The sequence below is a fragment of the Neolamprologus multifasciatus genome, chromosome 5, assembly GCF_963576455.1.
Source record: "Neolamprologus multifasciatus chromosome 5, fNeoMul1.2, whole genome shotgun sequence".
Classification (NCBI taxonomy): Eukaryota; Metazoa; Chordata; class Actinopteri; order Cichliformes; family Cichlidae; genus Neolamprologus; species Neolamprologus multifasciatus.
This window is the reverse complement of record NC_140443.1, coordinates 29,713,525-29,848,413: the sequence shown is the minus strand read 5'-3', so window position 1 is coordinate 29,848,413 and position 134,889 is coordinate 29,713,525. Positions and strand designations below refer to the sequence as shown.

At 41.9% G+C, this 134,889-nt stretch overlaps 6 protein-coding genes and 1 pseudogene across 21 annotated transcripts; 4 read left to right on the top strand and 3 right to left on the bottom strand.

Moving 5' to 3' along the window:
• The first annotated feature begins 27,280 nt into the window (after positions 1 to 27,280).
• On the top strand, positions 27,281 to 28,586 carry id1 (inhibitor of DNA binding 1, HLH protein). Its single transcript, XM_085159071.1, has 2 exons — positions 27,281 to 27,757; positions 27,993 to 28,586. Exons 1-2 carry the CDS (start codon positions 27,401 to 27,403, stop codon positions 28,029 to 28,031), a joined length of 396 nt encoding a protein of 131 aa, XP_085015197.1. The 5' UTR covers positions 27,281 to 27,400; the 3' UTR covers positions 28,032 to 28,586.
• Positions 28,587 to 32,866: 4,280 nt separating this feature from the next.
• LOC146519038 (nuclear receptor coactivator 3-like) lies at positions 32,867 to 65,882 on the bottom strand. Of its 3 annotated transcripts, none has more exons than XM_085159053.1 (23): positions 65,768 to 65,882; positions 46,662 to 46,729; positions 44,611 to 44,715; positions 44,183 to 44,343; positions 42,821 to 42,921; positions 42,416 to 42,590; positions 42,081 to 42,272; positions 41,407 to 41,493; positions 39,758 to 39,901; positions 39,175 to 39,322; positions 38,536 to 39,080; positions 36,929 to 37,896; positions 36,690 to 36,807; positions 36,343 to 36,579; positions 35,917 to 36,129; positions 35,663 to 35,780; positions 35,360 to 35,525; positions 34,872 to 35,237; positions 34,623 to 34,718; positions 34,291 to 34,519; positions 34,009 to 34,201; positions 33,689 to 33,884; positions 32,867 to 33,597 (listed from the first exon to the last, which is right to left on the bottom strand). In XM_085159053.1, exons 3-23 carry the CDS (start codon positions 44,694 to 44,696, stop codon positions 33,586 to 33,588), a joined length of 4,551 nt encoding a protein of 1,516 aa, XP_085015179.1. In that variant the 5' UTR covers positions 44,697 to 44,715; positions 46,662 to 46,729; positions 65,768 to 65,882; the 3' UTR covers positions 32,867 to 33,585. The 3 variants fall into 3 exon arrangements, with proteins under 3 accessions (XP_085015179.1, XP_085015180.1, XP_085015181.1); XM_085159054.1 differs by lacking the exon at positions 65,768 to 65,882 and adding an exon at positions 64,320 to 65,761; XM_085159055.1 differs by lacking the exons at positions 46,662 to 46,729; positions 65,768 to 65,882 and adding an exon at positions 45,997 to 46,654.
• On the top strand, positions 65,799 to 88,393 carry zmynd8 (zinc finger, MYND-type containing 8). Of its 10 annotated transcripts, XM_085159063.1 has the most exons (22): positions 71,460 to 71,576; positions 72,389 to 72,509; positions 75,604 to 75,680; positions 75,944 to 76,095; positions 81,188 to 81,409; positions 81,599 to 81,712; positions 82,105 to 82,170; positions 82,414 to 82,506; positions 82,601 to 82,688; positions 82,917 to 82,972; positions 83,074 to 83,151; positions 83,263 to 83,378; positions 83,474 to 83,973; positions 84,240 to 84,374; positions 84,531 to 84,686; positions 84,868 to 85,401; positions 85,536 to 86,033; positions 86,242 to 86,438; positions 86,651 to 86,731; positions 86,824 to 86,902; positions 87,007 to 87,246; positions 87,398 to 88,393. In XM_085159063.1, exons 3-22 carry the CDS (start codon positions 75,656 to 75,658, stop codon positions 87,574 to 87,576), a joined length of 3,609 nt encoding a protein of 1,202 aa, XP_085015189.1. In that variant the 5' UTR covers positions 71,460 to 71,576; positions 72,389 to 72,509; positions 75,604 to 75,655; the 3' UTR covers positions 87,577 to 88,393. The 10 variants fall into 10 exon arrangements, with proteins under 10 accessions (XP_085015191.1, XP_085015190.1, XP_085015185.1 ...); XM_085159065.1 differs by lacking the exons at positions 71,460 to 71,576; positions 72,389 to 72,509 and adding an exon at positions 65,799 to 65,913; XM_085159064.1 differs by lacking the exons at positions 71,460 to 71,576; positions 72,389 to 72,509 and adding an exon at positions 68,046 to 68,156.
• A 249-nt stretch (positions 88,394 to 88,642) lies between these two features.
• dido1 (death inducer-obliterator 1) lies at positions 88,643 to 108,313 on the top strand. Of its 3 annotated transcripts, none has more exons than XM_085159051.1 (17): positions 88,643 to 88,804; positions 90,246 to 90,340; positions 91,160 to 91,274; positions 91,524 to 92,610; positions 92,774 to 93,200; positions 94,092 to 94,460; positions 96,837 to 97,053; positions 99,785 to 100,346; positions 100,472 to 100,631; positions 100,768 to 100,884; positions 101,033 to 101,146; positions 101,446 to 101,608; positions 101,709 to 102,222; positions 102,471 to 102,618; positions 102,931 to 103,020; positions 103,111 to 103,306; positions 104,309 to 108,313. In XM_085159051.1, exons 3-17 carry the CDS (start codon positions 91,193 to 91,195, stop codon positions 107,734 to 107,736), a joined length of 7,674 nt encoding a protein of 2,557 aa, XP_085015177.1. In that variant the 5' UTR covers positions 88,643 to 88,804; positions 90,246 to 90,340; positions 91,160 to 91,192; the 3' UTR covers positions 107,737 to 108,313. The 3 variants fall into 3 exon arrangements, with proteins under 3 accessions (XP_085015177.1, XP_085015176.1, XP_085015178.1); XM_085159050.1 differs by having other exon boundaries at positions 101,033 to 101,194; XM_085159052.1 differs by lacking the exon at positions 91,160 to 91,274 and having other exon boundaries at positions 88,644 to 88,804; positions 101,033 to 101,194.
• A 346-nt stretch (positions 108,314 to 108,659) lies between these two features.
• LOC146519035 (uncharacterized) lies at positions 108,660 to 115,822 on the bottom strand. Of its 2 annotated transcripts, none has more exons than XM_085159067.1 (9): positions 115,156 to 115,822; positions 113,473 to 113,700; positions 111,421 to 111,477; positions 111,294 to 111,332; positions 111,147 to 111,201; positions 110,748 to 110,826; positions 110,608 to 110,674; positions 110,377 to 110,525; positions 108,660 to 110,281 (listed from the first exon to the last, which is right to left on the bottom strand). In XM_085159067.1, the coding sequence occupies exons 1-9, from the start codon at positions 115,672 to 115,674 to the stop codon at positions 109,831 to 109,833; spliced, it is 1,644 nt and encodes a 547-aa protein (XP_085015193.1). In that variant the 5' UTR covers positions 115,675 to 115,822; the 3' UTR covers positions 108,660 to 109,830. The 2 variants fall into 2 exon arrangements, with proteins under 2 accessions (XP_085015193.1, XP_085015194.1); XM_085159068.1 differs by having other exon boundaries at positions 111,421 to 111,483; positions 113,485 to 113,700; positions 115,156 to 115,821.
• Positions 115,823 to 117,955: 2,133 nt separating this feature from the next.
• On the bottom strand, positions 117,956 to 122,327 carry LOC146519034 (uncharacterized). 2 transcript variants are annotated; one of them, XM_085159069.1, is made up of 9 exons: positions 121,923 to 122,327; positions 121,524 to 121,748; positions 120,926 to 120,982; positions 120,799 to 120,837; positions 120,663 to 120,717; positions 120,237 to 120,315; positions 120,097 to 120,163; positions 119,866 to 120,014; positions 117,956 to 119,770 (listed from the first exon to the last, which is right to left on the bottom strand). In XM_085159069.1, the coding sequence occupies exons 1-9, from the start codon at positions 122,265 to 122,267 to the stop codon at positions 119,320 to 119,322; spliced, it is 1,467 nt and encodes a 488-aa protein (XP_085015195.1). In that variant the 5' UTR covers positions 122,268 to 122,327; the 3' UTR covers positions 117,956 to 119,319. The 2 variants fall into 2 exon arrangements, with proteins under 2 accessions (XP_085015195.1, XP_085015196.1); XM_085159070.1 differs by having other exon boundaries at positions 117,959 to 119,770; positions 120,926 to 120,988; positions 121,536 to 121,748; positions 121,923 to 122,325.
• A 3,553-nt stretch (positions 122,328 to 125,880) lies between these two features.
• On the top strand, positions 125,881 to 131,467 carry LOC146519033 (potassium channel subfamily K member 15-like; annotated as a pseudogene).
• The last annotated feature ends 3,422 nt before the right edge of the window (positions 131,468 to 134,889 follow it).

Below are 134,889 nucleotides of genomic sequence, written 5' to 3'. Positions count from 1 at the left end.
TTATCCTTTAAATGTTAATTAAATGCTTCAAATGCCATTTTCTGTGCATTAAGATTACAAAATGTCACAGAACAAAACAACACACACGCTCTTAATGTTTAACATTAGGAGCGTGTGGCACATATACCATATTGATGGCAGGGGAGGAGGGGGGAAAAGGGGCCTTTAGCATTTCAGGCAAGTCAGGGAAATCCTTCAGCTGTTTTCCTGATCATCAGCAGTGCTGAGCTGGATCGCTATAGAGACCTAAGCAGCTCATCTGTCACCTCAATGCATAGTTGTGCTGTCACTGGAGAATAATCTCCTACCTCTTTTCATGATTTATAAAAACTGGAATAAGTCACACAAAATATGAGTGAACTCAGCTAAAAAGGCTGAAACATGACATCAACATCTGACATTTATTGCCTGGAGGCCTGAATGTGTGTGTGTGTGTGTGTGTGTGTGTGTGTGTGTGTGTGTGTGTGTGTGTGTGTGTGTGGAGGGTACGGGGACAATATGCTTGGATTACACAAGCTCATCCAAGAGCCATGGGAGAGAAGGAGAAAGAGGGGCGCAGCAATAACCTGTGGATCACTTCTCCCTGAGTCAACATCAAGACTCTCTGTTTATTTTTCATTATTTCCCAGAGGCACTGAGCTCCTGGAAGAGAGGCCTCATACGCACTGACAACATCTCATCCGAACTGGAGCCTCTATCTTAACGGCCCTATTTTTAGCGTTGAAAACTGCTGCAACTCTGAGGAGAAAATGACAGCTTTTCTCTTTGTGTTAGCTGCCGTTTTTCTCACAGATATAACAAAGGCTTCGCAGATATAACAACAGGCTGCACCCCGGGAGACGAGCCTATCATCTGTTTAAGTATCGCTCTGAGAATTGTTTTTGTTTTTAGCAATAGAGCTGTTATTACAGTGAGTCTGACACAGGTGAAATTACCACGAGTGAAGAGAGAGACGCGGTTACTGCAGATAGCAGATCATTCAGGACGCCATAACACAGCCGTAAAATAGCCCTGTTAAAGCAGTGTGTTACAAACCGAGTTAACACAACCACCGCAGCACCTTTAGCAGTCACTGTGGCTGACTGGTTTGGCAAATGGTGCCACACATGCGCAAAAAAAGATCAATCAGATTTTCTACAATAACCTGTTCTGACATGAACACTATGGAGTTTTACAGTAACAAGTCACTTATCACTGAGAGTGTTCTGGTCCGCTTCTAACCTGACAGGGCATGAATGCTAACATTTTCGTTTTGAGCTAATTCCCACAGTCAGTTCCAGGAGGACCTTTGGTCACGTGTGTCAAGTGAATTCATTTTTTACATGACTGTATTCAGGAACCAGGTCTGTAGAAGGTCAGTATTTACATAAAAAAATGTAATTTAATCTTTTAAATGTCATTGTAGTCACCACAAAAAAGCAGTCAGACAACAGAAGCACTTTCACTTTGAAGTATTGTCTTGTTGTTGTTTGCTTTGACGAAATTTAATGTAATTTGAGGACTAGCGAGCTTGAAATGATACGCTTGGTTATTGCATTAGCATTAAAGGCTAAAAGATGACGATGCTACAGTATCCAGACAAATCAGTGGCAGTGCACCTTGTACAGAAAGAAACGCACATTTCTTTTCATTTTAAGCCAGTAAAAAGTCAACATCTGTGACGAGTGTGAGAAATTAGCTCAGTGTTACCCAACAGCATTGAAAAGCATTAGTCAAGCTAGCCGCTAGCTGTTGGGTATGAACAAGCTAGTGTTCATACCCAACAGCAGAAACCAGGAGTGTGATGCAAACAGCAGCTGTGAGTATTGTTCCTTATGATTGTTTGAATTTGATTGTGTGAGTTAGCATTTTATGAACTCTTAGTATTATTAAATATTAATATTCATCTGTTCAATTTGCAGATCAAGGAAGCAGTTCTCCCCCATTACTGGTGTGTAACTGCTTTTCTTCACACCTCCATTTCTAAAGTTATCACCCCTCGATCGGCAGCCACATTATTCATGCAGCACTTTTCACCTTCTGCTTCATTCTGATTGCTTTCCTTATACCTGACTTCGTCACCAGGCAGAATGTTTTCTAAGCCAGAGGATAACAAGCTAAGCCTGTGTTTGCCTTATTGTCAGAGCACAAACACTGCTAATACCAGTCCGGGTGCACTGCCATTGCTGCTGGGCCTCTCCCAGTGGGGCGTTGGGTAGACTTGTGTTGACAGTGGTGTTACTCTGGAAAGCCTGATGATTCACACACAGCGTTGTGCCAATCTGCGGGTCTCAACACACCAGCAGCGCATACGCCTCGCAGGCCAGCCGGTGGCTCGTTGCGCAACGACAGGACGCCAAAGACTTAGTTGAGCAGGCTCATGACTAGAAAACAAAATCCAGTGGCTCTTTTTCTTGGCCACACACACACATGCATTTATTGTGCAATATGCAATTCTTCTAGGACAGTATGAATCAGCACTTACTGGAGGACTAACCAAATAAATTTAGCTGCCTCTCAGCCTGCTCTACAGTAAATCTCTTGGCATTTAAGCCTATTTATGGCTGTCAGTGGGTAAAAAAAATGGACGTCAGCAGTGTTTTCACCACTGTGACGGTTTTCGGTTAGGTCAAAAGTCAATAGGGCTTTAGGGCATCAGCGGAGAGCAAATGTTGTTATCGCATCAGCCAGAGTTAGCTTGCCACTTTTTTAAGAACTGTATTTAGAGCTGTATCTCTCTTTGAGAGCAGCAATTGTGTCTGCTCAGCTTTTTTTCACGCTTGACACTCAAGCCCCTTGGCCCTCAGCGCAGTTGAGAGCCATGCCGACAGTTAGCACCTGTAATCTGAATAGCTGAGGTCACCTTTAGCACTTGGGACTACTTGTCCTCTTTGTCTTTCACATAAAGTCCCTCCCTCTCTTGTATCTGGTGTCTTTCTCTCTTCTCTCACCCTCTTTATCTGTCTTGTGACAGATAAAAAAAACCAAAAAAACAAGAATAAGAGTGGGAACCGGAGCTGATACAGGTGGTGAGAAGATGTGCGAGGTTCACCCCGAGTGAAACGTGAGAGAAGACCATTCAGATAGACCAGGGAAACTATTTTTCTCTAATGGCTTCCAGAGAAGGCAAACACCAACTAGTCCTGTCCAGATGTAATCTGTAGTCGCCGCTTTCTCGGCTTCTTTCGAAAATGAATATATTACCTTGTTTTACCAAAGTAGCTGGATAATTTGTTCCATTTCAGGGGGAGGGAGAGGAAGGCAGGCGACAGTCAGGCGAGCAGCCGCACAGGTTCAGGCCTTGTTGGAGAGTATCACGTAGCTGCCTTTTATGACCTGCTTAACACCAAAGAGTTGAACACAGCCGCGTGTTGTGGAGTATATGACATGGTGTGAATGCAGCAGAGGTGAAACATGTAATAATCTTTTTTTTGAAAAAAGCTCACGTTCGTGTGTATAAAAGTAACAAGGCTACACGGAAAGAGAGCGAGAGGTTTGTGTTTGTCTGCAGTAAATTACACTGACGCCTGCTTCTCTGGATCCAATGAAAGAAATTGTTTTTGCTACAACTTTCCACTGTTTAAAAGGGAAACACTATTGTGACTGTGCTCACGTGCCAAGGGAAAACCCTGATGCACGCTGTTTACTGGATACACAATTCTAAGATTTCAGACAGATGCTTTTGGGCAGAATAGGTCATTTGCATAACAGCGTGTGTTTGCCTCAACTACCCTCTGTCTCTCAAGACCATCACAAATTGCCAAACAGTATTTATCTTATGTATATAAGAGCTCCCCCCATCATGTAATGTGAGATAACACATGTGTCTCTGTTTAAAAGCCAATGAGTGTTCCCTAATGGGATGTGTGAGAAAGCTGTAAGAAAAAGAAGCAGAAGCGTTATGTTTTTATGTGTGTGAGTCTACGCCAGGAGAGGATAGGTAGTGAATATAAATGCAGGAGAAGAGGTGTGGGTGTTTATGGTTGAAAGAAAGAGGTTGAGGAAGAAAGGATAAAGGAGAGTCAGCAGAACAAGGAACATTTGTCCTGACAGAAACCAACAGGAGCCACCATTCAAACACGGCTGTCTGTGAGTGTGTGCGTGTCATGTTTATCACTGCTGTTTATTATGTATGTCGGAGCCAATATGTTTATATGACTGCACTTTGGCTCAGGACACTGATCCTCAATTCCTTGAAAGATCACTGGAAGGTCCCTCTGTGGACACTTGGCTCCAGCTTTTCAGAGGGAAAGGAATAACAATTGCCTCTGTGATATCTTCCACATGCACTCTGTGACGCTTTGCTCTTTTTTTGTCTGGCTATTTTGTGCCTCATCAGGCATGCTGGAGGTTGAGCCGGAGGGAAGAAGAAGAGAGAGAGAGAAAAGGGTAAAGGAAAGTGAGTGGGAGACCGGAAAAAGTGAGAGCCGATCCTGAGTTTCAGCGGAGAGTCAGCAGCTACGCAAACAGTGGATAAAGTTTGGGTCGGGGAGGGCGAGTGTGAGTTGGGGAGAGCGCCGAGCAGCTGAGGGAGAAAGGATGGATGGATGGATGTGGAGAGAGAAGAAGGGAGAGAGCGAGGCGCTCGGCAGAGCCACTCAGTCTAGACTCCAGATGTGCAGGCAGCAGCAGTGTGGCTGTTTTGGCCCCCACCAGGCTGCTCTGGGAGTATCCCCGGCACATGTCCCCACGCCGCCTGTAAATCACCCCAACCAGGCCTCAGGCAACACTGCAGCCACAAAACCCCTCCGCCTGGACCCCCAAAATGGGCTGGCCAGCGACAGACAGACGCCGATGAGCCCACTGTGCCACATTATTCCTGTAATAGTTTCCCTCGCTGCCTATGCGAGATAGAGAGGGCTCCAAGTTTGAAGCGTTACCACCCTTTTCCATGCGCACCTTTTTGCCCTTTCATTTTTATGTGCATGTTTGCATGTGTGTGTAGGTGTTCCCCTAAGCACAGATGATGCCCACCAATACACAACTGATTATAGATCAGAGAAGAATGCAGCTCTGTGTCATAAATGCTCTCGTCTCCCCTCATTTAGCCCCACCACAACTTGTCTGCTCGCTCTGCTCCCTAGTCTCACTGGCACCAGGGTATTCCTTCAATAGCACATAGCTTCCCATACTTCACATCCACTCCAACATCCACAGAGTGCGTTCACACAATTACAGATTCCTGCTGGATGGAAGTGTGTGTGTAATCCTTTCCCATCAGCGCTCAACACATAATTAGATGTTGGACTGGGAGGCCCAGCCCATATATAGTAAGCAATGCAGACCACAAACATGCAGTTAAATCCAGATTTCTTATTGTACTCTGTCAGGCCAGAATGAGCTATTTTAAAGGAGAAACAAAGTCTTTCAGTGGGTCACCGGGCGGCGTTTATAACATCCAAGTCCATGCGAGCAGGAACACAGCAGGAGAAGGAGGCCTGTGTGTGTGTGTGTGTTTCCAAACCAATCCTGAGCTATTGTGCAAAGTGCTGAAGTCAACACTCAGCTGTTCAAACAGGTAGCATGGGAACACTGGAGCAGTGTTTAAGTTGATCAGGATCCTCTGAACAAACAGGTGAGCTAAAGAAAAAAATGTGGCGGATAGTGAATACATCTGTGCGTGTGTGTGTGTTTGTTTGTGTACACTCAGCCGTGACTGAGGCCATGTGAAAAGAGACCATTTCCCCTCCTGTCCTGTGTGTGTGTATGGGTGTGTGTGAACAGGTGAGCAGCCACTATTTTGTGTCCAACCAGTGGCAAGTGAAACACACAAATACACCTATTTACACACTCTCATGCAAACAAATCCCTACTGATCCTCTTCAACATAACACTACGCACTCATGGTGAGATTCCAGGAGTGGCAGTGCTCACACGCTCTTTTCCTGGGAGAGAGGAAGACACACATCACTCCAGCATGTGTGAGTCTATGCACTTGCACTTTATGGTTGTTCAAACGTCTTGACTGAGTTGTTCATCGTCACCGGGATACAGAGTTTGGCGTCCCAGCATCGAGGGGCCAGAGTTTGAATAAGAAGCTGCAGGAAACAGCAGCTGACAGCGCGTGGAGTTCTCAAACATTTAAGGTTAACTAGACTTTAACCTCTGCGCCGTTGGATGAGAAAGCTGCTACAACACAGCAAGGACCTCCGGCTGCACTGTCATCAGAAGCTCAGGCCTCATTAAACTATGAAGTGTGCAAGACTCAAACATATCAAGACGGTGAGAGTGATGGTGCTATGTATGCTGCCCCAAACAGCCACAGAGATCAATTTAGAGTTAATACCAATGCATAAGTAACTTTCAACACGTCACCTGTTACCGTGTTCACCATTTATGTCTGCTGCAAAGTCTTAGTTACCAATAACTGGACTCAGAGAAATGTTAAGGGCTAAATTAAATGGTAATTAATGGGAATTTATACTGCAAAAGTCTAGTCTTATTTACCTCTCCAAGTTTATATTCACACATATGTCGACTTATTCTATGCACACATTGGCTACTGCACACACTGACACATGGATGGATGCATCATGGGCAGTCTGGAGCTCAGTATGTTTTACATTTGACATGCAAACTGAAGGAGCCAACTTTGATTACTGGATGACCAGCTGTACCTCCTGAGCTACAGCCACTCCCAGTGAATTCATGGTTCCAAGCAAGAAGCAATCTCCAAGGCACAAAGAAAGAAACAAAGATGAACTTGGTTCTGCCAAAGGTTTCTTCCTATTTAAAGGGAGTTTTCCCTTTCCACTGTTGCCAAGTCCATGTTCAAAGATGGTCGTTCGATTGTTGGGGTTTGTAAGGATCTATTATTGTAGGGTCTTTACCTTATAATACAAAGCACCTTGAGTCACCTGGTTCTGTGATTTGGCACTATATGAATTGAATTGAATTGTTAGCTGCATCTGTGCAGGGACACAATTTGTGAACCCAGCTCACTACTGTTACCATACAACTTACAGAGGCAGAAGGTTGGTCCAACATTTATGTAATTACACTTTAGCTAGTAGTAGTTGACTTTCCAGAGGTTATATCTTTAAATAACACCATAGTTTCCATTACACACAAGAATTATCTGTTTCAATGATCAGTTGACTACTCACGACAGTGTGAGTTTAACCAACGACTCGCAATTATTCAGTAACTTTTAAAGCATTTAACTTGTGGTTTTGAGGAAAGTTTCTGAGAATGGTAGACACATTTTTAAAGCCTGCTAACTATTCTCAACAGCCTTCATTTTATACCACAAGAGGGCCACCTACACCATCTCACATCCTCTTGGGGTCCACAACAGATAGGAGTCTGTGTGTCAGTGTGTATTTACATGAGTGTCAGTTAGCATGCATGCATGAGCAGTCCTGAGATGGGGGGATTGCAGGAGACAAGGCAGTCAGTCAGAGGGCCCTGGGCTCACCTAGTTAATTAGTAACAGGGCCTAGGCCACAAACAAGCCAGCAGCAGCCGCCTGGCTAGCAGTCATCATGTGAAACGGCTGGAGGGGTGAACATCTCCCTGACGCAGCAGATAGAGCTGTTCAAAGAGCTTATCTCAGGCAGCCTGGCCTCGACTTATCTGATCTGACCCCAGCTCATGCGCCTCCTGTTGTACTATGTTTCATCTGGTGTACCACGAGAAGGTCACTCCATACATTTAAGGGCGTTGCGTGTGTTGGAATCTGGTTATATAGTTAAATGCTTGGGTTGGATGTCAACCAAGCCGACGTGAGGTCACCAACAGTTGTAACACAGTAAAATGAAAGGGGGCAGGGCAAGGAGCTGCATATCAAATCAGCCAAAGGTAATGTTACTGTTACGACGCAATCTGAAATCGCTTAAGCATACATTCGCACAGTGATTTATGAAGTGATTTATGGGAATGTTACTCAGGCAAGCTCTGTGGCCTGAGTGGGAGTGTGTCGCTGTTTTAAGTGCTCAAAGTTGTACAAGAGAAATCTGGAGTTAACGCAGGACGGCTTTAACTAAACGTGAGGGGGAAAAGAAATCAACAGCAAGTAATAAAGACAAATAAAGAACTTTCCTCCTGACTAATATAGATAAATAAATATTATGCATTATTTATCTTTATTAGGCTGCTGGTGTTGCTGAGTCTTTGTTTTTGTTTTCCCCACAAATCTGGAAAGTAATCAGTAATCTGTTCAAAATTACATTCTTCAAACAGCCCCCTGAGCTCAGCGTGAGTGTGTACTCATCCTGCAGGTGATCGTTTATTTTCTATTATATGCTAATAAGCAGTGTTGCATCTTTCAAATGAGCCACTGCACAGTAATTACGTACCCACTCTAAGCTTTTCTCTCTTGGCACCGGCTGGCTGTGGGCAGGGACGAACAATTCAGGCACAATTTAGCTACAATGCTGCAGTAATTGTTGTTGCCCACTGTCTCCCCCAGGGGTGACCCCTCACTTCCCGAAACACAAACACATGGAGATACAGATGCACACACTCACACACATTAGCACACAATGTTGACACAGCTTCAGCAGGGACAACCCCCCCCCCCCACCACCACCACCACCACCCCACTCTACACCATGACAACCCCCCCACCCCTCCTCTTCCCCCTCTTTTGCCTTCTTGATCCCTCATCCCACCGTCCCTCCCTGCACATGCACTCACACGCACACATCCACACACACACACTGCTGTTTGGTGGAGATCAGAAGCCCAGCTCAGAGGCCCCACACCTGGGCATGTTTGCGGAGGAAGCGGGCCCTGGGCGGGCTGCGCTCCATGCGCCTGTCGACTGGCTCCACCAAGTCTGGCCAGCTGTGCTCCTGGCCTGGCCTCGCGCTGTGGGGGCTGTGCAGCTGGGAAAGGCATGTTTCCCAAAAGAGGAGAAAAAAAAGGACAGGGAGGGGAGGAGGGAGAGAGAGGACACAGAGAAGAGAGAAAGAGAGGGAAAAAAGGGGCTTTAGGTTATTTCGAGCTCATTACACATTCATCCCTGAGCTCTTCTAAAGCATCTCCTTTTATATGGAGAAAAAAATTCAGGGCTAAGCTGGTTAATACCTTGGAAGTGCTGAGTTAATGATTAGATTTTTCTTATGGAATTACCAGCTTTCTATGATTTGAAGCAATCAATAGAAAACGTACACACAAAGAATGATCTTGGCTCTCTTTTGTTGCAAAAACTGTAGTATTTGTTGACATATTCTCATGAACAAAGATGACTCATATGAAGGATTCCTTGCCTTTTTCCTCCAGAATATTGGGCCAAGTACTAACACTATATATTCTGAAGAATAACGCCATCATTTTTCTAGAAATGTAACTGTTATCAGTGTTTTATTGCAGTTTAATGAAATAAAGCATTTAATTTAAATGGAATCTAAATCCTAGATTTTGTTATTTGGCAGATATTCCAGCAGGATGTTACGCGTAGTGGATACAGTACACGCACTATAAACTTTCAGAAGTTTAAAGAGCTGACAAACAAGCTGTTGCAGCCTTTGCTGTTTCAGATGTCACTTCTTCCTGTGTGTGTACTTAGCCTGCTGCCATGTGGAGCTCCTCAAGGGCGACCTAGCCCAGCAGTAGCCTCAGGAAGTGAGGGATGTGTGAAGAGTCTGCGGTGTTTTCCTGTCACTCAGCACTCTAGGGAACAGCCGACCAAGCTGGGCCGGGCTAAGCCTGGAGGACCAGGGCCAGCGCACTGCAGAGCTCGGGGTTCCCCCTGGAATATGCCCAGAGCACAGGTCTCGTCTCGGGCAGGAGACACTGCCCTGCCCACCCTCATTCCCATGATCCTTTAGTGCTAGAAACTACATCACATAAATGAGGATTGATTGAGAATAACCACACCTATTGTTGTTTTTGTTGTTTACATAAATTAAAACCAGAAAATACCAGAGCTTTTGTATTAATTGTCCTCTTTTCGCTCTACTGGCATAGTTCAGATTCTGGACTCTGATCTTATCTATGTAAGATGTTAACCAAGGACTTTTGAACCTTAAGTGGCTGCACTCATCAATAAGTATCCCTTGGGCTTGTTTGACTACACATTGAGTGTTCAGGTGAAACAACACTTGTTATCCAGTCCAACTATTTATTGCCCCTGCCCAGTCCTTCCCCTCAGCGAACCTCAAACATACAAAAGCCTCTGTGCAAACATAGAGGAGGAATACACTAAATCCCATTTGTCCTTGCTGTAAGACATAGTGTCTGCTGAGACACGGTGGGTCTGCAAGGAGCCACATCAATCCAGTTCAAAGGCGATTCTCACAGTTTGGCCTCTATGCAGAAGGATGACATACTGCTTCTTAGTGGACCGTAGCCCCCAGTTAGGTTAGATGTGAAGATCCAGCTCTGTGTACGCCAGGCTAGTCCCTACTCCCTGCGGTCCTCTGGCCTGATCCTGGGCCTGCCATCCTGCTGTCACCAAGTGGCCAGATGGACGTACAGAGAGGAAGCAGCATAAGGTGGACATATGCTTGTGAAAAAAGGAAGGTGCTGTGACAGGAAGTTTATTTGTTCCCTTTGCTGGTAACATATGACCTACAAAGATAAAAATGTTCCATTGCATGTATTGATTAAAAGGTGATGTTTTGCAGGATTGGGATACACCTAGAGCTCAGACAGAAAGGCATGAAACATCAAACTACTGCCTGTTTCTGACTGTAAGCCTGCACTTGCTCACCTACGTCCTCCTTCTTGCGGGCTGCCTGTGCACTGTCCTGTCTGCTCCACGACAGAAGCCTGTTCATAGGTTTGGCGTACCGACTAGAGCCAGTCTCTGCTCGCTACCCGGGCCTGCAGACCTACACCCACTACATTCCTCCACTCGCAGCCAGAGGGGAGGGAGAGGTGCTAGATGAGGATAACATCAGTGCTAATGGACGGGACAACCTGGTGTGATATTGTAGGATATTTTCTTCAGATCAGCAGGTATAAACTGCTTCTTGTGCCTGGGTCTGAGATCATATGGCTGCATGATATCTGTTAGGTTAATTTAGCAGTAATGCTGGCCTACGTAGGGTTTCTCTCTTAGAAGAATATCTATCTCTGGGGAATCAAATTCGCTTTGCATTTGAATCAAAATAAACCTGCAGCCTAGCAGAGTAAATGGAAAAACAGTACAGGGGGGAAGCTCTGGAGACACAGAAAGAAAGATAGAAAAAAATCCCTGACAAAGGCAGAAAGAGAGAATTATCTCCCCAGCTGTCTGTGCATCAGGAAGTTTCTCCCAGAGAGTCAGCTCTGGCCGGCCTGATCACAGAGGCAGCACAGGAAGTCCCACAAAAAGCAAAGGAAGTGAGCACCAGCTCCAGGAAGTGAATTTTTTGTAGCTTCGGCTCCACGAAGTCTGGACCCTGAAGGGAGGGAGGAGGGAGGAGGAAGGGAGTCAGCCCAGCTGAACACCACAGTGTGAGAGAGTGGAGGGAAAGAGAGGGAAAGACGCATAGAGGGAGGGAGGGAGAGGCAGATTAAGGCGTAGTGACGGCAGTGACAGCTGTCTCAATGCCGCCAGCTGTGTGTCATTTACTGAGTGCTTATAAAAATGAGCCTGGCACCAGGGAGTGATGTTCCCAATGCAGTGGCGCCAGGCGCTCCGCTTCAAATGACATTGGGTGCCACCACCGACTTCCTCTCAACCTACACATGTATACACGCAGAGAAATGAAAGAGCCCAAAAAGCTCAATTCAGCACAAGTAAATACAGGCTGCAAGAGGCATGCTTTCAGCTGCTGCTTCTTCTGCAATCTACTCCAGTCGACAATAGAAAACTGTTTCCACAAAGCGTCTAATTACACAATACTGGGATCCAACAGTACCGGAGCAAACACAGAGTACATCAGGACAAACAGATTAGTGGCTCCAGTAACAACATCTCCATCGTACCCCAGTCTCTCTCGCTCTCTCTCTGTCTTTCTGCCTTTCTCACACACACACACACACACACACACACACACACACACACACACACACACACACACACACACACACACACACCTGTGTTCACACGTTTTTTTGACTAAGCCCAGTGTTTTGCATGTAAATAGAGTGTGTCTCTGTGCTGAGGAGGTGCTAACTTCCTCTGTGTTGCACCTGGACCAACTGCTTATCTGCATAAAGAGAGAGCGAGTAAAGTAGAGCTGTAAGGATGGAGAGAGAGATAGGAAAAGAGATGGAAAACACTGTAGGCGTTAAAAGGTTAAAAGGTGGTAACTCTTAAAGCCGCTAAGTCTACGCTGTTCCTTTTGAAAAAGGGTGTTTGTTAGGACAGGAGTCTGGCCTATGAAGTAAAGAGGAATGTTTAAATGTAATCAGCTGATAATGGAATGATACTCGTAGACAGCTATTATCACTTTGAGACAAATAAAAGCCAATCTGGTTTTCTGAGAAATCGCACGTCACTATGCTGATGCGTTTAAGGGCTTATCAGTGACGGCATCTCTATCTGGCCGCAAGTGGCAACTTCACTGCAGCTGGAAAATTAAGTCTCCAGACCAGAGAGAGTAAAAATGCTTTTATGCTCTCATTTTTGCTGGTTGTCCACCTATCGATTTTTGGAACCTGCTGCTGCAGCTAGGTTGAAGACAACAATCAAATTCTGCCACAGTTTTAATGATCTATCAGCGCAGTAGATCAGAGATTCACATATTATACAGATGGAAATGCTGCAACAGTTTAAAAAAAGAAAAATTATGCAATTTCTTTGGCTCGGGTTTTCACTTCTCCTACATCAGCACTGATGTGGCTGTATCATCTACATGATACATGTATCATGTATCAAGTATCATTCAGGAAAATACTGTACCTGCTCCTTAATGGCAAGCATAAATATGACCTTACCAGTGGCAAGGCGCGACGAACACCTTGTATTAAAGGCCCCAGTATACCATATATATATATATATATATATATATATATATATATATATATATATATATATATATATATATGTATATATATATATATATGTGCACATATATATACATATATCTATGGCAGAAAGAACAATTTGTTACAGTGGACATGATGTTAATCTGATATTAAATTTGTCTGACAGCTGGCAGAAGTAGCTTTAGGTGCTAGCAATCAAAAAGTCTGTGCAGTTTTGGTGAAGTTTGTTTGTATGTTAGCAGAGGCAGGGGGTAGTGCAGTACACATGCCAATTTACAGTACTTAAATAGTATTTTCAGGGATCTTTGTTTTGAGTATTTCTTTTTCTGATTTTTTTTTAAAAACCTGTACTCCTTATATTTTGAAAACAGCCTCTTTACTTTAGATTTAAGATATTTGAGGGGAGTTATTATTTCACACCTTGAAACATCACACCGATTTAAACGTAAATGGAAGGAACGGCGTAGACAAAGAGATAAAAGAGCCAAAAATGTGTGCTTGCTAGCTAACAGTAGAGTTGTTATACCGCCGAGGAAAAGTGAGATAAGTTCCCTCTCACAGATGGAGGAAGATATAAGAAAGACAAAAGAAGAGAGGAAGAAGATGAGTTATTTTAAAAGGACTGGTCAGTGACATTTGAAAACTAGAAATCTACACTCAACAGATATTCGAGCTACACACGATGCCTTGGTGAAGTTTAGTTTCATTTTAAAAATACACTTACTTACTTGCTTACTTCGAGAAGCAGATGTCACATTCAATCTAAGGTGTTTATGCCGATTTGACTGACCCACTGAATTTTCCCTTTGTTCTATCGTTATACTGCCTAGTGTTGGAACTCAGCCATGATAGCTAGCATCTGTTCATAGAAGCTAGTTTCCCTTGTAACAAGAAGTCGTCACAGCATGTAGCTCTGCAGGTTAGACGTGGCAGATTTTTATGCCAGATTCCCATCTTGATGTAAGCGCCTTGAGGCGACATTTGTTGTGATTTGGCGCTATATAAATAAAATTGAATTGAATTGAATTGAATTGAATGTAACCCCAAATGTATTTGTGCTTTCTGCTGGAAATGCACCAACAACCTTTTGCTTGTTAAGCAAATGTGTAAACCACTACATATAACACCTGCTTATATCGTGCTGAATAGCTTTGCTAAATCCACAAAGAGCTGTAGCACTGCTCAGCTGATCACAACCTATATACAAAATGTGCTTCTGCTCAAAATTATTGTGACTTATTTATGTGATTGTTTTCCTCATGGTGCCAAATCCCATTTTAACCTATACAATTTTTTCTGCTTAGGTACGGAGGTAATATTAGGTTATAGGTTTTTAAAATGAATATTATGTTATTACTATATTAATATGACATTAGTTTCGGTCTGCTAGTTTGCAACTGTTAGCAATGTCCTCCAAAGAGCTGCTTTTTACTTTTACACCTAAAGTGCATTTCAGAGCCAGTACTTTTTCAGTTTTACTTAAGTAAAAGTAGTCTATTTTTTAAAATACACGTACTGTGTACTTCCACTTAAGTGATACATGTGTGTTATTTGGGCACCTTCTTATATTACTTAGAGCTATTTGCCAGGTACCAGTTTGTGTAGCTAGGTTAGCTTGCTAGCGTTGAAAGCTAATGCTATTGTGCTATCAGCTAATAGCTTAGCTTAGCACTCCAGCTTCATGTATGTCCATATATGGTTATAAGTCTTCACTATGGCCATCTTTTATATAAAGTATATTTATCTGGACTTATTCTGTATCTGTAAAATGCACTGTTTCCCCTTGTCTTATCCACACTTTTCTACTTCCATTTGCTGAAAAGTAAATCTTAACTAACTTACATTTAATGACTACTGCAGCATTCATTTCTTTAAATTGCTGACTTCTTCCTTAAAACGAATTCCCTTTGGCTCAACTGTCACCTATTTTGAGCACAGAATATTTTTTATCTGCTTCTGTGTCATAAACATGCGGTCAGTCTTGAAACCACATCTCAGTGTGTGTCCTCTGAAGTCTTTTCAAATTTCACTAAACCCTTATTCATAAAACGCCAAAAATAATGAAGTGCATACAACAAGAAGGAATAGTCCAACAATTCACAAACTTGGATAAGTTGAAGTTGTGATGTTTTGAAGCAACCAGTGCGACCTACAGTATCTTTGTGTCCTCCTGCATGTCCTTTACCTCTGATCTCATTTATTTTTCCTTGATAAATGATAAAGCAGAAAGCCATATGGTCTGGGTTTGTTATCGAGGGCTATCAGGACCTTACAAACAGTATCTAGAGCCTCATCAAGGTCAGACTTCAGTTCATCCAACAACTCTTCAGGCACACAACTGTATTTCAGATGGGACACTGTCATCTTAGAATCAGCATGGACACACAGTCATAACATTTGGGTTGGAGTCTTCCAACAGACATAATTCAGCACAGCTTTAAAAGCAAAAGCAGATAATATCCAAAATGGCTGTTGTCATCATACTTGAGAGAGTGAGTACCCTGGCTTGGGGCCATCCAGCTCACTGCTCTATATTTGGTCATTTCTCCTGAGTTTCAGTGACTTCACCAATGCAGTTTTAGTCCAGGCACATGTGTTGTTTCAGTCTCATTTTCAGTAAACTCTGTGATCACCTTGCCTTTGCGTTCCACAGGCCTTTCACTGGGAGCACAAAGAGAGAAAGGGGCATTAGTCTACGAGAAAAGCCCAGCTTTGGCTTCTTAAAGAAAGCAGAGGTTTAGCTCTTTCACTTCCACTGCATTGTTATGCTAAGGCCCAGCTTGGGAATAGTGGACTATTAGCATCTGAAGAAGAGCCAACATCTGAGGGAAACATGTCTTTAAGGCCCCAAAGAAAAGAATCCATGCTGTCTCTCCTTCTCATTTTCTCATTCTCCATCTCACTCACTTGCTCCTTGACTCAACTCTCTTTCCTCGCCTTTCGGAGGCCCATTCTCTTTTCTTTCACTTTCTCCTGCTGGCTCTTTTGGCGCGAAGAGGGATAAAAACATGTGTGTGTGGGTGAGTAGAGAGGGGGATTAAGAAGTAGAAACTTTCATGAAACAATACAAATGGCTTCTTAGAGATACCACATATCAAATGCTACCTGTCAGCGCTCATGTTACAAGCAAACAAGCATTTAATTGATGATAGTCCGGAATCTATTTGCTAGATAAAAATAAGCTATCATCCTCCAAACTGATGTATCAATGACAAGGTGCTTTACGTAGAGATTATAACAGAAACCTTTATTTTCTTAGGTAAATAGAAAGGTTAAGTAAAATAGAAATGTTCAAATAAATGGGCAAAGTAAACAATAAAGAGATGACAAATGCTACACGTCAACACTCGTGTATTAAGCAAACAGATATTTGATACCCAGCGGTCATGCTTTCACAGGTTACTATCTGAGAACAAGAAGCATTTGATAAATTCTCTGTATTTGTACTTTCCATGATGTCACCTTATATTTCCCCTAAAACTATTACATTACAGCATTTCCAGTAAATCGGGAGTTCAGTGTATGATCGAGGGCTGCACAAAAACAATGTTGTGGCATACTGGAGTTGTGGCGTTTTTTTGTACGTAATTGTTATTTTTGTGCTTTTAATCACTGGTGAGGCAGTATTCTTGACACTAGCTGCGTTTTGGTAATGGTAATATTAGGTAATGTTAGGAAGGATTAGTCTCCTATGACGACTATTGTTATATAAGTTACAAAGAAATTCACCCTTCTGAACTGCAACGTCACAGTAATTCTGTCTCACACAAAATGCAACACAACAAGTCACCAAGGGCCACCACTGGCCTTAGGCTAACGTTCATGCATACTGGCATGCCACGAATACCTCAACCATGACCTTGGTTCATTTTTACATGACAGATAAAATGCCCCTGAAGTGACCAGCAAGTCATGCGCAATCCCACAATATCTCATAGTGAACAGTCACTGAGGATAGTAAGGTTAACAAGCTATCGTTAACAATAATAGCTCTATCATTAGCATTGTTTGCAATGAGCAAATAGCATTCCTTCTCCATCCCACAGCACCTTTCTTAGCTGTTTTTGTCTTTTCAAATACGAAAATATTCGGTATCTGTAAGCCATTTTGGGGTTTGAGCCCGTCAAGAATTTTAATAGATGATGGTTTGGAGTGGATGCTGTTTGTGTTCCCACATGCACAGCTTAGCCACACTTTTAGAGTTTTCTGTACATCTGTCAGGTAGTTTGGCCAAACAGAGCAGATTCTCTATGAAAGATACTCGTGCTTTTCTGAAACCACATGCGGGAGTGTTCCCTTTGCAAAGCACTCTAAGGGTCATCGTGTTCTTTGATATAATGCTTTTGATTAGGACGATACTGAGAGGAATTTGGAACTTTCCTGTGTTGGCAGGATGCTGATGTTCCTCAGTTATGTGCCCGCTAAAGAACAGCACTGGATGTGCAGTTTGTGACCGGCTGTGGTGAAATAAATGTAACTGAGAGCAAGAACAGGGCTCTATAATGACACTGACAAATGACTTCCATTTAATTTTTACTTATGTAATGCTAGATACCAGATGAGCTTCAGTGTCAGCACCATGGCCGATTTGGTGCACTCAATCACGGCATCCCTGCTGTGTTTGTACCGTGTAAACAAACTTATTAGCCTTTAGCGCTAAATCTGGCTTCTTAAAAGTTTTTTTTTCTTTTTGTTAATATGCACTCAAATGTAAAGAAACAAGGATTTTATTTTTTAAAATAATCTAATTTTAAAAAGAAAAACTTAATTAATGGCTAACCAGAGGGCTATTTATCAAATATATTTGAGGCCCTGGTCTCAAGCGCATTACCATGCAGTGACATCAAAGTTCTGACAAAATCAAGCCACGCAGAATCCAAGTCTCACGTGAGCGCAGCCTTAATCTGTGCGGAACAATCATGTTACCTGGATAACTGAACATGGTATTATCGCAAATTCCAAGTGTGAAAGCAGCTTTGCTTTCTCCACTGCTATGAACTCGAGTTTGTTGTAAACAGCAGTCTGAACATTGGCTGTTTTGCTCATGCAGAGCTGGAGCAGGTCAGGGGGGCAGCTGTGGGATGAATCACAGCCCCAGCACACACGTCATCCTGGGTGGGAGTCCACAGACGTTTCCCTGGATCGCAACTGGACATGGATCGAATCCTAGTATAAGTGAGAGCGCTAGTGCAAAGATAAACATGTAACGCGAACAAAAAGCAGGAAGTGAAACCTAGAAACGCTGAGTAACTCTGGTGTCACAAGGTGAGAAATCGCTGCTAGCACCTGGCTGTTGACACCTCAAGGCAGCAGAGGCAAGCTGAGTGAATAACAGCAACACGTCACACCGTGAAGCTCACTGTAAGATAGGACATGACTCTGAAAGACGTTTTTATGTCGAACCGTTCTAGCTGACTCAAGCCTGAGTGAAATACGGAGCCATTCGGGGAAGAGAAGAGTGACTAAGACATGCACCTGCCTCTGTGTCAGGACAACACCGCCAGCAAACTGACAGGAGAGAAGGGGGCGAGAGGGCTCCGTGGAAAAAAAAAAGAAGAAGGAATTTCCAAGGACATGGAAGATGTTGTGAAATCATATTGAACATGTGGCCCGCACAGCTGCAGAGGGAGTGAATCGCTTCATGTGTAACAGCATGAATCACCAATAGAGTTCCTCAGAAGTCAGATCACACTTTCGGCTCTCTCCCTCTGTTTTCCATACCTTGCCTTCTTCATCACAGGTGCAAGGGGTGAAGTAAGCTGCCTAGATTGTCCACATGTGCTATATAAGATCATCTAAGCTCACACATGTGTACAAACACACACACAAAGAGATATATAAATACCCCCCCCCCCCCCCCACACACACACACACACACACATCAATGATCACAATGAACAATGCCGGAGCCATCCAGTCTCTTCATCAGCATGAGATCATGTGGCACGTATAACACATTGCTCACACACTTCCTCCTCCCAGCTCTCCTGCCCCCACTACACTATAACACAGGTGGCCATCTGCGGGAGCCGGATCAGCATTCCTGCTCTGTTGTTAAGTGACATCTCCTCTAAAGAAGAGTCCTCATCCTCATCCAGGAAAATCAGATGACTCACGAGCCTATTTAACTCGGATGGATCGCATTGGGGGTTTTCTCGCACTGCTAATTTAAATCAAATTCTTATGGGAGATTGTTTGGGACTCCCACTGCACATTAATGCAGCTCTATCGGTAGTAGTAATGCTCGGATACATGATTAGGAGCGTGTTAACCGTTACAGCTCGCTAAAAGCCTGGTTGCGGCAGAGTTTCAGACAAATTATTCATGCAAATGAACTTATCGGGCCATCTTGCCGTTGGAGAGCTGCGCCCGGCTTGCACCATAAACCTCTAATTTTAATCCACTGTTCAACAGAAATCATAGCTATGAGACAAAAGAAATAATATGAATATATATTTTTGGAAAAAATCAGTTTAAAATAACCCACCAGCCTTAAAGGGGATTTTATGATTTTTACAAAACGTCAAATCTTTTGCCAGTCATCAAATAATAAAACTTTCTGAAATGTTTTTGTCAGTGAGAAGAAAATGAGAAGAAGAGAGGGAAAAATTGTCAACCCAGATTGGCACGTTGTAGATGACAAACAGCCTTAATAGTGATCGCTCAGAGGCAAACTCCCCTCTAAGCTTGAATGATAAGCGGTGGGTGTCTGATTAGGAGCCCCCTCCAAAAAGTGAAGAGGCTGCCGACATCTCTATCAGTCAAAGCGCTGGCTTCTGATGCTAAATTGACAGCTTTAGAATGTGTCTTTAATGCTAATTCAGTGGCTAAATACACCCAGATCTGGGCTAGCTGTAATGCTCCGTGGGGCAGTAGTGTCATCCAGGGTCCCGGAGGACTGCCCAGTGCTGCTCTGTGTGGTCTTGCCCCCCCTCCCCAGAAGAAAGTAGAGGCTGAGGGCTCTGGGCCTCTCTCTTCTCCTTGTCCTCCCTTGATATCAGAAGTGCTGGAATGGAGGAGTAGTTTTGGGAGTAGAGGGATGTGTGTGTGTGTATGTGTGTGGGGGACTGGGTCTCCCTAGTTGCCAAGCGAACACCATATGGGCAGCTCACTGGTGTTACTGGGGGCCCGGGGCAGTTCCCAGAATTCACATGATAATGAAGCCCAGGGCCATTCAGAGTGCTGGCCTAAAGCTGGGGCTAAGAGCTTTTGATAGCCCCCAGCAGCCTGCAGGCCTGCCCACCCCGGGCCCAGCCAGCTTTCCTGCCAGGCACAAACCACCTGTTTGATTTTCCCAGGGCCCTGCCACAGCGGATGGAGAGAAGAGAAAGAGGGAGAGCAGGGAAGAGGAGGGGAGGGGCAGCAAAGGAATGTCTCCCTCTTATTTTGTCACTGAGTGTGTACTTCCCATTCACTTCCTCTTTATAATCCTCCGGCCCTCCCCTCTCACGTGCACACGCACACATACATACACGCCGCTGCATAAACACAGGCGTGCACGCGACTATAACCTAGATGCACATATGCACACACCCCTGCTGACCCCCGCACACAGACTCTTTCCTCTTTTGTTAAACTCTCTGAAACAATCCCAGGGAGAAGAATGAGGTTTAAAAGTAGGGCACCTTCTGCTGCATCAAAGATTCTCACAAGCAAATTCCTGGACCAGGGCCCCGGGTGAAAAGCAGGGCGCTTGTCTTAGCTGCGTGGTTTTCAGCGCTATGTGGGAACCAGAGGAGGATCTTCACCGGGCAGCCGGTGGGGACGGGATGACTGGCAGTGGAAGCACCCAACAGAGCCAGGGGTGGATGAGGGGGGGATAAGTGGGTGATGCACACACGGGTACATGAGGGGACACTCGATGAGAGGATGGGAACTGGGAAAGAGGAATGACGCTTATGTCACTTGGGGGTGGGGGTTTGATGTATGTTTAAAGATGGCTGCATTCCTTTATCATGAGAATTGCTGGCCAGTGCGTGGCAATAACACCAGGACAGACATGGCAGATGGTGTTGGCCTCTGTTGCTGAAGCTACAGCACATGCAAAGAGTGACTCTAGCCTTATCAGCCTCAGTCAAAGAGGCTGATTTTTAGGTCAGTTTAATTTGGCTATGGGGCTAACAAATGACATTTGCATATAACATGCTGAATGCATGCTTTCTTCTCTGGCAAACTCCAAAGTCGGAACACTTCCTGTTGAGAAATCATGTGATGCAATCGCAGTAGCAAAACACAGGCATGTACTAGGAGCACAGGTGTGCAGGTGTGACGCTGTGTACTCTGCGGCCACTTCTTGTTCCCGGTGTGAAGGCGGGGCAGCGTTCCTACAGTTTAACCTGAAATGCTGGCTTGCTGGGGGCTAAACACCTGCGTTCACAGGGTGCCAGAGAAGGTGGGGGGTAGAGGAGGAAGAGGCACACCCGAGCAGCTTGCATTCACCCTTACCTAACAGGGTCTCTGGTTACTGTAGTCCCCTGGCTGGGCTTGTTCTTTTAACACATTATTCAGGTCATGTGCACAAGGGACATCTGCATAGAAAACATTACAATAACCCCACACTGTGGCTCCACTGTGACAAGAAAACACACACCTACACCTGTTGCACCTGCGCTGCCTTCTGGAGGTTGCATGAAAAGATTCCCACACCCAACGAAATTGACTTCCTCCCACTAGTGCTCCTTCTATACAGCTTTGATAAATAGAAACAACAAACAGGAGGGGAAACTCGAGCAGGCTCGAATCACATATGAGCCAGGGGAGACTGCTAAGGTGGGACTTTGGTGTCAAGAGCGTCAGGGAGCAAGAAACAAAAACTCCCCGAGGCCCAAATAACTTGATTATAACCGCTCCACAATCAAAACAAAAGTGGCAGGCCCAATCTGTTCACTGTCAATGGCGGCTCTCATTTGTCAAGCCCATCCAAGAGGTTGGTTCTCAGGCGACTCGCACAATGCTCAGTGACAAATAGGAGGGCTCTCCTTTTAGCCCTGCCTGCCACAGGGAAGCCCATCTGAAGTATTAATCTTTTGGTGGAAGAGTGGAGGAGAGAGCTCAGCCTGGCCCAGCCATTGTCCCCAGGTCTGGGCCCTCTGAATGGGGCTTTGTCAGCTCCCCAGCTGCCACTGTCCATGCTCCATCGTTGGGCTTTGGCTCCCATGTCCCCTGGCCGTGCTGACTGGACGCCTCTGTGCAGCTGTGGGGATGTGCAAGTTTGTGTGTGTGTGTGTGTGTGTGTGGGATGAAGAGAGAGGTCAGGTGACGAGCCATTTGTCTCACAACACACAGAGACACAGACACAAATATGTGGCTTAACATAAGGCCTTGCTTGTCATTTCAAAGGGATGCATTCAGTTACCATGGAATCTTAAAAACAACAGAAAGAGTTCCCATCTTCTCTTGAGTTCAGGAGCAGCTTGTGTTCTCACATGGCAAAAATACATACTTTGCAAACTACAACAAATGCATCACTTTTAAGTTCACTCTAAGGGTAAATTATGCATATGCAGACAATATGCATTTCAACAGGGATGTCCCAGGTAAAATTAGGTAACGCTGGACATGTGAGCGCAGGCAGAAGTTCTTATTATTGTTCTCCATCTCCCGCCTGCAGCAGGGGGCAGCTGGCCAGCAGCAATCAGGCCTGTCCCCCATAGGCATCCTGTGGCAACCAGCTGAGAACAGCTGGCCTCCCCTTCTGCTACTAGCGGACCTGGACTCTGCTGGAAGTCCTGGAAAGGAGAGGGGCTTGTAAGAGCTGACAAAAAGCCAGTATTCACACACAGACAGGTTGTGCTAATGAAGAGGCCTCATTAGGCTGCATTTACATTGTCTATAGAGGTGCGTTTGCTGTTCAGTCCAAGAAGGCAGAATCTCTTCAGGCTGTGTTTAGAGGTTTACTACAGCCTCAATATAAAGTTTGTGTTAAAACATCCAAAATGGCACCTGTGTGATGTCAAACCGAAAGAAGCAGGGGGAGGGCTGAGGGGAAATACTTGCTAGGCGGACGGAGGGTTGGTGGGTGATGGGGATGACCACTGAACGGAAAAGAGACTCTGGTGTTATTAGATTTGCAACAAGCTGTAACACTGTCTCTCATTGTGTATCCCTCCACCCCGGCCCTCCCCCGAACCCCTAACCGTAGAGAAGACTCCCAGTCCCCCCACCCCACCTCTGAACACCCACTCCTCCCCACAACACACGCACTCCCAGCTAAAGCTCGCTCTCCAGGCAATTGCCACTGGAGTGGAAAGTATTCCAGAGCACAATGCCTATGCTCTCAATGGGTGCTTTAGCATGCCACCAGTGCGCTGTCACCAGCAGATGGGGAGCTAATTAGAAACCATTAAAGGGCTTTGATAGTGTGTGTGGGAACCAGGCGGAGGGAGATGGCCACAGGGGTGTAAAGGAGGGGGTGAGCTTTGGGTCCGGTGAACGCACACATACACATGAACACAGAGAGAAACAGATATAGAGGGACCAAGCTGTCCTAATGACTCCTCTCAGGCCAAGGACGCTGAGCAGAGGACACCTGGGTGGGGGGAACTTCAAGGATGTCCACGAGGTTCAGCTGCACACCAACTATCAGATGGAGATAGCGTTCCTGTAACTTGCCCCTGCCTCTCAGGGAAGGGCATCCATCCATCCACCCAGTCTGCTCCCTGCACACAGGAAAAACACCCAACAGGCGGTGAGGCTCCAGCCGGTCTGCACTTTTTGATGACACATCTGTGAACTGGGACTCCCACAGGAAGTGAGTCCTAACCACTGGTCCTCAGTCATTACACGGGCTGGGCTTGCCAGGGAGGTGCCAGGCCACGCCGGGGCACACGAGGATGTGAGGAAACACACCCACAGAAGGTGTGACGCACTATGTTTAAAAAAGACAACTAAAAATCTCACACGGATCAGTACAAACTTTCTTCATTCTTGTGTTGAATGTGAGGAGCTCGAGGTGCCATGGGTCATCAATCAATCATCCGAGGACAGACGTGACATTGTGGTGCAGTACCACAAGTTTTATACCTGACACCACACTTCCCCCCAACCCCGCTTCTCCCTGTCCCATATGAGCCTCTCCACACACCTGCACACAGGTGTGATCATTATCAAGCAAACAGGAAGAGCCTGACTGGGAACTGGAAACTAATCCCACAGCTGCGAGGAGTGGCATGTGCATTTGTGTGTGTTTGTATACGTTAGTGAAAATTGTTGAAAACTTAAAAAGTGACACTTGCTTTTCATAATCAAATTCCTCCCCGTTTCTTTTCGACAGCGTATTTGGAGAATCATACCAAAGTTAAAATCCTCTGTCCAAGAAAGCATAATTGTGCTTTGGTCACTTTCATGTTTCAGGAAGTAGTACGAGGGCTATTGTCCTTGCAGCAATAATAACAGCAGCAAAAGTGTCAAAGCATTACTGGAATGTCCTATTTCCTCCCAGTGAATTCCTGCACCAACTTTTGCCCCCCCCCCTCCACCCACCCATGCTGCTTCCTGCAGTGTGCTTTTATAGATCTGTTTGCCGTAGCGATAAAGAGGGCGTATTAGCTAATATGTTTCCCCTCCACCGAATGGAACAACTTATCTAGGGAAAGAAAGCTACCAGAAAAGTCTTTGTGTGCTGGCATAAATGCTGCAAAGATACACCGTGTCCTTGAAAGAAAAATACCAGCGCTTCTTTTTGCCGTTTGATGACGTGCGATGTTGCAAGAGCACTGACACAAACAGTAGCCTGTCAAAAATAAAAAGTTAAAACACAGAGCCATAATCAGCTCACATATAAAGAGTCCACGGGGAAATGAATTCTGTGTCAGTGATGAAGGAAGGAAGGGGAGAGAAAGAGAGGGCACTGCCATTCTGTCAGTTAAAATCAGGAGCTAATATGTTTCACTTTTCTTTCCCCTCCTCTGCCTCTTCCCTCTGTCTTCTCTCTCTCTCTCGCTCCCCTCGCCTTGATGTGCTGTAAACAGGCTAAAAAGGGCCCAGCTGTGTGGAGTTATTGTTGGTGTCAGTAGGAAGTGCTGATAGCTTTTGCAGCTGAACAAAAGCTGGATGAGGGGAGTGGAGGGGCGCTCCAGACACTGTGGCTCCAGCCTAGATTCTCTCCCACAATCCCTGCACCGCACTCCCATTGTTCTGCCCACCCGGCCTTCCCTCCGCCCTGTCAGCTGCAACCTAGGACAGAGGGCAAGAAAAAAAAAAGGGAAAGAAAAGAAAAGACAAGAAAGTAAAGAAGAAAAAAGTTTTTACAGGCTACTGCAACAGCTAGAAGAAACAGCCGGTGGTAGTTAAGTTTGTTATACTGGCGTTATCTCTGGTATGGCACAACATCTGTGCAGATATAAGCAGCGGCTATAAATGGCATTTATATTAAAATGTGAAGAGAGCAAGCTATTTATAATTTATTCCTCCTGCAAAAGGAATGATGCAAAGCTAAGAGTTCAGTCAGTCAGCGCAAATATCAAAATATACATTATTATTTTTTAAGTATATGCATTAAAACAACAATTACTGCAATTGTAAACATGGGCAGTGAAAGTTGTTGTTAGGAATATATTGTGCAACTTTACTGCTTACTGTTCACTTTATTCATGCATTACATTAATGCATTAGCTAGTTTTAATACCCACGCACAGCACTTTCTCTTAAGTTTTTCTTTTTTTACATATTCTACGCATTCCTGCACTGAACTGTAAAACTTTTCACAAAGGGAAACCATTTATATAATGTTTTCATTATGCATCTGTTTCTCCTACATATTTCTTGCAGTACTTGCTTTTACTTTCTGTTTCACGGGGATTGTTATGCAAATACCAAGGCAAATTATTTCCACTTTAAAACTTAGTTGAAAAAAAAACTGGTTTGGATTGTTTCAGAACTTTACCTGACGTGCTCAGTTTTCACACCAGCTACACTTAAAACGTTATGCCTCATCTATTAAACACTGTATAAAACGTATTATTCCATAAATAAATCAACAGTAAAATATTATGTAACAATATGACGCTTAGAGTGGCCATTCTATTTGCTTAATGGCACAAATTTTCCTTTATCAGCTTTTTTTAATTTAAGATTTTCTGCATTATTTGCATGACATTAGCAGACAGGGAACAGAAATGCGTTTGATGCATGATGCATTCATACCGGTTCTCACTAACACGGTGGTCACCGGAATTCCTGCACATGTAATAAAATGCATGCATTTTTTTTTAATAGTAACGTAGTGAATGTCGGTCGTTTGAAGGAATGCTACAGCTAGTTTGTGTCCTAACTCCTTTGTAGCTCCGGCTGACAGCAGCTGCTCTGCAGGTGCGCAGGGCGGTAATCTCATCCCGCTGCTTTAAGGTGATAAATGAACGACAAAAGCTCCGGAGCCGGTTTGTTCTCAGGGCTCCGCGCGCCACGCAGGTGAATGGAGGAGTGCCGGAGTGCGCGCTCTCTTGTTTAACGTCTCCATGGAGACCGCCCGAGCGGCGCCAGGCTGACAGGCGTCAAGGCTCGGATGAATGGGTGACGTCACCGCAGTGGCGCCTGCCAGTCTGCTCGGGCTTGTTTGGACAATCTGGGGGGAAGATTCGGAACAGAGCGATGCGATCTGAGTGCGCGCACACACCCAGATTCACACACACACACAAGGCTGAGCACACACTGCAGAAACATGTGAAGGAATCCGTGAAGCCGATGCTCACACTGGTCTTCCTTCAACGCTGAGAGCCAGGAAAAAGAGACCGTGCTCGTCCAAAGAAGTGCCGTTTGTGAGCATAAAGAAAGCTTTGAGTGAAGAGAGCGAGGATTTTATGAGCGTGTTTTCCCCCAAATCGGTCAACACTGTGACATCGAATAGTAATAAGCAAATGATCGGGAAAATTGAATAAACCGCTTAACTGTTCAGACGCCGCATTCCACGCAAATCACGTAAATCTAAAAGAAAAAATGAAACCCTAATACACTTTTAGAAAAGGTTACTCCTTCCCAGAATTATTCGGCCAAATAAGTTCTTTAAACTTTTACTGTACTATTGTCATCCACATCTGCAGTGGCATCAACAATTGTGAAAAGGCACTGTGGTAGCCCAATTATCATTAGCCATTCATTCCATTCATCCCGTCCCGTCCCACACGCATTCTCACAGCGCATACCCAACCATTCACCACCCTTTGACTGTCCCCAGGCAATCTACACCTGCAGAGTCCCCAAGCCGTGGACAGCTGGATTCCCACATATAACCCATAAAAGACACACATTTGTTTCCATTTGTAACGCCATCCCTCAAACAGATTGTAAATCCCGATAACCAGCCGAGCGCTGTCACTGGCTGAGAGAGAAGTTTTGAACCGCCCCCATCAATACAAACGCAGCTGTCCCATTGGCCGTCCGCCTTCAAACCGGACGATTCGACTCCGCCCCTGGCGTCTACTTTCTTATAAAGCCGGGGAGGTTTGCCCATGTGGATGTTGCGAACTGTCAACATTGCGTTGCTATTAGTCCTGAAAAAGGAGACCAACCCAACAACTCTTCTTTCTCTTACTCGTGATTTTTGGAAGCTACACTAATCAAGATGAAGGTTGTCGGATCTACCTGTGCCCTGAAGAGCAAAGGCGAGGACGTGGTGCGCTGCCTGTCCGATCAGAGCCTGACCATCTCCAAGTGCAAGATCCCGCTGCTGGACGAGCAGATGAGCGTATTCCTCCAGGACATGAACAGCTGCTACAGCAAACTGAAGGAGCTCGTGCCCACTCTGCCCACAAACAAGAAGGCTAGCAAAGTGGAGATCTTGCAGCACGTCATTGACTACATCTGGGACCTGCAGGTCGAGCTGGACGAGCCGGAGAAGAGCCGCCAGCACACCGTCAGCAGCGTGCCCCGCACGCCGCTTACCACCCTGAACGCGGAGCTCGCCAGCATCTCAGTGGAGGTAAATATCTCGCCACTCATACTGAATGAATCAGGGAATGGGCAATAGTCCAAACAGACCTGCTTGGATTCAGATAAAAACATGTATATAAGTGTCGGTGCGCGTGCGTAAAAGTTTGCAAGCCCGTGCGTAAAAGCTCAATTTGCGCATGGATAACAACTTGTGTGCTTTGCTAAAAAATATAGTTATGTATATATACCTGCGTTGTACTAATCAACCTACTTTCTTCTTCCAGCAAAACGGATGCTCAGATGACAGGATCATGTGTCGTTAAGAGCTCTTGGAGCATCGCCCCATCACATCACATCAACCACAGCGAGGGGATGAACAAGGCTACTTGATGTGACTTCTCGAACCGCATCAAGAATTACAACCTTGAACTGTGTAGGGACGTTTCGTACTCCCAGTGTTAGATAACAAGTTGTGTGGACATTCTACGGCGACGAGCCTCTCTTTTGTCGCTTAACGGTTCTCGATTTATAAGAGGGTCACGGGACGAGAGGAAGATGAACAGAGAGTGTCCAGATATAGACTGGGTTAGCCAGGGGACCAAGAGAAGTTCAGCGCAACCGGTATCGTCCGTTGCTTGCAGAGTTTCTAAAGAAAGCCAACGTTTCTGTTACTGCTCTTTGTATTTTGTGTAAACCATGTAGAGGATTCAACATTTTTTTGTAAAAGATTTAAAAAGAAAAAAAAGTTAATTTCTCAGATTCCTGAGCGACAAACTGTATTGTATATTACAATGCCACAATATGTGAAGATATTGTTTTCTTACAATGTACATTATTTGGTGTTTTTATTAAAACAAGATCATTATTTTTGAACAAGATCCCTCTGTGTCACTGTGTCTGTGTGCGGGAGTGAGAAAGTATCTGACTCACGTGCTATACCTGGGATGTTTCGTTGCTGGGAGCTGTAACTGTGAAAAATAACACTGCATGGTGATTACGCTATGATGACCTTTAAAGCCTTATTAGCATTCCAATAAATCACACAAGTACACTAATATATTCTTATTTAGGAGAGCGTAAACTAGTTGTCACAGTCAAGTGCTACACCTACTTTCAAGTAACGTAAAAACCAAAGCTGGTGGTAAACCTACTGGTTCACAGCCAGTTTAATTGGTAATTTGACTCACTAAAAGCCATTAAAGTATCACATTACAAGAGGAAGTCACAATTTAAATCTACACATTTAAGTATCCTTACAGATACAGTCTTGACATAAACTTTAAATTAAAACCACGCATTAGTGACACACATGTTCTGTCGAAGGTTTTCATTTGTTCCCCCCACATCTGTCGAATTCTGTGGCAAAGATAAGCCCATTGATCAGCAAATAAAATCAAATAAATAAAAACAAAAGGCTTTTCTTCACTACATAAAACATCCATTTAAATATGGTGTTTCAATATGTTATCGTGTAAATCAGCAGTCGAAAACATAAAAATCTGCCGGCACCGAAGGAGTTAAATGGCTTTGGCGAGGCGATTCGTTATAAGATTTATTCTGTCTCCCTGGTGCAATGTTTTTCCCATTTCCCTGCGGTGCGATGCGCACAGCTGCAGCCCCGGCGTGGCCAGTGTGTGATTGTGTTTGTGTGATAGCTTTGTGCCAAGGGCAGGGGAGGGCGGCGGGGCCCAGACTGAGCGGCGCCTCGGCACACCTGGGGAAGTTCAGGTTAAATAGCTCCACATTCCTCAACACACAGCTGATTGAAACATTAACAAACAGTAATCCACAGGCCAGGCCGCAGATGGGCCGGGAAACACGCCAACACCGAGAGAGAGAGAGAGGGAGAGACACAGAGAGTTTGTCGGATAGAGATTCCCACAGTACAGTCGTATGCCATAAGTTTGCTATATATACTTAAAAGAGGAAAGAAAACAAGGGGAAAAAACAACTACACTGTTTTAGTTCTAGGAGAAGGTTCCACGAGTGGAGTTAATTAACATTTTTTTCATCATTTATGATATTACTTAGCAGTTAAACTGTTAAACACGTGTAACATTATATCTGGGCCGGGCAGCCTCTATAAGAAGTTTGTACCTTTTTAAAAAAAATTCCCGTTAAATCCAGTCGGGACTGTGTCGAGGATTTTGGCCTCAGTCTTAATAACAGTTATCACTTTAATCCCAGAGTCAATAAACATAAATCATCATCAAACCCCTGCCTCCAACTCCCGCACTCTATTGTCCTCTGGCGAGCATGAGAAACATCGCAAGTCTTGATTATCCGCTGTGTACGTGTGTCAAGGATGATAGAGGAAGACAACAGCGCCATCGTGTGGCAACCATTACACATATCACATTTACACAATATGGCGTGTTTTTAGAGACGAAGGAGCTTACTGTACTGCGATAAATGAACTTGACTCGATTGTTGCCCTTTTCCATTATACCTTTACTTTTGACTTACTGCTCAACTGATTCCACACCTGTGATCTTTAATTTAAAACATGACTAATTATAGAATCAAAAACAAAGGATCACCAAGTCTTGCAAGAATCAGTAATAAAATATAAGGATGCAGATCAGAACCACTCACTCTCACTTTGTTTATGAACATATTACAGTGCATTAGCAGAAATGAAAAGTTTTGCTCAGTTACTGCAGATAAGGGGAACTTACAGGCCGTTTTCCACTTACACTCCAGTTACTGGTTTCTTTTCAGTAATACTTTAAATATAGCAGTATTTTCCTGTGGCTTAGTGTCTTAATGTTTCAGTTGTAGATAAGATGATAACAATTTAACCAAAGAGTCCTCTCTCATCTAAACCTCCCAGGTGTTTTGATTCAAACACAACTTTTAGACCCAAAGAAAAGCAGGCATTTCATTTCTATATATATATAAAAAGGCATGTGCACACTTTACAAACTCCGTATGCACTTCTGCAGCAGAGCTTTGTTTCTTCTTGTCAGACTGATCAGTGTTGATCATTTGTGTACTTATTTTACTTTCTTTGTTTGGATTTTGATTTCAGATTAGTTTTGACCCCATTAGCTCCTTTCTTTGGTCACATTTTTCTTTGTTTTGTCGAGTTACACATGATTCTGCTTATTTACACCCTTTGATACACAGTTTAATTGAACTTGCTGTAACAAAGGAACTTTGGGATGCATTATTTTAAACAGCAGAATTCAGCGAGCAAAGCAGGGAGTGTGATTTCATATGTAAATATCACTCTGTTTCCACACTTCCTGTCCGGTCAGAAGTACTTGAGAAAGTTGTGATGACGTGCTCGACCATCCAGAGATCGATCAGCTCCTTCAACCGAAACCGTTCTTTTACACCAAAGCATTTCACAGAAACTACAAACTGATACTTTGTTATAAACATTAAGTATTTTTGCTTTATGCAGATTGCACATTAATAACTGAATGTTGATAAATTTGCACAGAGTCAGTTTATACATCCAAAGGGGGGGGGGGAGGAAAAAAAAAAAAAAGACCCATGAAATCAAATTTATCAACTGAAAACTGTAAAACTTTGTGTATTGTGGATGTGAAAACTTAACTAGGGACAAGGATTGTAAATTTGAAATGGCTTTAAAGTCATGAGTTTAACATTTTGCGTTATAACCATGTTAAACTGCATCGTTCTTTTAAAAAGAAGGATTCCCCCCCCCTCCCTTACAGAAGCCCACTCAGTGTAAAATATTTTGCTGTACAAAGCAATACTTATTCAGGAATCCATGAATCCATTTACTTTCATTGGCTCATTTCTAAAATATGGTATTGTTTTGTAATTGGAAGTTTTCTTTTATCATTATGGTCCTTCTGTCACATAGCTTAAGTATTTAAGAAAGAAAATAAGCCCACAAACTTTTTCTTTATGCCCTGAAAGTGGAAACCGTTTCCAGGTTTTCTACTTGACTAGAGTGTGATACTGAAAATACAAGAAAAGCCTAACAGAACACCAAATCCTTCATGTCTTATTTTCAGTAACTTGACAGCAGAAGCGCCCCTCCTCCTCGCATCCGTTTTGTACGATCAAACTAATCATTCAACGCAGCACACCCGCTGATATTTACTGACGTGTAGAGAACTGCACACAGGCATCAACAGCTTATAAACAGTAAATAATTGGAGAGCCAGAGCCAGGAGTGTTTAAATAGAAATTTGTATTTTATATCAATATCAACATCAACAGAGAAAAAAAAAATCTGTAATATACATCCTGTAAAATAACAGCTTATCTTACCTCCAAAGAAAGAAAAACAAAACAAATGATTTCCTGCCTCTTTTTTGCACTTCATTCAAACTTCAAGCTATTTCTTTTTTTTTTCCATTTCTTTTTCTCCTGAAGTAACAAAGTCTGGACATAAGATGAAGTTGTTTCCTGAAAAATAGATGAGATATTGATATGTCTTAAAGTGGATGTTTTTTTTTTGTTTTGTTTTTTTCTACATCACAACAAAACATGCGTGTTTTTTTTTTCCAGTCCTCTCCCCACTGCACCTCACTTTCCCACTGTGGAACAACCCATCTCATGTCCATAACCATCCAAACAGATCCAATGATATGTACCCATTTACCATCAGAATAATATAACACAATGTAAAAAATGTACACCAGAAACCTCAGAAACTATACATGTGGAAAAACATCTTTGGATTGCGCATGTTGAAAAGGTAGATTCAGTGAGCTGATAACAGTCGAAACAGAACATGGTGTGAATAATAATAATAATAATAATAATAAAAAAAGCTGGACTGACAGAGCTGCTGCTGCTCCTGGGAGGGGGTAACACTGCAAGAACCATGCTTGTTAGGTGAATTGAGGAATCTGTGTTCCTGCTTTAACCGTACTGCAGAGAAATCCCAACGCAGCTCCCCGCACAAAAAACCCCAACAAAAACCGGATGGTTTGGAGTCTTGATATCCCGGCCCAGATGAATTTACTCTCACCGCCCTCCCTTAAAACATCTGATGATGTCAAAGCTCAAACCTTCAACGCATCAGATACTCGTCGCAAGTTAAAAAGTGCCTAAAAACGTAATACATAACCTTATTGTTTTGTTTTGGAAATTAAAAAGCATTCTGTAAATGAAAAGGAAATCAATCAGATCAGCATTGACCTATGGGACACAAAAATACAACCAGGTCTCATACTTTGTGCAAGAACGGGCCTTTAAAAAGCATGTTTGATAATATATTGTAGAATATTTACAATTCATATTCACAGAGAACATTTGAGACATCTAATACTGCAGTACCATTTGTTTGCTTATAACAGGGATTATGATGCTCAGGTACAGTCTAAAGCGTAAAGGCAAGAGTTATTGCTCCAATCTGCATAACATAGTAAACTGTGTGCTTATAGCTTCCAATGACTTTAGAATGAGGCGCATCCAAAGGATAAGGAAGAAAAAAAAACAAAACATTGTTGTGAAGGCATTGAATCTCTAGTAAGGCTGTAATGAAGAAATATTGCATCAATCTCTCACCCCCGAAACAGAAGCCTTGTGGTAAAGTGCAGCCACAGCCAGTTGTACCGTAGTCCTGTTCTGCAGTCTGGCTGTGACGCTGAATGCTGCCTGACAGCTTCAGGTCACACACAAACGCACGTGCAAACACACAGCCATATCGGATTTCTGTATACATGTGTGCGGATGAAACCTAGCACAAATCATTTGTCCTTGCAGCCCACACCCTCTAGGGCGAGCAGCATGTTGTGCTGAGTTCTTTGTGTCAAAATTTATGCTGGGGGAACTCTACTGTGTGTGTGTGTGGTGAATATGTGTGTGCGTCTGCGTCCAGTTCCTCTCCTTGTTCGGCTAAATCTGCCACAGCTGAAAGGTCCAGACTCTGTCATGAGCCACAGGTCCTCAGCAATACTTCTGCAAAAAACACACAAAGCAGACAGACGGTTACAAACGGAAATCCTCCGAGCAGCAGCTGAAACACATGTGAGATCCTAAAATTATCCACCTGGTCAGGTCCCATTGGCATTCGGCCCATCCCCATGGAGTTAATTCCCATTTGACCCTGCATCTGTCCTGGCATTTGAGCCATCTGTCCTGCACCAGCCCCACTGACCGGCCCGGGTCCCCCCATAGAATTGTTCATCATCATGGGTCCAAACTGGCCCTGATTGCCCTGCTGGGGGAACTGTTGAGGATAGGACCTAGACAAGGAGAAAAATGAAAAGTAAATTACCTCTGTAACTTGATTTTGAGAAGTGCTCAGGAACGTTTCTGTTAAGTAACACTTAAACAACTGATGACTAAAGAAAGCCTGATGCAGCATACATGTTACGTGGCATTCCACCCTGCGGCCATCCTTTCAAGTCTCCAGATGGGTACGAGTGCCCTCCCTGTGGATTTCCCTGCATTCCTGGCATCATTGCATTCTGTGGTGGGCCTCCCATTCTTCCTGGCATTATATTTCCTGGTGGGCTGCAACCTGGAGTCATGAAGGCTGGGTCCCCCTGCTGGTTCATCCCTGCAAATAGTGCAACAGTTGTTGAGTGTGAAACTTCAGGAGGATATGACAAAGGATACAGACAGCTGGCTCTGTCTCAGTCAACTCACCGTAGTTGCCTCCATAGTTGAAAGCCTGCTGTCCAGGCTGGTTCATGGGCGGGGGCCCCATTGGATTATCCATGCCTGTTGGTGCTGTGACATTAGGAGGAGGGCTGAAGGTACCTGCTGCCCCCTGACCTTGCTGCTGCTGCTGCTGCTGCATCATTATCATCATCCGCTGCCTTCTTAACTGCAACTCTCTGCGCTGAGCTAACACCTGGGCACTCAGGAAACCCGGCTGCAGAGAACAACAATGCTCAGTATTAAATAGGTAAGTTGGAGCTTTGCTGCTGTGTCGAGTGAACGCACGGTACATTACAGATGAAGTACTGTCTACATACCTGACCACCCATGCCAGGTTGCATGCCTGTGCGTATGACAGGGTTTCCTCCAGGGGTACTTTCCATCTTTACAGCTTGTCGTGCCTGGTTCATAAACTGCCGGGTGAGATGAGATGAATACACCTTGTTATTCCTTTATACTATTTTTTCACATCCATATTTAACAAACACACAAGAAGACAGAATTCAAAGAAACAAGTTGGAAGCCTGGAAGACTACCTTTAAAAAAGTGTGTCATAGAGAGATTACCTGTTGTCCTTGTAGTCTCTGCTGTAGTTGAAGTCTCAGAGGCTTGTTGGCAGTCATCATGCGAGGTCTTGGCATGTTTGCGCGGGGGTTGCCCATACCCCCCATGCCTGCCATGCCAGGAAAACCCCCTGGCTGCCCCATCTGATTCATCATGGGACTAAAGGTTCCAGGTGACTGGCCTTGCATTGCATTGCCACCATATCCAGGCTGCATGCCCATCGAGGGGGGGCCTGGGTAGCCTTGGCCATACATGGGTTTTTGGTCCATGCCTAAGGAGGTATCAGGCCCTGGGAATGGCCCCGATGGTGGTGGGCATGGACCCTGGCTTTGATCTTGGCTGTGCTGAAGGCCCTCAGGTCCCTGGGCCTGGCGTACAGAGATGTTGGTTTGTTAGTGGACTAAACTTTACTAGAACTCCTGTGCATGTTAAGCCAAAAGTGGTTCTAACAATGGCACTAGTGAAGTTATGACTTAAGTGTGTCTCCTACCTGGCCTACAATTTCAGGGATGCCTAGAGCTCGGTCTATCTCCTGAAGAGTACTGACATCAGCAGCCTTGAGCAGAGAGTCCAACTGGTCTACAAGTTCATCACTTGGCCCTTCACTATTGGGCAGAGGCCCCAACAGTTCTTCCAGGGGGTGTGCAAATGGGTCCCTAAACACCAAACCAAAAAAACATAACAAACAAGTTTTGAAAATGTCACCTTCAGAGTCTAACAATGTTAGCTGCTGAGCTCAGCTCGACATCTAATACAAGAGAAGATAAATGTGGGATTGGTGCAGAAGGTTCACCTGTTTATGTTATTCTGTGTTCTCTCCATTCCCATGGCAGAGTCAGGCCAGGAGGGCGACTGAGGTGGGGGACCGTGCCCAGAAAAAGAGCTCATGCCTACATTAGCATCACTGTTACCTAGAGACATGATAGAAATGCATGTATGGTTCACAATGCACTTAACAGAAAGCTTTTAAATAGTCATGTTAGTATGTTGCACACAAATTAAGGGCATTTTTTTAGGTTCAGTCTACAACAGAGACATGTGACATACCCATATCCATGAGCTGCTGCTGCAGCATAGATCTGGTGTTTCCCGGTGCACTGATGGAGCGGTTTATTAAGGGTCCTCCCAGTGGACCAGAGCGACCCATGCCAGGGTGTCCTGGTCCAGCTACAGGGCTTCCGCTGGATCTCTGCATCCCCCATTCCCCCGGCCCTGCCATGGGAGGGCGCTGAGGAATACCCATGCCTCTGCCCATGCCTCCTGAATAACATAGGAAAATATACAGTGTTTCATTACTGGGTGTTGTCAGTCAAGGGTGTAGCTTCTGTGCGTTAAAGGTGGTGGCTCTAACTAAAAATGTTAAAGTAACTAGAACTCAAAAAGAAATTCTCATGCAGTTTATTCTGTTGGACACAGGTATTCAGAGAAAACTTGGAGATATTAGATATTTTAGGAAGTAAGTGCTTAAGTTACTTGTAGGATTGCCTCTTGGTGGACACACACTCATGCCTGCAGGATAGCCATTAGGCACAGCTCCTCGGATTGGAACGTCCATGTTCTCTTGTTTGACCATTGTGGAAGAGGAAATATTTCTTCTTGTAGCCAGACCGCCTCCCATTCCTCCCTCTCCGCTCATGGGTTTGGAATCCAAGGACAAGGCTCTTTGATAGGCAACACGCGGACTTGGAAGAATGGGGGCTCTCTCTCCATCTGAAACAAATACAAAACCAGGTTTAAGGTCCCTTCACACTCTTCTGTGTATTACTGCTCAGCACTTGAGTCAAATCACATGATGCACTTGATTATACTGACTGACGTACCATGTAAACTGTCTGGAATATTTCCCTGTTTGTTTCCAGTTTCCTTCCCAGCTCTGGGATCTGAGTCATGGAAGAAGCCGGGGTTGTTCCTGGGAACACCTAGAATGGTCTCCAGGGTCTGAGCCATGAAAAAAAAAAAAAAAAAAAAAAACAAAAACAGGAAGGATCAGAAACTATGTCTGAGAAGATGATGTATTTGAGAACATGCATGCAAGAGAGATTTTGAGCCAAAGCCCTACCTCATCAGCTGGCTCTAACTTGACCTTGCTTTCTATGTTATGGTGATCAGAGCTGTTGACCCCTGGCCCCTGAGCACCTTTCCCATCCAGATCCTTTGGTTTTATCTCCCCCACTTCTTTAGAGTCATCCTTATTCAGGAGGTAGTGAAGGAGGGCATTGGGCTTCTCCTTCTTAGGGCTGTGCTGCTCCTGCTTTGATTCTGACCCCCTAACCACTCCACTGGTGGCAGGCCCTGGCTCTGGTGCCCCAGAATCCAAGCTGCTTTTTCCTGTGGCCTCAGCTGTGATGCGAGCTACTTCATCAGGAGTATTCCCATTCTGCAGGAGCTTGTGGAGAATCTTGTGTTTTTCCTGCAGTGACTGGTTATTTACATTTCCTGTGCTACCAGAGGAGGAAACAGCAGCATGATTGCCGCTCGTAGAGGATGACACTCCTGTGGAGGAGGAGGGACTGGTGACACCAGCTGTTGCATCTTTACTCTCAGGTGTAGAGCTGGGCCCGGAGCTTGCTGTGTGGAGCTCATCTGTAGGAGATGTGAGGAGCTGCAAAAGCTTCTTGTGGCACTTTGTGTCGGGAACCCGTCTGTTGGTTTCTCCCACACCCAGACTTGCCTCTCTGCTGGCCTGACTGTCTGGCTTGTCAGGAGGGCCCTCACTGGTGGGGGTGTGTGGGTGCTGCTGCGATTGCTGCTCTCCACCAGTCCCCAGTGAGCTGCCTGGGCTCCTGGAGTCCGAGTAGGCTGGGAGGGAAGTTTTACAGGGTCCCCCTGCTGCTTGATTGGTAGAGTTGATGCTTGGGGAGCTGTCGGGCTTGTGAGGAGGAGGAGAAGTGAGTGGGGAAGGCATTGGATTGCCCACTCCCTCACTAATGGCTTGAAGGGCATTCAATGAGTTGCTGGAGAAGGTGGTAGCTCCTCCTCCACCTCCTGAGTTACCGGCATGAGTGGAGCTCATGGGAGAGTTCATACCTACAAAGGACACAACCAGAGTAAATCTACTGAACACACACCAAATAAAAAATAAAGTTTTAACTATTTATAACTAAAGTGCAGTTAACAAGCCGATTTCTTCTTTCCTGGCCCTATATGAAAAACTAAGTAAACCTAAAAACTGGTGCAAGTGAGGCCTACAGTTCATGGTGTGTTTCTTTTTACAATCTTTTAGCCTGTTTCACTTTGTTAGGCACATTCTATATAAGCAACTTCTTGACTCAACAGGTCTGGCAGTAATCAGGCCTGGGTGTGGCTGGTGAAACTGAACACAGCTTTCCAAAAAAAAAAAAAAGAAAAAAGTGGTTTATCACCGTTAATTCTTGATTTATGGAGAATATTACTTTTCACATGGGGCTAAGGTAGGGCTGGGTCAATTTTACTGAATTTTAATGAATGAAATCATTATTTAAAAACTGCATTTTGTATCTAGTGTCGTTATCTTTGTCTGATTTTTCAATTTTACTTTTAAATAATTAATTTAAAACACGCAAGTGTGAGAAATATACAAAAAACAAAACAACAACAACAAAAATCAGGAATTGGGGAAATATTTTTTCATACCACTATATTCAATTTTGTTTTAAATTTGTTTGTTTCAGAATAGTTGGCTCATACCTCCGGGAGAGAAGGGGCTACCTCGGACTCTTGGGGAACCCATGACGTTGTGTGGAGGACAATTTATCCCTGGACTGGCTTGGGGAGGGCTCGTCATTCCCATCCCATACCCTGCACCTGCAGGTCCACCTGCAGGTCCACGGAACGGGGCCATCTGCTGATGCTGGTGCTGCTGCTGATGCTGCTGATGCATACCATGATGGCCCATCTGATTCATGGACCCCATTTGGTTCATTGAGTTCATGGGGGGATTTATTGGATGTATGGAATTCATCTGATTCATATGACCCATGTTGTTCATCTGATGCATGGAATTGATTTGATGCATAGAATGATGCATGGGACTCATTTGATTCATCCGGTTTCCCCCAGCGTACGGCGGCACTCCTCTTTGTGGCACGTTGCCCTGCTCAGTCATACCGTAGCCCCTGTTCATGGCCATCCCACCTCCTGGGCCCATGTTCATCTGTTGGTTGGGGTTGTTCATACCCATGGTCTGAGGCCTCATGCCACCACCACGGTTCCCCCGATAACCATTATGCTCCCTACAAAAATACAAATAAAAACAGAACAATGATTAAGCTGTAGAAAGGAATGAAACAGATGATGGAATCATATTGTTCATTAGACAATTTTCACCTTTGCAGCAGGTGTGTGGAGAGGAAAGAGTGTGGTTCATTTGTGCTGGGATTCCTGCAGAGGTCACTTCTTGTTTGAGCTGTGACAGGGGTTCCATCTGAGAGTGAGAACCGGTAAAGCGGTGTCTCCGCATGGCCATTATGGAAAGCTGGAGCAAGAAAAAAGGAGAGAAAACAATGTCACTCCACCAAAATAGCTGACAAAAAACAAACAAAAAACAAACAAACAACAACAACACCAAACTAAACATACTACGAATATTAAAACATCCATAGGTAATAAACCAGCTGCCATACAGTCCCCTCTTCAGCAAGACCTTCAATATTATAAAGTCAGCATAGAGATCATTCACTGTTTACTATGGCCAAGGCACCCTGCATGGTCAATAGCTATACACCCCAGAAAATTGAGCTACATAGCTCATGTCTTTTGCTAGAGTAAGATGTGTTGTTACCCTCTTATTTATGCACAAGGAGCCTTAACCTACAAAACAAAGATTATAATAAGATGACATGTCTAAGAGCAACCAAACAAAAGATGTTACTGCACACATATATAGTAATGGAGAATCAGAAATGCATACCATCTTGGTAGTGGCGTTTGAAGGACCACGGCTGTCCCTCACTTCGATGGATGAACATCTGCAAGCAGCGTCTAACCAGGTCTTCCCACCCTGGGCGCATGGTCGTGTGAAGAGAGTTCTGCTGTTCAATTTCAATCAGTTTACCTACAACAGAAAATCCCAAGTGAGCTAGTGGTGTTGAGGAGAAAGAAGCTTTCGGTTTAGTCCATGTTTATAATACAGACATTTCTAAATAACACTGCCTAACTGTTCATATTTGTGACATGGGTGGATTTATTCTGTAGCACCACCAACATAATTTATAATATTCATTAAATTTAAAATAATTGTGTTATGCACAGCTGCTGTGCCTAACAAAACAAAACAAAACACGGACACTGTATTGTGTACCCCACGTACAGCTAAACAGCCAGTCACAATAAACTCATTGCATTGTCCATGTAAACTCGTTAGACATTTGGATATGATCAAAACAACTTGCTGAAGTTCAAACCAAGCATCAGAATGGAGAAGAAAGGTCGATTGAGATTGAGTGACTCTGAATGTAACATGGTTGTGGGTGCCAGATGGCCTGGTCTGAGTAATTTAGAAACTGATGTTTTACTGGGATTTTCCCACACAACTATCTCTAGGGTTTATAGAGAATGGCCTGAAATAGTCTATCCTTTTATGACCACAGCGTACCCGTATTCTGATGGCTGCTTCCAGCATGTGCCATGTCACAAAGTTCAAATCATCCCAAACTGGTTTCTTGAACATGACAAGAAGGTCACTGTACTCATATGACCTTCACAGTCCCCAGATCTCAGCCCAACGGAGCATCTTTGGGATGTGGTGAAACAGGAGAGGCACATCATGGATGTGCAGCCGACACATCTGCAGCAACTGTTTGTTGCTATCAAATCCAGGGAAATCCAAATCCATGGATGTTTCTACCACCGTAAAGCTTGAACTGACCAATTCTTCATGTGCCTTATATTGCCAGAAATTATGAAAGAACAGTGCATGACACACACACACAAAATACACTTTTGTAGTTTCTGTTTGCTGTAGAGCTTCAATATACTTCTATTTAAAAAAAATAAAAAAAATACAAAAGCAACAAAAAAAACAAAACCCAAACCAAAAAACATTAAATAAGATCTCATCAGATCACAATCACTTTGATGTCAACTAACTGAAGCAGTAGAGTGTGTGTCTGTTTTACGGCTGTGACAGTCTCCTGTTGACTAAATCTGTCCACAGACAGACGTATTCAGAGATTGTGGTAATTCCTGCTGCAGTCTGGGTCTCCACAGCCAAATTTAGCCAAAATTACACTTGCACAGAGACAGACTCACTATGTGAAAAACAATAACAACTATGCTTTATTTTTAGCTACACACAAGCTTTGTGAGTATACTGTGCATGACTGCAATGCTATTGCACAAACAAGAGCTGCAAAAGTGTTTGAGCGGGCTTTGTGTTATGTCTTGCTCCAGTATGTGTTCCACGATGACAGACAAACTCACAGTATGAAAAATAATATAAGCCTTGTCGCTGTAGCTGGTTAAAATGCATTTTTCCCCCAAATGTACTTGATTTTTATTTATTTATTTATTTTTTAATTCTCAGGTGTCTCCATTACATGTCATACAGCAAACACTTACCAGACAGTTCATGACGAGTGCTAAACCTCTCTGTCCTCTCTACTGCAGTGATGCGTCGTGCCACACATATCATACATGACTGCAAATCTGAGGAAAGAGACAGCGCCATGTTAAATCCTCATGCAACTACAGTGGAGGCAGAACGGGACAGTTACTATTTTGTTTATGGATACAGAACCATTTGGAATATTTAAGAGGAAGCCAAATAAGGCAAAAGGTAATGAGAGTACATCTGGTTTTAAACCACAAATTTTAAACAAAAGTATGGTACGAATGAGTATAAACATAAGGATGTTAAAGATGGTGCAGAAAGCTGCATGTGGTCAGAAGGGAAAAAGAATAACCCACACAAACTTGACATGTCTGGCAGTAGACAGATTGAAAGATACCGATGGTTACACCCTTGTGCAATAAAGAGGATGCATGTCACAAGACACAATAAGAGCTGATCAAATAGTTTCACTAACTCATCAACACAATGCAATTTGTAGAGAGTATAGGAGCTGTGGCAATTGTTTGGCTTGAAATAACAACTGTAATCTTTAAATTTAGACGTTTTACCAAAATGCTCGAAATTTTGACTTTAGTCTAAAAATGGACACGAATTATTATTTATTTTCTTAATGTGGCTCTAATACTAAAAAACCAAAACAAGCTTATAAACAGAGACTTGCCATCTCCCTCCTCCATCATAGCCCGGGGCTGAGTGAGAGCAAAACACTGCATAGTCTCATAGCGTTGGCCTCCCGCTCTTTCTTCTGGCAGTCCATGAGTCTGACCGTGAACATAGCTGACCAGCATGCGACAGTTGAACGTGTGGCTCTTCTGACGAGGTGCCTCTCCACCCCACGATGCTCCATTGGGTGCTGTGATGCAAAAAAAAAAAAGAAAAAAAAAGATGCAGACTCTTTAACCACGTGTGCAAGTGATCCATCATTTATGTGTGTGTTATTATGTTTTATGCATCTTAAATGTGTTTGCACAAACATAATAAACACTCGTGTCTCACCATTAGACTTGGGCAGATTCTTGTGAAACTCCTCTCGGTCCTCATCATGGATGATATTGTACACGCTGGTGTTGATCAGCTCCTCCTGCTTGTACTGCAGGTACTGGGTCACATTGTCCGATACAAATACAATGCTGCCCTCCCGGTTAACTACAAAGAGAAAGCCGTCCAAGGCCTAAAAGAGCAAGGGCAGAAGAAAGGAGAGCCAAATGGAGTGAAGGCCCGTCAATGCAAATAACATTAGTTTTTTTTAATTATTACTGCTTTGTCCGTGTAAAAAGAAACCAGCTGAGACATTTTTATCAGCTACATGTCAGCAATGTCACCAAAGCACAGATCCAACATATGGAGGGAGAGCTAATTGGTGTTACTCTTTTGCCCCCGAGTGATCGTCCCCAAACTGACCTGTAGGAGCAGTGGCCCCAGATGGTCCTTGTCAATGACCCCTTGACCAGTGGAGGAAACATCCGCCTTCTGAACATCGTCATCACTGCAAGAACTCTTTCCTGAAAACAAATGAGGCACACTGCACTGTTGGTAATGATGATAATTTTACAGTTCTGTTGAAAATAACTTCCACTGTGTAAATCAATAAGATTAGTTTGAATTCTTGGGACAACTTGGTGCATGACCTGTATATTTTCCCCATGTAGTACAACAACTTTTACTTTGTTTTTGTACATCATACTGAGGCATAATCTAAAATTACAAAAACAAAAAAAACAAAACAAAACAAAAAACCCAACTTAAAACATATCAGTCTTTATAATTACACACAGTATAATAAATATGTTTTCTGACCACCAGATGGCAGCACAAGTCATGACTGCATGGTTGGCATGCCTTTCTATTTTTAAAATCAGCATGTGTCTGAGGCTTTGTTAGATACCACTCTATATAGCTGGGTCACTTGGAACACAAGCAAGATGTGAAACTGTATGCCACTGGATTTAATGCTATTTCAAACTTTCAGTAGCTGTACAAGAAGAGATGAGACAGCAGTTGCTGACCTAAATGAAAAAGAAAACATAACAAAACAAGGAAACTGACCCTAAAGACAAATACATGTAAACAAGGGTTGGGGTGGGGAAAGGTGTGTTAAATAGACAACAGTCAGAAAAGAGAAGAAAAACAAAGAGGCCCCTCCATCATTCTTATCCTGTATCTATGGTAACCTGGCTGCACAACGCCAGGACCCACAGTAGCCAGCTGTGACCCTCTGGGTACATTCCAATATGATTGCTCGCTTTCTTCTTTACCCCCTTATCCTAACAGATGTAATCGCAACCAGGCTAAAAACATTTGGAGGAAGTTATTCACTTCTGTGTATTTAATTGTGTAAAATCTGCAAAAATGGTTAAAAAAAAATAGCTTTGAGATAGGAGTGCCTCTCTATAAGGTCTGATTTCTGAGTCTCCAGTAGCATTAGTCTCCCAGAGAGAAACAGGGTTTGGCACTAACAGATACACACTGTCACTTACAGCCTTGAGCCATGACCACCAAGGATTGGTCTCAATTACTGGTGCTCATTTACCCCCAGCGATACAAACAGCCAAACTGGCTGTCAGTCTGAAGTGGCCTGGCCATGAACCAAACACACTACTTTATCACTGGCATCATCTGTCCTGCAGCAGCGTACTTGACAATCCTTACTTTCTCCACGGTTTACTTTCCATACACAAATTCAAAAATAAAATGACCCTTCTTTGTTTTAACATGTGTACCCTCATGACTGAGGGGTGTACAGATGTAATCTGAAGGTGGTACCTTGCTCCTTGATTTGTCTGATCTGCCTCACTGTCTCCTTCAGGATGGCACATTTGTCAGGCTTGACGTTGAAGCTGTCAATGTTGGAGAGGTTGGCAGAGATGAGCTCAGCCAGCTCCTCGATGTACTTGCTCTCCTGTTCCCTCCGACGCTTGTCACACCTGCTGAGGCACCAAAGGGATTAGATATGTTGCCATGACAACCTCACCTCCCCATGCCCCATCCGTATGCAGGCCATACGGCCATACAGGGCTCAGATGCTTCAGATATTCAGTTAGCAGCAACATATGCTTGAACCATTGATGTGGTCAGGAGGAAGACAGCGACATCACACACACTCACGCGTCATGCTGGCATTTAAATAAAAACAGCGACGGACAAAGTGGACTGATGCATTAAATATACTCAGCACAAGTTAGAGCGCTTACCCTAAGCCTGGAGTGTCACAGGTGGACAGTTTACGCTTACGGTCGGAGCACAGGGGATCCAACGAGTTGTCTCCGACGCCACTCATCTTCAGCACACATCAGCACCTGAAAGCGCAAATCAGTGCATTGCATATATACATAACGTGGTATGATCAGACAGAATGACCTGAGACTGGTGTGTGTATGTGTTGCAATCTAAAAGACCATTAAAATGTTTTTTTGTGTTTTTTGCAAAGTCCACTCAGAAGTGAGTGCAGATGAAGAGACTTCTGGGGGAACAGAAGAATTTAGATTCCTATAGATTTATAAGGGCAGACTATCCAGTTATCTGAGCAGCCTTGGTTTCTGCACTGTGTTTGATGGGAGTGAAATCTCATCTGTTCCACTGCAAGGAGCAACTGATGATGATGTAGTGATTTGAAGCCTCAGGGGAGATGGGTCATCCCGCGTTCAGCCAGCCTGCCCGCTAGAATGATACCCTTCCGCTAGCAGCGGCAACACAAGTATACTATACAAACCATTTCCAGTGCACTTGCATGCTCAGGCATGTCGGGGCACAGTGTTTAAGAGTGCTAGAAGCTACTGTCCCAGAAAGGCGCTTATTCACCAGCTCGTCTATTTGTTTAACTGCCTGGGGCTGCACAAGCCAAAAAAAAAAGAAAAAAGAAAAATATTGCATACTGTTCAGGCTTGTGGAGCCTTGAAACAATCCAGGCGAGGCTCTACAGCGTATTCAAATGACTAAAAATTGCATTCTCTTTACTGTGCACGGTTAATGCTAAGCTATATCCGTTCTTTCTTCCAATAGATTTTAAGTTCAGTTCAGTCCCCCCTGTATCATCCTAAGACAACACCTCCCTTGTATTTTTCCCTTTCGGTAGCTGTGCTGAGCAAGGGATCGTGTCCTTGTTTTCTTGCTCTGGCACTAGCCTCTGTCTGACCTCTCAGAGTTCACGAGAGGAAACCCCTGTAGCCAACATCTAAGGTCACTGCTCCTTCCTATTCCCACCCAAAAACTTCTGAGCTGCACTACCAGACTGTTCGACTACAACCCTATCCTGGACTTTGTGTCTGCTTCTGTGCGCACACGCACACACACACACACCAAAGAGGAAAAGTGTAAAACGGATGGGAGTCATTATGCAACTCCTGCTCTGCAACTGCAGGCTAGGACATGCAGCCCAGTCACCCACCACCACTATTACTACTAGAAGAGCACCAGGTCTCAGACACACACTTTGTGCAGTAAATCTGCATCGCATGCTTCTTGTCTGTCTACCTTTCAGCACCCCTCTCTAAATCTGCCCGTCGTGCTCCGGCTGTGACTCTTGCTCCCCTCCCTCCTCTCTTTCTTCCTTCCTTTCTGATTTCTGTCCTAAGGCTCACCTCTGCAGCAGCACAGAAAGATGACATCAGCCCTCAGTCAGCCTCACATCCTGACCGGACAAACAGCAGAGCTGTAGGCTGCTGGAAGTCTTTTGGAGGACAGGGTATAAATACCAGGACTGTACTACAGGGAAACCTTACTGAAAACCAGAGTAAACGTAAACACGTTCCAACATGGTAATGCAAAAAAAAAAAAAAAAAAAAAAAAAAAAAGGAAGAAAAAAAGAAAGAAAAAAGAAAGGTAATATGATCTTACACAAAACAAGAATGCTCTCATTTGATTTTGACAACTGTAACTCAAATTTACTGTTGTTTTTAAGTTTGTGTGTTTTTGACATTTAAACCAGCTAAACGTTTAACATGACTGAAAACTGAAAACAGACACAAGTTGAGTAGATGGCAGCAGAGCAGTAAAAGAGAAACTTTTAGCAGCAGCCCACCAAAACCACAGATGTCTCTCAACAGGCCTGGCAGTGTGCCACTGACCTGAATCAGCCTCATCTAACAGTGTGAAAGTTGCTCAGGAACAAGATGAGATGTTGCACCCACCATCAGGTACATGGCAACAGTAAATAATAAAAACATTTTATATTTCAAAGTAAAATGGTCCTAATTGTTATTTGATGGAGTGAATGCATTTCTGTGTTTTGTTACTGCATGCTCACCTTAGCCAGTACAAGCCCCAGTCAAAATCCATTCAGGGTCTAGTGTCACTTTAATGTCTCAACATCTCCTGGAAACAGAAAGAGAAAGGTCATGAACTACAGCGCTCTATAAATGTCTGGAAGTCTCAACATGACTAGTACCTTTGTGGACGCTAAAACATGTGCTTTATACATGTTTTTCGTTCACAGAATTTCATGGGAAAGACTCAATTCTAAAAATGCACAGGAAGTCACAGCAGTTTGCATCCTGTTTGCCCCCTCCCCCTCAGCCTGTTCCACTGCGTCATCACTTCCCTTTCCAGGAAACGTGGCCACTTATCCACCATATTTACATATTCTGTTCGTCAGTTCCCTGTCGTCCTGGTTTTTACTCACATTTTGTCTGATTGTTGTCTGGCATCAGAGGGTTTCCAAAACTAATCTAATTGAGCATTAGGAGAAAACACAGCATAGAAATCCTTCTTCTATATCTGACAAAAGGTCCGAAAATTCCAGCAGCATTTACTAAAATGCTTAAAGACCTTTACCATCTATGGCAGCCACTAAAGTTATCTCAGTCAGTATGGTGTTTTTTTTTTTGGTTTTCTTTTTAAGGAAACTATGCAGAAATGAATCTCGTGATCTTTCTAGTCACTAACTTAATAGTTTTTCCCATAGAGCAACTACAATATCAGATTCAGATATGTTAACTTTTTATTTTCTTTTTTTGCAAACCAAGTATCCTTCTGGTCACAAGGGATCTGTCAGATTCCCAATCCTAATGTTTAGAGTGCCTTGTGTTCAGCAAGTGTACAAGCTCCTGCCTAAATCACTGCATCATCCTCTGTCAAAGAAAAGCCTGTGAGATAGTGTTTTTCCCATGCTGAAATCTAAGAATAGCCACACAGAGTAAACACAAATTTTTCCTGTGATAAAGTTTGATATAAAAAAAAACATCTCTAAGGTCAAAATAATAATAAATCCATTTTATTAGTTACCGTGTTCAACTGCTCATTTATACAAAGTTATACTGAGCCAATCACTTGTAGTGTGTGCATGTAGGCATGGGCAAGAAGACCTGCTGTAGTTCAAACTCAGCATTAGGGATGGGTATCGTTTAGGTTTTATCCGATACCGGTGCCAAACCGGTACTTTTGAAACGGTGCTCAAACCGGTGCTTAAAGAATGGAGAACACAAAATTGGTCCAAAAACATCTTATGTTCAGCTGTTTTTTTTGTAAAAAGATAACAATGTTAGCCTTTTCTGCAGCTATAGGGGATTTATGGTATCACTCTTGGCTGGAAGCAGTGCTTAATCAATGGAAAAAACACAAACTTTGTCCAAAAACCTCTCATGTTTAGCCGTTTTCCACTTTTTCTTTGGTCGTTTTAGCCTTTTTGGCCAGGGTGAAGGGAGTATCTGCCATCAAACAAGAAGACAGCTGCATGTAACTATGACGGTGTTTGCTAGTTCACCTTACATGCATTAATTTAATAACGTGGTTAGCCTACTAAGCTACTCACGCAGAGAAGAACGGCTGCTGCTGCTGCCATCATCATCCGTCATCATTTCTGCTACACTGGCAGGGCTAGGGGCCAGGACTCTCCTCTTCGGGTTTTTGGGGGATGTTGCTAACTCCGGGTCCGATAACAGGCAACCCACCCGCAGTAGATGCGCTGGTGTGAGGTCTTGCAGCAAGCTATCAAATACGGCGCATTTTTCGGCTTTTAAAAAAAACGCTATCCGTCGCCAGGTGTTTCATCGGATTTGAGGTGTTACCTTCTTTGACAGTATCAGCTTAAAGCACTTGTTGCAGGCTGCTGAGTTTGCATATTTTGCTGTGAAGTACAGCCAGACTTTTGACCGCTTCGCCTTGGGCATTTTTAATCTGTAGCTCTGCTCTAAAAGAACGTACGTACATGGACCCGCCTACTATCCGGAAACGTAAAATGATTGGCTAGAATCTAAAGTGTATCATTCCATACCAGTTGGTGGCGGTAATGCACCTTTCAGTTGTTTGCCAACCGCCAATATAAATGTAAGGAAGAAGAAAGTGTACCACAGCTCAGGAAAAAAAAGCACCGAAATAAAGCACCGAAATGTGCGCTGCTTTTCGGTCTGGTTACTACCGTTTATGTCAGAACCGGTGCCATCATGGCACCGGATACCGGTACCCATCCCTACTCAGCATGATGGCAAACAAAGGTTTAAAACAGATTTTGAACGTGGCGTTGTTGTTGCTGCCAGATGGTTTGGTCTGAATATTTCAGAAACTCCTAATAAACTGGGATATTTTTTTTCCTTTCACAACCATCTCTAAAGCTTACAGAGAAAATCCGAAAACAAACACTATGAGTGAGTGGCAGAGAAAATGCCTTGTTGACACCAGAGGTAAGAGGGGAATAGTCAGACAGCTTCAAATGGACAAGAAGGCACGGTAACAAAGATAACCACTTCTTGTAATCAAGGTAATCAGAAGAGCATCTCTGAACAAACAAAACACTGAACCTGGAAGCAGATGGTCTACAGCAGAAGAAGAGCACATCGGGTGACACTCTTAGCAGCTAAGGACAGGAAACTGGTTCAACAGCTCAGGTTGGTAGTGATGTAATGTAAACATATTATTGTTTAAAAGCAACAGCCTAAATTAGTATTGTTCCCAACCATGAGGATTGGTCCATAAACACAGAGGAGCACCATGTTGAAAAGTGAAAAATTAATTCAGTTAAAAAGTCAAAAAGGTTCGTGTAATAGCAAGGTGCACCTAATGAAATGGCAGGTGAGAGTATATTAAAAACAGACATAAAACATTAAACATGCTAATAAAAATGTATCATTACACAGTTGTCCAACTCATAATCATCACTGCCACACACAGGAAGTGTGTGAACTGTGACTCTGAGTCCAGAGTGTGTGCCTATGAGATACTCCAACACAGGACACTGATTACATTAGTCCCAAAAACAGAGCTGCAACTCATCTAATGCTGCAGCTCAATAATTTAAACACAGACAAAGAGATAAAACCAGCCCTCTTTTCTCTGTCTGTCAACTGTCCAAATACAGGTTAATTATTATGAGGAACCTGTTTACACACACAACCAACAGAACAACAATGTAGAGACATAATGAACCCGTTTAGTTTTAACACTACACACTTCATCACACACAATTCTTTGCTAAGCATTAATCCCTTTGTTTTTGCTCTGGTTCATTGACGGTACAATTGTGGACCTGATCCTTAGGGAGGACGAGTAACAAAGGTAACAGAAAAAAGTAAAAAGCAAGTTACGCAAGTCTCATACTGGAACCAGTATGTAAGGAAGGTTGCAGATAGCCAATTTCTACCAGGGTGTTTTTGGAGAAGCAACCAGAGTGAGTTGCGAGATGACTGGTGCAAGACTGAATCAACAAGTGGGATGCAAGAGTTTGGGCCCAACAAATTCTACTTTCTAAACTAAAACTTGCAGAATGACTCAACTACTAAACCTAACTATACCATTTCTACTTGAGGAACATCCAACTTTTTCTGCTGATCTACATGCAAGTCTCCAGACTTCCATGTAGATCAGCGGTCCCCAACCTTTTTTGCGCCATGGACCGGTTTATGCCCAACAATATTTTCACGGACCGGCCTTTAAGGTGTCACGGATAAATACAACAAAATAAAACTAGTACCGGTACCAAAAAAAAGATTTCTTCATAACACACGTGAAAAGACCCAGGAAAACCGAGTTAACGATAAAAACTATAACAAAATAACGCTGAAAACCGATAAAAACCCTGAAAACTATACACTTCACACCTGAGCCTCAACTCTCGCGGCCCGGTACCAAACGACTTGCGAACCGGTACTGGTCCAAGGCCTGGGGGTTGGGGACCGCTGATGTAGATGACTCCACCACAAATAGATTAGGTAAACATGATACAGATGACAGTTGAATGTCCAAATCAATGACAGGTACCAGCTCCATGAGCAGAATTTTGCATCCTCACGTCTTCTAAACTACACAGCACCATTGCAAACACTCCCTGTTTTGTGCTATAAAACAATTATTCGAACATCCTCTGTGTCATATTTTACCTGGCTAAAACTCTGGTACTGAGGTAAATACACATGATGAGAAGTCAGAATTGCTCCTGACGTTTTTGTGCTGGTCTTACAAACAAGTCAAAAGTAAGTAACTTTAGCAACCTCAGTTACTAGAGTTATTGAAAAGTTACACAACTGTGCAGTCTAGCTAATGTTAAGAGGAGAGTCTATCAGGAACTTTAGTGTTTTGTTGAAAGTGAATGGATTTTCTCACTTAGTTGTCTTTCATAAATCTGAAAGGGTATTGTGGTCCTAGAATGTTGATGTTTCTCTTCAGATTTAATGTTTAAATGAACTTTCTATGCAAATACAGACATACTGCTTCACTGGCTGGTGGGTATGTACAAGAGAGCCAAGAAAAGTTCTATAAGAACATGCTTATCATTTTACAGGCTTAATCCCAATGACATTGTTTAGGTACACTTGGTGAATAACTTTACATTTTCAGGATTCTGCACATCACTTCAGTTACATCCATGATTTTGATTTACTGACATTTGGCTCAAGGCCAGAGCTGCAGCAGCGTCAGTCAGTAAGGACCAGAATAGTGAGAAGGACATTCCTGCTCAGCCTAAAATAAAGCCTGAAATCTGAGCTCCCCTAGACAAAGAGCGGCAGGCCCAACAATAACCACAAACCCACCCTAAACAAAGATGACACATACTGGGGTACACATGCACACAATTAAAGACCCCTGAAAAATGGATCTAAGTGTTTTAAGTGTAGCAAGAAGTATTTGTCTAAAAATAAATAAATAAATAAATAAAAAAAGAACACTGTAGTCAGTACATTTTAAAGCATGATAGATCTGGGCTACAAGAACAGTTTAGCCTCATTACTTCATTACACTCAAATGTGCACACACACACACACACACACACACACACACACACACACACACACACACACACACACACACGGTAAGGTAATAAAGTAACAAAAGGTGTCCACTAGAGTCTGGGGAATCAAGTGCAAAAAGGAAACAAAAGGACACAATGACTTCCTGTTTTTCCTTCAAGGAATTTCTCCACCTCCTGCTGGCCATAAAAGCACCTATATACTGGGTTAAGTGCAACTGGACCTTGCACCAACACAAGCTCCCACACAGTTTCATTGATCCTGAAGCCTTATTATGTTGAATTTTAATATAAACCAAAACAAATTATACAAATTATATTCCAACTCATAAAATTACACAGAAACAATCTTAGAAGTAGCCTGACTGTTTAAAGATATATTTTTATTTAATAGTCCTTGTGAGTTAGATAGATTGTTGTAAGGAGTGCAGAAGGTAAGGCTAAGTAAGAAAATAAAAGTCATGGTTATGTTTCACATGCTCGTCTCCACCCACACGAAGTGCATTGTTGAAACAGCCCTGGGACTATTTATACTGATACTTGCAAGGTGCTCAGTTTCCTGTGGTGTACTCCTAAAAATAAATTAACGAATAAGAAATTTTTTATAAAAAAGGGAAAAAAAAAAAATAGAGTTAAGATGGAAAAAGAAGACATTAAAACAGCAAACTAAGAGCTACCTCGTCAGGACAGGACTCTGTAGTCTATTCACACCTACAGGCCAGTGGACACTCTTTCAATGATGAGGATGTACACATCCTGGACAGGGAGGAACGCTGGTTTGAGCGCGGAGTCAAGGAGGCCATTTACGTGAAAAGGGAAAGATCATCTCTGAATCGAGGAGGGGGCCTAAGGGTACATCTTTCGCCATCTTACAATGCTGTGATTGCAGCCATTCCCGAACTCTCTGTGAATGGTCATTGATCAGTGGGTTTTGGTCAGTGGTTGTTGATCAATGGTCATGAGAATTTGCATAATTACGATTAAGGAACTGACCTCACAGCCCATTGTTCCTTCAGTGGGCTGGTTTCAGTCATTATGCAAATGTACTGTTTATAAGATTGGGGAAACCTGCAGTCAGCTGAGACTGAAGAAGTCACTTGGATGAGTGACGAAACGTTTTTCCCACAAAACACTACGTCCAGATGAACTGAATCAACTTTTGGAGATTTACTTTCCTGGATGATTGAGAATGCATCAAGATGAAGCAAACTAAGTAATCTTTTTTTTTCCTTTTTGAACTGTTGCTGCAATCTCCCTCTGTATAGTCAGGAATGTCTATGCCCCTGAGTTGATATATCATAGCAAAGGATGCAGAAAGCAATCCAGTCACTCAGCGGTGTCTCCAGCAAGCACACTAGTCTGCAGGTGCAGGACACAAAAGGGGTGATATCATTTCTTGATGCTTCCTACCAGTTGTAAGGACAACAACAGAGTTTGTGCATATAAAATAAACTCTGGCATCCACAAAGAGGTTTAGACTTCTCACCAAAGACAAATTACCATGACCTTTTTTGTTCCGTTTTTGTTTAAAAAAATTTAAAAAAAAAAAAAAAAAGGAAGAAGAAGAGAAAAAAGAAAAAAAAGAGGTCAATTAAATGAGGCCAATCATAAGATACATTTTGCCTAGAAAATGTTAGGCCACTTTTGTGTGCTGGTCTTGCAAATATGATCAGAGGAAAATGTACAGTCTTCTGTTAAGATCACTGCCTGCGTGAACTTTATGTAGACCAATCATGGTTACGTGTGTATTCATAACTGTTCTGAGTCAACAAAAACACTGCCAAGAGCAGGCACAAATTGCCTGTGAAGGGGGAGCTACCTTCAGTGTCGTTTGGTGTGTAAATTGATGAGGAATTATCTTCTTAATCACCTCATAGTACCATTTGTAACTGAATAAATCTAAATAACTCACCATCTTATTATGATGGATTAATTATTCCATATTATAATAAATTACAGTTAAGAGAAACATTATAAAGTAGTGCATTATTTTGCTTTGAAAACAGAACTGTAGGCTATGAGGTGACACAACCCAACTCTAATGAAATGACAATGGAATCAAATAATTCCTAGATATTCATTGTTACCTACAGTATTAGCAGCTTTGTGTACAGCTGACAAAAGTTGCTGTCAACCATATAATTTAACCCTAACTGTAACCCTATGGAGGTACATGTGGGAAGAAAAATGTCAAATGCAGTCAGAGCAAAAGTCAAATGGATTTTAATCTGCCAACCACACAGTATAAAGTTCATGTGAAATCCAGTTTAATCAACATGAGAATAGTGCAGGCAACAGACTGATAAATTTGCAGCTGGCAAGTGGCCACCCCGTTTCCTTCTACCTGCACGAACTACCCAAGAGTATAATGGAACCGATGGAACCAGACAGCAAATGCCTTATGGGTTTAAAAGAAACAGAAAGGGGAAAAAACCCAAAACAACCAACTATTAACAGAGCAGTTTTACACTGCAATGGAAGAAAAATAAGACAAGGACAACAGATTACATGTTTAGGCTACACATTCTGAAGTTTCAATGTTAGCATGTCACCGTCGCCATGTTGGTTTTTTGGATCACACGCTACCTTATAGGAATGAAAGGTTGACGTGCAGATTTATCAGCAAAGACTAACAAGCTTTGTTAACGTGTTGCTTTCATAAACTGTACGGATTTAACACCTGGATGTTTGCTTCAGTTTTTAAAACACCTGTACAGGTGTTAAAAACTGAAGCAAACATTTCGACAGTCTGCACCAAACAGGAAGGCATAATATTAAACAGCTGGGGAAAAATAAATAAATAAAATCACATCAGGTCTAGCAGACCCCAATATGCTCCAGTTTCCATTATTGAGACACTTGCACTTGCTTAGCCTTCTTGACCCCTAGCTCAATTATACAGATTGAAGAGTTGTTAAAAATAAATAAATAAAAATTAATCCCACACAGAATAGTTATAAAGGAGGGAAATGACTCCAGAATCAAAAGCCTTTTGTTATATTAGGCTGTAAATATTATTTTTAATGCTGCAAATTTAGGCATTTCAACATGGGAATCTAAATCCCTCTTGGATTCACAGACAGTATAATATATGCCCCTTGATCAGGAAAGAAAGTCAAACCTTTTATTTCTGTGTTGTCTATGATGCTTTTTACCCGACTAAGCGTCAAGTGAGTGAGTGAACCATAGTCAACATTGTAATTAGATAAAGCAAGAGCTGCAAACTAAATTTCACTTTGTTTAGTAGCTCTCTCTCATGTTGACATTTTAGGGATTTCCCTCTTAATTGTAACGGAAAATGACATCCAGAAATATTTGTCAGAGTTGAATGCACTTGTGAATTTTCCTTATTAGCCATTTCCCTGCCAACATTTTCATTCCAGTATTACACATGATTTCAATGAAACCTGAGCTAATGGGGCTTAACTGGAGCCAAAAGGTTTTGATGGCAAAGAGGAGAGTGTTGCCATGCAATGAGATTTGAGAAAGGGGATGAGAAAGACATATGTGAAGCATATGTGAAGTGAGGATTTATTAAAAAGCAAAGCTGTAAATTGCTAAGAGAAAAAGGGGAAAAAAGGAAAAAAGAAACGCAGATGAAAACAAAGGGAAAAAAAAAAAAAAAAAAGACCGAAAAGACAAAACTGGGTCCTTAATCTGTTGTGTGGTTGGCTGGGGAGTGTCTAGAGGTGTGATTCAACACTGGCAAAAATTTAACAAAACACATTTCTGCTTTACTAAATTAGAAAAGAAAAGAAAAAGAAAGAAGCCTTTGTCTTTAAGGTAAAAAATGTCACAAATGCCAAATTCGATTTTATTCACAAATGAAGAAATAAAAATGTGTGAAAAAAGTCAAGTGTCAAACACATTTTGCACATATGACGGATATTGTAAAACCCATTCTAAACATCTGCACTCTCTTTTCAATAAAGAAATACAAGATGTCCATAGATGAATGTGGTGAGTAAGACTGTGTAGCTCGTAGCAGAGGGAAAACTGTGTTCATAGGATTGCTTATTTCTCTAGAAGAAAAAAAGAAAAGGAAAACATCCCCCACCCTTTTCCAATGCACACAACACACATGAGAGCTTGGACAGGCTGTGTGTGAATCTCCCCATTTTTTCCCCACACAAACTGCAACGTGGAGAAAAACCAGGGAAAATAAATGAAGGTGAAAACAAAGACATGGCAGATTCCACTGTGTGTGTGCGTCACACTTGCATCTCCTGCAACTATCCATCATCAACAGGAACAAAGAATAGAAAGGAAGAGGACAGGACATGCGCCGGCATAGATTCAAGCAACTAACTTGTCACATTGCACAACTGTTAATTCTACGTCCCCAATAACCCCTTCATTTTCAATAGGCTTCATGTGCTGGTGCAAAAACTGAGGTGATAAGCGCAGCATCGTCCAGAGGAGACCACAGACCAAACAGAATGCAGTCAGCTGTGATCACACAAGCCTAATATTATGGAAATTAGTTCATTAATCAATAGCTAAACAGCCTTTTATCTGGGGAGCCAGAACACCAGTGCCTGATCAACCTCGATGCTGCCCAGCCTGATAACACACATATCCACTTGCAACTGATGCAGTGAGCGGGCAAATCTCCTGTAGAAGTTAAATCAGTGTGACGATATCTTAACCACTGTAATTATTGTTTGTGATATTTGTAAATGAGGCGATGTCAACAGAAAACACTGAGTTTAATTTGGCAGTTTTGATTTTCGCTTTGCTGTTGAGACAGAGGGTCTTTCTGTTTTTAACGTTTCAACTGTGTTTCTCTCTCAGCTTTCCCTTTTTCCCTTTCTCCCTCGCTCGTGTGTCTTTCCCTCCTCCCTATCTGGTCCCTCCCTGCCCCCTCCTCTTTCCTCCTCTTCTCCCCACCGTCACTGTTGGATTGGTGGAGTAAACACAGGAAGAGAGCGGGCTCTGTTCCACCACGCCAGAGCTGAGCCTGGGCGTTCCTGCAGCGCTCCTGCGCAGGGGTCAAAAGTTTACTGTGGTTTTCATTTCACCTTTCCACAGCCAATCAGAGCACCACACTGCAGTCTCTGAACTCTGACCCCTGCAAAGAATTCCAGTCAAAAGACGGTCTGACGCCAGTTTCACAACTTTGAACCCTCCTCTATCCTAGTATTCCTCTTACTACTTCTTTCTTTTAAATGGTCAGCTTCATGTGGTGACGGAGCCTAGGTATAAAAAAAGGATTTTACTAACAGGAGTAACAGCAGAAGGAACTATCAATACGTGCCTTGTTTGATCTCCCAGGGTGATGCTGACCTTGGTTAAGAATACATGAGGATTTTACAGCCCGTCAGTAAAGTTTCTTTTAGTTTGCTTTTCACCCAGTGCAAAAAAAAGAAAATAAATAAATAAATAAAACAGAAGAGATAAAAGACTTTATCATCTCAAGCTACATAACATGCCCTGTTTTATAGTTTTTAATTCATTGTGTTATTTCATGCTTTAGACAAAATAACTGATAAGGACAGCAACGACCAATTGTTTAAAGGGAGAGACGAAAAGAAACATGGCTCTCTGCTGGGATTCAGCACAACACCTGGGAGTGTGTTTAGGAGTCAAGTCAAAGCTGCTCAGTCCAAGTGGACAGAGACACGCGTACACACACAGCCAGCCATAATCCAACTGTGGGTTTGTTTTTGTCTTGGTGACACTGCACTCTGTCCCATCTGCTGAGTGATTAAGCCTGCACTGCTAATCAAGTCCTTCGCTCTTCAAGGGGGCAAGCAAAGGACAACACAGGCTGACTGAGCGGACACACACACACACCACTATGCATATTTACAGTGTGGTTTATGTTTATTTGAAGTATAAAGCAACAAAAGTTGCATTTGCTGTTTCTGCTGGTAGAAAAATGAAATATTGTTGATTTTTCCTCAAGGCAAAAAAATGCTTATGAAGTAGGAGTACAAAAATGTATGAGCTTCACATCATTTCGTTTTTTGTTGGTTTTACTTGAAGCGAAGTGTGAAAATAAAGCTGTCTCTTAAAGAAATCTCCTTTTCCCAATACAATTAAGACTGAAAAAGATTCAACTATTAGATTCTTTTGTTAGTAAGAAGTGACACAAATTACAATAGTCCTCATATAGCCCAAATAATTCATTCTGTGCCAATACTAGGACTGTACCTCAAAGTCAATAACTATAATGTTGGGTTTTTAAGACTATTGGTATTTGTTTTATTTTTGTTTGTTTTTCTTAGAATATAGTAATGTACACCACCTCAGCTCATCCATCTCACTCACAGGTTTGATATCACCACCGTTCAGATCATTCAGATTAACACTTTGCATAGACCTTTGGTAACTTTTAAAATAAAGAACACAGCAAAAATATCTACAGACAGCACTGCTTCACAAAAAAAGGTCTTTCTTCTCCTGCTGCAAGCACACCTCTCACTCTCTCCCCTCCTACTCAGTTATGGGAGTGAGACAGCAACGCAGCTTCACTGAATGACAAAGAACAGCAGTACAACAAGTGAAAGGAGGAAAAAAATAAGACATGATGCCGCTTCCAATTTCCTCCCTCAGTGTTTATTTTACTTGAACAGTGTGATTGTGTTAGGCCTGAAACACTGAAACAAACCTAGAGATCAGTCAGTGACCTCCTTGCAACCTTCGGCCACTTGGGAAAAACCTGCATTCCCCAAGTATTTGGAGACTGACTGCTGGTTGTTGGTAGGTGAAATCTATCACAAAGTGGGTGCTGCACCCAAAACCTCATTGTGATTGCTTTGGTCACCAGCAGACTACTGCAGTTGCCTCTAGCCTGAAAAGAAAAGGTCGACATGTCTGCAAACTAGTCTTGCTAACTAACCACCAAGTGGCAGTGAAACTAGGTGTGACGCAAACCGGAATCAGAAACTTTTAAAACTCTTACTTCAAAGTGAAGGCCTTACTCATTTCTACTGCACATCCTACAGTTATCTGTTGACGTCTTTAGGCCTTGTCTTTAGGGCTGTGTAAATGGGGGCTCAGATGATGTCATTATTAAAATCTAATACCACTCCCATTTGGATATTAAAAATGAATTTCTTGATTGTAGATGAAGCTTGTGCCCTGCCACACTAAGTTTGATTTTGACCTTCACATTGCCTTGAAACCAAAGTCATTAACTGCTTTAAATAATATTGGAATTCTATTTCAAGAGTGGCCACCATGTCCAGAGGATTTGACTAGGACACATTGGTGGAGCTAATTGAACAGGGACCTTTACTTCCATTTTTAATCATACCATAGTCACACATAACCAATTCTCCCAATATGGCAAGAGCAATACAGATATGTATGTATGTATGTATGTATATATAAAACCATAAACAGGGCAAATAGAAACATAGTAATTACTTGCAAAAGTAAAGCCACTTCTATATAAAATAAAGAATCAAATTTTAGCTCAACTTTTTCGAAGCGTTGCTTGATATTTAAACCAAGACTTCACTGCACAGCTTGATGTGATGTGGCAACATCAGGAGGCAAGTGTTAGCTCTGCTATTCTAGGGACAGCAGTAAGCTTCAGAGCAACCTTTTGATTAGAGTGTTGCCTTAACGACAAGCCACGTAAACAGGATTGACGTCAGGAGGCAGAAAAGGACAGTAATAGTGAAAAGAACACTTTTCTCTTCCCGTGAGGAGAAGAGAAAAAAAGAAAAGAAAAAGAAGAAAGAGCACATATAAGAAACAAGTGTAGTAAATTATCTGACACATGCCTTGCCAGTGTTGACATGCTGTAGTAAGTCTGGAGCCTTTAACGATGGCGTGGAAGTAAGTCATTCATGACTTTTCTTTGAACTCAGGGCTATAATAAAATAACATTTATTACAGCCCAATGGAAAAATGGAAAAAAGTGTTAAGCTCAGTGCTGTGTGCAAAAATGTACACACTCATTGCAATCTGTGCTAATTTACTAAATGAAAGAAGATTTTGAATTTCAGATGAACTACAGAGACAGCACCCGTACAGTCCCTGCTTGCATGGTCAGATATCCTCTTACAACTTGGGACTGCAGTGCCATGCATGCCAACAGCTGCTTCCCAGTTCAGACAGACCTAGAAACTAGGGCTGGGCAATATGAACCAAAAACCATTTCTCAGTGTTTTTAGACTCTGTGGTAATAGAAAATCTCTCTCACACATTGTTTTTTATTAATATAATCAAAGCAAACTGAATGCTAAATTGGTGTAAGCTGAAGACACATTTTTATTAAAACACACTGAAAAAAGTAAAGTGCAAAAGGAGTGATTGCCAATTTACAGTAAATGTTTAATTTTGATGCTAAGTAAATGCCAGTTTCACTGGGTAAACCGATTTTACTCAGTTAGGGATCATTTGGCTTCTTTGAAGTGGGTTTGTCTGAGGTACTTATTCATTGCCAGTGTTTTAAGTCAGTGACCAATGGTATACCACCAAGTAGACAGGGGAATAGACACTGAAGGTGAGCAATGTACAAACAGAAACAAAATGTCTTTTAACCACCTAAAAAAAATGCTAACCTTAAAATAAAACACATTAAAAAATAGCAAGGAAATCAATTTAATTAGTCAGGATATTATGGGGGCACCACACTCAGTTGTTTTACATTAAAGAACACACGAGTAGCTGTCTACTAGCACCTTAATTAACATGTTACCGTATGCTTTAGAAGCAATTTCCATGTAAAGTGGCTGTTCTGTTCACTGATGCCAGAGGACAAATACTTTCTCAAGCTGTTTTCACACACAAACAGCTTATACTCACTGACTGTGGTGACTACAGACTTTTGCAACCAAGTGCAACACAGCTAGGCTGGTAGCACGAGTGTGTCTCTTCGGCATTTCTATGATATTTCAATGAGTAGTACAGGGATGTGCAATTGGAGACTAGCACAAAAAATTTGAAACAATGTTTCGCATATAAATCTGGAAAAAAAAAAATCTCAGCAGTCACTCTGTTTCCTGTCTGAACTCCCTGTATTCCCATTTCAGCAGTGATTTGGGATACATATCATTCAGGATATGACTATAGCGATTGAAGCATGCCTCAAGTGTGAGTATAAATTGTTATGGGGCTGTGTTGACACTACAGTTCAGGCGAGCGATGACTAATGTGACCTTATAACCAAGGCTATGAACTCCTGAAAATGTCAGGAGAATTAGGTGGAGACCTTCTCTAAAGCTGCCCTTTATCATATAGACTGCAGTTAAGGTGTGTGTGGAGAAGGCAGGACACCTGCTAGCTGCCACTGTAAGGTGAAAACACAAGAAGAAAGGAAGGGCCCGGTGCTAGGTAGTTAGCAGCAACTGAACTCTAAATAAGAATGAGAGGATTGTCCAATCAAAGATGCCATCCATTTCTCAGAGAAAGAAAATAAATTTAGTCACCTGTTTTCACCAAATACACCTGGGCAGCCCACCTGAGTAAAGTGTTTGTGTGGGGAAACGCTGACATAACTTGTAGACACTCCCCAGGCCTCCTAGAAACCACAACCCACTGCCACAGAAAGTCAACATAAAACTGTTTCGTTTTCGATGTGTACACACAACAATCTTTAAAAAACAAACAAAAAACAACAACAACAACAACTATAAAACTAAACTACTAATATTAAGGCCAGTAAAGACAAGCTTTGTGAAAAGTTAGGACAGAGAACCTTGAAAACTCTGCAGTGAACAAAGCCCTTTGTTGTTTCGATAGCAAACCAATTCCACAACACTCAAACATGTCTGTGAAGGTTCTCAGTCATCCAGGTCATCGTAGTCAAAGGAGATTGCAAAGAAAAGCGTCTGGACTTCTTTAAGTTACTTGAAGACGTTTCACCTCTCATCCGAGAAGCTTCTTCAGTTCAGTTTGACCTTAGAACTGAAGAAGCTTCTCGGATGAGAGGTGAAACGTCTTCAAGTAACTTAAAGAAGTCCAGACGCTTTTCTTTGCAAGCTCCTTTGACAACACTCAAACATATGACCCAAATTGGAGCTATTCCTGAGACTCTCACTAATGACATAAACATAACACATATTTACACAGAATAGATTTCTCAAAAAGGTTACATTAGAGCCTTTATGGGTCTAATGGTGACTATGTGTAGAAGTTGTACCACTTTTAAAAATGATTTTCTCTTTAATAAAAGGGGGGAGGGGTACTGATGGGAAAAGAAAAGTGAGGGCTGAATTAAGATGGAGAGTATCCATGCAACAGTTGAAAAGTTCATTCAGAAATGACACTCTACTATTCTCTTCTCTTCTGCAGCCTTTCTTTCCAATTCTTTTTATGCTGAATAAAAGACAGAGAGAGCATCTGGTAGCAGTTATCTCACAAACCAAACTTTTTTTCACCCGTGCTGCGTCTCCCCAGAGCAGTTTTATAAAAGGGGGCCCTAAACAAAACACAAACAACGTCTTGCTAACTTTTTACAATAGTAACAAAACTAGAGCAGGGTCCTACCCTCCCACTGGCTTGTTCAGGTGAACTCTTTTTACGAGCATTCTTGAGCTCGGGGAGCGAAAGTTAAAGGGGGAGTTGAAGTTAAAGAGGAAGGGCAAGGAGGGGAGGGGGACAAAGCTCTTGGCACACCCTTCCCTAATAAACTCTATCCTCCATCCAATCAATGAGGACTAGAGCGAGAGCTGTTCCAAATCCACGCTGGTTATAAACTAGAATTGGGTGCAATGATTGCTTCAGGCTGCCTGTTTGGCTTTTAGAAGTGTGCATGGCTCACATATGGCTCAGCTAATCTAACACTTGGGTCTTACCTCAGAGATGAAGAAGAGGACAACGAGGGCATGAATGACATGTGACTTCAAACAGAACAAAAGTGCAAACTGCACCATTTGACTTGGGTCTCAGTGAGGTGGCGATCTGGCCTTCCCTGGTTGATCTGGTTTCGGCAGCTCTCATTTCATACTCTCGCTCTCACTTGTTTGAGCAAAGTAACTAAATATTTCAGCAGTGGAAACATGACTGTCTTGTTTAACAGATTTCTATATTTAGCTCTACAGAGGTAGGCAGAAAAAGCAAACCTACCTGTTGAGTTCTGCCAGTGTGTATGTGCCCTTTTAACAAACAAATCCAGATCACTGTCACTGCACGAGTGACCTTGAGATGTGGGAATTAAACAGGATGTTATGCACAGCTTGAGCTGACCGCAGGAAGCTTCTGAATTCTTAAACTTGGTTGTAAAACAGCCTTGAACGATCAGTCAAAGTGAGGGAAACAAATACTCAAACTTGACTTGGAAACAGACCTGGGTAAAGATAACGTCAAATACAAAAACAGTTGCTAAAAATATAAAGATCCTCCTTTTCTCTAAATGATAAGAACTGGTTACAAGTTACATAAGAAGGAACAACCGCTTTCCTTGACTAACCCTGCACTCCCCATACAGCTGTAAGAAGACCAAGGAGTCATATTTCAATTAGGGGAAACAATCAGGCTGTTCTTTCAGCTCTGTGTCATCAAGAGTACTCTCAAAGCTACTGCTCATCCACACAACTATTAATCATAAAATAAACACATACCACATGACCGATTGGCAGTTTCTCGAAACTAAGCTTATTATCTCCGTCTCTCTGTCTCTCTTAAGGCAGGGAGACTGACAAAACATTCAAAGAATGCTATCTATTCAGACATTAATGACACAAAAATGCCGCTCAACAAAGACAAATTAGGCAGTCATCAGAGAGTTGCAAGCTCACCACCACTGTATTTAGAAGTCTTAGACAACTCAAATATGGCAGTCCTACGCAAAATGCGGCATTGCATAATGAGGTGAAAGCAGTAAAAATATTTTTAAAATCATGCACTTTTTGATATTATTTAAAAATTAGGTTTTTAACCATTTCATTCATAAATACGTTTGTTTTGAATGCGCTGTGCTGACCCTGAGAATTGCAGTTTGAACTTGTTGTGGTCAATATATTTCAAGCTTCAAGCAGGAAGCAGGCACTCATGTGTACCCCAATTTACTCATGTCACTAAATAAGTTTGTGGCCATAGCCGCCATAGCCACTCCTCAGAAATTCACATTTTTATTATTTTAGGGACAGGATACAATACTTTGTTTCACAAGTAACCTCTATAAGAATGACCCAAATATCAGCAATGCCTCCAAATGTTATCCTCATTTTAATAGGGTGAGCGTTAGGTTGCTGAATCCATGGGACATGTGACCGATTAGCCTTCTCCCATGCCCATGAGAAAAAGTGATAAGTTAATGAATTATTGAGAGCCCATGTGGGGGCCGACAGACAAAGAGCGAAAGCCATGCAATGCAGTCACTTCTGCACCCCATCTGCAGTCAAAGAATCCCCCCAAAGATTGATTCATTGTTAACACAGCCTGACACCCTGTGTGAGGGAGAAAAAGAGTGGTAGATAAAGGGACAGAGAATGGGGGGAACAGGGGGCTCCGTTTGCCAAGAATATGAGCAGAAGTAGCTCATTGGACAGGTTCCCACAGTGGTCATTCTACCCACTTAGAAAAATACCACATACATGGACTTGAGTAATGGCATTCTATGAGACTCAAAATAAAGACAAGTTAGCCCACCTGACAGCTAAAGACTGCTAGTAGAACCATCCTTACTCATTCTTTCCCAGCTACCAACCATCTAATGTCCACATTACCGAGATATCACAGTCTACTTATTCCCATGTGTGAAATCGCTGTAAGTGAGAAAACTCCACAGTAGGCAACAACAACAAGAAAGAAAGAAAGAAAAATATATACCTGAATGATCCCAGAAACTCTTGCATTGAGATGTAAATGCCTGCAAGTATCGGCAGGGATGGCCCCGGGCAAACAGAGCGACAGCACACCTAGTCCTCAAGCATTTCAGAGAAATGACTAACCTACCCCTTCACTGTTGCCTACACTTGAGCACGCTCTCCAAGAATTTCCTCTTACAACCTTAAAAAACAAAACAAAAAAACCCCGAGTGCTCAGCATACACCTTCAAGCACAGGGAGGCGAACCCAAACCGGAACCCTGCGAGTGTTTATCATCCTCTGCACTGAAACACATCCATCTGCCTCCACAACCAGTCCGCCTGTCTCTCACGCTCACGTATGCACCTACATGTGATTTACCAGCAGTGAACGCCAACATTTAAATCACATAGAGAGATAGTCCCACTACAATCACGCGAGCGCTATTTCGCTACAGTCATGCAAATAAATACCACATGCTGGGGATTGTTCAGAGTAGCCACGCTGAGCCAGTCAGTTCAAGTTGGGTTGCAAGCAGCAAGCGAGCAGCATAGTGTAGGATACTGGAAAATACTGCGTGGTTGCCCACGACCCTGCAGCTGGCAAACTTTACTAATGTAACAACCACTTAGAAAACCCGTCCCATTTTAAAATGAAAAAAAAAAAAACATTTTGTCATTTTTCCTACATTGTTTTTTTTATGGGTGTTACTTAGATGCTCTAAGTCTCTGTGTCAAAGTATAAGGAGGGAGCTCTGTTTAACAAAACCGAAGTAGATACACTTTAATTAAGAGTGCTAATCTCCACCACATTCACCGTGGAAGCTAGTCACTAGACCAGAAGGTCATTCAATATTGTTATTTAGATTTCCCCACTAATGAAAACTTCCACGGTGTACCGTCACACATTAGCTGTGAACACAGACGACTCCAGCAGCATATGAACCGAAACTGTAAAGCAAGGCGGGCTGTCAGGTAGAAAATATAGTCCCCAAAGCTATTCAGCTGTGTGTGTTGACAATGAACACACGCTAACGGCGGCACAAACTTCACGTAAACGTTTCCAAACACAAAAGAGTTCACTCGTGAGCAGAGCTGAGTATTAACAGCTAGGGTATTGCACCCCAGCGAATCAGAGCCTTGGTCTCGTAAACTTTGTAGCTAGTGGATAATGGAAACGCCAAAAAATACAAAAACCAACAAGAATGGCTAGTTATCAAGCCAAGTTCGACATTCATTGTGATGCCGCTTATAGGTTAGGAGCTAATAATATTACAGCAAATATCCCATAATAAACAGACACTGGTAAGGTGGTTCGTTTTATCACGGTAGCGTAAAAAAGCACAGCCTGCTCGGAAAGCGAAGCTACACCAACTGCCTCTGTAACGGCCGTGTGCTTTCAAACAAACACCAAAGCCAGTGTTCAAAACTTGCGTATAACTGAATCATAAACCAACTGCAGAAAACTCACCGGCTTCGACGCTTTCATTGAGTACACCAGTTTGTTTTACGCCTCTAGAAACTCTCCGCCATCTTCGGCAAGACCGTGTTTGTTTAAATGGGAAGCACTCCCAGATCGGAGGGAGCCAGCTTGTAGCAGGTCGACTGGGCTTCTGGGTAATGTAGTTTTCCCCATTTATAGGTCGCATCAAAGTGTTTGGCGCGTCCTGAAAATGAACTACACGTTCCTTTAATACCCTTAGGTAATATGAGCAGCAGACACAGATATTATTAGGGGATGTAAATTTTCAATTATACACTACATGTAGTGTTAATGGCATAAAGCAGCTTCATACAAACTACTTAGCCGTCCATATCTATAGAGTATCCGTTTTTAATGTTGCTCATTTCTTATTCCTATTAATTAATCAACATAACACTGATAGCCATTTTGAATTTATTTAAGTTAGGAATTATATATTACTAATAATACAATGTCAGCAAAATTCAGCATAATTGCATGCAATAGAAATAGCAATAGAAACATTAACTAACTAACTGTAAATAGTAATAGAGTTTTTATATACTATGTACAGTGAAATCTTATCTAACACCATTCATTGCAGCACACAACTAGTATCTTGTAGTTATATCAGTTGCAAAGTGACTGTCAGTCATATCAATAGCATGCCTGGTATCACACAGACTGATGGCATACTGTCATATTTCTTTTAATTAACAGTGGAATCTCTGTGGCCCTTGAGCTGTAACACAGATGATAAAAAATAAAATAAATAATCTCCTCAGTGTTCTCTCAGGCACACCAGTTCAGAATTTTTACAAGTTAAGAAGGGGCGTGGGTAAAAGATGGAGAGAAAACAGCAGGATGAGGGCGCGGGGAGCGAACAAGCAGAAGTATTAAATATGCAGTTAGATCCTTACTTGATCTTTCCTGTTGGAACACTGTACTTTTGGGTGTAACAAAACGGTGTGAAAAAAGTGAAAGGCTGGTCACATATTATCTTTACAGCTAATTGCTTAGATGACACATACAGCTGCAGCACTTGCAGCCACCCCTGCACTCTGATTTATCTATTTGCTGTGAAGACGGTAAGTATTGCCTGAGGGGTGTCATACGTGATCATGAGGCCATTTTGACCCATGATGCACCACAGAGTGCCACAGGAAGTCATTCCTGTCTGTCAGACTTTACAACTCCTGCTCATGTCTCCAGGACTTTTTTCACAAGTAATATCTTGTTTATCTTGTACACATGTACAGTATATTTTATATATACTATATACTATAATATAGAGAGTTTACATTTTATTTGTTACATATTTATATTTTAGTGTGTCTAGTGTCTGCAACATTTTAATGTCCCCCCTGGGATGAATAAAGTATCATTCTAACATGAGCATATAAGGACTTATGGATTGAACCACACCCATGAGTGCTTTTCATGGAGAGAAAAAAAGTGCCTTTTTGTTGTTCATTTCTTTTGGTTTGTTTGTTGGCCTATAGAGAGCCTCAGTTGCATTCCATGAAGAGCCAAAGAGGGGCCCAGTGGCCCTCTGTCTGTACCCCTTCCCCCACTAAACATGGAAAACTGACCGCTGCCCCCAGTACAAGACACTTTATCCCCTCCCCCTCCCCCTACCACTTTGAAAGGACAGGAGATAGCAGTTTGAAAGGACAGGAGATAGCCCCACAATCATTAATGTATTCAGACCGGTTTACCTGCAAACAGCTAACCACATGCCTTTCTTTGCCCCGCACCCATTCCCATCCCCCCATTCTCAACACTGCGTATGACCACAAAGGACAAAAACACGATCACTGCACATTCCACGTTTCTGTGCGTGAAAGAACGATTTTAAGTTATACCGTTTATTAAAGCTGTAGTGTGATTTTTAGTGCAAAGATGCAGGGGGAAAAAGAGACTTTTGCTGCATTTCAGCAATTAGACAAATCAAATTATCAGTTAAACGTGAAAACATCTACATTTAGACACATAACTAAGATATTAATAAAATTAAATATATTTAAGTCACCCGGGCATTGTCAGGAATTTTTCTGAGGTAGCCTAATCACTTCTGTGGGTAAACAGTGGGTAAAGCAAAATTATTAGAAGGGCAATTCACGTAAATGTCTTCCTGAAAAACAAGAAATGAACCTGGTAAAACAAAACAAAACATGCGCAGTGACAGGGAGATTTATTTTACCCGCAGAACTGATGTGCTTGGAGAGAGGAAAATAAATCTAAATCAGGAGCTGGGGAGCACCGGAAAAATCTAACTAGGGCGCCATCTTGGGGCCTGCCAGGCTAGTTACTAGCTCTCCAGCTCCACTCAGAAATACGAAGGTCACAGGGCAGAGTCTGCAGTGTGGACACCTAACCGTACGGCTTGAATAGACAAGTATGGCACAAGTATATTAAAGTTTATATGTCAGACTTTTACGACTTTTTTCCGACCATAAAATGGTTGGAAATGAGTTATGCGGTAACAACTATAGCTAATTATCAAGCTAATTATTGAGCTGTTTTATTTGGCTAGAGAGGTGTCGTGGGAACAGTTCCCTTATCATTTGATATTAGGAAACATGATATTTATTTTGCTTCATATATCCGACACACAGTTTTTTATTAACATGAATTAGAAACTTTTGGTAGGTAGCAACCAACAGGCTACATACATGAAAGGAGTCTTAATTTTTAATTTTCTCATTATCATACCTAAAACCTTTATTAAATGTTGAGACAGTTTCGCAGAAGGGCCTCTAAAGTCTGATTCTACACAGTTATATGTGTAGTCATAGTTTATTTTACAGGTTTCTATGTCAACTTCCTATTTAATCATGTATCATAGATTACATACACCCGGTACTTTTCTAGCTAGCAGTTTCTGTTTTAAGAGGTATTTAGTGATTTGAGATACAGACGAAGAGAAGAATTTGGGCAGTTTTTTTTTCTTGTTTTTCTTCTTCTTCTCATTTCCTTCATTTTGCAGCATATGTGTCTGAATCAACAGACAAAAGCTATCATTTGGACTAGAAGATTAATTCAGATGAATTTGTTAATATTTAAAGTCCAGTGAATTTATGGGCTACTGAGTGGCATGCTGTGATAAAGTTTTACCACTAGAGGTCAGTGTTGTCTTACTTCCTGTAGAAGAGAGGCCACAAACGTCTGAGGAAAGGAGCCAGGTGGTGCTTAGAAGACAAACTTTATACGTTTTCAGAAATCTACAACAGTAATTGCACTCTGGCTTTTTTGAATAACCATTTCCTCACAGTGGAATAATAATCAGCTTTCCTTTCTTTAGCATATTACTCCATGCCAAGATGTATGCCTGGAATTTAGAATAGAAAACAGGAGCGGTGGGTAGTTTATTATCTGCAGTTTATTGTTCTGTAGATGGCTTTGCATCACCAATGCCAATTTTATTTTGGCAGTGAGCACTGAGCTATGAGTCTATATATCTTTGCTAAACAAGCCAGATCCGTGGGCTCTTTGTTTGAAGAATATTAGCCACAAGTTTTTATTCACCACCACACAGAGGAATAAACTGACAGCACAATTTACTTTGTTACATTTATAATGACTCAGTTATAAAGAGTAAAGTGTTTTCATGAATGAGAAAGTTAAGGGTGTAAATTTCAGATAATACCTCTGTGGTCCCTCGCACTGCATTTTATTTATTTTCAAAGAGACAAACACGTAGTTTTCACAGGAAGAGGTACTCCCTTGCTCTTTCTATAGGAATTAAGAGGATAAGTAGCCGTCAGATACTGCTAATCAAATGGACTTGATTAACTGATGAAGTGTGACTACCTCTGTGAAAGTAGATGTTCTGGCAGTTTGCTGGTCTGGGGCATTCAGCTGTGTGTTAACACAGTGCTAAGGAAGAAAGACATCAGCAGTGATCTTAGAGAAGTAATTGCTGCTCCTCATTTCCATTTCCGAACAACATGAAGTCAGTCATTCTACAGTGAGACAGATTATTCAACAGTGGAAAACATTCAAGACAGCTGCCAATCTTCCCAGCAAGCTCATCCCAAGGTCAGCCCATACAATGCTCAGAGAAACTGCAAAAAAAGCCAGGAGCTACAATTTGGACTACAGACATGTAGAGTAGCTTTACAGTTAGCATGTTAAATGTTTATAACGTTAAATGTTCATAACACTACAATTAGAGAAAGAAAATAGAAAACGACAAGTATGGCTTATTTGGAAGAGTTGCCAGGAGAAAGCCTCTTCACTCAAAAAGAACATTTACAGGGCCGCTTAGCTCTGCAAAGTAGCATCAGAGTAAATTACAAGACCTCTGGAACAGTCAAAGGAGCTTGCAAAAAAAAAGCGTCTGGACTTCTTTAAGTTACTTGAAGACGTTTCACCTCTCATCCGAGAAGCTTCTTCAGTTCTAAGGTCAAATGGTGGAACAATGTCCTTTGAACAGATGAGATCAAAGTGGAGATATTTGACCAAAACCAAACACAGGATATCAGCACAAATACCAACTGTCAAGCATGGTCGTGGAGGGGTAATTATTTGAGCTTGCTTTGCCATCTGTCTGAGAGTGAAAGCTTTCATGAAACTGCATCATGCAGCTGAACAATGATCCTAAACACACAAATCCACAACAGAATGCCTGAAAAAGAAAAGAATTGAGGTGTTCTTGTGGTTCAGCCAGACATCAGCCTGACTGAAACACTGTGCGAGGGCCTAAGAGAACTGTGCATAAAGAAATGCTCGCAAACCTCAATGAACTTATGCAGGATTATAAAGAAGAGTGGTTCAAAATTGCTCCTCAGTGACAGGAAAGACTGAAAAAAGGTTATACAGAAAACAAGTACTTAGGATTATTGCTTCTGCGTTATGGACTATACTTTTCACAGGATTGCAGAGTCCTGTGGAAACTTTCTTTTCCACATGACCGTGTGCACAGACGCACAGTGCTTATGCTTTAAACACCCTGAAATACTTATATCTTAGTTAAAGGTTGGTCAAAATTAGGCAACTTTAAATTTTTGTTTTATAAGTTTCACTTAATGCTAGAAGTGAAAATAAAGCCTAATGTAAAAAAGAAACACGTGTGAACCCTTTACAATGAAATATAAAGTAACATACAGATTCTTATACTCTTATTGAATTATCCTGCATGCTTGAAAGTGATAACAGAAACTGAACCACTGCAACCACATTGTTAACAACAAACAACACCAGTTCAAAGGCCCAGGTATGACTGAAACACATGACTGTAATTTGGTGTTCAGACTGAACCTTTACAGGTCAAACACACAGAGTGCATTTCATGTAGTGTCTGCCTACCCACTGCTTTTTATTTACATAGCAGTTTCCTTATCTTTCCTATGATGTCAGCTTACTTTGAGGGTGGGAACTTGTGAGACAAATTCCTTTCTAACACCACACGGGCCTGTTTATTATGCATGTGACTGCTGACTGCTGTTCGTAGCTGTACTGAAGAGCTCCTTTATAGCAAGTTGTCTGCAGGCTTCTTGTTATGTGCGGGTTGTCAGTGGCTGATTATTTTGATCTGGGCCTAGAGATTCCTGCTAGCTCTGAGTACTGCGTTTCAGCTTGCCTGTGCTAAACAAAAGACAAGCAGCCAGGAAATACACCAGCCAATCAGCAGCTGCCTTATATGCTGACAGCACATGGAGCCAGTCCTAGCGTAGCTTTTATCTGAACAGTTGAGTCGGACAGCTTGGAGAGCCGTGGCTGTGCTCTGAGCAGGGTGAGGGCTGACAGGGCTGTCCTCCATGTTTTAATAAGCATTGACATATCACACAGAGTATTTAGCCATGCATCCACAGAGGTAAGCCTTATTTTCATCTTTTTCCACATATACTACTTTGTCTATGAGGCACCAGATCTGTGCCTGAGTAATAATATAGGTTTGTCTGACAGAATGGGGGAGGGGAAGCATATTTGTCACTCACAGCACAGGAGTGGAGCCTGGAAGGAGAGCAATGCATGGTATAGTATAACAGACAGCCTCTGCTAGCTGGTTGGCTCTGTGGATATGCATAGTAGAGGGCCATAGGTCACATCCAAGGTCATTGTATGGTCTGACTAAGAAAACCTGCTTCCTTTTGTAAAGTTCAAAAGAGAAGTGACGTTCTGTGACTGTCCCTGGCCTTTGACAGGCCCAGTGAGAGAAACCAGGCAGGATGGGAGAGCAGTTCAGAGAGGAGATCCCAGAGGAATTAACAGATGGTAAACTGACAGCACAGCAAGTTTAATTTAGACCTCGAACAAGAATGAGAGCAAGGCAGCAGGGTACTGTTGTTAATTGTTTGCCAGACTAACACGGCAGGGAAGAACAGACTGTAAATGATAAAACTGTATTTTCATCCGAAACCCAGTTCACCCCAGAATGGGGAATGCAACCCCCCCCCCCCAAAAAAAAACAACAACAAACAAACATGCTGTTAAAAAGCCTGTGAGCTGATCATTATTATAAAAATACAAATGATTTATTGAGTAAATATGCTGTAGCTGCTTATTTATCACGAGCTTGGAAAAACTGCCTGAGCTTAATGGTGTGCACTGCCTCCCAGTGTTGTTCTCTGCTGCTGAGTGTCAGCCATTTTAGAGAGCTTCCCCTTTCTGTCCCTCTGCTCCAAGCACACTGAGTATTTGTATGTAAGACAGAAGGAAAGAAGGGAAGGACTTCCTCTCAAAAGGCTCTGCACAGAAACCTCATCTCATCCAGAGAAGCTTTTGCAGCCTTTTTGAAGTCGACCAGGTTAGATTGAATTCTGTTTATGCATAATGGTGTTGGTGTTTTGTGTGCATGGAGCAGATAAAAATTTTAAATTCAGTCAATGATTGTGTCATTTTTCTGTCGGTTTAGCATGTAACATTATTGATAATGATTATAATGGACAGAGCAAGTCAAATGTAACCAGTGGAGTTATGGCCTGGATATAATATGGTGTTTATAAATGTGCTAGACCAGGGTTCAGGAGCGATTTGTAAGGACTGAAACAACAAAGTCAACACTCAGTTTGCTGTGAATGGTGTCTGGTAATGTGTTTAATCCCCCCCCCCCCCCCCCCCATTCCACTACGCCTTTTTGCAGGATCTGTGCAGATACACTCACACCTTTTTAGTTTGGTTTGTGCCTTTACAGAGTCCTTCCTCGCATGTTTAAATAGATATAACATGTTTTAAGGTATGGTTTTCCCACAGAAAACTGGTCATTTGCTTAGTAATTCTTAGTGACTTCTGTGCCTCGCTCATCACACTTTCCTTTTTTTACCAGGAGTATCCAAGAACTGTTTCCTAGTGTCAAACGCTTGAGCGTGTATCTGTTTTATCTCGTAGTTTGCATTTATGTTTTATGAGAACTGTGTTTGAATTGTGTATGCTATTTCTATCCATGTCTTTGAGGTACTTGATGTAAGGAAATAAATATATTTGGCTTAAAAAAAAGGAATACCTCTGCTTTAACGGTCAGCTTACGTCACACTGTGTGCTCAGATTTTCAGGCAGACAGTAGATGGAGGAAGGAGGCTATGCAGTCCATAGTGTCTAAAAGGCCTGTGACATTTTTCAGCCTCATCTTTGTGTCCACCTTTAGGGCCCTTGCTATATATCAGCATGCCGGGGCACATCATAAGCTGCATGTGGTCCTGTGCAGCAGATCTGACTGGTGCCGTGTGTACGTGCTATGTGTGCAGTGTGCACATTGGTCAAAGAGAGAGAGAGAGAGAGCGTGAGGGAGAAAGAGAGAGAGAGAGAGAGTGTCTTCAAAATGGACGCCATACACATATACTGGCTGAGAGCACAGAGAGAAGGAATCTGATCCCCTCCTTGTCAAGCCCGTAGGGCTGCATCTTACATGTCTGATAAAAGGAACAGAGCCAGAGTATGACTGGATGGAGTTTTAAGGCAGTGAGGGACTTGGTTTTCACGAGTGTTTTTGTGACAGCGAGGATCAGTCCTCTCTGCATTGCAGCATTGTGGTTGAGGAGAGCGGGGAGAAGAGAGCCTGTGTGGCACACCGAGCTGAGCACCCAATCAGGCACCTCCGTGTGGTGCTTGAGCCAATCGGCAGCTCGCAGCCGAGGTTAAAGATTGTCAATTGCAGGAGAGAGCAGCAGGGAGAGAAGGCCTTCTGGGAAACCTGGACCCATCTTTTCCCTCATCCCCCAACGTCCTCAATTGATAAAGATAAAGATTAAAGAATAGGCTGAAGAATCTGTATGTGAGTAAGGAAAAAAGGTATGCCGTTCATTTCCTACATTGAGGCATGATTGTTATGGCAGTGGTGGGTGTGGAAGGGGATGTGTCAGAAGGTTACAGGGTTACAATGTGCTGAACTGAACGTGCTGTGGTCTCTGATTTATAAAGGGATTTTGTCAGGATAGACAGCAGTGAGTTCCCTCCTGTCTCTCTTTCCCTTTGTGTGTTGTTGTATTTCCTGGCCTGGACAGGACATGGTGGTGCAGGGGTAAACTGTCTAAGGCTGTCCAGAAAGGCTGGATGAGGAGGCCAGTAAAGCAGTTTCACTGCACTCTTATTTTTGTCTATAGACGTGCTGTATTTCTGGATGTCATTTCATCTTACTGTAGGGATTGAGGAGGTTGAAGGGTGTGGGGGTTGGGGAACAAGATAATCGAAATGGAAGCAGTATTCTAGCTGGATGAAAACAATACATTTAAAAGGTGTTTTTCTGTAGGGGAAATAAATATGGTAAAAACCTGGTTCATCTGAGCACAGAGGCCACTGCATCTGCTGTGGCGTCAGAAAAAAACGTAATAACAAAAGAAACGACAAACAGAGCACCTGTAAACCAAGGTGACTCAGATGAGAAAAAACCTGTTGGTTTGAGAGCACATTTTGGATTGCATTTGAATGTTCTTTTTCTCCAACAGAACTGTGGATGTGATTGTGCTTTCCACTATGATACGCTGGCTGGTATTGGCTCGATTAATGAATATTACTTTTTGTTTAGACTATTTACATGCTGTTAACTTGTTGGATGTCAGGAAACGCAGACATTTCTTTCCTGTGTTTTCATATTTACTATTTATTAGGTCAGTAGAGAAATGTGTCTAATACTAATAAATGGAGAATGGCAGCACACATTGTACTCATGTTGTCTCAGTATTGGTTAATTTTAACTTTCCTTGAGATCAAGATGTGGCCTTTGTTCTGAGCTGCTGGTATATTGGTTTGCTCTCTCATTTTGAGTCTTCTAGCTGCAAAACATTAACATAAATTGTTAGGACTATTACCAGTGGAGCATTTGTTTTCAGGTTTTGCAGTGTTGTGTTGTACTGTTGAGGTTTTGCTTACTCTATCTTCTAAAGTCAATCTTACCTTTTTTACCTTTGAAAATCAAAGGAATTATTTCTTGACATGACATAGACTTACTGCTGGATATCATTCACATCAAGTCTTTGAAACCTGCGGTACTTTAGCTCAGCTCTTTTCCCGACTATGTGACCCAACTCTCACCAGAAACCTGTTATCATTTTTTCTCTAAAATAACTTTTCTCACATGATAGGAGGTGATCCAGAAAGTTATATAATAAGGTTAAGAAAACCTGACCACTTGCATACCTACTAATGAACCTCACAACTGGAAGTCATTAATAAGAGAGGTTATTTTGTATTCAGTAGTGAGCTTTATTAATTCTGGTCCTTTTTTTTTTTTTTACTTGCAATTTGGTTCAATCATAATTACACTAAGAAAGTAACATTCCTCATGCACCACGCGGTGTCTTTCCCCCCCGAAACATTTAGAAAAATAACAATATGACACATTTTCAGCTGTCCGTTACATTTGACTGCACTACACATTTGAATACCTGTGGCGATGCTCTTTTCAGTTTGGAAGAAGAAGAAGAGGGAAAAACAGAAGAACAGGCTGTAACAGAAGAAATGGAGATCTCAACACGGTCCAAAGGTAAAAATAAAGTATGCAAGGTATTCAGATGGTAAAGCTCTCTTTCTCCACCTGCAGCGTTTCTATACCTTTTATTTGTAAAGTGATTTTGGTTTGGTTTATTACTATGAATTAGACGCGCTAACTCACAGTTCACCTGTGGCAACCCTTTGCAAATAAGATTACATCTGAAAGAAGCTATTTTAGTGGCGCCACTCAGTTGTGCCACTTTTTCCTGCTTTTAGAATCAATATGTCTGTTTGATCTCTGATTATTGTCTGCAGTTTCAGAGGCTGGTTCAACAGAAAGGGTGGCACCAAAAAGAAAGATGCCCAGTCCTTCTCAGTCATCCAACGGTCACTCCTCTGCTGAGACCTCACCGTGCCCAGTGAAAAAGAAGAAGAAACCAGGTGCTGTTAGCAGCAGCAAAGACCAGGTACCAGTCAGTTCACAGCTGAGGATTTTTTATAAATAAACTATATTTATAATAATAACACAGCAACAACTAGTTGATCATATTTTATAGTGATAGTAAAATTGATAAAAATATCAACAGTCCAAACTTTTTAAGGATACATTTATATAGTTAAAAGAAAATATATTTTGCTCTTATGTATTATCTTAATTAAAGGCTAAAAGTATTCACTAAGTTTACGTCAACTCAGACTAAGTTACACAATTTTAATAGCACAAGATAATTCTTTTGTGATGTATTGTATCGTTGGGAAGTTTCTGATAGGGCTTATATAAGATTTAGAGGCCATGTCCAATATTTTTGATGTCTGTGAAGGTTCTCAGTCATCCAGGTCATCGTAGTCAAAGGAGCTTGCAAAGAAAAGCGTCTGGACTTCTTTAAGTTACTTGAAGACGTTTCACATCTCATCCGAGAAGCTTCTTCAGTTCTAAGGTCAAATGGTGGAGAGTCCCAGATTTAAACCTAGTGGGAGTGTCCCCCCCACAGAGGGACAAAAGGACCCGCTGATGATCCTCTAATCGCCTGAGCCAAGGTGTGAAACTGGGTGTGGGTCCCAATCAGCCAGAGTTTTGGGTGAGCTCATTGTGAAACCTGGCCCCACCTTATCATGCAAATTCCTGAGGTCAGATGGCCCAGGATGTGAGTGGGCGTTAAGGCGTCTGGGGAGGGAACTCAAAACTGGATTATAGATGGCAGAGAGTTGGTGTCGTAAACCACCGCCTCTGTTCAAAGATGGTCACTCACAGTGGACATAGATGGCTTCTTTCACTCCTCTTTCAAAGAAGATCAGACACCAGCGAGGGAGGATAAGAAGGACAGACGCAACAACATTGTCATCCCCTATGTAGCCGGTGTATCAGAAAAACTCAGGAGGGTTTTCTCCAAGCATGACATCATTTCAGACCCAGCAACACGCTCAGACAAAAACTGGTTCACCCGAAAGACAAAACTCCAAAACACAGACTTAACAATGTGGTGTATGCTGTACAGTGCAGCGAGGAATGCCCAGACCTCTACATTGGAGAGACCAAACAGCCACTTCACAAGCGCATGGCACAACACAGAAGAGCCACCTCCACAGGACAAGACTCAGCTGTCCATCTGCATCTTAAGGATAAAGGTCACTCTTTCAAGGATGCCAATGTTCACATTTTGGACAGAGAGGACAGATGGTTTGAAAGAGGAGTGAAAGAAGCCATCTATGTACACTGCACTGTGAGCAACCATCTTTGAACAGAGGCGGTGGTTTACGACACCAACTCTCTGCCATCTATAATCCAGTTTTGAGTTCCCTCCCCAGACGCCTTAACGCCCACTCACATCCTGGGCCATCTGGGGTGGCTGTAGCTCAGGTGGCAGAGCAGGTCAGCCACTAATCAGAAGGTCGGTGGTTCGATCCCAGGCTGCCTCCTGGCTGCATGCCAAATATCCTTGGGCAAGATACTAACCCCATGTTTGCCTACTGGTGGTGGTCAGAGGGCCCGGTGGCGCCTGTGTCCGGCAGCCTCGCCTCTGTCAGTGCGCCCCAGGGCACTGTGAATGGGTGAATGACTGAATGTAGTGTAAAGCGCTTTGGGGTCCTTCTCCGGACTAGAAAAGCGCTATACAAATGCAGGACATTTACCATTTACCTCAGGAATTCGCATGATAAGGTGGGGCCAGGTTTCACAATGAGCTCACCCGAAACCCTGGCTGATTGGGACCCACACCCAGTTTCACACCTTGGCTCAGGCGATTAGAGGATCATCAGGGGGTCCTTTTGTCCCTCTGTGAGGGGACAATCCCACTAGGTTTAAATCTGGGACTCCCCACCATTTGACCTTAGAACTGAAGAAGCTTCTCGGATGAGAGGTGAAACGTCTTCAAGTAACTTAAAGAAGTCCAGACGCTTCTCTTTGCAAGCTCCTTTGAATATTTTTGATGTTTGTCTGTTAGTTTTGACCTGATTAATACTGTTAATGCCTGAGTATTATGTGAAAGTGAAGTCTGTGCAGCTGTAATTTTAACAAATTCTTTTATAGTTGCCAGTATTTCAGTAAAATTCCCTACAATCTGTACTATAATAATTACATTATTACTTGTGGTTTATGATTTAGCTTGCATTGCCATGTGAACGCTTTGCTTGCTTTCTGCTCAAAGCAGATCACAAATTTACATTAAGATAAGATAAGACTTTATTGATCCCACAACGGGGAAATTTTTGCGTCACCTCAGCTCAGGTACAGATATCAGAAGGAAATACAAAAATACAAATAAGTACAATCAATGAAAAAAGTAAGATAATACACTATATACAATGGTAGCATACACAGTATGTGATTATGGATATGGTTGGAAATATGGAAGACATAAACTATATAGCTTGAGATAACTATTGTACCACTACTATTCCTATTTATAGACATGTACACACACACATGTACACACTAAATATACCTGCACATGTCCATACACATGGAAGGTCCATTATGCATGAAGTGGTGACCGTGGATGTTCACAGTTTCCAGTGACCTATGACATCGTGATTGAGGAGTTATAGTCTAACTGCTGTTGGGATGAATGTTCTGCGAAAGCGCTCCTTCCTGCAGCGAGGGTGTTTCAGTCTCTGACTAAAGGAGCTGTTCAGCTCACTCACAGACTCATGCAGTGGGTGATGTGGGTTGTTCATGATGGATGTCAGCTTTACTAACATCCTCCTCTCGCCAACCACCTCCACAGACTCCAGGGGACATCCCAGCACAGAGCTAGACCTCCGCACCAGTTTGTCAATCCTGCTCCTGTCCCTGTCCGTGCATCCACTCTCCCAGCAGGCCACTGCATAGGAAAGGGCAGATGCTACCACAGTGTCGTAGAATGTCCTTAACAGAGTCCTGCAGACTCCGAAGGACCTCAGTTTCCTCAGCAGGTGGAGTCGACTCTGGCCCTTCTTATACAGGATGTCTGTATTTGTAGTCCAGTCCAGTTTATTGTTGAGGTGAACACCCAGGTACTTATAAGAGTCCACTATCTCAAGGTCTTTCCCTTGGATGTTCACCGGTGTTGTAGGGGGTGACTTCCTCCTGAAGTCTATGATCATCTCCTTTGTCTTGTTGGCGTTGATTTGGAGTACGTTGGTCTCACACAGACCAACAGCCAACAAAGTCACTGATGACCCCCCCTGTATTCCTGATCATTCCCGTCTGATACGCATCCAATGATGGCTGTATCATCTGAGAACTTCTGTAGATGGCAAATGTCCGAATTATAACAGAAGTCTGAAGTGTAAAGGCTGAACAGGAAAGGTGAGAGAACTGTGCCCTGTGGTGCCCCCGTGCTGCAGATTACCACCTCGTCCACACAGTCATGGAGCCTCACATACTCTGGTCTGTTGGTAAGGTAGTCAATGGTCCATGCAGTCAGCTGTTTGCCTACTCCGGCTCCCTCCAGCTTCCCTCTCAGTAGTGCAGGTTGGATGGTGTTAAAAGCACTGGAGAAGTCAAAAAACATGATCCTCACAGTGCTCCCCGCCTGCTCTAGGTGAGAGAGGGATCAGTGTAACAGGTAGATGACAGCGTCATCCACCCCCATTCCAGAACGGTAGGCGAACTGCAGGGGGTCCATCACTGAGCCCACCAGTGGCCGAAGGTGGTGCAGGATGAGCCTTTCCACGGTCTTCATCAGATGAGATGTCAAGGCAACAGGCCTGAAGTGGCTGGGCTCCCTGGGGTGTGCGATTTTTGGCACCGGAACCACACAGGAAGTCTTCCACAGTTCAGGAACCCTCTCCAGGCTCAGGCTCAGGTTGAAGATGTACAGGGCCATCTGACAGAGCTGGTCTGCACAGTCCCTGAGCAGTCTGGAGCAGATTCCATCCAGACCTGCTGCCTTCCTTGCCTTCGTCCTCTTGAACTGATTTCTCACCTGATCAGCTGTGAAGTAGATGTGAGGCTGGGCTGGAGTGGAGGGTGGGGTTGGCTCTGTTGTGGGTAGATGTGTGGATAGGGGTGAAGCAGGGTTGTGGTGAGAGGAGAGCTCTCATGGTGACAATGGCACCATTGACTCCATTGTCCTGGAAGTGTCCAGACATTTTTTTTATGTTCCTCCAGACTTCTCTGATGTTTTTCTGTTGGAGTTGGTTTTCCGTCTTCCTCCTGAAGCACTCCTTGCCTTCTAGGATCTTGTATTTAAGATCCTTTTGGACTTTCTTAAGTTCCTCCTTGTCTCCCGACCAGAAAGCCCTCTTCTTCTTGTTAGCAGGGCCTTCAGTTCTGGGGTGACCCACGGTTTATTGTTTGAGAAACACTGTATCTTCTTGGTAGGCACAGTGTTCTCAACACAGAAATTAATGTAGTCCGTGATGCAGTGGGTGAGGGCGTCGATGTCTTCACCGTGAGGCTTGCAGAGTTCCTGCCAGTCTGTGCATTCAAAACAGTCTCTTAGGGCCTCAGTGCATTCCTCAGACCACACCCTTATCACCTTCTTCGTGGGGGGGGTTCCTCTTCACCATAGCAGTGTAAGTGGGGTGGAGAAGGACCAGGTTGTGGTCTGAGTGGCCAAGCGGGGTGAGGGGTGATGCACTGTAAGCCTGCTTTGTGTTGGCAAACAATAGATCCAGGGTTTTGCTGTCCCTTATACAGCAGTTAACGTACTGGGAGAAGTTAGGGAGAGTGACTGATAGAGAGGCATGATTGAAGTCCCCAGAGTCCACAAAGATAATATGATTGCATTAGATAAATGATTGGTGGTAAATCACTTTGACCATTATGTTGTCCTTTGTAAATAATTAGTTATCCCCACAACCTTGATTCCCATTTAATCAAGATTGTCCACACTGTTTTCCCCTTTTATGTTATAAAACACAGACTGAAATCACGGAATGAAGCTACATTACCTAGAATAACTGGACTTGTAATTCTTTTATGGCAGCAGTCGGTGTGTAACAGAGTCAGTCTGTGTTTTGGATGGTAACTTCTGTGTGCTTTTTATCAATGCTTTGCATGTCTGCTTGGCTTCTCTAATCTCTGGCCTGATTTTGATCTCCCCCAACTTTGTGTTTCTTTTGCCTGCATTCCAGTCAGAACTAAGACATGGTCCCTTTTACTATGTGAAGCAGCCAGCACTCACCACAGACCCTGTTGATGTTGTACCGCAGGACGGCAGGAATGACTTCTACTGCTGGTTGTGCCACCGCGAGGGCCAGGTGCTCTGCTGTGAGCTCTGCCCCAGGGTGTACCACGCCAAGTGTCTCAAACTACCAGCCGAGCCCGAGGGCGACTGGTTCTGTCCGGAGTGTGAGGTACTCACTCAGGAATGTGAAAAATATACTAGTGTTGTAAAGCGTAGGTTAATCCTGTACTTATATTGGCTTAATAAAATAAGACCAACCAGTAAGTATGGATTGTATATGACAAAGATAGGTTGTCAGGCTTTCGTATGCTCAGTGCAGATATAACAAAAGTGTTTGTTTTCTCCTGGTGTCTTTTAGAAAATAACAGTTGCCGAGTGTATAGAGACTCAGAGCAAAGCCATGATGATGCTTACTATAGATCAGCTGTCTTACCTGCTAAAGTTTGCCCTCCAGAAGATGAAACAACCAGGTGTAAGTATTCTGTTACCCCTGTGTTTCCAGAAATTCGTGCTGCTAAAAAGTTTGAAGGCACAAATTTCTTTTTCATGTGTATGTTCACATGCAGTATATCACTGGGATTTTGGCATCTCCTCTTTGCTGACCAGTGGTGATTTTTAGACACCTTTTGCAGCCAAACGATAACTGTACTACCATCTGTCATATCAGATAATCTGCACATCCTGAGGTGCAACCTCCTCACAAACAGTCCAGCATGGTATAATATTGATTTGCATGTGCTAATAATTTCTAATAACACAACTAACAATCATTTGATAATGATGGGCCTGACATGGCTGGAAACCATGAAAGTAAATATCCTAGCTGGTGGTGAGGATACAGCTGCCCCTCTCACTCTCTTTCAGGATCATCCCCGCTTGTCATCTCGCTCCCCCCATGCAGCTTCCACGCAGAGAAAGACTTATAATTGGGTAATCAATTACACCACTAACAAGACCCCGTCATGATTTCTTCCTCCACTAGTATTCCTCCTTCTGTTTGAAGCGGCTTTTAGAACTTTTAGTAGTAGCATGGTGGTAGCATGTTGGTTTGTGGCAGAGGGGACAGGTGTTGAAAAATAAGCTTTAGGCTAAGGTGTAATAAATATTGAAAAAAAGCTAAGGTTTAGTTTAGTTTATTTAGCTTCACTCTCTTCTCTGTTTACATAATCCTAGACTGAACCATTCCAGAAACCCGTGTCTCTTGAACAGCATCCTGATTATGCAGAGTATATTTTTCATCCTATGGATCTCTGCACACTTGAGAAGGTAATACGTTGAGCAGTCGCGGCGATTGGATAGTGTAAATGTGGAAAAGTTGAATCATTTGACATTTGAACATCATTTCTTTTTGTCACCACAGAATGTCAAAAAGAAAATGTATGGCTGCACAGAGGCCTTTTTGGCGGATGCAAAATGGATCTTGCACAATTGTATTATATACAACGGAGGTATGCTCCTCGATGTGTGAGCTGTATTACACTTATCTACAGTTATGGTATAATGAGTATAGTAATGCACACGATGCATGACTGTGTTAATAGCAGATAATTACACATTCCTCGTTATTAGAGTGCTTTTCCATATGAGGACAATTAACAGTAATTCTGACTTATATGAAATAAGAGTATGACTAAAAGATTTAAAAGCTTTTACATAATTGCATGTTCTTATTTCAGGCAACCACAAACTTACAACTACAGCTAAGGTGATAGTAAAAATCTGTGAACATGAGGTAAATATTACTTTACTTTTCATTATGGGTAACACTATGACATCTGAAACTTAATTTAGCCATCTTTAAATGTGCATTTGTTTGTTTCGTTTTGTTTTCAGATGAATGAGATTGAAGTTTGCCCTGAGTGTTATTTATCTGCGTGCCAAAAGAGAGACAACTGGTTCTGTGAGCCTTGTGTAAGCTGAGTTACCTGAAGTTTCTGCTGATCATGCTATCAGAACCTACTCAAATGTACAAATCTTTAGAGTACAACTCTGTAGTTCCAGTGTTTTACTGTATGTCTGCAGAGTAACCCGCACCCTCTAGTGTGGGCCAAACTGAAAGGGTTTCCATTCTGGCCTGCTAAAGCTCTGCGGGACAAAGATGGGCAGGTGGATGCTCGCTTCTTTGGGCAGCACGACAGGTATCAGTCGTTTGCTCTTCAGTTACTTGGGCTTGGTGGCATATTACAGTCTTTGTGTTAAAACGAGAGACATATTATTGATCTTCTTCTTTCAGGGCCTGGGTTCCTTTAAACAATTGTTACCTCATGTCCAAGGAAATTCCTTTTTCTGTAAAGAAGACCAAAAGCATTTTCAACAGTGCCATGCAAGAGATGGAGGTCTATGTGGAGAATATGAGAAAGAAGTTCGGAGTGTTTAATTACGCCCCCTTCAGGACGCCGTACACGCCGGACAATAATTTTCAGATGCTCCTGGATCCCTCTAACCCCTCGTCAGGTCCCGTCAAACCTGAGAAGCAAGAGAAGATCAAGCTGAGTTTTGATATGACCGCATCGCCTAAAATCGCATTGACCAGGACCTTGTTACCTGGGGCTGGGGTGGGAGGAAGCGCAGCAGGACGCCGGCTCCCTCTCACTGACATGCCTCGCTCACCCATGAGCACCAACTCCTCTGCTCATACAGGTTCAGATGGGGAACAAGAAACAACCGACAAGTCCCAGACAAAAGCATCAAACAGCCAGTTCAGTACAGGAGAGGAGTCCATGGACTGCACAGGTGTGTGAGTGCCACTCCAAGTCCTCCCCTGTATCAACTATGAGGAGTATGTTGCTAGCAGATGTGGTTATTCATATATTTATCAACTACTAAACCTGTAGTCACCTTTAAAAGGAAATCAGTATATCTGCTGATATAAAGCAACTGTGATAACATAAGTTAAAAACATATTTATATATATGTAATAAGCATTGCATATATCTGTCTGCTTATATCTGCATTGTGTAGATGGTAAACCTTGTTTCAAAACAAATATCTATCGACAGTCTCACCAGCTCATCCTCGACCTGGTGGTGCAGGTGGTTCCTTGGACAGCCCCAAATCATTACCCTCTCAAGCTCCTGGCATCCCCAAGCAGGAGAAGACACCACAGACAGGAAGTATTCTGAACCTTAATCTAGGTGAATCCTTTATGTCTTTGTAACACAAACTACAACACACAATAATGTGTTTAAAAATGTCTCCCTCTATTTTAAAAGCCACTTCTACTGCACACACTATGACGGTCAAGTAATAAGATCTTTCCTTATTGCATTGTATGTATGCACTTTCTCTAGATCGAAGTAAAGCAGATATGGACCTAAAGGAGCTGAGTGAAACAGTTCAGCAGAAACAAGGAGCCACACCTGTCCTCACATCTCCAAAAAGACAAATCAAGAGCCGTTTCCAGCTGAACTTAGACAAAACCATTGAGAGTTGCAAGGCCCAGTTGGGTTAGTAGAGATACTACTGAGGCCAGTTTTGTAATTCCTTTGTGTTGATAATTTGTTACCAGTGCCATAATTGAAATATTAATTGGGTTTTGTTTGTTTTTGTCATTTTGGGACCTTCTTCATAGATATGTCCCAGGACACAGTTTATTGTGGTGTGACAGCCTCTTTCATTGTTTTGTAGGTATTGGTGAGATCTCTGTGGATGTGTACAAAGGTGTTGAACACAGTGACTCAGAAGAGACTGATAAATCTGACTCCAGTGACAGTGAGTATGGCAGCGATGAGGAGCAGAAGACCAAGAATGAACAAGACACAACACCCAGTGAGGAGCCCCAGAAGGAACCCACCAAAACTAATGTCAAAGACCAACCTTCCCCCAACAATGAAGAAGAGGGTAGAGCTGATTTACTTGTAGCAACTGAATCAGCAGCTGGAGAAGCCAGTGTGACGGTGTCTGACGCTCAAACTAAAGAGAAAACGAGCAGTGAAGTAGAAAAAGAGAGCCCAGAGAAAAGCAAAGCACCTCGGGAATCACCTGTTCCCAGAGAAAAGTCTCAGGTGAAACAAGAGACAAAGCAGACTGTGCCAGTGGAGGACTCTGACTCAGAGAGGGAACTGGTTATTGATCTTGGAGAGGAGCAAGGTGGCAAGGAAAGGAAAAGGAGAAGAAAAGACAGCGCTACTGTTAAAGATTCAACTACTGGTAAAGTTGAAGGTGACAGTTATAGTTTCTCTGTGTGTCTGACTAGAAATCGTCTAACACTTCATGTTATAGTCCTTATTTTGTTTAAACCTTATCAACTTTGTATGGGCAAAATTGGCAAATAAGATGTGATTTTTTTCCTGTAGGTAAAGCTTCTATAACGTCAACGCCCCCATCTCAAAACAGCACGGCACCTTCCACACCCTCTAGTGTTTCCATGCAGTCCCCTGTGGCCATTCCTGTCACTGTGGTCTCCTTCACCGCTCCTTCTCCTGCAACCATTAGCCTCGCGTCTGCATCCAGTGCCACTGCAACACCCCCCCCTTCCACTTCCACCTCGACCACACCGGCTTTGAAGAAACAGCGCCCTCTGCTGCCTAGAGAGACAGTGCCAGTGGTACAGAGGGCTGTAGTGTGGAATCCCACAGCTAAATTTCAGACCTCCTCTCAGAAATGGCACATGCAGAAGGTGCAACGTCAGCAGCAAAACCAGCAACCTGTGGCAACCACACAAATGCAGGCGTCATCTCCCAGGCAAGGCCAGACGCAAGTGCTAACCCAGACCCAGGCAGCTGCAAACGGCTCTACAGCAGTCTCCTCCTCTTCACAAAGCACACGCTATCAGACCAGACAGGCGGTGAAAGGTAAAAAACAAGCTTCACGGTATACTAAACTAAGTATGACCTAAAACTGTGTGACTCAATACAAGTCAAGATTCCTTCATGTAAGAGTGGTTAGACAATGTACAGACCTAAAGAGCAAAATGAATTAGAATATTACAATTTGATGGCTACGGTGAAAATGTTCTACTTGCATGTTTCACCATGTGAATAATAGTGTTTCTTATTCCAGCTGTTCAACAAAAAGACACCCTACTCAGCACGTCCACTTCAGCTGTCACGCTGGTATCCAGTAGCCCAGCTTCCGTTGCCATGATGGCAGCGTCGAGTTTAGGCACGGCTGCTGCACCTTCACCAGTGGCAACAGACCTGTATATCCCAACTGCCTCGGCAGATGTGGCGGCAGACATTGCCAAGTACACAAATAAAGTTAGTGCATATTTTCTTAGACAAGCAATTTCTTTTATGTTTTCACTGGAAACACTGCTGGTGTAGTAAAAATACACGAGATACATTAGCACTGGGCAACTTTAAAACGACATATTAGCAACAGAACAACCTTTGTGTTATTAGTCTGGGTGAGAGGCAAAGTATATAATTTTTAATGACACATCCTCATAAAATTGTCTTCTTTCTTTCAGATAATGGATGCAATTAAAGGTACAATGAGTGAAATCTACAACGACCTTTCAAAAAATCCTTCAGGGAATACAGTAGCAGAGGTAGGTGGTTGCTCTCGGTTGCATATAGACTGAAAACGATTCAGCTCATTTCCTTATCCTCGTATGCCTTTATCTTTTTCTTTTTTTTACAGATAAGAAGACTGAGGATTGAAATAGAGAAATTACAGTGGTTGCATCAGCAAGAGTTGTCCGAAATGAAGCACAACCTTGGTGTGAACTTTATCAGTCAGCTACTAACCGTGCAGTCTTCTTTCCCCTCACACTGTACAATTAGTTCTACCCGTGTTTGGTCACGCTTGTGTTCTTCAATCTAGAGCTTACGATGGCAGAGATGCGGCAAAGTCTGGAGCAGGAGAGGGAGAGGTTGGTGAGCGAGGTGAAGAAACAGGTGGAGCTGGAGAAGCAGCAGGCAGTGGATGAGACAAAAAAGAAACAGTGGTGTGCTAACTGCAGGAAAGAGGCCATCTTCTACTGCTGCTGGAATACCAGCTACTGTGATTACCCCTGTCAGCAAGCCCACTGGCCAGAACACATGAAGTCTTGCACTCAGTCAGGTAACAGCGCATGTCGTCACTAACATGCTGAGGATCATATTGACAAAAACAAAGACTGTATTTTCTTATGCTCTCCATTTGCATGCCTGTATAACCACCATTCATTTCTTAGTTGTAATTAGTTTGGGGGTTTTTTTTGTTTTATTTGTAGCCACGGCTCCACAGCAGGAACCTGAGGCCGAGCCGACAGCAGACCTCCCAAATAAAGGTTTAGGGCAGACTAGTGGTGGCCCAAACCCTCTCAGAGACACACCAGCCTCTGCGTCATCATCGGACAAAGACTGTGACATGGAAAAAAGCACTGACAGTGTTGCCGTCACTTTGTCATAACCACGCTTACCATACTTGAAAATGTAAATGTTAATTTTTTTCCTCCCACTACAATAATATGTCCATGTAATTTGTTCTGTTCAACAGCCTTTTCCAAATTGAAAGTGAAAAAAAAAATCAAGTTATTTTTTATTTATATTATTTTTTTGCCTTTCGGGCGTCACATGGTTCCCCCACTGCAGAGTGTTGTAAAACAAGACTGGCAGCAGAGTGCGGCAGTTTAAAAAATAGCTTACAGTGTATGTTCTTGCACTCTCTTGCTGATCTTTATAGGCAGCTGCCAGTATGAAGAGCTTAAGAGCATGCTTGAGTGTCATAAAACATATCAGTGGTATATTGGACAACAGTTAAACCATTTATGACTACAGAAATGTAACCCGTGTTAATGAACCACCTCAGTTGTAGATTAGAGGACTGCTGACAGAAGTGTCTGTAAATGACTTATTTTGTATTTTGTGTTAATTTATTTGTTATTCTATTGTTGCCTGTTGTATACCGCAAAGAAAGTAACAAATACACACATTTTAAACAAGCTGTTTTATATGATTACAAAAACAGTCTTACATTTGATCTTTTAGTTGTCTTTAAAGTTGAGGGGAACCTTAGGGTTTGGTTCAATGTAAATGTTATAAGACTGTAATAACAATGAAACAGCTGCGGCACATTTTAATATTTGAACATTTCCATAATCTGCATCAAATGCCCCCAAGTAGAAGTTTATGGGCCTATCAAAAACAGATTTTTGAGAGGTCGGAATTGTACATTTCTGTGTAAATTGTGATAAAATCAGTAAAGTAAAAAAGTAACATAGAAAAAAGTTGTGACTGAAGTAAATTTTAAATATCAGCTCATAATAATAAGAGCTCATTTGGCAAACATTCACATTTTGGGACAAATATCAAGTAAATAGCTGAATTAGACTTATTTAAATCCACTAAGTTTAGGACAAATCACATTTTGTTAAAATAAAAAAACCCAAAAAACAACCCCCCCCCCCCCCCCCCCCAAAAAAAAAACAATTACACCTTTTCCCGCCGTTCGAAAGTGATTACGTATTGACGGAACGTCGACCTTTGTTTCCCTCCTGGCCAGTGGGGGCGCTGTAGACAAAGCGTTTTGTGTAAACCGTCAGCCATCTGCTGCAGTCAGTTAGCTCCAAAGGGAATGGAAAATGGAGGACTGACCCATGAAAGAGCGAGGGGACATTATCCGTATTTATAACGCATGGGTGGGTAAAATACAGCAACTTAATTTATTTTAGTTGCGTTATATTTATTTTTGGCGTGTGTTCGTGCTTTTGTGTTTTGTTGCTGCCAAACATGTCTAGGGTGAAGGTATCGGAGGCGAGGACGTTGACCACGATTCGCTTGACGATAGCTTGAGTACAGTTACGGTTTTAAATTAGACTTCAGTTGTTTACATTGGTTAAAATCTGAGTTTGCTATAAAATACTTGTCCCACGTAGTTTGTTTGTACTATATGTTGGCTTTTTACCGGCTACCTAAATGCTAATGATTTTAAGTTGAAATTGCCGCTAGCTTACCCACGCTCGCTGTGGCCAACAGCGCTAGCTAAGCTTACTGGCTACAAGTGCACGTTTTGCAACACGCAGTTTCGCATTGTGAAACAAAACAAAAACGACTAGAATAACCTAATAATATAAATGTAGTTTCAGTGTTATAGAAAGGGTTGCGTACCGTTTCCCACTGCATATTTCCTCGCCGCTTGTGGCACCCCGTTTGTAGTTTACATGAGCTAATGGTAAATAGCTAAGCGGTTGGCGGAATGTTGAATGTTTTGCGGCCGTCACTGGAGATGTAGGAGTGAAGAACGGCTCTGCTCTTATACTATGCTGATTTTCTAATATCGTTTGCTAGCTTGATTGTCTGCACATAGGGTTTTTTTGTTCTGTTTTTAAATAGTATCATGTGACAGTGTGGTATGCCGTATTGCAATGAAGAAATTAGATTATATCATCCTAAGGCCGTGTGCAGTCCACCTTTGAAATGTCGCGCAGCAAGTACTGGACACGAGTATGTCTCTTCCGATGACTGCCGTCAGGCAGCATCTTGATGTAAACCTTTAGCAAATGTGTTAAAGTTGTTTTTTTTAAGTATATACACAATATTATATAATATGAAATTTTATTTTCGTCATGGCCCCTCCCACCTTCCTCGGTTATAGCGGTCCTTCCATTCACGTGGCGAGTTGTCGTGACCACAGACATACCATTGGACAAAATCCCGTTCAATCACACTCGCAGTCTTTGGGTGGATACCCCCCTCCAATCCATCGATGGCGGTGCAGTATGCAAGGCTTTATAAAAACGCTAATTTCAGGAAACAGGCGTCCATTGCGTACGAATATTGATGCTAGAAGGTTTACACAATTGCCAAAGGTTTCTGACTTGGTCTAACTTGTCTGAAAATGGCAAACTTGAACTTGCGTATTTGTAAAGTGATTGGTTGGCCTACTTATGCTTTCAGATTAGATTATTTCATCCATTTGCCCATGCTCTTAAAATGCAGCAGTCACTTTTTAAAAATATAAAAATATAATTTAAAAGTCATAATTTGTTATTTTTGTCATCATACCATTGTGCTGCATGTCTGTTTTCTGTGAAGCCTGAAATAAATGTATCCTAACTTGTGCTTCCTTGTGTCTTTCAGGTTCTCTAACCTCATACCAATTCTGATGATTTGGGATTTATGGGAAGCTTTCTTTGTTTGAAGAACTGCTTTGTTAGACATCTGCTGAACTGCAGGTATGGATATTGGTTTTCCCTGTCATTATTTTTCCTTAAATTAGAACAGCAGTTCTGGCTTTAGAGAATATAAAGGAAACACCATCTTAATTCTTGTAACTCAAACTACCAAGAAGAACAGAAAAACAAAACTGGAATTTTATCGGACCACCGGGAACTTTGTCTAGGCTTGTGAATAGCTATATTTAATTATGAGTGTTAAGTCTAAGATTATAAAGTGTTGTCATATTCTTAAAGTCATAATTTATTAACCTTTAGTTAAAGTGTATTTAAAAGTAAAGTATGTGGTTAGGATTTTAAAAAATGGTTATTTCAGCCTTGGCAACATTAGAGTTTTAGAGGATGTGCATCACTGCCAGTGGGATGGTTACTGATTCTTATTTATTTTTTGTAGTATTTTGTGGTTTTGCCCTTTAAAAGAGGGCTTGTGATTTTTGTCTGTATTAAATATGGCATAACAGTACTGGAAAGATCGCAAAGCACAGACTGCCTAAATGATATTAAGATGTTTGCACTATCGCACCCGTTTCCATGGGTGCTGTACATGGTGCTCTACACCCACAGGGTGCCCTATGCATGATAGCATTAGTGTCATAACATACCCTCTGAAGAGCTGCACTTAAAAAAAATAATAATTTTTTTAGTAATATTATTTGCGAGTGTTAAATACAAAAGAATATAACAAGTCTGTCTAAGAATGATGACAGTATTAAGCATTCTTAGTGCTACCTTAAAGCTGGCACCCCTCAGTAATTTTCATTTTGTAAAGTGAAAAGAGTGACTCATAGTCGGTCTCTTGTTCTTTTCTCTGAACTGTAGACATTAATTTTGAAAATAGTGACTCCATCATCTATGGATGGGAATGTGAGCCCTGAGCTCTCTCTAGCCCCTGAGCCAGAGCAGAGCCGGGACCGCATGGATAGCTGCTCTCAAGGTATCTTGAATGAGCTTTTTTTTTTCCCCTTCACAATGCCTTGTCTTAAAAAGTAAAAGTGGGTACAATTATGGTGTCAGGGTCTTTGCTTTTAAATGTGGTTAGACATACGGTAAGTATGGGTGATATAAGAATTGAGCAGTAATTCTTGTGTTTTGGTTTGTTTTGCCTTACATATGCATGCTTGCAAAACATTCCCCTTTTCTTCCAATGTTATGCTGATTTGATATCAATAATGGTTGTTCACAGGCGTTGGCGAAGGACGTAGTGAGAAGGAGGAACAGTTTCACCTTGAAAGTGAGAATGTGCCAAAACAGTTGGTAGGGGAGCAAGATAAATCTTCAAAGGCCAAGAGCGAGCTAAAGAAGACTTGGGGTTTCCGTCGGTCCACCATTGCAAAGAGAGAGATGCCAGTGGAAGCGGTAACCGACAGCCCTGAAACCCGCTGTCCTGTACGCCGTAGTGGCCGACAGCCTAAACGTACTGACAAACTAGAGGAATTCCTCTTGAATGCCAAAAGAGCGTCAAGAAAGAGCGCACCTCCCAGTGTGGAAAGTGGAGATCCTCCTTCACAAACCCCAACTGATGCAGAGACGGCCTCAGAGGCCAGCTTTGATGGTAATGCTGATTCCAAGGCTGTTGAGGAAAAAGCAGAGACTCCCGAGAGAAGGACAAGGAGTGGTGCAAGGAAGCAGACTCAAAAGAAAGGTCGAGGTAGTGGCAGACAGACCCGAGGTGGTGGAGCGACGGTGAAAGATGAGGGAAGCTCTGAGAATGAAGAAGACAGTAAAGATGCTGTCAAGAATACACAGGATGACAGTGAGGAGAAAAAAGAAGAAAAGAGTGATCCCACTTCTGAAGCTGTAGGGAGTGTCAGTGCAGCACAGACTCAGCCAGAGGAGGACTCTGAGAAGAAGGAGTTTGCTGAGGAGAAGAATGACGATAAAAATGATGAACTTGAGAAGACTGGCGAGGATGAGGCAGACAAGGCTGCAGCAGTGCAGGGAAAACGTGGACCAATACGGACATATGTCAATAAAAAGAAGGCAGCTAATAAGAACATTACACCTGTTAAAGCTGCTGACAACAAGAACAATGCTCTTGTAAAGAAGGAAGCAAAGCCTAAAGCTCCCCAGAGTGGTGTAAAAACACGGAAACCCCAGACACAGGAGGAGGAGGAAGAGGGGGAGGAGGAAGAAGAAGAAGATGATGATGATGATGAAGATGATGAGGATGAGAATGACTTATCCACATCGTCATCTTCAGTGGAGTCTGATGATGGAGGCTATGACCCCAATGCACTTTACTGCATCTGTCGTCAAAAACATAACAAAAGGTTTGTTTTGGCCTCTCTTTATCCTGTAGTGCACAAACTTGTTTTTGTTTCTCTCTACTGTCTCTTAGTTGCCTCTGTAGGAATCATTTCATACACAAGTAAAAAAAAAAAGAAGTTTTAATTACTATTATTTGAGAATGTCTTGATATTCACTGCTCACCAGGTTTATGATCTGCTGTGACCGCTGTGAAGAGTGGTTTCATGGGGACTGTGTGGGAATCACTGAGGCCCGTGGACGGCTGATGGAGAGAAATGGGGAAGACTACATCTGCCCAAACTGCACCGCTAAGAAAAACCAGGTGGTCAGGCCTGCAACTTCTATTCTTTCTACAAATATGGAAATTGGGAAGCCCAAAACTGATTTTGCTTCGCCGACCAATGCTTCCACTCCTCCTGTTACCTCGTCTACAAGTGCTGTTAAAGGTAATAATGCCGGAGGGGACTCCAGTCCGTCAGCTGTTCGAGCAGCAACTTCATCTGCACAAACTTCTGGTACTGATGAGAAAGCAACAGAGGACCTGGGTATCAAAGGAAGGATAGAGAAGGCTACTAATCCAACGGGAAAAAAGAAGATAAAAATCTTTCAGCCGGTAGGTCTTTGCAGCTGATATGAACGTAAAGATTTTTTAGCCTCCAAATTATTTTTTGCACATCTTATTATTAAATACTTAACAGTGGGTTTTAAGTGCAGTCCTTAATTTGATGCCATATACCAGTTACATTAACTACTATTGCTTTTTGAGTGCATAAATGTTGGTTATTTTTTAAAGGAAAAAGTATGTGCTTTTTATTTTTTTGTCATATGTCCTACTACCATGGTGCATGCTGTGATTTTTAAAATAATAAGGCCAGTATATGTAGATGTAATATCTGTGTGCTAAAAGTTCAAGCTTCAGACTGCTGTAAATGCTCTGTGTGCGTTTTCTCTACTGTTGGATCTGTCTGATGTCATAAAGAGGGCATATTCTCAGGGTCCGTTGTGGTTTAGTTGCAGGCCCGCCCTTTTCAGACCTTCCATTTACAAATTCCAGCCAGCTAGAAGGGGGAGGGCTGCACCAAGGATCAGGAGGATAATGTTAAATGTTAATATATAAATCACACAAAGCTGCACTAAATCCTAATAATCCTAATAGAGCTCAGGAATCAAATATATATATAGCTGAATTATGTAGCTGAAAATGAGCACAGTAATCATTATTTTCAAGAATGTCAGTTAGGTTGTAATAATTGGTGGCAGGTAGGGCTCTCGGCCCAGTTTTCTGCTGAGAGATGTAGGTGTTTTTCACATGTAAGTTTACAGATAAAAATTGAAAGCATGGCAAAAAGAAGCCTACCTATAGCAGCTTGAAGCTCAAAATTCTTTAAATGCTATTACGATCACAATTAATAAGATGATTCTTAAATTGTTTGAACTGACAATAGTACAGCGAAATGCAGAATATCAGTAGCTGTTAATTTTATTTTGTACTGGCTTGGAGCAGGCAGTACAGCAACCAGCTCAACCAAAGGCAGAGAAGGCCACACCACCTGTTGAGAAGAAGGCAACAGAAGGCACACCAGAGGCCAAAGCCCCACCAGACACAGAACAGAAAGTCGCATCACACGTGGAGGTGAAAACGACCCCAACAGTGGCGGTTCCCGAGGACAAGGCTGAGCGAAAGGCTGATGAGGAGTCTTCCCTCTCGAAATGTATTGGACCTGGCTGTGAAAATGATGCCCAACCCGATTCTGTGTACTGTGGAAACGACTGTATCCTGAGACATGCTGCTGCTGCGATGAAGTCCATCACTGATGTCAAAGAGCCCAAGCAAAAGGATAAGGCCAAGGCTCAGAAAAAGTCCACACTAAAGGTAACTTGGATGGCCTAAAATGATGACGTTTGCCTGGTTTTAAAGCAGGAATGTTAATTCCCTTTACACAATTAAAAAGTTATTAGGTAGTCACCAACACTTCTGTTGTTTCACAGATAGACTGAACTATCTAAACTGAATCACTCCTTATATTTCATAGTCATTCATTGAGTTTTCATCATGTCTTGACACATTTGAGATTATATCAGCCTTGTTTGCTGAAGTTAATATAGTCAGATGACATTACTGTCTTGTTTGGGAAGAAAAATACACCAATTTAGTTTCATCATTTGTCTTGGCAATATCAAGTTTCCTTGTTTTTGATTACACTCTGTGCATGTCAGTGTCAGTACACAAGGCATAAATATAATTGAGTGGTCTACTCTTAATTCTAACATTTAAACAAATGGGAACTGCTAAACTCTGATTTCAGCATAATTTGTTGTTTAAGTGCTGGCCTAAATAAGCAAATGTATTGGGTCAGCACACAAACCTAGTCTTAAAAGGCTTTTTCCAGTATGAAACGTGCATTTATTTCATGTGAAGTGGCAGAAACATGCATACTACTGGTCAATCGGGGCATAAAATGGATGTATTTGTAATAGTGTAATTTGCAGAAAATGGATCAACACAGACAGTTAATCCATTGTCAGATAGGGGGTGCTATCTGATCTTTGAACACTCATTCTACAGCATTCTACTGTGTCATGACACAAAGAAATGTGCTGCATACAGATTAGGGTTTTTAAGACAACCAGCATGTATTAACTTTACAAACCAATATAAATGATCCATTATAATTTTCAGTTCATAAAGACTACGGATGTTCCCTCACCCTGGTGAATATGGGGTGACTTTATGCAGGAACAATGATGAAGCACTGACAGTCATGGCTGTAGTTTGTATACACTATCACAGGTTACATTTTTAGTATATTGGGCAAAATCTAAAAACTTAAAGAGTGCAGACTCGTCTGTCTTATAAATGGTCTATATTCTTGTTTGTGCTCTATTTTTGTGTATAGATTAAAATTTGTGGTTACATTTGCTACGTGTGCTTTAGCTCAGTATTAATGTACTTTTTTTCTCATTGATAAGGAAAGCAGTCAGTAGTCTCACATATGTTGCTTTTGAAGTGATTGTTCACAAACTTTGTCTTGTGGGGGGAAAAAAACTGGGGGAGAAAGGCCTTCTCCAGGAACTCAAAAGGACTTTCGTATTAAAGCTTCAGCAGCTTGGAGAGGAAGTGAGCAGTGATGCACACTAAAGTGGCTTAACTCAATCCCTGAGTTTAACAACTCCTTCAGACATTGGGTGTCTTGTCATGCTAACGTCTTTTAAAACTGGTCCAGAGGTTTAGGAAAGACCATGGACTCACCTGTATAGCAGATTATGTAATCATTTACTTGGTTTTGTGATGTTTAAATCCATCGTCATAATTTAAACTGGAGAGCATATGCAGGAAGGCAACCCGACAATTTAGGTATGCTAGGCCCAAAGACTAATGTTCCGGATTTAGATAATTTTCAATTTAAAAAAAAAAAAGAAGTTCAGTACACAGTACAATAATCATAGAAATGTGTCCAGGTTTAGACTTGGATACATGCAAAGCAGTGTAAGAGACCTCCAGCTCCAGCACTGGAGTATACAGAAATGTCATTAATGTGTTTTAAATTATTAACTGCACACCATTTGTATGCTTAAAGAGGAGAGTAGACTGAAAAGGCTATTGATTTTGTTTACCAGTTTTGTTTTGTTTGGAGAGAAAAAAATCTGTTCTTAAAACAACACAGTTAAACACGTTTTAAACATCTTCATTTGTTGTTAAAGGAACAGTTCACCACCTCCTAAATAAAAGTGATGTGTGTTTCCTGGCCTGTTGTGCTGTTTTTCTATCTTGATTTTTATGGTATGAGTTGACCAGTTAGAGATTTTGGCTGGGGAAATGCTCTTTATTAGAGTGGAGCGAGATGGTACTTGCCTTATTGTGCTCAGAGTGCCTATAAATGCATTTTTTAAAACTCAGCTTGAGTGTCTTTAACACTACAAAAATAAATAAATCCACAAACCTTGATCTGAGCAGGTTCATTTGGAACTATTTTCTTTCTACTCTATAAACAAATAAAAAGAAACTTGTAGCTAGCAGTCCTTACAGATCAGCCAAGGAGGGCTGCCATAGGTGTTTAAAAGCTGTACAGATCACAGTGGGTAGGTGGATGTTTTCTTTGCATAGTCATTTGATTCATGAGTATAGGCATTATGAATAAAAATGCACTGCAGGCCTGGATAAAAAGATTTGAATTTGGTTTTGGGCTGAACTGTCACTTTAAATCAGAGTGGCTAAAACGTCTGAATGTGTTTCTTCTCGTCTATTCAGGGCACCGGTGCCGGTGGGAAGAAGGTGCAGAAGAAGACCCAGGAGGAGTCAGATAGCGAAGACCACAGTCCTGATCCAGATGATGACGACGAAGATGAGCATGCTGAGGAACACCCACCTCCGCCAGCCACTGCATCCTGGTCCAGCGACCATAATTACATTGCAGTAACACCAGAAAAGACTACACCCATATCACCAACAGTGTTAAACAAAAAGTGTATGTATCTCTTTGAAGGTCTTGACCTGTTGTTGAAACCATACTGTTTGCTCTTCCATTATAAATGTGCTCCTGTCATGCTAACATCCTTTAAAACTGGTCTAAATGTTTGGGAAAGAACATGAACTCATCTGTATAGCAGACTACTTTATCATTTACAAGGTTTTGTGATGTTTAATGTAAGGATTTTGTTGTCTAATGAAAACTTGGCAGCTGTGAACAGGTAAGTGTCCCGTGTGATTTTTGGTAAGTATTTCTGATCCAGCAGATATTTATTTGGAAAGGGGTCCTTCACTCCATTGGTTGCACTCTTTTAAGATTACTTAATTAAGTTGGACAATGTGTTCCTTGGCTCTAGAGGAGCTTTCTGAAGCATGAAACAACTTGCATCGCTCTTATCTTGGCTTTGAATTGGAGCCTTTTAATGTCTTACAGAAAGCCTGTGCTGTAAATCAAAATCATAATTTTGGAAGTTGCAGACATTTACATTGAGGCCGATGTGTTATGGGAAAATAAGTATTTTTCAGGGCAATGTCTCTGCTGCATTGATTTTAATCCCTTAGTTTCAGGAATGCCTCCCGGGAGTCCCTGGTTTTTTGGAAATGCAGCACTGGTTTGTTGGAGTACCCCTTTTATAGGTTTCCCACATATGTGCCTGCAACCTAAGAGATTATAAAGGCCAGTGTGGTAGAAACAAAAAACAGGGCAGTATCTTAAATTTAGTGATTGATTGATATGAATGGTGTGTGTGTGTGTTTTCAAATTACCTGATTGGTTTGACCGTACATGTCTCTTCACTTCCTGGGTTCATCTCCTCAGTTGTTGGTCTCAAATAAGGCCCTTCCCTCCCATCCTCCAGCAGGTAGGTGTCTGAACTGTCCCCTGTGATAATGTCAGCCTATGAAGTTGGGTCATATTGAGCTGATTAAAAATCCAACCTTGTGTTTTTTGCCCTTCATTTTATGAGTAACGGGCTATTTTTTTCAAAGTTTTTCATGCATGTTGAATATGATTCATCACTGCTCGTGGGAAACTGGTTTTAAAATAAAAGGTGTTAAACTGATTTTTGGATGCCTCGATTGATTATGTGAGCGTTGTTGGCTTGCCGTAGGATATCCTGACCAGTTAAGCTTAATTAGACATGTGCAACTGTTAAAGTCTACACACACTATGAAGACTTTGAAGCTTGAGCCTCTCAGATGGTGAACAGCTGGATATGACAGAACCTCTCACAAAGACTGGAGCACCTGTGGAGATGCAGTGAAGTTCAGGAATGCTACACCTGAAGATGAAATCTGAAGACCTGGGCTGAGCACAAAGGGCTAAAAGAAGTGCCATCTTGATTTTTTTAAACATATTTTTTGCACCTGATTTTAAATGTAATGAGGGAACAATATGAAATGTGGATAGTTTCATTTTCTGTCTGGCTGCCTCTATAAAAAGCCTGGAGAAATAGTGAGGATTTTACCTGATGGGATAGCAAATAGTAATTGGATATAAATGCATTCCTTATGTTCAAGAAGTCCATATAGCCACTGATGGTTCTTCAACAGGGGGAAGTTAGAGCTCAGTGATTTGATCATCCATATCCCTTTTGCTGAATGATTATTTTTGGCTTGTTTGACAACTTATGATCTATAGAAAAGAGCTGATTTTAGTTGCTCTCGTTGTATATATTGTATCATTGCACAAAGTCATAGTGTAAACATTTGGTGGCTGTATAGTATGTCAAGTAAGCTCAAAGCTAATGCAGTTCTGCTGCACGTTTGAGATGATGGAAGGACAAACATCTGCACATGACAGTTTGAAAGTGTTTACAGGTAGCAGATCTATTGGCTTACTGGTTGGTCCCCCCCCCCCCCCCCTCTATCAAATTAGGAAATATTCTATGTGATATTTATTGCGACTGAAGGTTTTGATCAAATGGATTACTACTGTCTCCACAACTTGAAAGAGGAGAAGAATTTGGCTTTGGTGTTTCTGGGGTCAGAGTTCACCTATCAACTTGATGGTGCACATAGGTGATCTTGTCATATTAACAAATTATATTTACAGTGTTATGATTAGACTAAATGACATTTTGATATTTATTCAGCAAATTTTAGAAGCGGTGTGTGACACCTGTGGCACATGGTTATAACCAGTGGATACCTGGTTGTGGTTGCTTGGAGCTGGTAGTTGTAGTTCTTTTTAGACTTAATGCTATTTAGTTCATTCTGCTTGGCTGGCACATGATTTATAGTACTTGAACCTGCTCATCTTCTACGTGAATATATCAAAGTGATTGGAGATTAATACTAATTTTGGCCTTGAGGATCATCACTTCCATATTTCTATAACAGTTGGGAAGAAGGTATCGCCCCCAAACCCCTGCCACCCCTGAAGGACCTGCCCCAACAGCTCGATGTATCTGCTGTCACTACTGCAAAATAAAAAGGGACTTCATCTGCTCTGTTGTCAACTTTGTTTTTATTTGACAGTGTTCTCTCTCTCCCCTCCCTCCCATGACTTTATGTTAAATGTCCTAATATGATTTACATTTTTACTAGTTTTTTGGGGGATTCAGTTTATTTGAAATGCATTTTTAAAACTGCTTAACTTTGACTTAGCAATATAGTCTGATTTGTGCAATTGACTGCCTGTAATTTAGCAAAATAGATTGCCACATTGCACATTACAACTGAACATTATCACATATTTTAAAATATTGGATCTTGTTCTTGTTTTCCAGCCCCAACTAAAGAAGAGAAGCACAGTGAGAAGGACCATAAGGAAAAGGAACCAGCCCCAGCCCCTGAGAAATCCTCTTCAGCATCTGCGGCAGCTGGAAAAGGAAACAAGAAGTCCACAGCAACAAAACCAACCAAGGTTTCCCCAAAGGGAAAGAAACCTCCAGTTCAAGCTGCCAGTTCAAAGGGATCCAAGAAGCCTGTAACACCCCCAGCTAAAACTGCAACAAAGTCCAAAAAGGGCGGCCAGCCACCGGTCCACTCCCCATCTCCCTTTCCTTCAGGCCCGATCCACGTCACAGGAGCACTGAGAGTCACCAAGTCTAACTTCACCATTCCCAAGAAGCAACCTCAGCAAAAGGACACTAGTCCCCACAGACAGTCGTCCTCATCCCCTAGAGTCCCATCATCTCCAGTTTCCTCCTCTCCCTCCAGCCACTCTTCATCCTCCAGACCTTCACATTCAGCTGTTTCAGCACCACCTGTTTCCCCTATGCCGCCTCCACCTAACAACCAGATGAGACAGAACATCCGGCGGTCTTTGACAGACATCCTTTATAAAAGGTGAGTGACCTGCAAGTCCCAGTTTGATTTTTTTTTTTCTTTCAAATTCTTTCTTCTTTTGGCTCCAAAAACATTACCCGAGGTCTGCAGATTTAAATATACATTCTTTTGTTCATTTCCACCAGGGTGTGCGACAGTGATGATCTGAAAATGACAGAGAGCGAGGTGGGGCGACTGGCATTTGCTATTGAAAAGGAGATGTTTAACCTCTGTCTTAGCACCGACAGCAAATACAAAAACAAATACAGGTCCCTCATGTTCAATCTGAAGGACCCTAAAAACAAAGTAAGTCAACATTAATGTGCATGCTGTTTTCAGTAAAGTACATGTCTTGTGTTTATGCAGCTGTGAATGGAAGGACACCAATTATAGCTTGAAAAACGTATTCTCATGTTTGCGCTGTATGGCATGTTTGTCTCAGGGCTTGTTCTACCGAGTGGTGGGAGGTGAGGTCAGTCCCTTTAGACTGGTCAGACTAAGTGCTGAAGAGCTGCTTTCAAAGGAGATATCTGAGTGGAGGAAGCCTGAGGCTCCTGAGGTAAATGGCACTGCCTTTTAATTCAAACATCAGGCATAGGGCAGCTTAAGACTCATAGATTTTCCTGTTAGGATTTGCAGTTTTGAAAAACCTGTCTGCATAAATTTACACCATTGTTAAGTTTTTTTCCCCTTTTTCTTTTCTTTAGCCTCAGTCTCCTAGTGCAAAAGCCCATTCAGGGCAGTCCAAACCAGGCAACAGGCATGATGGTGGCTCCCATAGCGCCGATGTGGAGGATGCTCCACCAACATCTGATGCAGATGTATGTATCTCTGCCACCACTTCATCTTCTCGCATGGCTTCTTCTACAGTAAGTGGTGGCGAGCTGCTGCTCTCACCCTCTTTTTTCCATGCATGAGGTTTTTGGCACACAGTGCAAACTATCAAAGAATGTTCACCAGCTTACAAGCGCCACCTGTCCTGTCAGTTTCTTTCCTAAGCTTTATCTGCCTCTCACAAAATGCATGGGTGTGTGAACCACTGAGAATTGTAGTTGTTACATGAGTGCCTGCGATTCCAGTTCATCTGAAGTTTGACTGATCTTCTTTGGTATATCCTCAGGATCAGGAGGAATCTGGTTCCACCCCTTCAGCTTCAGCTCAGGCATCTGCTGCTGAGGGGAACAGTGGCAGCAGCATGCCAGACATTTTTAGTAGCATGCTCAAAGACACTACTTCTGAACACAGGGCCCATCTGTTTGACCTCAACTGCAAAATATGTACAGGTAAATAAGAGGCTAAGAAGAAGTGCTATCATTTTTCAGCAGAATTGATTATTATATGGATGATTTATTTCTTTATTTTTTTAATATTCTTGCCTTGTAGGCCAAAAGACAGAAGATGAGCCTGCTGCTAAAAAAGCCAGACTCGCCAAGAAGCCTGAAACAAAGCCACCCAGACAAGAGTCATTCTCATCCAGATCAGGGGACGTCTCACCTGGCAGCCAGCCACAGGCCAGCATGGCCACCTACCAAGATCCTTCATTGTACCAACACCCGGCCTCTTCATCCTACCAGTCCACCGTAGAGCCAGCAGTTCCAGAATCACAGCCACAGCTCTATCAGGAGGATGTCACCATGATGGCACCTGCAGCACAGGCCCCTATACCCGTCACCCCCACTGTCTCCTCTGTCAGTATCACCCGCAGGGACCCTCGCATGGCCAGGCACAGCACCGGGGTGAGCGTCACTTACATGGCCCCAGAAAAGCCTGCCAGCAATGCAGCAGACCCACTCCCAGCTCCTGTTACTGGTCCATTGGAGGTTTTACCTAAGGCGCCACTACCGATGCCCCCTGCGCCGCCACCTTCAGTCGCTGCGCCCAAACCGTCAAAAACAAGGTGCTACATCTCACCAAAGTTCTTAAAAATACCAGAGAGCTCTCTTTTTAATAAGCTTTAGTATTTTGCACAGATATTTTACGTTTTAGCTAAAAGTATACCAGAGTAAAGTAACAGCAGCTGTAGTGCTGGTGGTACTGAGGGATTTTGTTGTTGATGAGATGCTTTGAGATACTGTTTTGTGTAGTATGTTATAGTAAGAGATTGCATGTAGCCTGTCTAAAAGGAAGATGCTTTTGTTTTTACAGTGGATCTGAGCCGCCTCCTGAGGGGGAAACTGCAATATTTCTCCATGGTCAAGAGAAGATTTGGAAAGGATTTATCAACATGCAGTCAGTAGCAAAGTTTGTAACCAAGGCTTACCTGGTCTCGGGATCATTTGAACACCTGAAAGAGGTACATTTTCTAAAGCAAGAATATTTTTGTTATCATTAATGATTCATAGAAATGACATTTATGGTATTAGTTTTCTTTGCAAATGCCTTATGCTTTTTCTTATTTATTTAAACATTTTGGTCTTCAGTTAGAAGAAAGTAGGATGCAAAAAGGCCCTAAAATAAAAAGGATATAGTCCAAGAATAAAAAATATCTGGTTGTAAAGGAGTATAATAGATCCACTTTAATATCAGACCCTGTCATCTTTGAATTTCAAACTGTTTGACATACATACAGGCCAAAAAAATAACTGGTTTTGTTGTTGTTGTGCAGGATTTGCCAGACACCATTCATGTTGGAGGTCGGATTTCTCCAACCACAGTTTGGGACTATGTTGGGAAACTAAAAACCTCCCTCTCCAAGGTTTGTTAGTACAAAAACTAACTTGTTAAAAGACTGTTTTAACTTTAAAGCCTTGCATGAAACTGTACTGTTTTCTTTTTCAAATCACAGGAGCTGTGCCTGATCCGTTTCCATCCAGCCACAGAGGAGGAAGAGGTGGCATACGTCTCTCTTTTCTCTTACTTTAGCAGCAGAAAACGATTTGGTGTGGTAGCTAACAACAACCGCCGCATCAAAGACCTCTATCTCATCCCCCTGGGCTCAAAGGACCCATTACCCTCCAAACTGTTGCCATTTGACGGGCCAGGTAAGCATGTAAAGAGATAGATGTATACATCTTTGTGGGTATTTGTGTGTAAATTTGTAAATATTATTGTTTTTATGTTAACACTTTCTTTCTATTCCTTGTATGTTTGGAGTATGTTAAATCCATTTTTTCCTGAGGTTGGAAAAGAGAGTTGGTTTAATTGATGGGTTTGTACTGTAGAGGGTGCTCACGCTCCTTGTTGATACCCTGTAAATATCTCTGCATGTAACAATTACTGTGTCTCTTCTGTGTATTTGACTTAATAAAGAAAGTTTGCATCGCAGGTTGTCATGTTAGTCTCAGCTTGTTGTTTCTTCAGAGCTGGATCAGTGAAAACAATATCGGATACATGTTACCAGTACACTTCTATGAGCTATGTTTTCAGTCACATTGCAAATAGGTTTTGCTCATTCTTTCACATGCTGCACCACTGAAATAAAGTCACTGTTTTCTTAAACAACAGCTGAGAAGTTACGGCAACATAAAGTCAGCTGTCCATTTGGGAATCTCGGCTATTTTTTTTCTGCATATTTTGCAACTATTAGCTGTTGATGATTCTTTTTATATTAAAGGAGTGAAATGAAATGTCAGTATGGAAATCATTGGCCCTGACTTTAGGGCACTGATGATAACAAAACATCAAAGTTATTATAGTTTTATTGGGTGTTGTTTTTTTTTTTTGTTTTTTTTTTGCCACTGTCAGTAGATTATCTGGAAATTCATCATCAGCACATATCACAACTGACAGATATCAGCAAATTTAACAATTAGTCTTCTATGAATTTTGGTTTTATGTCTTATAAAGCCATGTACAGTACATTTTGTTTCAGTTTGAACCATGAAAACATTTCTTTAGCTTTGCACGTTCAGCTTATTTTTTGGTCTTGATTGCTTGTACTTTAATAAAATTATTTTTTTCAGTTTTAATGAAAGAATGACAGATAATTTTAAGACATGTTACCTGTGCTTTTCAAGATTGACTTATTTTTTTTTATTTCACAGGTCTTGAACCAGCTCGTCCCAACCTGCTCCTTGGCCTGCTGATCTGCCAGAAGGATAGAAAACGTCCTGGTGCTCCGTTAGAAAGTGAAGAGAAACGGTCCAAGACTCAAACCAAAGATGCAGAGGAAACCGGCCTTCCAAAGCCACCTCCTGCAGTCAAAGCAGAAAAGAACACACGGCAAAGTCTTGAAATCCCCTTCAGCACAACTCCTCCAGGATCACCTCCATCTAGCTCCTCCGAGGCTTCCACCACCTCTGTTCTGTCCCTGTTATCTTCCATCAAGGCTCCATCCACATCCGCTACCACTGACAAGGACTCTGTTTCTTCATCCAACTCTGTTTCTTCATCCGCAGCAGCTGCCACTCCTCTTGAGACCATTCTCAAGACTCTTTTTGGCAAGAAAAAACATGACTCTGAAGCTTCCAACTCACCGTCTGATCAGGGTGGGGAATTTGCTGCCCCAACAGGTACAATGTTAGATCCTATAGTTCAGAAGTTTGCACAGATTTCTAAAGAAAAACCAGTAGAGGAGGATGAAGATGACCGACCTTATGACCCAGAAGAAGAATATGACCCCAGTAGATCCTACAATGTGCCGAAGAAGCCTATGGAGGTGGTAAGCAAACCTGAAGGCACTAAGCAACCTAAGGTGGAAACAAGTGAAGTTGATGATGTTGCATATGACCCAGAGGATGACTCTATTTTCGAAGACGTTAAAACTTTAGTTCCAGGTCAAGCTAAGCCTGCAACTGAGTCTGCAGCCGATCCCCAAAAGATTCTTGAGAGCCTTAAACACATTGGTGATCAAGCATTGCAGAAACAAGGAGAACAGCAAATGTCCTCTACAAGCACTCCTATTGCCTCAGTGACAGTTGCAAGCACACTCTTAACTCAACCTGCAAAATCTCTTTTGGCCAATTGTCAGTTGCTACAGCTTGGCAAAAAGGTTGAGGAGCTTGTGAAATCTTCATCCGTTGCTCCTTTAATCAATCAGAGGAGAGATCCCAGACAAAGCAGGGATCCTCGCCAGTCTACAGGCAGCAGAAAACTGTCTGATGAACCTGAGGACAAAGAGGAGACACCTGCTCCAGCGACCGATCCTGTTCCTCCAGCCTCACAGCCTGAGGTGCAAGAGCTGCAGTCGCCTAAAACAGGCGAACCTGCAGACTCGTCACAAGATTCAGACCCCTCACTGCATCAAGAGGAAGTGAAAAGTGAGGCGCTAGTTTTCATGGAATCGGACAAGGCAGAGGTTTCAATTCCTTTATTAGGCGAAAAGGTGGACCCTGATATGGAAGTCAGCTACACAGATGAGAAAGAAGAGAAAAAAGAGGAAAGCGAGCCAGTTAAGTCTGAAACAAAGATGGACAAGTTCAGTATGTGGCCAAATGCAGCCAGTATTTTAAAAGCTGAGGATTCAGAGTATGAGGAGAATAGCCAAGAGACATCTACAGCAAGCTATTACAGTGAGCCTGCAAAAACATCCACAATAACTTTGACAATCCCAGTACTCACTCAGAGCACAGCAGCAGCTGACACTCAGTCACATCACATGCTCCATCACATGACAGGGTCAGACTTCGACAGTGAGTACAAACCTCCAGCTGACATTCCTCCACAATCCAACTTCTCCCTTCCCCGTTCCATGCAGGGCCAAAATCTAATAATGAGGCCGCCTCCAGTGCCTGTGCTACCACCCATGCAGGCCATGCAAGGTCCTCCAATGTCAGCCCTCCCTCCTATTCAGGGACCCCCTCCTCCAATCCATGTTCCTCCCCCTGTGCACAGTCATCCCCCAATGCAAGGTGACAGCAGTCAGCAGTATGGCCCACCACCATCTTCATACCCTCCCTATCAAAACCAGTGGTCAAGCACGCAGCCACCACCTCAACAGCCACCACCTGGCCCACCACCTCAGAATATCATGCCACCCAGAGGCCCACCACCACCACCATTCCCTCCAGTAGCCCAGAGGGGCCCACCTCCTCAGATATTTGATCCCTCCATTCCCCCTCAGCACATTGGACAACCAGGTCCCCCTCCAGGACTTCCCCTTCACCCCACCTTCGATGGACAGAACAGCTTAGCTCCGCCCAGATTCACTAGTCCTCCCCCACCATCTTTTAATTTCCCTGGAAACAGAGGTCCTCCTCTGCCTTTCACCGCTCCGCCACCTGGTCACTTTGATAACAGGCTTCCTCCTCCAAATCTCTTTCCAGGGCATAGGGGTCCCCCACCACCTCAGTATGGTGACCATGGGGCTCAACCAACAATAGTAGACCAGGCTCGAGGATCTGCAGAACAGTATAACAAAGATGCTGTTAATAATCCCAATCAGGGCCCTCCACCAGGTCCAAACTACCGGGGGCCTCCACATAACCAGTATGAGGACAGACGAGGTCAGCCTCCCAGTGGGGAGCACTTCAATCCACAAATCCAGTATGGGGGCTCCAGACCTCCATCTTCACCACCACACCGAGGATTTTTTGATGAGCACAGAGGTCCTCCATCTCAGGAGACCAGACCTCCGCCTTTTGCAGGCTCTGACCGGTACCGCTTTGACAGGTACTCTGATGAGGCTAGACCTGTTCGCCACAGCGGGCCACTGCTGCCAACTCCTCCGGAGGCTCCACTAGGTCCGCCAGACCTACACCGGGACGATCACTGGCGCCGCCATTCTCCTGAAATGAGGAGGAGGAGCAGCACCACCCATGAGGACTCAGAGCCTCGCAGTGGAGATCGCTTCAGCCGCTTTGAAGGACATAGAGAACTCATTCATGGTTCCTCACAGGCCCCTGATGAGAGGCCGAGGGACCTGTCTGAGGACCGCCGGAGAGAGAAAGAGAGAGATGTCCCTCATGCTGGCAGGCCCTCATGGGACAAGGGGCAGGGAAAGCGGTGGAGCCGAGAAAGAGAGTGGGACAGAGGCAGAGAAAGGGACCGGGATCACGAGCGTAGCCGAGAAAGAGACCGCAGCAGAGGGAGGGAGGGTGAGAGGCACAGGGATGCAGAGGGAGAACGACACAGGGATCAAGATTCAGACAAGAGGCGAGACCGAGATAGGGACAGGGAAAGAGACAGAGTTAGGGAATCTGACAGGAAAGACTTAGACCGAGATAGGGGAAGAAACCGTGACAGAGAGCGAGAACGAGAGCGTGAGAGAGACAGGAAGCGGGACCGATCCAGAAGCAGAGAGAGAGACCGTGACAGGGATCGTGGGAAAGATCGGGGTAGAGATAGGGACAGAGACAGAGATCGAGATAGGGACAGAGAGAGGGAGAGAGAAAAGGAGAGGGACCGTGACAGAGGCAGAGATCGTCGGGAAAGAAGCAGAAGCCGAGATAAGAAAGAAGAGAAAAAGGACAGTAAACACGATTCGTCCAAGGACAGTGATAAAACCACAGAAAATAGCAAGAACGTTTCCTAGTCTCTGTTTTATGGACATTATGGTTCCAAGACTTTTACATCTTTAATCACTGTAAAAACAGAAGAGCAGTATTTCGTCAGATTTCCACGGTTGTGTTCCTACCAGACAAAAACATTTAAATATGTTTGTATTCTCTTTGTCACCTAAAGGTTTCTAAGTTTGTTTTATTACATTTGAAAAGCAAAAAACTGAATGCAAGCTAAAGTGCTTGTGGTACAAGACGTATTAATGTAGGCTGCACAGTCCTATTACATGTACCTTTTTTTTGTCAAAACATTTTTCTTTTTAGAAAACAATAATGTAACTGATTCACACCATTTGCAATATGTAAATATGAATGTATTTGTGTATATAAGGATGTTTTTAATCATACTTTTCTAAGTAGAGAAAATAAAAGCCATATATCTGAGATGGATAATGTGAAGGCTAAAGATACACTGAGACATAAATGTGTTTATATGTTCAACAGATTTGAAATAAAATGACATCAGCCTTACAGTATACACCACAAAAATGGCTGTTTATGAACTGTCACTTTATTTTGTTTCAGCTCTACTAATAAACCGGTTTGATGGCATTTGTTTTTGATGTAAACAGTTTTTCTTTCAAATATAAATGAAACGATTATTCATCTTAAAAGTGGTGTGGGGTTTTTGTGTTCACACTGCTGTTTTAGCTACACATACTGATTATTAGCTTATTGAGTCAGATGATAAAGTGAGCAGTTTGAGTTGTTAAAGATCAGAAATCACCAAAGCTTTTCTTTTTCAGTAATAATCCACGTATTAATCTCGCTAATTAACTTTCAATTTAGCTCATTTTTTCAGTCAGTATAGAACCACCATATAATATTTTGGTCATGGCCTGTACTAATATGAATATATATATAATTGTGAAGAAATTCAAGCTTCAGCGACACTGAATACATTACAGAACCTCTTTAATGTTTGACCCATGCTGCAGTAGAAAAAACATACATCCACATCTCCTGATGAGGCGCCAACTAGGCCGTCCAATAGAAAACTTTTACACCACCATAAGCCAGATAGATCCACCTGTGGGGGTGGTTAAGTGTTATTCCACCCAGCGTCAAGCAATTTAAAACACTTTAAAATGAAACTGAAAAATAACCTGAAAGATTACAAGAAAAAAATTTCCTTCAAATTTTTGTTTTTTTTACATCTGCAAGGAAAATAAAAAGCAATGAAAAAATAACGATATGAGTTGATGAAGGACAAAAACCTCAAGTACCTGAATGGTTTTAAAACCATAAGGAGGAAAAACAGGCTTAGTGTATCAGCAAACCTCTTCAAGGCCATTTCAAATTGTAACCTGCATAAACAATATAACATTATCCAACCTTTATGCAACCAAAGAAGGTGTGGGGTTTATCACCTGTAAGACAGAGAATGAATTTATATGATACAATATCCATGTAACGTGATATATATTAATGAAACCGACAGTTTCCTTAAAAAACACATAACTGAAGACAGAAATTTAGCTGACAGAAAAAAACAACCAGTAATGTTGCCTGGCATTTCAGTAAAAACATCACATTTCATCCTTTTTTATTACAGACAGAGGTGCTTGAATCTAACCACAGATGGGTTGATGCCAGTTGTCTCAGGAAAAGGAAGGATTGTGGCTTTTATAGTTTAAAAGTTTATTTCCAGGGGGGCGTGAACAATTTTGTTGTTATGAGATTTAAGTAGTGTTTCATAAATTTTGTTTAGACATTCACCTAACATTTAACATCAATCTTCAATACCAGAAGGAGACGCATATCCCTCTGAGGTTGTGTCAGGAAGGAGAGTAGCATAAAAATCACTGTTAAGATTCAGAGTCTCCTTCTGTGCTTGGGCATCCCTGACCTCAACGTTTTGGATTTTCCTTTGGAACCACACAAACCCATCGTTAGGTTTATAGTTCAAATATGCAAAGCTGATGAATACTGAAGTAAACAAACATTTCCATAAAGAATCAAGCCTTTTGACTACACTGTTGAACTAAATCACTGGATCACACTCCATGCACAGTGTAATTTATCAGTATTATTCAGCATAAGATGAATAAGCTTTTCATTGTCATCAATCAATCTTCATTATGGCTGAAAGTTTCTTCATCCTCATGAGACTCATCCTCTGCATTGTTACACGACACATCTGCAGACAGGTTTTCATCTTCTTGTGCTTCACTGTCAGAAATCACAGTGTCCTTCTGTGACTCCACAGAGTCAGCGGCCTCTTCCTTTGCTGCCTTGGGCTCCTTTGACCACATTTTTTGGATTTTCTTTGGGCACCACACAAACTCATCTTTAGGCTCATAGTTCAAATATGCATACTTGATGAGACGTCTGCGCTTTGTCTTATCAAGTACAGCAAACATAAAGCAGCTGAGGACGCTGTCCCTGATGTTTGGAAGTTGTCCGTTGACCAGAGTCTCCTCCAGGAAGAAGCGGACCAGAGGGGCTTGGTAGTGACGGTAACCCAGGTTTCCCAGACACTTCAGGATGCGAGTGATGCGCAGGCTGTTGTGTGTGTGACTGTCAGACAGTGATCAGTCCCAAAATTACATCATTTACAGCTTTTTGTCACTTTTACTGCACACAGATTTTTTTAAATTCAGAGGTAGTTTTACCTGTTAAGGTTGTCAAATCTTTCTTCCCAGTGCTCTGCTCTCTTGACTTCTCCAGTTTCTTCATCACACAACACGATACCATAAAAGTCCAACATGAGCTCGTACGACTTCAGCAGGTTTTTCTTTGCAATGCTATGATTACAAAAATCCTGAAGGAAACATCGAACCTCTATCAGTGTATAAGACATGTTTTAATTTTAAATCATGACTTGGTAACTTTCACAGGTTTACCCTAATTTCTTCCTTTGTCAGTGTACTGGCCTCATAGTTCACTCCTGGTTCTTGCAGTGGGAACAACCTTTGAGAGAAAATGTCGTTACAAACTGGAACTGAACGTTTTACATCATATTTGTGACTATAGAGTAACTTACCACTGAATATATGTGTGCACGTACTCAAGTCTTTCATAGTCTCCATACCAGTTTTTATGGAACTCAGTTATGCTGACACCTGGTAACAAATACAAGTCACAGCAAATAAATCTGTTTGTAAATGAAGCTGCACAGATTACGATTTATCCAGTGATCACTGAGGTGGCTCAAGCTGATATTTCTGTACTATAAAATATCTTTTTCTGACTCCATGTCCTTGTGTGAAATAGTATTCTTCTTCAGGTCTCTGAAGTTATTCCAATGTCATGAAGATATTTTGAATACTTGGAAAAGATGAGATGAATAACAAAACAGATCTACTAAACTCTTTTTCTCGAATGAAAACACATTTATGTTATGTTCAGTTTAAGGACATTTGGGTGCTGGTAAAAAGCCTACCGTCTGGCACCGATCGTTTCTTTCCAAGGTAGAAATTCAGGTTAGACTTGTCGTCCTACTCAAGAGAAAAGAATTTGACCTGACAGTTCACTTTGAAAAAAAATTAAAAAATAAAGCAAGTAAGTGTAACAATAAACGTGTACATACATTTGTGTTCTTCTTCCTGTGCTGTGTCTTGATTTGGCTCTGCAGGGACACATAAAAGAACAACATGTGCTTGGCTTGTGCTTAAACATGAGAGTGTGTGTTTACAGTGTGTGTGTGTGAGACTTACAGGGTAGTCATGTCTGTAGTTCTGCATGTCTCTCGCAGCACGTTCAAATCTGCTGAACTTGTACTGGAACAGAAGATAAATGGAGTTCAGGGGTAACACTGCACAGTTAAAGGAGACATTCAGTAACCAAAAAACCATCCTTGAAGTCACAGTTGGATAATGAACCCAAAGTCTCCGGGGCACAGGCCGGTAAACAGGTCCCCAACAATCACACAGACGTAAGAGTCACGACAAGAAAAACATCAGGCAAGCGTTTTTTGCAGTTTGCATTAAATAGTGGTGTCTTAGGTCTGTATCATGTCACAGTAATTTTGCATTTCTTTTGCAGAGAGACCTGACCATTGTGGTTCTTTTGAGCTTCTTTCTACTTTTTTCTGTCCCTCTGGGACATTTTAAATCTCTTTGTAAATGTCTTTATGTAACTCTGTTATATTTTTTAAGTCTCTTTGTGATTATTCATCGAAATGACCTTTCAACAAGAACTGTCAACTATTACTTAAACAAAGTTGTTGGTCCTGTGGCCACCTAACATCTTGGGCCCATGGGCCTTTGCCAACTAGGGCTCTTTGATTAAGTCTTGCATGCCTGCAGCTTAATAGAAAAGGATTTGTGGGCACACCTGCAGAAATAATAAATTATCTATGACATATGACAGAAACTGTCACAGGCCCTCGCCTTACTTACACAGGCTCCCTGCCTTCATCTGAGTACCTCTTCACTCCCACAGGTTTGTGTTTACTGTCACTAGAACCCTTCTGTGCACCGTTAGATGAAGCCGCGGGTGGAGGTATATTTACATTGCTTGTTTCAGGTTCATTATTATCTTCCTTTCGCCCAGTAGGTCTTAACCATCTAGATGAAAACAGACTGTCTGCAGACAGTTTTTCCTCTTCACTGTCAGAAATCACAGTGTCCTCCTGCGACTCCAGAGAGTCAGCGGCCTCCTCCTTTGCTGCCTTGGGCTGCATTGACCACAATTTTTGGATTTTCTTTGGGCACCACACAAACTCATCTTTAAGCTCATAGTTCGAATATGCATGCTTGATGAGACGTCTGCGCTTTTTCTTATCAAGTACAGCAAACATAAAGTAGCTGAGGACGCTGTCCCTGATGTTTGGAAGTTGTCCGTTGACCAGAGTCTCCTCCAGGAAGAAGCGGACCAGAGGGGCTTGGCAGTGACGGTAACCCAGGTTTCCCAGACACTTCAGGATGCGAGTGATGCGCAGGCTGTTGTGTGTGTGACTGTCAGACAGTGATCAGTCCCAAAATTACATCATTTATAGCAGGGGTCTCAAAATTGTGGTTATATTGATTTGGCCCTTGAAGTTACTTTATTGTCAGGGAGGATTTGTTTGTTGTTGAGTGCACTGTAAAAATAAGTTCTTTAAAAAGCAAAAAATAATTTAATATGAGCAGCGAGCACAAACATGTTGAGGGATTGGCTGTGTTCAGTGAGAGAGTTAGTTGTAAAGAAAACAATATTCACTAGCAGTCAAAAACTAATGTGTACACTTACGTCTGCATTTTTATTTTATTATTTTTTTTAAATACAAACAAAATCACAGCAGAAGTGCAGCCACATGTCTGGCCAGAAAAAGAGGACGAGTTTGTTTGTTTTTTTGTACTACTTGAACACTAAAGTGGCCCTCCAATGAGATGACAGTGCCAGCAGTTGCACACCACTCATTTAAGTTGGAGCCCCCTGATTTACAGCTTTTTGTCACTTTTATTGCACAGATTTGTTTTGTTTTTAATTCAGGGGTAGGATTATCAGTCCAAAAGTGATTTGTATTTTGTTGTGGTTTTAATCTGTTTCTGAACATTTTAAAATCTCTCTCTAAATGTCTTTTCGACTCATTTTGTCATCTCTGTGATGTTCTGCGGAAAAACCTTACACCCACAAATGTGAACAGAGCTATCACCTCAATAAAGTTCTCTGGAGGAGCCATCTAACACCTTGGGCCTGTGGGCCTGTGACAGGTGGCTCCTTTTATGCCTGCAGTAAATGATTTGTGAGCAGACGTGGAAAATCAAAGCACTTGTGACAGGCACTGGCTTACTTACATAGTTTGTTGTCTGTCTGATCCTGCTGGGTGGGCTCTCCTCATACGGGTCGGTCTCCCAGGTTGAATCATAGTCGCAGTAGAATTCATCCGTAGTGTGAACTCGATACTCTGTGCTGTCAAACTCTTCTTCTTCTTCGGGCCATGTCAGCTTCTTCACTTCGTCAACTTCGTTTTCTGTGCGTATTTCAGACTCATTTGGGTGTACCTTAGAAACCTAAAACGAATAAAGTAAAGAGCAAGCCACGGCATTATGCCATGCTTGTATCTCCAAGTTGCCTGTTATACAGTTGATCAATTCTTTTTCACGTTTTACATTCACAGAATACAAACTTAAAACGACTGGTGAGAAACCTGCATGATCACCCGTTACTGTAGGGGAGACCAGGGATAGTTGTAACATTTTTGACATTTCTGTCTGTAAATTGGAGCTCTTTTAAGGTAGTGGATTCAAAATGTAATGCAAAGTATTTACATGTCTCGGCTATTAAATAGTGCAGCTATTTTCTCTGCAGCACAATTACCCATTGCATGATATGGCCTCAAACACAAAGAGTGAAATGTTACAATTAACCCCATAGTCTGGGTTAGTTGTAACAAAAACCCTTGGGTGAAATGTAACACAATGAAATAAGGGTACTAACAAAACATTAACATGTAATCTTTGTTTATTCAACACATGAATGCACTTAGAGCCATTTATGTAGCTATGTGTGTGTGTGACAGAATGCAGAAATCTAGCTTTTGAACATATGCCAACCCCCCAAAAAAGACAAATTATGGAATTTTCTGCAACTGAATATTTCATTAATTTTGGTTGGTCTTCCTTGAGTTTGGCCTCATTGGCTCAGTGGGCATTATAACCTACAACTCTTGCACCAATTTTGAACATAACAATGAAGCTGAAAAAATGTAGTTGTTCACCAGCATCGCAATTCCATTACTTTTTATCATGGCTTACCTTGGTGTGGTTTGCAAAGTGCTTCAGAAAGATGAGGAAATCGGTTTCTTGCACCCATCCTGATTTATTTCCACTACCAGTACTTCCTACTGGTCCATCTCTTACACAGTGGTCTGCATAATGTATGTGTGGGAACACAAATAGTGGAGGAATTGTGTTGCCAATGGCATTAACCGCATATACAAAAGCGGCCAGTGAACCTCTCTCTGCTGATGTCTTTGCCCCAACTTGTTTAATATAAGTTAAAGTAATAGTGTGGTAAGTTGTAACATCTGCATTATTGTTACAACTAACCCAGACTGTTGCTGTTACAACTGACCCAGACTCCTATAGCCATGAACTAGCTAACATTACACCCAACGGCTAAAACATTAGCACTAAAGACCTACACAGAATATATCCCCATAGACATACAAATAACATAATTTAAGTTTGATGAGTTAAACTGCAAAGCAGATAATGCTATGAGAAATTGAAATAAAGTAGAAAAACTTACTTTTTGGCATACAAATTACTTTTTTTCGTGTTAAATTGTCTGTGTTTGACAAAATGTGCTGATTTTTCACATGTGATAGCAGAACTGAGTTGGACATGCACAGAATGAGTCACATCATTTGAAACTTAGCCCTGATTGGAGAAATTGAAAGTGTTACAACTGACCCACGTCACAACTATCCCCGGTCTCCCCTACATGTTCATTTCTTTACTCACATTTTCATCAACGGTCTCAACTCGATCATTTTGAAAGTCTTCTTGGTTAGACCTTGCTCGCTCGCTCACGGGCACCCCACCTTCGTCTGAGGACCTCTTTAGTTCGGGACTAATAACCCTCTCTGCATCGTCAGGTGAATTCTTGAGTGGACGTGTGTTGTTATCGCTTGTTTCAGACTCATTTCTGTCTTTCTTTGAATAACTTAAAAGTCTAAACACCACCTGTGTGTGGCGCACTATCAAATCCCGAAGCGAGCGAAACCCACTGTATCCAACCGTGGTGCCAGCTCCATACTCTCTGCTGTTAAACTCTTCTTCTTCTGGCCCTGGCAGCTTCCTCCCGGACTCCCGGCCTTCGTCAGCCTCATGTTGACCCTCACTGACATCCCCCTCTGCGTCTTCAGATAAACTTCTGAATGAATCTTCGTTTTCTGTGCTTGTTTTAGACTCATTTCTGTCTACTTTCCTGTCCAAAGTTGAGTACGGTGAAGCAGAGCTCTTGTTTCTAAACAACGCCATTATGTTTATATCTCATAGTCTGTTTCACTTTCACTTTTCCCGTCCAAAGACAACTTTGCAGACAGAATACAGATATCATGTTCCCTTGTAATTATCTAAAAGGAGCACAGAAAAGAACATGCTAACTTTCTTTCTTCTTCTTCTTCTTCTTCTTCTTCTTCTTATTATTATTATTATTATTATTATTATTATTATTATTATTATTATTATGCTTATATAGGCAGGATATACATGATTAATATTATAGCGTAACTATTATGTATTTGTTTGCAGATCAAATGGAGACTAGTGTTTAGCACCGCCCACTGATGCAGGTCAGGGGCGTTTCCAGGATTTGTAAAATAAGGTGACACAGGGGTGAACAGAGCAGGGTGGCCACTGGCAGTGTTGGGGAGTAACGGAATACATGTACCACCGTTACGTATTTAAAATACAAAATATGAGTAACTGTACTCTGTTACAGTTACCGTTTAAAAAGGTGGTACTCAGAATACAGTTACTTTGTTGAAATGAATGGATTACACGGGGGTCTTTTCCTGTTTCATATGTTAGGCTGTCCCCTCTCTCTTGTTGGTAATTCCACATCGGTGGAAACCCAAACAAAACACGCATTTAGAGCCTCTAATGCCCGTGTCTCAATCTAGCGGCCCATGTCACCCCTACTTGCGGCCGCATAATGACGTGAAGAAATATTTTTAAAAAATGATTCTTCAAAAAATTATTTAATATGAAAGCAATAGTCAAAGTGTTACAGGCATTGCCCTAAAGAATGTAGCCTCACGGGCAGTGTAGCCTAGTTGTAAGTACGCTATTAAGACTCGACTGTACACTGTGTTTGTTTTTTTCTCCAAAACAATAAGTTACCATTGGAGCAGCCTTTCAATGCCTCTCTCTGCTTCTCGCTAGCAAAGTTGACCCAGACAACAAAGTAAAGCTAGTTTTCTGCTACGAGCCCGACATATTAGCCAGAGGTCCCTTTATGGTTTTACGCCTTTACAGTTCGGAGCCGATGACCTGTTTTATATACACGCGGAATCGTTTTCTATACGAGATCGCTGCAAAAAGTGCAGCCTTACCTAATGTCCACCTACTGTTACTCATTTTATATTAAGATTTAAAAATCTAGTTAGTATTGGTATGGCGAGTAACCTTCATTAACAGTAATAAATCACACAGCAATAGTACATTCACGTAGTTGTAAAAAGCTTGATAATATATTAAGTAATCCAAAGTATTCAGAATACGTTACTCTCACTGAGTAATGTAATGGAATACGTTACAAAATACATTTTGGGGCATGTATTCTGTAATCTGTAATGGAATATATCTTAAAAGTAACCTTCCCAACACTGAATACAGGATATCAGAATATGTAATCTAAGTAACTATGTGTGTTTTCTTGTGTTATCTTTGTCTAATATTTTTTTTGATGATCCGAAACATTTAAGTCTGACAAAATAGCAAAAAAAAAAAAAAAAAAAACCCAAACACTTTTCCCACACCAGTGTATATGGCTGGGTAACTTGATATATAGCAATGCAATTTATCTGCAAAATAATAAAAGCAAGAAATCAGAGCTTTCAAATCATTCAGGCCCCATCTTATCTTAATGACCTTGTAGTACCATATCACCCTATTAGAGCACTTCGCTCTCGCTCTGCAGGCCTACTTGTTGTTCCTAGAGTATTTAAAAGTAGAATGGGAGGGAGAGCCTTCAGTTTTCAGGCCCCTCTTCTGTAGAACCAGCTTCCAGTTTGGATTCGGGAGACAGACACTATCTCTACTTTTAAGATTAGGCTTAAAACTTTCCTTTTTGCTAAAGCATATAGTTAGGGCTGGACCAGGTGACCCTGAATCCTCCCTTAGTTATGCTGCAATAGATGTAGGCTGCCGGGGGATTCCCATGATGCATTGAGTTTTTCCTTTCCAGTCACCTTTCTCACTCACTATGTATTAATAGACCTCTCTGCATTGAATCATATCTGTTATTAACCTCTGTCTCTCTTCCACAGCATGTCTTTTATCCTGTCTTCCTTCTCTCACCCCAACCGGTCGCAGCAGATGGCCGCCCCTCCCTGAGCCTGGTTCTGCCGGAGGTTTCTTCCTGTTAAAAGGGAGTTTTTCCTTCCGACTGTCGCCAAAGTGCTTGCTCATAGGGGGTCATATGATTGTTGGGTTTTTCTCTGTATCTATGAAGCGCCTTGAGGCGACTTTTGTTGTGATTTGGCGCTATATAAATAAAATTGAATTGAATTGAATTGAATTGAATTCACATCATCATCATCATCATTGTTTATTTGTATAGCACTTTAAAAACACACCAGGCAGACCAAAGTGCTGAACAACACAGATCAAAACAACAAGCAAAATTTAAAATACAATAAAATTATTAAAAATACAATAAAATTAATAAGAAAGGTGTCAGTTTCCTGCAGAGTTAAAAGCCAGGGAATAAAAAAGGTCTTCAATCTGGACTTAAAAACCTGCACTGATAACGCTTGTCTAATATGGAGGGGAAGGTTATTCCAAAGCATTGGAGCTGCAATTGACAACGCTCGCTCTCCTCTGCATTTCAGCATGGAGTACAAAGTCTAATCTTTACATTATAAACACAGTGGTGTAAAAGCAGAAAGTAGCATAGAAAAACCTAAATAAAGTAAAAGTACATTAAAGCTTTACTTCAGCAATATTCTCAGTTACATTCCTGCTGTTCCCATCCATGTTGTCGATTTAGGTGATTTTTCTTTAAAAAATAAATAAATCTAAATGCTCTCCCTTTGTCTCTGTGGAGCCTGCAAAAGATGGTGCTCACAGTCTGATGGGAACACAAGCTATTTTTGTTTCAGCTCAACTGTTTGAACCCATTTGATGAAATTTGCCTCAGTTTTAAAAACCTTTTTCTTTTAAATATTAATGGAACAAGTATTCAACTTTAAAGTTGTGTGTAATTTCTTGGCCTTCACATTGTTGTTTAGCTGTGATGATTGCTGGTGTAAGGAGTCAGATGACAGAATTAGAAAGTGAACAGTTGAGGCTGTTAACCTTTGATGGGCAGCAATATTTGGGAGTCTGTCAGAGATTTTTATGTCCTTTTGTAAAGTGACCAACTGTAGTAATACATGAATTAACTTTGTAACTGACTGTAAGATTCTTTATCTTGCCACCCTCTAATTTTATTTTGACCACAACCTGTACTAACCTGCGATTTGAATATGCAACTCTTAAAGGAAATTAAGAGAGATATAAAACAACAAGATGTGAACTTTCTGAATGAGAATGTTTTAATTCTAGACACAAGAATGCAAAAAAATTTAAAATACATTCATCACTGAGCAATTATAGTAATTAATTGATCCCACATAGTCACACAATAACATTAACCCTTGAATTTTGTGTAAAACATGCATCCATTTCAGAACGCTTAATTTTTTTTGTTCAGAAAAAGAATCAATTGCAAATAAAAATCCAAACTTTAAGTTGTAAATATTGAAGTAAACAAACATTTCTATAAAGAATCAACCCTTTGACTCAGTGTGTAAAGCACAATAACCTGCTAGTAATCTAAGATCTACAGTGTTGAACTAAATCACTCCACACTTCAGTGCAATTTATCAGTATTATTCATAAGCTTTTCATTGTCATCAATCAATCTTCATTATGGCTGAAAGTTTCTTCATCCTCATGAGACTCATCCTCTGCTTTGTTACACGACTCATCTGCAGACAGGTTTTCCTCTTCTTGTGCTTCACTGTCAGAAATCACAGTGTCCTCCTGTGACTCCACAGAGTCAGCGTCCTGTTCCTTTGCTGCCTTGGGCTCCTTTGACCACAATTCTTGGATTTTCTTTGGGCACCACACAAACTCATCTTTAAGCTCATAGTTCAAATATGCATACTTGATGAGACGTCTGCGCTTTGTCTTATCAAGTACAGCAAACATAAAGTAGCTGAGGACGCTGTCCCTGATGTTTGGAAGTTGTCCGTTGACCAGAGTCTCCTCCAGGAAGAAGCGCACCAGAGGGGCTTGGTAGTGACGGTAACCCAGGTTTCCCAGACACTTCAGGATGCGAGTGATGCGCAGGCTGTTGTGTGTGTGACTGTCAGACAGTGATCAGTCCCAAAAATACATCATTTACAGCTTTTTGTCACTTTTACTGCACACAGATTTTTTTAAATTCAGAGGTAGTTTTACCTGTTAAGGTTGTCAAATCTTTCTTCCCAGTGCTCTGCTCTCTTGACTTCTCCAGTTTCTTCATCACACAACACGATACCATAAAAGTCCAACATGAGCTCGTACGACTTCAGCAGGTTTTCCTGTGCAAGGCTGTGATTACGAAAATCCTGAAGGAAACATCGAACCTCTATCAGTGTATAAGACATGTTTTAATTTTAAATCATGACTTGGTAACTTTCACAGGTTTACCCTAATTTCTTCCTTTGTCAGTGTACTGGCCTCATAGTTCACTCCTGGTTCTTGCAGTGGGAACAACCTTTGAGAGAAAATGTCGTTACAAACTGGAACTGAACGTTTTACATCATATTTGTGACTATAGAGTAACTTACCACTGAATATATGTGTGCACGTACTCAAGTCTTTCATAGTCTCTACACCATTCTTCATGGAACTCAGTTATGCTGACACCTGGTAACAAATACAAGTCACAGCAAATAAATCTGTTTGTAAATGAAGCTGCACCGATTACGATTTATCCAGTGATCACTCAGGTGGCTCAAGCTGATATGTCAGTATCAAAAAATATCTTTTTTTTTTTTGACATCTCATGATTATAGCATTCTTGTGTAATATCAGTACCGTTTAAGGCCACTGAAGGTTCTGATGACACGGAGATATTTAGAGGATTAGTTGAATAAAATAATGAATTTTATAAGCTCTCATTCTTGAACAAATAAATTACAGAAAAACATTTATTTCACTTCCACTTTATGGACATACTTGACTCTATACTTTGTTCTACTAAAAAGGCCTACCGTCTGGCACCGATCGTTTCTTTCCAAGGTAGAAATTCAGATTAGACTTGTCGTCCTACACAAGAGAAAAGAATTTGATTCAAACCATTTTTTTTGTTCTTCTATGAAATAAATCTAAAAACAAACGTGTACATACATTTGTGTTCTTCTTCCTGTGCTGTGTCTTGATTTGGCTCTGCAGGGACACATAAAAGAACAACATGTGCTTGGCTTGTGCTTAAACATGAGAGTGTGTGTTTACAGTGTGTGTGTGTGAGACTTACAGGGTAGTCATGTCTGTAGTTCTGCATGTCTCTCGCAGCACGTTCAAATCTGCTGAACTTGTACTGGAACACAGAGGATAAATGAAGTTCAGGGGTAACACTGCACAGTTAAAGGAGACATTCAGTAACCCAAAGATCATCCTTGGAGATCCTCCATCTTTATTTACAATAAATTGATTTCTGTCTTTGTGCATATGTCATTCTGTGGCTCTTTGTATTCATTTGTTGATTATTGATTATTTCAGAGATATATTTCACAACACAAAATGTAGTCACCACGCTAAAAATGTTTCTGGTTATCTACTTCTTTGTTCACCATTGTTATTTATGTCCATTTTATTTTTCCCACTGATTTTAATCTCTTTTGGGAAATTTTAAATGTCTTCCTTTGGCTCTTTGTTGTTTTTTGAGCCATCTTTGTGATTTTGTCTTGCAGGAAAAATCAAGAAATGTGAACAGAGCTATCACCTCAGTAAAGTTCTCTGGAGGAGCCACTTAACACCTTGGGCCTGTGGGCCTGTGACAGGTGGCTCCTTTTATGCCTGCAGTAAATGATTTGTGAGCAGACGTGGAAAATCAAAGCACTTGTGACAGGCACTGGCTTACTTACATAGTTTGTTGTCTGTCTGATCCTGCTGGGTGGGCTCTCCTCATTCGGGTCGGTCTCCCAGGTTGAATCATAGTCGCAGTAGAATTCATCCGTAGTGTGAACTCGATACTCTGTGCTGTCAAACTCTTCTTCTTCCGGCCCTGTCAGCTTGTTCACTTCGTCAACTTCGTTTTCTGTGCGTATTTCAGACTCTTTTGGGTTTACCTTAGAAACCTAAAATGAATAAAGTAAAGAGCGGCATTATGCCATGTTTGTATCTCCAAGTTGCCTGTTATACAGTTGATCAATTCTTTATCACGTTTTACATTCACAGAATACAAACTTAAAACGATTGGTGAGAAACCTGCATGATCACCTGTTACTGTAAATGTTCATTTCTTTACTCACATTTTCATCAACGGTCTCAACTCGATCATTTTGAAAGTCCTCTTGGTTAGACCTTGCTCGCTTGCTCACGGGCTCCCCATCTTCGTCTGAGGACCTCTTCTGTCCGGCACTAATACCCTCTTCATCGTCAAGTGAATCTTTGAGTGGACGTGTGTTGTCGTCGCTTGTTTCAGGCTTATTTCCGTCTTTCTTTGAATAAGTTAAAAATCTAAACAGTGGAACCAGTGGAAAAAGCAAGACCAGTAAAAGATTCTTGTTGCGCACTATCCAGCCCCAAAGCGAGCGAAACCCATTGTTTCCAAACCAAAGCATTATTACTTTACAGCAGCGACACGGCACCGACATAACCCTCACGCGTGAAGATAATCGGTCAGTCAGTTTCGCTTTCGCTTTCCCTTACGCACTTCACAGAAAACCGAAACTAAACTTTGCGGCGACAACCAACATGTTACCGACTATTTACACGCTGCTGCACATCAAAAGTAGACTAGACTTTAGTTTGGGAAAACTTGGTTGACGTGTAAAAGTTAATTTTCTTTTAAAAGTAAACTATGTCAGAAATCCAAATACCTTCACTTGGGCTTGTGTTATATCACTGTTAGTATATTGTAATGTGACTTGGTTGTATATCTAATTAATAAACCAATTTTTATATATTTCTATATTTATTCATCTCATTAATGATCACGGTTTAAGTGTATGGGACATATCCCTTAAATTAAACCTAAACATTGCACCAGTGAAGGAGCAACACCTTAGATTTCCAAGACTTGGATTGAAACCCTATTTTTGCATTTAAAAATAAAAAATTATGGCGCTTAAAAAGGTACAAAGTTTACCTGTAATTGCATAAACAGTCAGGAATCCCCTTTGCACAGATAACCCATAATTTAGTCACACCTTCACCCCGATAGTGAGGTACACTCAGTAAATATTATTCCCTCCCAGGGCAGCCAAAGCTGAGTAAAACCTGCCTTTTTTATATATATGAAATCACAGAAGTTTTCCAACTTCCCGTTGTGATTGAGTCACATTAAATTCATCATTTCAATATGATTAATAGTAAATATTACAATTTGCAGGTGTCTAAAAATGAGATTTTTTCTGCATTTGATAAATTAGAATAAATTCAAGTTAAATTAGAAGAGTACTTTCTCTTGTCAGAGTCATCTTCACTGCAGGTGTCTTGATTAGGAGCCCTTTCTGACGTACATGACTTACAGACCATGTCCATGCCCTTTTGGCTAATAAGGCTCAAGAGCCTGTCGAGATTAGCTGCAAAGTTCAAGCCTGTTTCCCTCTGTGACACTGTAGCCTTGTCACTAAAGACATGTTTGTCTGCAAATATGTGTGAAGCCTCTACTTATTTTTTTTAAAAAGAGGTAGAATTTTTATATTAATGATAAAAATGCTCCAGATCTTTATACTATATGATCATCGTATCCACTGCCCTTATTCCCACTGCGGCTGTTATCAATGCAAAGATAGCATCATGTTTGCAGTATATTTCCATGGCTCATTTTGTACGGGACTGGCACTTGGACAGATGAGTGTCTGGACCTGAGTCGGTGGACATCCTGCTCTTAATGTCTTCCTGTGAGAGATAACAGGTTATATGAATTGTCCTGCTGAACAGAGAGATATGGGATGAGTACATCAGATAATACAGTGTCATTATTTCATGAATGGAGTTTTTAAACCAGCACAGACGCCCTTATTATAAACTCAGTTGCTTTTTGGGTTTATGGCACGCTACAATGAGCTATATATTTATGACTATATAACACTGCTTTGGTAATATTTGTTTCCTATGACGTGAAGTTCGCAAAAGGAATTGATCTGTACTTGTTTAAGCACCGTGTGAATTCATTTAGTGCTCCATGATGAGGCTGTTATCTCTCATACTCATTTCAACAGGACTATTCTTTCTACCATTAGAGGAAAGAAAGACTGAGACTTCTGAATCTGATTTGAATGAGGTGATAGCTTTTGTGTATCAGTTACTGTTGCACCTCCTCCCTATGCATGTGGCGTGTGTGGAGTGATGAGGTTGAATCAGCCTTACAATATAAAGAGATGTGTCAGAATGCTACACTGCTAATCTCTGCATGGTAGTCGATTCATTCGTGCTTACCAGAGCAGGCTAAGGTCCTGTATTGGCTGTAGAAGATGAAAACACAGAGGATGATAGTCATATGTTCTGCGGGGAATGGAGGCAGTAACTGTGGATTTTAATGACAGATCTTGGGCTCTTTATGGCCCGCTTCAGTGCAAGAATAGTTTCCACAAATTGGATTGCCCTCCTAAAATAGATGGGAACTTTGTGAAAGTGAAATAAGTTGCAGCATGGAGCTAAGGCAGTTGGCCTGTTTTCTGATCGCACTGCCGTGAACCCGATTAGCACGTGCGAAAATCCAACAGATGCCGCAGGAAATCTCAGTGAAGGCCCCTCAAACGAGGGCCCTGCACAGTTGCACTGATACGTACACACAAACCACCTCTACAGTCGGCCTCACTCGGCAAGCGCGCAGAACGTAGTTAATGACGACAGCTAGGGTGGTAGTTGGCTCAGCAGCTATGTACGCTTGATAAAGGTCAACGCTGCCACCAGCTAATGCCTCACTGCTGAGAGTAATACTATAGCTGCGGGTAGTGTGATTACTCCAGACAGGAGTACTTCACAGGGCAAAATAATACAGGGATGAGAGTCCAGAAAGGGTAGCTGGTGATGCTGTGTTTCTTTAAAAGCCTGCCACATATGTGAGTTACAGAATACACAACTTTACATTTAATTCGTGTGGATGCTGATTAAGCTACCGTATTTGTTTGTAGCAAATACTACATGAACGTACAGGTGGAGCTACGTAATTGGTTTCCCCCATGTATAAATCCTGGCAATCCTCCTGGCACTTAACAGCGTACACTATGTTACTCTGTTTGTGTCTGGTGACGCGATGCTTGGGGTGGACCAATTTTTGGCTCAGCGTGTTTTGGGGTTTAAAAGCCACAGAGACATGGTGTTTAGAAAAAATCCGTCTCAACTGTTCCCATACTCCTGACACATACGGGATCACTACAGGTTTTCCCAGCTTTGACAAAAGTCCAGCTGGGACTTTTGTCAGGTGCCAAAAGAAAGCTCCAGCTGATCCAGGAGAGAAGCAAAAACCTGTTTGTTTTGAGGCATCTCTCAAAACAAACAGATACAAACTTTTAATATTCATTCAGAAGTTTTCTGACTTTTAATTTTCTTTTGTCATTACTCAGCTTTTTCAAATGCAAACTTTTAATATGCTCAGCTACTTTTCAACCTCTTCTTCTGTGTGAACTTCAGCTTTCAACAGTTCTGCACTTTTTTTCAGATGAAAAATTCTGTATTTTTCAGCTCATTTAACATTTTTAGCTAAACTTTAGCAATTATTTCATTTCAGCTCAAAACATCCAGCGATCAGCATTCACACTGCAGTTTCTTCAGAAAATGCATTTTCTACTTGTTACTTGTTATTAATCTCTCGCTCTCTTCCACAGTACATCCTTCGTCCTGTCTCTGCCCTCTCCCGCAACCAGTCGCTGCAGATGACTTCCACTCCCTGAGCTTGGGTCTACCAGATGTTTCCTTCCTGTCAAAATGGACTTTTTCCTTCCAACTGTTGCCAAGTGCTTGCTCATAGGGAGTCATGTGATTGTTGGGGTTTACTCTGTATCATTGTAGGGTCTTTACCTTAAAATATAAAGGACCTTGAGGTGTCTATTGTTTAATTTTAGGTCTTCTTTGATACAGTGTGATAACCATTTTCATAAATCAGTCAAATGCAGTTTAAGTAAAAAAGCAGGATGTGCCTTAAGACATAATTGACATGGAGCTTCTGCAGGAATATTCAGAACCATCCCTCTTGATGACCACCGGTTTAAGGAAAAGGTGTTAGCGACTACAGCCATATTTTATATACAGTGATGCACATGTATTACATTAGTAGAACATTTAATGATTTTTTTATTGTGCTTTTCCCATAGAAAAGGTTTAATATAGTCCTGCTCTAATTTAGACATATTGTGTCATGCGTGAGTTTCTAACTTCCAGTCTGTCTTAAAACTAAATTTAAAGTAAGAAATTAAATGTATACTCTAGCACAAAACGTGAAACAAACTAAACACCCTATGCTGAAATCTTGCAACATCAAAGTGAATATAACTGTAACTGTTTAAAGAAACCGAACTGAGCACATTAGCACTTAAAAGTCCTCATAGTCCTCTTAAAGTTCAGTAAACGAGGTTATGCAAGCATGTTAGGATGGACGACTAAACCTGTGCAGACAAGTTTGGGGCCGCTTCACCTGACCACACGCTAATACTATAGGCTACACTTAGCCATTTAGACCTATGCTGTACTCCTAACAGGCCCAAGGCCTCTTTACACCATGAAGAACAGTGAAAACCATGTGCAGGATGGCTCTGATCCTGTGCATCTGTACCTCTGAGCAGCAGCAGCAGGAGCAGCAGCACCCTCCCCGCCTCCTCCGGGCACTCTGGATTTGAGGATGAGGACGCAGAACATCAGGACCCTCTCTCTCATCCTCTCAAGTATTTTCTACCTGCTTGTAGGAGCCGCAGGTTTTGACGCACTAGAGTCAGAAGGCGAGAGTTCAAGAAAAAAAGGCGCTGGAGCAGAAGCCGAGCGAGCTGAAGAAAAGTACGAGGACGATTTCAACGAGATCTGTGGTCCATCAGACAGAGCCGCATCGCGCTGGGAGGCAGTGGAAGTTCGTCGGCTCTTTTTACGTTGCCATCACCGTTATCACTACAATTGGCAAGTATATAATGTTGTGGCTTAACTTCACGGTATTGTGTGATTTTTGCAGTAATTTTTTTTTGACAGTTTTTCTTTATTTGGACCCTGAACAGCAACTCATTGAAAATAGACACATAAACTAGGCCTACCTAAATGATTTTCTGATTGTGAATTATTACTCCTTGTAATGTTGGGACGTAGCTAAAGTTTAGTCTTGTTTTAAATTAGCCTATTTACAGAAAGCAAAGCTGTCCAGAAACACCTGCTGTTGTTGTTCTAGGTCCAAATTCTTGGATTAAGATAGATGTAGTTTGGCCTTTTCAGCAAAATATCGGTAAAGTGATTATGTAGGCAGCTGCATATGTAGTAAACAAGTGTGCAAAGTTTTTGAAAGTTTTTAATTTTTTAATGGTAACCCCCCCCACCCCCCAACCCTTTCTTAAAATACTTAAACTACTTCTATGTGACAAAAAAGTACAGATCAGAAGCCTTAATCTCTTATAGCCACCTTGGAGCCTATCCCAGTTGGCAGTAGGCAAGAGGTGAGTACACACTGGATTGGTTACCAGTCCAAGGTTGGCCTGAACAGACCTAAAGCAATGAAACAATAACACTTTTCAGTTACAATTTCTCACGTGCTGTCTTATTGGTCTGATATAAACTCCAGCTTTCCTGCCCAACCTCAGACTGAGGAACAAAGGTCTGAGTAAACCACCCTTGTAAGTGTGCACGCCCTGTAATGTTAAGAAGCCAAAGTGTCACTATGTTTTCTTACAGCTTGGTAGCTTCATATATTATGTAGAAACAGTTGCCTTTTGTTAATCACCTATGTCCTTACCATTTCCCAAAAAGTTGAACTAATTGCAGAAATATAAACAGTGAGACAAGCGATGTTCCCTCTAAGCTGCGCACGTGCGCAATTGCGCACAGAAAATATGCGTTGCGCACAAAAAAACCCTCACCTGAATTGAAATTAAAATTAATACTTTAACAATTCTGTTTTGCAGTGTTAGTCAGTGAGTGACTGGCTGCTCCCGTATGGGATTAGAAAGATGCCACTTTATCCCATAGTCCAGCCAATAATGCGATTCACATTTGTATATACGCAGCTAAGCAACGTTGACAGGCTGTGACAGCGTCCTTATGTGCCGACACCCGTGTTTTAGCGAGCAAAGCGGCGTGGCTGATGTGGAGTGAAGCCACGTTAATGACAACGTGTACAACCATTGGAGATGTGAGCAGGACAGACGAACAATTGAAAAAGTGTGGACTTTATACCAGTTTTGATTTTGTGTTGATAGGTCACGTAAAACCAGAGTTATGATAAAAATATCTGCAATGTTTGGTTTTCTTCCTGAATACTATCGTTGTTTATATTTACTGCTTTACGTAAGAAACGGTAAAAACTGCGTTTTATAAGGAAAACGCTTGAAAGCACTCTCCACCTGTGAGCAAAAACAAAACCAAAACCCCCACCCTTTCCTATTGGTCGAAAAAAGTACCATGTCGACCAATCAAAAAATGATATGGCAACGTGGCATCTAGTTGTTAAGAAACGGGGGAAGTTTTAGGAGTGACGGTGGTGTTTTGAGATGTGAGAGATTTGCGACGTTTAGCGCAAATCTTGTGTAGTTAGTGTGTAGTGTAGTCAATAGTTTTGTTGTGTGTGTCAGAATAATGAGGCGAATGCAGAATGTTACAGGTATTACACGAGTGATACATCTCCTGCTGTCAGGCCTGCAGGCATCAGGCTGTTGTTCTCCTTTATGTCATAGTGGACAGAAATTATTTTTTGGAGTGGCACAAATAATTTGTGTGGCATCAAATTTAATGCAGAAGAGCTGATTGTTCTGTAATATATATATATATATATATATATATATATATATATATATATATATATATATATATATATATATATATATATAGTTAAAAAGTTCAAGTTATTTTTACTTCCAATAGTGTTAACATACTGCACAGGTCAATGACTAGATTTTTTTTACATTTTCATTGTAAGTGGGCTAAAGCAGTTAATTAAAAGTAGTCTAACATAAATGTAAATGCTGTAATTTGATTATTTTAATAAACCATGTAACTTGGATGGATTAGATGGTGGCGTGACCACAGTGCACACGTCTGATGTCGCTCACAGTGGTCCAAGGGATCGCTCAGGGAGTTTGTGTGTTCGCTCAGACACATTAAAAATTAGAGGGAACATTGGAGACAAGTATAAACAACTGAGAGAACCTGCTGTTAATGTCCAGTAAACACTTTTTATGTTAAGTAGTGGTGTGCAGGATTGAAAAATATTGGTATCAAGCCAATTCCATGTAACTCGAGGGCCAGTATTGGTGATACCAATACTGATTCAGATACTTTTAACGATAAAGATGGCTTATGTTGGAGAGGGCAGTGAGATGAGGGAGATTAATCATCAGTTTGCAAAGTCTGAACACATTTTCCAGCTTTTTGTGTGTTTTTTTTTTTTTTTTGGAGACCTGGAATGTAAATGTGCTTATCACTAAAGGACTTTCAGTCAGCTTCTGTTGTTTCAATGTGCTAGAGGCTATAAATAAAATTATGTGACAGTCAACATACAAAAAAGTTCAGATATTTTTCATAGCCCGTGTTTGACTTGTATTTTTTCATTTCTATTTTACTTATTTATTTAACACAATTCCATGGACTACATACTGAACATAGAGGATAGAAACAAAGTATCAATACTGAGGCGCTAGTACTGATCTGATACCAATACTGAGTTATGTGTGAGTATCCCTGCCTTGCAGTGTTTAAAGCAGCAATATACTAGTTTGATGTCTATGGAGCTTGATGACTATGAAACAGTAGTACTCAACCTTTGACCTGTATTATTCTTTGACTTTGCAGGTTATGGCCATGCTGTTCCGTGCACCAATGCTGGAAAGGCCTTCTGTATGTTTTATGCGCTCTTGGGCATCCCTCTGACGCTGGTCATGTTCCAGAGCCTGGGCGAGAGGATCAACACTTTTGTGAGATACCTCCTGAGCAGAGTCAAGCAGGGCCTGGGCTTACAGAAGACAGAGGTGTCAATGGGAAACATGGTCCTGGTGGGTTTACTATCTTGGGTAAGCACTTAGTTTGCAGGAGCTGCAGCCTTTTCCTATTTTGAGGGCTGGAGCTTTTTTAATGCCTCATACCTCATACTGCTTTATCAAACTTTACCATTGGGTTTGGAGATTTTGTAGCCTTGCAGACAAAAGATGCGCTCTAGAAGCAACCTACCTACGTGGCATTTAGCTTCATGTACATTCTAGTTGGGCTGACGGTCATCGGAGCATTTCTTAACCTGGTGGTGTTGAGGTTTCTCACTGTAAGCTCAGGTGAGCTTGATGGGAGCTCCACTGCAGGGGAAGAAGAGCAGGAGTACAGGGAGATCGTGGACATTGGAGAAGGAACTGCTGAGGACCTATGTAAGGATGATGAAGATGAACTTATCAGGCTTACCTTTCCCATGGAGGATTGCAACAGCTTTGTCAGCCTCCTGTCTTCTCCTGCAGAGGAGCACAGACCTATTATACCCAAGAATGCAAACCTGCCTGAACCCAGCAGACTCCAGGCTTTGTTCCTTTGCATGCACTGTTGCATGGACGTTTACAACAGCGCCTCTCAGTCCCACTGTGACCAGACAAGCAACCCTGTCTTTTACAGTACCATCTCCTACAGAGTGGACCAGGCCCCTTGCAGCTTCTACACCGTGTCATCACAAACCTCCCCCAGCAGCGTGGCACTCTGTCTGGGCAAGAACAATTCTCACAGCAGGCGGAAATCACTCTGACTGAGATCTTTGAAGACTTGAAGTTGAAATAGCCTTTGTTTTGGATCTTTGTACGCACAGAGCCCATAAAACCATCGGATTTTCTCTTTGGTGGAATAAACTGCCTCATGCTTTCTTTGTTATGAAGCTTGTCCGATAAAATGTAACATATTAAAACTAAATATGCAGTTTATATTGTATTTACACTGAACATTACCAATGATCTAACATTTGAAGTATATCAATAAAGTATAGTTTATGCAACTTTATGGTTTTACTTCACTATATCACCTGCAAAAAACAAACCAACAAATTAAAAAACAAAAGAAACAAACAAAAATAAAACACCCACACAACTCATGTGACCTTTTTTCTGACCGTTATTTCCAGTCTTTGCTGTTTCCTGTCAGTAGTGTTCACTTCATTGCTCTGGCTAGTTCTCCAGGTAAAATGTTCATCTTTATTGCTCAGTTTTGGGGGACCTGGAGACGGACACATGGTAAAAGATGACTGAATGATGGCAGTAGCCAGGTAAAAACCAACCATATCATCTCTGTCAAAGAACAGAAAATGAGCCGTGGCACAGAAGTGGCCTCCAAGTACAAGCTATTGTCTCAGATGTGTGGTTGAATGACACATTGCAGATTCGATTTTTAATGCAAACCACTGATACCTTCAATCTCATCTTATTTATCTGGGGGAAAAAAAGATTTAATGGAAAAAGTTAAGGTGTTTATTAAGATTATTAACTCCACTGATTATTTACAGTGAGGTCATTAAAAACGTTATGTAATGTCTTCAGTGGATCTGAACGAGCTTTCCACCCTGAGAAAAACCCACTGATGTCAGGCTGTGATGGAGGTGGACAAAGGTGGGCATGTACCTTAAAGAAGGGGTTAAGCAACACAGTGCTATTAGTTGGATTATAGGTAGGGGTAGAATACACAGGTACATTTAATGAAAAACTGTACAAATATATATATATATATATATATATATATATATATATATATATATATATATATATATATATATATATATATATAAATTTATTTTATAAATTTATTTATAAAGAAATAAATTTATTTATAAAGAAATAAATTTATTTATTTATTTATTTTTACTAGAATAATTTCCATTTACGTGAATGTGGAAGGGGGTAGTCACAAACAAACCCAACACCAGCTGAGGGGCATTGTACCCAAGGAAATATTAGTGTAATAAACCTTAATTGTATTACAAATTGGTTGTAAAGGAACAGAGCCTTGTTACTGGAAAGTCAGAGGTGTCGGAGATTAATTTCAGTAGTTCATGTAACAAATAGAAGAACTGTTAACCAACATAAAGTCCATAGAATTACATAAATTAGTTTATTATAATAATATTTCTGTTACCGCGGTATTGCCACTAAACTTACAAATCATTGCAACTAACTTTGGCCACTTGGAACGGCAATTAACGCTAAAGAGCACCTCCAACTACTCACTAAGTGTGTCTCATTGGAACAAAAGCCAAAATAAAACAAAAACGTATTAATAACTCGAAAGAGTTTTTATTAAAAAAAACAACAAAAAACACATGGTTAATACATTAGATTAGACAATCAAGCTGAAATACAATGAAAAGACATAAATAAAACAGCAGCAGGAGAAATTTATAAAGAGAGAAAAATGTTTATCATCCAGTGTTCATACTACTGTAGTCCAGTCTAGAGACTTCGTGCTGTGATCCAACTCACCACTGTCAGGGCAGCGAGACGCATTCACCAAGGGAAAAAACCAATTCAGACGACATCAGAAAGACAGTCAGTAAATGTGTTCGAACAGTTAGTAGAAACATGTTAAATCCCTTTTCCACATACCCGTAACCACAATCTGCAAAACAGAAGCTCTGATTGGAGAGCTGGGCGTTTCCTGAACATGACAGTGAGCTCACTGTACTAAAATGGCCTCAACAGTCACATGATCTCAATCCAGTAGAGCATATTTGGATATGAAAAATATCTGAGGAGTGTTTCCAACGCCTTGTTGAACCCATGGTAAGGTGTACCTAACTGAGTGGCTGGTGAATGTGTGGGATCCATACCAACGATGGCGAACATCTGTCTTGTTAAATAAGCCTGAAAAAAGACACCGAGGCCCACATGCTGCCTTGTAGCTGATTTTTGAATCAGTACGGTGTCATTTTAAATCACTAATCTGTAACTGGCCTGTGCTCTGACCTCCATGTGGATCACTCAAGTCCGGCACTGCATAATTTCAGGAAATTGAAATAGACTAGCATTCATATCACACCTTTGTAGTCTTACTGACCACTCATATTGCTTCAGACTACAAAGCACATTTTAAGCATGTAATTTAGAACGAATAAATCAGTCTAAAGTGCCCGTGTTTGGCCTGTGGCACCCACTAAGGCACAGGGAAACCTTGTCAACTCTTTACAGACTTTTAGGCTGCCTGACAAGAGCCCATTCACAAGGCCCACCATCAGTAACTTGCATTTAATCCACACACGGCATATTTCTTTTCCTTGTTGCCATTACCTACACTAGAGAGCAGCATTGGTCTACGTATAACAAAGGCTGAGTCCTCACAGCTCTCCAACACTGATAGTTCTGTTTGCTCAGATGGTTACATATAAACATTTTATTTTATAAATTGTGAGTCCAACAACGACACCGCTTGCTGTTAAAACCATCTTGTCTGTGTTACACCTTCCAGCGAGTAAAACAGCTCAGAAACAAAACACTACTTATGCGTGCTATCACCATTTTATAGGGAATTAAAGCATAACAGCAGAGATTTGTTTTCATCTGCCAGCATGAACTATGACACAGATTGCTGTTGTGGGAATAGACGCTCGGGCTCTTGATAAGTGAGCACAGGCTTTTCGGTCAAGCGGGCAGACATGTATCAGCAGCCAGCAGTATCACCTCTGATTTAGAAAGATATTTGTGAACCAGCAGAAAGGAGAAGCCTGAACAATGGGCTTTGTGGCAGAAAGCTCACCATGTCGTGAGTGATGAAAACTGGTATCTAATTTGCATAATTACTCCATTAATGTCGCAAATGGTGTTTTACTTTATTCCTGTTACGATGCATCTATGTCTATCCCAACAATTAGAACCTGAAAGTGCTCAAAAGTGTCCACGCAGACAAGAGAAAAAAGAGGCAAATGACGGCGCACAATGACTCAGGCACACAGAATAAGAAGCTTCTTTCAAAAACAGCAGCGTTTGTATGACGATTTCCGGCTTTTATGTTACCTCGTGCGTGACTGCATAACAACACAATAGAGTTGTGGGTAGAGTTTGATTTTTTTCCTAGTCTCCTTTTGTGGTTCAGTTGAGCTGTTTGTATATGGCACTGCTAAGAAATATGATGTTGCTCCTTATGTATACATAATGGGTTTTACAAATAGTGAGCTGAAGGTGGTGATAGTGATCCTTTTAAAAGACCCTTTTTTTTGTGAGTCCAGTTTCAATGTACATTCAAGCATGCTTGCCCATATGCTGTTTACATTTATAATGGAGTTCTGTAGGAAGTCCAGTCATTTGGGTTTTATGCTTTGTGTAATGACAGCAATTCTCCCATGAGCTCTGCCTACATCTGAAGTGTTTGCACAGTAATACTAAAGTTGATTAAAAAAACCCTCTGTCACAAAAGGGTATTAACTTCCTATTAACATCACCATCGATTGACTACAGTGTTGAATTCCACCATCAAAGCTGTACTCGGTCGTACTGTTTTGGCTCAGGCCTGATCGAGTGGGTGAATTATTCATTAGATTGTTAGATATTTAAGTCATTTCTGTATCATGCTGTAAGGTCTTTCATGTGTAGTTGCATGGTAGGAGATACAAGATTAAATCAGAAACGAGCCATCGGTTCAAGCAGAGTGCAAGCCGACCTTTTCGAAAGGGTAAATATGGCTTTAATATGGCAGAAATATTGGCTGTAGGTTCATAATAGAAGCAATATGCAAATAAAGTATTTATGAATATACGAATAGACCGAACCAACAGTGGCTGCTGCGCCCCACATTCACAGTCTTTCAGGAGGAGCTGGGAGATTATGAGTTATTTTCTCGGATGTGCATCTGAATGGAAAATGTATTCTCTCTGCATTCTCACAGTGAGCACAATGAAAGATTAAGGAAGTAAAGACAAGTGTCATATTTATTCAGATTAATTAAATAAGTAGAAATTGGGATTCAGCTGGAGAGCACTGAGAAAACAGACATAATAGAAGTTCATTGGTAGGGTAATTGCTCATTAGTTTTAATTTCCAGCCAATTTACTGCTTGTGTCGAACAGGGTGAAAAGGCTGTTTTTACTCAGTGGTTGTCTCCTCCAATCAGATGCTATGTTTGACACACTGTGTCTCT

Bases quoted from the DNA above. Each gene is read 5' to 3' on its own strand.
- id1 (XM_085159071.1), top strand. From the start codon at position 27,401: ATGAAGGTTGTCGGATCTACCTGTGCCCTGAAGAGCAAAGGCGAGGAC. The intron at 27,758-27,992 runs GTAAATATCTCG...TTCTTCTTCCAG, and splicing joins TCGCCAGCATCTCAGTGGAG to CAAAACGGATGCTCAGATGA.
- LOC146519038 (XM_085159053.1), bottom strand. From the start codon at position 44,696: ATGAGTGGCGTCGGAGACAACTCGTTGGATCCCCTGTGCTCCGACCGT. The intron at 37,897-38,535 runs GTATGAGCCAAC...TGTCCTTTGTAG, and splicing joins TAGCCCCTTCTCTCCCGGAG to GTATGAACTCTCCCATGAGC. The intron at 34,520-34,622 runs GTATGTAGACAG...TGTTCTCTGCAG, and splicing joins AACCTGGCATGGGTGGTCAG to CCGGGTTTCCTGAGTGCCCA.
- zmynd8 (XM_085159056.1), top strand. From the start codon at position 71,670: ATGGGGGAGGGGAAGCATATTTGTCACTCACAGCACAGGAGTGGAGCC. The intron at 75,681-75,943 runs GTAAAAATAAAG...TATTGTCTGCAG, and splicing joins GATCTCAACACGGTCCAAAG to TTTCAGAGGCTGGTTCAACA. The intron at 83,152-83,262 runs GTAAGCTGAGTT...GTATGTCTGCAG, and splicing joins ACTGGTTCTGTGAGCCTTGT to AGTAACCCGCACCCTCTAGT.
- dido1 (XM_085159050.1), top strand. From the start codon at position 91,193: ATGGATGGGAATGTGAGCCCTGAGCTCTCTCTAGCCCCTGAGCCAGAG. The intron at 92,611-92,773 runs GTTTGTTTTGGC...ACTGCTCACCAG, and splicing joins CGTCAAAAACATAACAAAAG to GTTTATGATCTGCTGTGACC. The intron at 101,195-101,445 runs GTAAGTGGTGGC...GTATATCCTCAG, and splicing joins CTCGCATGGCTTCTTCTACA to GATCAGGAGGAATCTGGTTC.
- LOC146519035 (XM_085159067.1), bottom strand. From the start codon at position 115,674: ATGGCGTTGTTTAGAAACAAGAGCTCTGCTTCACCGTACTCAACTTTG. The intron at 113,701-115,155 runs GTGAGTAAAGAA...TATTCGTTTTAG, and splicing joins TTGAGACCGTTGATGAAAAT to GTTTCTAAGGTACACCCAAA. The intron at 111,478-113,472 runs GTGCCTGTCACA...TTCCAGTACAAG, and splicing joins CAAACTATGTAAGTAAGCCA to TTCAGCAGATTTGAACGTGC.
- LOC146519034 (XM_085159069.1), bottom strand. From the start codon at position 122,267: ATGTCGGTGCCGTGTCGCTGCTGTAAAGTAATAATGCTTTGGTTTGGA. The intron at 121,749-121,922 runs GTGAGTAAAGAA...TATTCATTTTAG, and splicing joins TTGAGACCGTTGATGAAAAT to GTTTCTAAGGTAAACCCAAA. The intron at 120,718-120,798 runs GTATGTACACGT...TCTCTTGTGTAG, and splicing joins ACAGGAAGAAGAACACAAAT to GACGACAAGTCTAATCTGAA.